The 139,319-nt window shown below is 49.0% G+C and overlaps 3 protein-coding genes and 1 long non-coding RNA gene across 9 annotated transcripts; 3 read left to right on the top strand and 1 right to left on the bottom strand.

Annotated features, from left to right (window-relative positions):
* The first annotated feature begins 19,984 nt into the window (after positions 1 to 19,984).
* On the top strand, positions 19,985 to 34,682 carry LOC125450630 (perforin-1-like). The gene is made up of 3 exons (XM_059643108.1): positions 19,985 to 20,159; positions 24,781 to 25,592; positions 33,272 to 34,682. The coding sequence occupies exons 2-3, from the start codon at positions 24,834 to 24,836 to the stop codon at positions 34,193 to 34,195; spliced, it is 1,683 nt and encodes a 560-aa protein (XP_059499091.1). The 5' UTR covers positions 19,985 to 20,159; positions 24,781 to 24,833; the 3' UTR covers positions 34,196 to 34,682.
* Positions 34,683 to 42,584: 7,902 nt separating this feature from the next.
* LOC125450140 (uncharacterized) lies at positions 42,585 to 97,364 on the bottom strand. 2 transcript variants are annotated; one of them, XR_009443491.1, is made up of 5 exons: positions 97,169 to 97,364; positions 94,971 to 95,134; positions 70,725 to 70,905; positions 68,457 to 68,616; positions 42,585 to 43,577 (listed from the first exon to the last, which is right to left on the bottom strand). It is a non-coding gene; the product is annotated as an uncharacterized LOC125450140 (long non-coding RNA). The 2 variants fall into 2 exon arrangements; XR_007247019.1 differs by lacking the exons at positions 42,585 to 43,577; positions 68,457 to 68,616; positions 70,725 to 70,905 and adding an exon at positions 88,685 to 88,882 and having other exon boundaries at positions 97,169 to 97,358.
* LOC132207474 (perforin-1-like) lies at positions 43,981 to 87,207 on the top strand. 3 transcript variants are annotated; one of them, XM_059643124.1, is made up of 2 exons: positions 43,981 to 44,172; positions 85,326 to 87,207. In XM_059643124.1, exons 1-2 carry the CDS (start codon positions 44,120 to 44,122, stop codon positions 87,064 to 87,066), a joined length of 1,794 nt encoding a protein of 597 aa, XP_059499107.1. In that variant the 5' UTR covers positions 43,981 to 44,119; the 3' UTR covers positions 87,067 to 87,207. The 3 variants fall into 3 exon arrangements, with proteins under 3 accessions (XP_059499107.1, XP_059499106.1, XP_059499108.1); XM_059643123.1 differs by having other exon boundaries at positions 43,981 to 44,261; XM_059643125.1 differs by lacking the exon at positions 43,981 to 44,172 and adding an exon at positions 63,702 to 63,755.
* Positions 97,011 to 125,370, top strand: LOC125450139 (perforin-1-like). 3 transcript variants are annotated; one of them, XM_048526128.2, is made up of 3 exons: positions 97,011 to 97,423; positions 99,602 to 100,096; positions 123,406 to 125,370. In XM_048526128.2, exon 3 carries the CDS (start codon positions 123,437 to 123,439, stop codon positions 125,144 to 125,146), a length of 1,710 nt encoding a protein of 569 aa, XP_048382085.1. In that variant the 5' UTR covers positions 97,011 to 97,423; positions 99,602 to 100,096; positions 123,406 to 123,436; the 3' UTR covers positions 125,147 to 125,370. The 3 variants fall into 3 exon arrangements, with proteins under 3 accessions (XP_048382085.1, XP_048382088.1, XP_059499113.1); XM_059643130.1 differs by lacking the exon at positions 97,011 to 97,423 and adding an exon at positions 113,039 to 113,099 and having other exon boundaries at positions 99,189 to 100,096; XM_048526131.2 differs by lacking the exon at positions 99,602 to 100,096.
* The last annotated feature ends 13,949 nt before the right edge of the window (positions 125,371 to 139,319 follow it).

Raw genomic sequence — 139,319 nt, 5'->3', positions numbered from 1 at the left:
GTGCCTGACAACATTCTGGCAATAGTACTGAAGACTTGTGCTCCAGAGCATTCCAGGCTCCCTAGCCAAACAGTTTGAGTACAGTTACAAACTGGCATCTCCCCAAGAATGTGGAAGATTGTATAGGTTAGTCCTGTACGTAAAAATGGGGAGAAATGCAACCAGGCCAAATACTGCCCCATCAGCCTACTCTTGATCATTGCTGAAGTGATGAAAGGTGTCTTCACCAGTGATATCAAGCAGCACCTGCTCAGTGATGCCCAGTTTGGGTTCTGCCAGGGCCAATCAGCTCCTGAACTCATTACAGCCTTCACTCAAATGTACAAAAGAGCTAATTTCAGAGGTGAGGTGAGAGTGACAGCCCTTGGTATCAAGGCTGCATTCGACTGAGTGTGGCATCAAGGAACCTGAGCAAAACTGGAATCAATGAATGTCAGAGGAAAACTCTTCAGTGGTTGGAGTCATACCTGACACATAGGCATATGGTCGTGGTTGTTGGAAGTCAATCATCTCAGCTCCGGGACATCTCTGCAGGTGTTTGCCAGGGTAGTGTCTTAGGCCCAACCATCTTCATCTACTTCATCAATGACCTTCCCACCATCATAAAGTCAGAAGTGGGGATGTTTGATAATTGCACAATGGCCAGCATATTCACAATTCCTTGGATACTGAATCAGGCCTCGTTCACATGCAGCAAGGTCTGGACAACATTTTAGCTTGGGATGACAAGTGGCAAATGACATTCGTGCCCACACAAATGCCAGGCTATGACTGTCACCAATAAGAGACAATCAAGCTATCGCCCCCTTGACATTCACTTATGTTACCATCACTGAATCCCCCACTATACAATATCCTGGGAGTTATGATTGACGAGAAACTCAACTGTTCTCGCCACATAAACATGAGCAGGTGATAGGCTAGGAATACTGTGGCGAATAACTCACCTCCTGACTCTTCAGAGCCTGTCCACCATCTGCATGGCACAAGTCAGGAGTGTTATAGAATACCCCGCATTTGCCTGGATGAGTGAAGCACCAAGATGACCAAACAAGCTTCACAGCGCCCAGAACAAAGCAGCCCACTTGGTAGGCACGAAACCCAAAACGATGCACTCCCTAGACCACCGACGCTCAGTCCCAGCAGTGTGCTACCATCCACAAGACGCGCTGCAGAAATGCACCAAAGTTCCTCAGACAGGACCTTCTAACCCCACGTACACTTCTATCTACAAGCTCAAGGGCAGTAGATCAGCAGATACACAGGAACTGCACCAACTGTAAGGTCCCTTCCAAGCTGCTCACCCTCTTGACCTGGAAATATATCCCCGTTCCTTCAATGCCGCTGGTAAAAATCCTGGAATTCCCTCCCTAACGGCACTGTGGGTCAACTCACAGCAGGTGAGTTCAAGAAGGCAGCGCACCCCAACCTTCTCAAGGGGCAACTAGGGACGGGCGAGAAATGCTGGGCCCAGCCAGTAACGGCCACGTCCCACAAATGGGTAGAAAAAAAATTTAGCACGGTCAGTCCCCCTAACCCCCACATCCCTGGACACTGCGGGACAATTCCCCATCGGCCAACCCCACCCTAACCCGCACATTCCTGGGCACTACGGGACAATTTCCCATCGGCCAATCCCACCCTAACCCGCACATCCCTGGGCACTATGGGACAATTTCCCATCGGCCAATCCCACCCTAACCCGCACATCCCTGGGCACTATGGGACAATTTCCCATCGGCCAATCCCACCCTAACCCGCACATCCCTGAGCACTACGGGACAATTTCCCATCGGCCAATCACCCCCTAACCCGTACATCCCTGGGCACTACGGGACAATTTCCCATCGGCCAATCCCACCCTAACCCCCATCGGCCAATCCCACCCTAACCCGCACATCCTTGGGCACTACGGGACAATTTCCCATCGGCCAATCCCACCCTAACCCCCATCGGCCAATCGCACCCTAACCCGCACATCCTTGGGCACTACGGGACAATTTCCCATCGGCCAATCCCACCCTAACCCCCATCGGCCAATCCCACCCTAACCCGCACATCCCTGGGCACTACGGGACAATTTCCCATCGGCCAATCCCACCCTAACACGCACATCCCTGGGCACTATGGGACAATTTCCCATCGGCCAATCCCACCCTAACCCGCACATCCCTGGGCACTACGGGACAATTTCCCATCGGCCAATCCCACCCTAACCCACACATCCCTGGGCACTACGGGACAATTTCCCATCGGCCAATCCCACCCTAACCCCCATCGGCCAATCCCACCCTAACCCGCACATCCCTGGGCACTACAGGACAATTTCCCATCGGCCAATCCCACCCTAACCCGCACATCCCTGGGCACTACAGGACAATTTCCCATCGGCCAATCCCACGCTAACCCGCACATCCCTGGGCACTACGGGACAATTTCCCATCGGCCAATCCCACCCTAACCGGCACATCCCTGGGCACTACCGGACAATTTCCCATCGGCCAATCCCACCCTAACCCACACATCCCTGGGCACTACGGGACAATTTCCCATCGGCCAATCCCACCCTAACCCCCATCGGCCAATCCCACCCTAACCCGCACATCCTTGGGCACTACGGGACAATTTCCCATTGGCCAATCCCACCCTAACCCACACATCCCTGGGCACTACGGGACAATTTCCCATCGGCCAATCCCACCCTAACCCCCATCGGCCAATCCCACCCTAACCTGCACACCCCTGGGCACTACAGGACAATTTCCCATCGGCCAATTCCACCCTAACCCGCACATCCCTGGGCACTACAGGACAATTTCCCATCGGCCAATCCCACGCTAACCCGCACATCCCTGGGCACTACGGGACAATTTCCCATCGGCCAATCCCACCCTAACCCGCACATCCCTGGGCACTACGGGACAATTTCCCATCGGCCAATCCCACCCTAACCCACACATCCCTGGGCACTACGGGACAGTTTCCCATCGGCCAATCCCACCCTAACCCCCATCGGCCAATCCAACCCTAACCCGCACATCCCTGGGCACTACGGGACAATTTCCCATCAGCCAATCCCACCCTAACCCGCACATCCCTGGGCACTACGGGACAATTTCCCATCGGCCAATCCCACCCTAACCCACACATCCCTGGGCACTACGGGACAATTTCCCATCGGCAATCCCACCCTAACCCCCATCGGCCAATCCCACCCTAACCCGCACATCCCTGGGCACTACGGGACAATTTCCCATCGGCCAATCCCACCCTAACCCCCATCGGCCAATCCCACCCTAACCCGCACATCCCTGGGCACTACGGGACAATTTCCCATCGGCCAATCCCACCCTAACCCGCACATCCCTGGGCACTACGGGACAATTTCCCATCAGCCAATCCCACCCTAACCCGCACATCCCTGGGCACTACGGGACAATTTCCCATCGGCCAATCCCACCCTAACCCACACATCCCTGGGCACTACGGGACAATTTCCCATCGGCAATCCCACCCTAACCCCCATCGGCCAATCCCACCCTAACCCGCACATCCCTGGGCACTACGGGACAATTTCCCATCGGCCAATCCCACCCTAACCCCCATCGGCCAATCCCACCCTAACCCGCACATCCCTGGGCACTACGGGACAATTTCCCATCGGCCAATCCCACCCTAACCCCCATCGGCCAATCCCACCCTAACCCGCACATCCCTGGGCACTATGGGACAAGCTAGCGTGGCCTATGCACCCAAACCAATACCGCTATGGCCCTATATCCTTGTGTCACTATACTCCTGTGCCTCATAACACTTTGCCCCAGGGGGCCTGTGCATTGGTATCTCTGTGCCCCCATATCACTGTGTCCTGATATCCTTGTGCCCCCATATCCCTGTGTCTCCATATTCCTGCGTCCCCATATCTCTATGCCCCCATATCCCTGTGTCCCCATACCATTGTGTTCCCATATCCCTGTGCCACTATATCCCTGTGTCCCTATAACCCGTGTCCCCATATCTCTGTGTCCTCATATCCCTGTCTCCCCATATCTCTGTGTCCTCATATCCTTGTGTCCCCACATTCCTGTGTCCCCATATCACTGTCTCGCAATATCTCTGTGTCCCCATATCCCGGTGTCCTTATATTGCTGTGTCCCTATAAGCCCATGTCCCCATATACCTGTATCCCCATATCTGTGTCCCCATATCTCTGTGTCCCAACATCTCTGTGTCCCCATATCTCTGAGTCCACATATCTCTGTGTCTCTATATCCCTGTGTCCCCATATCCCTGAGTCCGCCTATCTCTGTGTCTCTATATCCCTGTGTCCCCATATACCTGTGTCCCCACATTCCTGTGACCCATATCTCTGTGTCCCTATATCCCTGTGTCCAATTATCCCTGTGTCCCTATCTCCCAGTGTCCCCAAATCCCTGTGTCCCCATATCTCTATATCGCCATATCCCTGTGTCCCTATATCTCTGTGTCCCCATATCTCTGTGTCCCGATATCCCTGTGTCCCCATATCTCTGTGTCCCTAGATCCCTGTGTCCCTATATCTCAGTGTCCTCATATCTCTGTGTTACTGTATCCCTGTGTCCCCGTATACCTGTGTCCACATATCCACGCACCCCCATATCTTTGTGTCCCCATATCCCTGTGTCCCCACATCCCTGCATCCCCATACCATCATGTTCCCATATACCTGTGTCACTATATCCCGGTGTCCACATATCCCTGTGTGCCCATATCCCTGTGTCTCCATATCCCTGTGTGCCCATATCCCTGTGTCCCCATATCCCTGTGTCCGCATATCTCTGTGTCCCCATATCCCTGTGTCCCCATATCCCTGTGTCCTGATATCCCTGTGTCCCCATATATCTGTGTCCTGATATCCCTGTGTCCCCATATCTCTGTGTCCCCATATCCCTGTCTCCCCATATCCCTGTATCCCCATATCCCTGTGTCCCCATAATCTCTGTGTCCCTGTATCTGTGTGCTCACAAATGTCTGTGTCCCCACATCCCTCTGTCCCCATATCGCTGAGTCTTCATTTCCCTGTCTCCCCGTATCCCCGTCTCCCCACATCTCCATGTCCACATATCCCTGACTCATCATAACTCTGTGTCCCATATCTCAGTTTCCCTAGATCCCTGTGTCCCTATATCGCTGTGTCCCCTTATCCCTGTGTCCCTATAATCCCAGTGTCACCATATCCCTGTGTCCCCATATCTCTGTGTCCCCATATCTCTGTGTCCACATATCCCTGTGTCCCCATTTACCTGGGTCCCTATATCGCTGAGGCCCCATCTCTCTGTGTCCCCATATCCCTGTCTCCCCATATCTCTGTGTCCCCATATCCCCGTGTTCCCATATCTCTGTGTCCCCATATCCCTGTGTCCACATATCTCTGTGTCTTGAAATCCCTGTGTCCCCATATCTGTGTGTCCCCAAATGTCTGTGTCCCCGTATCCCTATATCCCCATATCGCTGAGGCCCCATCTCTCTGTGTCCACATATCCCTGTGCCCCATATCCCTGTCTCCCCATATCCCTCTATCCCCACATCTCCATGTCCACATATCCCAGTCTCATCATAACTCTGTGTCCCTAGATCCCTGTGTCCCTATATCATTGTGTCCCCATATCCCTGTCTCCCCATGTCCCTGTGTCCCCATATCTCTGTGTCCCCATATCTCTGTGTCCCTATGTCCCCAAAATGTCTGTGTTCCCATATCCGTATGTCCCCATATCTCTTGTCGCCATATCCCTGTTTCCACATATCTCTGTGTCTCTATATCCCTGTTTCACTTTATCACTGTGTCCCTATATCCCTGTGTCCCCATATCCCTGTCTCCCCATGTATCTGTGTCCCCATATCTCTGTGTCCCTATATCCCTGTGTCCCCATATCCCTGTCTCCCCATGTATCTGTGTCCCCATATCTCTGTGTCCCTATATCCCTGTGTCCCCATATCTCTGTGTCCCCATATCTCTGTGTCCCTATATCCCTGTGTCCACAAATGTCTGTGTCCCCATATCCCTCTGTCCCCATATCGCTGAGTCCCCATCAATCTGTGTCCCCATAACTGAGTCACCCCATAGCTCTGTGTCCCAATATCCCCATATCTCTGTGTCCCCATTTACATGTGTCCACATATCGCTGTGTCTCCATGTCCCTGTGTACCTATATCCCTGTGTCCCCATATCCGTCTCCCCATATCTCTGTGTTCCCATATCCCTGTGTCCCCATACCCCTGTGTCCCCACATCTCCATTTCCACATATCCCTGTCTCTTCATAACTCTGTGTCCCTATATCCCTGTGTCCACTTATCCCTGTGTCCCTATCTCCCAGTGTCCCCAAATCCCTGTGTCCCCACATCCCTGTGCCCCGATATCCCTGTGTCCCCTTATCCCTGTGTCCCCATATCTCTGTGTCCCCATATCCCTGTCTCCCCATATCCCTATATCTCTGTGTCCCCATATCTGTGTGTTCACAAATGTCTGTGTCCCCACTTCCCTGTCTCCCCATATCCCTGTCTCCCCACATCTCCATGTCTACATATCCCTGTCTCATTATAACTCTGTGTCCCATATCTCTGTTTACCTAGATCCATGTGTCCCCATATCGCTGTGTCCCCTTATCCCTGTGTCCCCTTATCCCTGTGTCCCTATATCCCAGTGTCCCCATATCTCTGTGTTCCCATATCCATCTCCCCATATCCCTGTGCCCCCATATCTCTGTGTCCCCATATCTCTGTGTCCACATATCTCTGGTTTCTGTGTCCCCATATCCCTGTCTCCCCATATCCCTGTCTCCCTATATCCCTGTGTCCCCATATCTCTGTGTCCCCATATGTGTGTGTTCACAAATGTCTGTGTCCCTATATCCCTATGTCCCCATATTGCTGAATCCGCATTTCTCTGTGTCCCCATAATTGACACCCCATAGCCATGTCTCCCCATATCCCCATGTCTCTGTGTCCCCATTTACATGTGTCCACCTATCGCGGTGTCTCTATGTCCCTGTGTCCCCATTTCGCTGTGGCCCCATATCTCTGTGTCTGTATATCCCTGTGTCCCTATATCCCTGTGGACCCATATCCCTGTGTCCCCATATCCGTCTCCCTATATCCCTGTGTCCCCATATCTCTGTGTCCCCATATCCCTGTGTCCCGATATCCCTGTGTCCCTTTATCCGTCTCCCCATATCTCTGTGTCCCCATATCTCTGTGTCCCCTTATCCCTGTGTCCCTATGTCCCTGTGTCCCCATCTGTCTGTGCCCCCATATCCCTGTATTCCCACATCTCCATTTGCACATATCCCCGTCTCTTCATATCTCTGTGTCCCTATATCCCTGTGTCCACTTATCCCTGTGTCCCTATCTCCCAGTGTCCCCAAATCCCTGTGTCCCCATATCCCTGTGTCCCCATATCTCTGTGTCCCGCTATCCCTGTGTCCCCATATCCTGTGTCCCTATATCCCTGTGTCCCCATCTACCTGCCACCCCATATCCCTGTGTCCCCACATCCCTGTGTCCCCATATCCCTGTGTCCCGATATCCCTGTGTCCCAGTATCCCTGTGTGCCCATATCCCTGTGTCCACATATCCCTGTGTCCCCATATCTTTGTGTCCCCATATCCCTGTGTCCCCACATCCCTGTGTCCCCATATCCCTGTGTCCCGATATCCCTGTGTCCCAGTATCCCTGTGTGCCCATATCCCTGTGTCCCCATATCTTTGTGTCCCCATATCCCTGTGTCCCCATATCCCTGTGTCACTATATCCCTGTGTCCCCATCTCCCTGTGTCCCTGTGACCCCATATCCCTGTGTCCCCATCTCCCTGCCACCCCATATCCCTGTGTCCCCACATCCTTGTGTCCCCATAGCATCGTGTTCCCATATACCTGTGTCACTATATCCCTGTGTCCACATATCCCTGTGTCCCCATATTCCTGTATCCCTGTGTCCCCATATCCCTGTGTCCCTATATCCCAGAGTCCCCAAATCTCTTTGTCCCCAAATATCTGTGTCCCCGTATCCCTAAGTCCCCATATCGCTGAGGCCCCATCTTTCTGAGGCCCTATCTTTCTGTGTCCCCATATCCCTGTGCCCTCATATCCCTGGCTCCCCATATCCCTGTATCCTCACATCTCCATGTCCACATAGCCCTGTCTCATCATAACTCTGTGTCCCTAGATCCCTGTGTCCCTATATCACTATGTCCCCATATTCCTGTGTCCCCATATACCTATGTCCCCACATCTCTGTGTTCCCATATCTCTGTGTCCCCATATCCCTATGTCACCATATCCCTGTGTCCCAAATGTCTGTGTTCCCATATCCCTATGGCCCCATATCTCTTGTTGCCATATCCCTGTTTCCACATATCTCTGTGTCTCTATATCACTGTGTCTCTATATCCCTGTGTCTCTATATCCCTGTTTCCCTATAACACTGTGTCCCTATATCCCTGTGTCCCCATATCCCTGTCTCCCCAATTATCTGTGTCCCCACATCTCTGTGTCCCTATATCCCTGTGTCCACAAATGTCTGTGTCCCCGTATCCCTCTGTCCCCAAATCGCTGAGTCCCCATCAGTCTGTGTCCCCATAACTGAGTCACCCCATAGCTCTGTGTCCCAATATCCCCATGTCTCTGTGTCCCCATTTACATGTGTCCACATATCGCTGTGTCCCTATATCCCTGTGTCCCCATATCCCTGTGTCCCCATACCCCTGTGTCCCCATATCTGTCTCCCCATATCTCTGTGTCCCCACATCTCCATTTGCACATATCCCTGTCTCTTCATAACTCTGTGTCCCATATCTGTGTGTCCCTATATCCCTGTGTCCACTTATCCCTGTGTCCCTATCTCCCAGTGTCCCCAAATCCCTGTGTCCCCATATCCCTGTGTCCCCATACCATCGTGTGCCCATATACCTGTGTCACTATATCCCTGAGACAAATATCCCTGTGTTCCCATATCCCAGTGTCCCCATATCCCTGTGTCCACATATCCCAGTGTCCCCATATCCCTGTGTCCACATATCTCTGTGTCCCCATATCCCTGTGTCCACATATCCCTGCGTTCTCATATCTCTGTGTCCCCATATCCCTGTGTTCCCATATCTCTGTGTCCCCATATCCCTGTGTTCCCATATCCCTGTGTCCCCTTATTCCTGTGTCCCCATCTCCCTGTGTCCCTATAACCCCGTGTCCCCATATCACTGTGTCCCCATATCTCCGTGTTCCCATATCTCCGTGTCTTGATATCCCTGTGTCCCCATATCCTTGTGTCCACATATCCCTGTGTCCCCATTTACCTGGGTCCCTATATCGCTGAGGCCCCATCTCTCTGTGTCCCCATATCGCTGATTCCCCATTTCCCTGTGTCCCCATATCCCTGTGTCCCCATATCCCTGTGTCCACATATCCCTGTGTTCCCATATCTCTGTGTCCCCATGTCCCTGTGTTCCCATATCTCTGTTTCTGTATATCCCTGTGTCCCCATACACCTGTGTCCGCATATCTCTGTCTTGGAATATCTCTTGTGTCCCCATATCCCTGTGTCCCTATATTGCCGTCTTCCTATAACCTGTGTCTGCATATCTCTGTGTCCCCGTAGCCCTGACTCCCCATATCCCTGTGTCCCCATATCCCTGTCTCCCCATGTATCTCTGTCCCCATATCCCTGTGTCCACATATCTCTGTGCCTCTATATCCCTGTGCCCCCATATCCCTGTCTCCCCATGTATCTGTGTCCCCATATCCCTGTCTCCCCATGTATCTGTGTCCCCATATCTCTCTGTATATCCCTGTGTCCCCATTTCCCTGTCTCCCTATGTATCTGTGTCCCCATATCTCTGTGTCCCCATATCCCTGTGTCCACATATCTCTCTGTCTGTATATCCCTGTGTCTCCAAATCCCTGTTTCCCCATATCCATCTCTCCATACCTCTGTGTCCCTATATAACTGTGTCCATGAATGTCTGTGTCCCCATATTCCTATGTCCCCATATCCCTGTGTCCCAAATGTCTGTGTTCCCATATCCCTATGGCCCCATATCTCTTGTTGCCATATCCCTGTTTCCACATATCTCTGTGTCTCTATATCACTGTGTCTCTATATCCCTGTGTCTCTATATCCCTGTTTCCCTATAACACTGTGTCCCTATATCCCTGTGTCCCCATATCCCTGTCTCCCCAATTATCTGTGTCCCCACATCTCTGTGTCCCTATATCCCTGTGTCCACAAATGTCTGTGTCCCCGTATCCCTCTGTCCCCAAATCGCTGAGTCCCCATCAGTCTGTGTCCCCATAACTGAGTCACCCCATAGCTCTGTGTCCCAATATCCCCATGTCTCTGTGTCCCCATTTACATGTGTCCACATATCGCTGTGTCTCTATGTCCCTGTGTCCCCATTTTGCTGTGGCGCCATATCCCTGTGTCCCTATATCCCTGTGTCCCCATATCCCTGTGTCCCCATACCCCTGTGTCCCCATATCTGTCTCCCCATATCTCTGTGTCCCCACATCTCCATTTGCACATATCCCTGTCTCTTCATAACTCTGTGTCCCATATCTGTGTGTCCCTATATCCCTGTGTCCACTTATCCCTGTGTCCCTATCTCCCAGTGTCCCCAAATCCCTGTGTCCCCATATCCCTGTGTCCCCATACCATCGTGTGCCCATATACCTGTGTCACTATATCCCTGAGACAAATATCCCTGTGTTCCCATATCCCAGTGTCCCCATATCCCTGTGTCCACATATCCCAGTGTCCCCATATCCCTGTGTCCACATATCTCTGTGTCCCCATATCCCTGTGTCCACATATCCCTGCGTTCTCATATCTCTGTGTCCCCATATCCCTGTGTTCCCATATCTCTGTGTCCCCATATCCCTGTGTTCCCATATCCCTGTGTCCCCTTATTCCTGTGTCCCCATCTCCCTGTGTCCCTATAACCCCGTGTCCCCATATCACTGTGTCCCCATATCTCCGTGTTCCCATATCTCCGTGTCTTGATATCCCTGTGTCCCCATATCCTTGTGTCCACATATCCCTGTGTCCCCATTTACCTGGGTCCCTATATCGCTGAGGCCCCATCTCTCTGTGTCCCCATATCGCTGATTCCCCATTTCCCTGTGTCCCCATATCCCTGTGTCCCCATATCCCTGTGTCCACATATCCCTGTGTTCCCATATCTCTGTGTCCCCATGTCCCTGTGTTCCCATATCTCTGTTTCTGTATATCCCTGTGTCCCCATACACCTGTGTCCGCATATCTCTGTCTTGGAATATCTCTTGTGTCCCCATATCCCTGTGTCCCTATATTGCCGTCTTCCTATAACCTGTGTCTGCATATCTCTGTGTCCCCGTAGCCCTGACTCCCCATATCCCTGTGTCCCCATATCCCTGTCTCCCCATGTATCTCTGTCCCCATATCCCTGTGTCCACATATCTCTGTGCCTCTATATCCCTGTGCCCCCATATCCCTGTCTCCCCATGTATCTGTGTCCCCATATCCCTGTCTCCCCATGTATCTGTGTCCCCATATCTCTCTGTATATCCCTGTGTCCCCATTTCCCTGTCTCCCTATGTATCTGTGTCCCCATATCTCTGTGTCCCCATATCCCTGTGTCCACATATCTCTCTGTCTGTATATCCCTGTGTCTCCAAATCCCTGTTTCCCCATATCCATCTCTCCATACCTCTGTGTCCCTATATAACTGTGTCCATGAATGTCTGTGTCCCCATATTCCTATGTCCCCATATCGCTGAGTCCCCATCTGTGCCCCCATATCCCTGTGTCCCCACATCTCCATTTCCACATATCCCTGTCTCTTCATAACTCTGTGTCCCATATCTCTGTGTCCCTATATCCCTGTGTCCCCATATCCCTGTGTCCACACATCTCCATTTCCACATATCCCTGTCTCTTCATAACTCTGTGTCCCATATCTCTGTGTCCCTATATCCCAGTGTCCCCATATCCCTGTGTCCACACATCTCCATTTCCACATATCCCTGTCTCTTCATAACTCTGTGTCCCATATCTCTGTGTCCCTATATCCCAGTGTCCCCATATCCCTGTGTCCCCACGTCTCCATTTCCACATATTCCTGTTTCTTCATAACTCTGTGTCCCATTTCTGTGTCCCTATATACCTGTATCCCTATATCCCTATGTCCATTTATCCCTGTGTCCCTATAACCCCGTGTCCCCATATCCCTGTGTCTCCATATCCATGTGTCTCCATATCCCTGTGTCCCCTTATCCCTGTGTCCCCATACGTCTGTGTCCCTATATCTCTGGGTCTCCATATCTCAGTGTTCCCATATCCCTGTGTCCCCATATCCCTGTGTCCCCATATCCTTGTCTCCCAATATTTCTGTGTCATCCTATCCCTGGGTCTCTGTATCCCTGTGTACCCATATCCCTGTCTCCCCATGTATCTGTGTCCCCATATCTCTGTGTCTTGAAATATCTGTGTCCCCATATTCCTGTGTCCTTATATCACTGAGGCCCATCTATCTGTGCCCTATATCCCTGTCTCCCCATATCCCTGTCTCCCCATATCACTGTCTCCCCATATCACTGAGTCCCCATCAATCGGTGTCCCCATATCTGTGTCACCCCATATCCCTGTGTCCCCATATCTCTGTGTCCCTGTCTCCCCATATCCCTGTGTCCCTGCGTCCCCATATCCCTGTGTCCCCATATCCCTGTGTCCCTGTCTCCCCATATCCCTGCGTCCCTATGTCCCCATATCCCTGCGCCCCTATATTGCTGAGCCCCCATCAATCTGTGTCCCCATATCCCTGTGTCCCCATATCCCTGTGTCCCTGTCTCCCCATATCCCTGCGTCCCTATGTCCCCATATCCCTGTGCCCCTATATTGCTGAGTCCCCATCAATCTGTGTCCCCATATCCCTGTGTCCCCATATCCCTGTCTCCCCATATCCATGTGTCCCCATGTATCCATGTCCACATATCCCTGTCTCCCCATGTATCTGTGTCCCCATATCTCTCTGTATATCCCTGTGTCCCCATTTCCCTGTCTCCCTATGTATCTGTGTCCCCATATCTCTGTGTCCCCATATCCCTGTGACCACATATCTCTCTGTCTGTATATCCCTGTGTCTCCAAATCCCTGTTTCCCCATATCCATCTCTCCATACCTCTGTGTCCCTATATCCCTGTGTCCCCATATCCCTGTCTCCCCATGTATCTGTGTCCCCATATCTCTGTGTCCCTATATCCCTGTGTCCCCATATCCCTGTCTCCCCATGTATCTGTGTCCCCATATCTCTGTGTCCCTATATCCCTGTGTCCCCATATCTCTGTGTCCCCATATCTCTGTGTCCCTATATCCCTGTGTCCACAAATGTCTGTGTCCCCATATCCCTCTGTCCCCATATCGCTGAGTCCCCATCAATCTGTGTCCCCATAACTGAGTCACCCCATAGCTCTGTGTCCCAATATCCCCATATCTCTGTGTCCCCATTTACATGTGTCCACATATCGCTGTGTCTCCATGTCCCTGTGTACCTATATCCCTGTGTCCCCATATCCGTCTCCCCATATCTCTGTGTTCCCATATCCCTGTGTCCCCATACCCCTGTGTCCCCACATCTCCATTTCCACATATCCCTGTCTCTTCATAACTCTGTGTCCCTATATCCCTGTGTCCACTTATCCCTGTGTCCCTATCTCCCAGTGTCCCCAAATCCCTGTGTCCCCACATCCCTGTGCCCCGATATCCCTGTGTCCCCTTATCCCTGTGTCCCCATATCTCTGTGTCCCCATATCCCTGTCTCCCCATATCCCTGTCTCCCCATATCCCTATATCTCTGTGTCCCCATATCTGTGTGTTCACAAATGTCTGTGTCCCCATTTCCCTGTCTCCCCATATCCCTGTCTCCCCATATCCCTGTCTCCCCACATCTCCATGTCTACATATCCCTGTCTCATTATAACTCTGTGTCCCATATCTCTGTTTACCTAGATCCATGTGTCCCCATATCGCTGTGTCCCCTTATCCCTGTGTCCCCTTATCCCTGTGTCCCTATATCCCAGTGTCCCCATATCTCTGTGTTCCCATATCCATCTCCCCATATCCCTGTGCCCCCATATCTCTGCGTCCCCATATCTCTGTGTCCACATATCCCTGGTTTCTGTGTCCCCATATCCCTGTCTCCCCATATCCCTGTCTCCCTATATCCCTGTGTCCCCATATCTCTGTGTCCCCATATGTGTGTGTTCACAAATGTCTGTGTCCCTATATCCCTATGTCCCTGTCTCCCCATATCCCTGTGCCCAGCCCTGCTTGTGTTTCCGTGTTTCTGTATTTATGCTCCAGTGTCGCTGTGACGGTTTAATCCCAAATTCCCATGCCTGTATCCCGATATGCCGACATGACAATGTTCCGTTATATTTGTGCCCAGATCCCCCAGGAACATTTACTTGTGTATTCCGAGACCTGGGCTCGATGATTCCCTGAGCCGTGAAGAGTCTTGTTCCCTGTAAATCCCAATATTATTACAGGATTCCCAGGTTTCTCTTCTGGCATTGTATGGGATTAAACTCCGCAATTCTCCTGTCATTGTCCATATAACCCCACAGAGGGAGCTTTCCCCTGTATCTAACCCCGTGCTGTCCCTGGGAGTGTTTGATGGGGGTGGTCAGCGCGGAGGGAGCTTTACCCTGTATCTAACCCTGTGCTGTCCCTGTCCCTGGGAGTGTTTGATGGGGGGGGAACAGTGTAGAGGGAGCTTTACCCTGTATCTAACCCCGTGCTGTCCCTGGGAGTGTTTGATGGGGGGTGGTCAGTGCAGAGGGAGCTTTACCCTGTATCTAACCCTGTGCTGTCCCTGGGAGTGTTTGATGGGGGGTGGTCAGTGTAGAGAGAGCTTTACCCTGTATCTAACCCCGTGCTGTCCCTGTCCCTGGGAGTGTTTGATGGGGGGGGAACAGTGTAGAGGGAGTTTTACCTTGTATCTAACCCCGTGCTGTCCCTGTCCCTGGGAGTGTTTGATGGGGGGGGGGAACAGTGTAGAGGGAGCTTTACCCTGTACCTAACCCCGTGCTGTCCCTGGGAGTGATTGATGGGGTGTGGTCAGTGCAGAGGGAGCTTTACCGTTTACCTAACCCCGTGCTGTCCCTGGGAGTGTTTGATGGGGGGTGGGTCAGTGTAGAGGGAGCTTTACCCTGTACCTAACCCCATGCTGTCCCTGGGAGTGTTTGATGGGGGGTGGTCAGTGCAGAGGGAGCTTTACCCTGTACCTAACCTCGTGCTGTCCCTGGGAGTGTTTGACGGGGGAGGGGTGGACAGTGAGTCACCGCGAACACAGGATGTGCAGGGCCTGGAGGCTGGTTCACGCGCCTCTCAGCTCTCCACATCCTGTTTATCTCCGCGGCTCCCACAGCGAGTTCAAACAGAACGAAGGACGTGCCCCCTGACCCTCGAACCCCCCCTCAGCCAGTCGCCCAGATCCCCTCCCCACCCCAACCCTAACCGGACGTTCCCTTTCCCCTGTGCTCTCCCCCCCTCAACCCGGTCCACCTCCCCCTCTCTCCCTATTTATTCCAGTTCCCTCCCCCCATCCCCCTCTCTGATGAAGGGCCTAGGCCCGAAACGTCAGCTTTTGTGCTCCTGAGATGCTGCTTGGCCTGCTGTGTTCATCCAGCCTCACACTTTGTTATCTCGGATTCTCCAGCATCTGCAGTTCCCATTATCTCTGATGAATTTCAATGCAGAGAAATGTAGGCGAGTGCATTTTGACAGAAGGAACGTATAGAGAGAATACAGGCTCAGTGGCACAACTTTGAGGGCAGTACAGAAGCACTGGGGGCTCAGGGTTCATGTGTGCGATTCTCTGAAAGTGCCCAAGGATGTTGAAACAGAGGTGAGAAGGTTTGTAGGATTGTTGGGTTTACAAACAGAGGCCCAGGGTACAAAAGCAAGCCAGGGACCTCTGCAAATCATTGGTCAGCCCACACGTAGAGCGTCATTTTCAGTTATAGAGTCGTAGTCAGAGAGACGTACAGTTCGGAAACAGACCCTTCAGCCCTTCCGGGGCATGCTGAACCAGTCCCCCACCCGCCAGCTCCCACCCATGTCTCTGCAAACCCATCCTGTCCATGTACTTATCCAAATTTCTTTCAAACTTTGTAACTGCCGGCATCCACCACTTCCTCTGGAAATTCATTCCACACACGGACCACCCTCTGTGTAAACAAATATTCCCTAGTGTCTTTATTAAATCTCTCTCCTCTCACCTTAGAAATAAGCCCCCTGGTCTTGAAATCCCCCTCCCTGGGAAAAAGACACCCACTATTCACCCTACCTATGCCCCTCAAGATCTTACAAACCTCAACAAAACCACCTTTCAACCCCCTACACCTCAGCGAACAAAGTCCCAGCCTTTCCAGTCCCTCAAACCTTCCATTCCCAGCAACATCCTGGTAAATCTTTTCTGAACCCACTCCAGCTCAATAACGTCCTTCCTGTAACAGGGCGGCCAGAGCTGGGCACAGCGCTCCAGAAGGGACCTCACAAGCTCAACATGACGTTCCCGACTCCAAGCTCTGAAGGCAAACATGCCAAACACCTTCTTAATCCCTCCCAGTGATACAAACTTCAAAGAATTATGTCCCTGAACCCCCTTAGGTCTGTCCGTTCCACAGCACTACCCAAAGCTCTGCTGTTAATTCCCTGGTTTCTCCCTACAACCTTTCTTAAACAAATGCACAAAATTAACCACCTCTGGTCATCAGGCACTTCACCCACAGTAATAGATGATGCAAATATCTCTGCAAGGAGTCTCATCATTTCCTCCCTTATTTCCCACAATGTCCTGGGATACATTAGATCGGGTCCGGGAGATTTACGCATCTTCATATTCTCTAAGACCTCCTGTTCCATGATGTGAACTGTGTTTAAAACATCAAAGTTAACCCGTCTGCATTCTCTAGACTCCATTTCTTTCCCCACAGTAAAAACTGACATGTAACATTAATTTAGGATCTCTCCCATCTCCTGTGGTTCGACACAAAGACGACTTCTTTGATTTTTAAAGGGCCCTACCCTCTCTCTTGCTCTAAATGCATTCGTGGAATCTCTTTGGATTATCCTTAACCTCGCCAAGGCTATGTGATAGTCCCTCTTTACCTTCCTGATTTCTCTCATCATAAATTCTGGGCATGGATTTAAGGAAGGATGTTAGACCCCTGGAGAAAGTGCAAGGGAGACATACGAGAATGATATGAGGGATTTTGGATCCAAGGTTAGGGAGACTGGGCTTTTTCAACTTGGAGCAGAGTGGATTAAGAGGTGACTTTGTTGAGGTGTTCAAAGTTATGAACAATTTTGACAGAATAAAGAAGGTCATGAGCTGATATGTCACTAACTGAGGGGTCACATTTTCAAGATAATCAGCAAGAGAGCCAGGAGTGAGATGAGGAGAAACTTCTTTGGTCAGAGAGAACTTTTGGGAGAGGGAACACAGTGCCTGGGAGAGTGCTGGAGATGGATTGCAGAGGAGGTTTCAAACGAGGGTGATGAATTGACATGGCCAGAGAGTGGGACTAGCTGGGTCGCTCTTTCAGGGGCCAGGAGAGACACGATGAGTCAAATGGCTTCCTGGAAAATTCTCTGATTCCTGCAAGCGAGGTGGTACTTTCAGGACACACTGAGGGAAGAGTAATCATAACATCATAAGGGGAAGGAAGAGGAGGAAATCAGAGTCGTTTATACATGGCCACCTTTGGAGAGAGTAATGTCCACATCCATTTCCAGAAATGCAGGGCCCCCTTGAATTACAAAGGTTGGGGGGGTGGGACAGAGAGAGAGAGATGAAGCAGAAATGTGGCTGATCCCAGACGGAATACACAACTGGGGAGTAAGACACTTGCTTGTCCTTTCTACTTCCTTGAGGGATATGGGCATCGATTGCCCATCCTGAGTTGTGCCCTCTTGAGAAATGGAGGTGAGCTGCCTTCCTGGACCGTTGCAGTGCACGAGCTACTCCCTAACAACGGGAGAGAATTCCAGGAGGAACGCCGAAGGCTCCACCTGGAATCAAAGAAGAAGCAGGAGAGCCGATGTGAAAAGAGGATGGCCGCGAACAGCAAGCTGGAATCCATCAGTCGCGTAAAGTGTTGGAGGGCAATTAAAAAGGGAGAGATGGAGCAGAGACGGTTTAGCATGAGAGAAACATGAGGTGCCCAGTTACTAGAAAGTTCCACAACTGCTAGGGTGGACAAGACTTGACAAGCTCCTAGGCGAGCTGTGGAGATATTATGCACACTTTCTGAGGCCCCCATGAGTCACTGGAGAGATCGCCAACAACCACAGGACACCATGCGGCGAGGCCTTTGCTCAGCGTGAGACAAAAAGAAACTATGAGGCAGTCAATTTAACCACAGAGTTTGGCAGGGAGAAGCCTCTGGAAACTATGGGTCACCAAAAGAAAAAGCTAATAATCTCCCGGGGGTATGTCAGTGAGAGCAGGGTCGTTCAGGGAAATGTTGCAGATACAGCAACCCTGGATTGGCAGAAGGTGCTCCAGAAAGTGCCAAATGATAGACTTGCGAGAAAAGCTTGAGGTCGTGGTACAGTCGGGTTAGGAAGAATGTGGACACAAAGCCAGCTGAAAGACAGGAAATTATGATCATTGATGGTTATTTATTGGGCTGGAATGACATTTGTAGTGATGTTCTGGGTGGTTTACATATAGAATGACACATATCACAGCAGTGAGGTACAGAGTGGAATCGAAACTGGGTGGTTCGGGGTGGTTTATATCTAAACTAACAGATACCCACAAGTGGGTTACAGAATGGAACCTGATCAAAGTGTTGGGGGCGGAAAATGTACAGAATAACAGATACCCTGCCCCCCCCGGGAGGGAGTTACAGACTTTAATCTGTTTGGGGGGGTGGGTTTATATACAGAATAACAGATACCCCCCGGGGAGGGAGTTACAGACTGGAATCTGATCGAGGGGGTTCGGGGGGGGTTTATATACAGAATAACAGATACCCCCCGGGGAGGGAGTTACAGACTGGAATCTGATCGAGGAGGTTCGGGGGGGGGTTTATATACAGAATAACAGATACCCCCCGGGGAGGGAGTTACAGACTGGAATCTGATCGAGGGGGTTCGGGGGGGGTTTATATACAGAATAACAGATACCCCCCCCCCGGGGAGGGAGTTACAGACTGGAATCTGATCGAGGGGGTTCGGGGGGGTTTATATACAGAATAACAGATACTCCCCGGGGAGGGAGTTACAGACTGGAATCTGATCGAGGGGGTTCGGGGGGGGTTTATATACAGAATAACAGATACCCCCCCCCCCGGGGAGGGAGTTACAGACTGGAATCTGATCGAGGGGGTTCGGGGGGGTTTATATACAGAATAACAGATACTCCCCGGGGAGGGAGTTACAGACTGGAATCTGATCGAGGGGGTTTATATACAGAATAACAGATACCCCCCGGGGAGGGAGTTACAGACTGGAATCTGATCGAGGGGGTTCGGGGGGGGTTTATATACAGAATAACAGATACCCCCCCGGGGAGGGAGTTACAGACTGGAATCTGATCGAGGCGCTCGGGGTTGGATGACAGCTGGGATGGCAGAGCGTGCAAAAATGACTGGAACGGAGTTGAGGGGCTTTGAAAAGGAAGGTGCGATGGCAAAAACCCATTGACATCCTTGCAGCGCAGACCCCGCGATGCACCAGCCCCTACCTACATGCAAATGTACACGGATGGAGACAAGCAGGAGCGACAGAGACACTCTCAATCGCAGTCACCTCTTTGATCCTCCCCACCCCCAGCAAACCCCATCAACCCCCTGAACCCAGCTCATTCAGGCACTGATAAAACCACAAGAGGCTGATAAATGGTCCCAGTGTGCCGGAAGTGACAAGAAGCTTTGTTGCCAGAGCCGGGGACTGAGGTGAGAACACACACTCGTTCAGACGCATACACTCTCTCTCTCTCTCGGCGAGAGGCGCTACATTATTAACTCGGGACTGCAGCAACCCCACCATCCTGCCCAACCTTTCAGCGGATTTCCCACATACGCCATTCGGCCCCGAAACCATACTAGGGCCGTTGATTCGGAGGGAGGGAGCTGAGGGAGAGGTGAGTGCAGATGGGCGACCAACGGTGCTCAGGGAGACAGGAAAGGTGGGTGCAGGGTATGTGGCCGGGTTTGGAGATGATGGGTCGGGTCGCAGTGCCCGCGAGGCTGGCCTGCTGGGGAAGGAGGTGCATTTGCGCAGCGGCCTCCGTACCTGACTCTCACACAACTGGCTGAGCCAGCGGATACAGAGATAAGGGCTCATGCAGGCAATGACAGATACTGGGGACGGAGTTACAGACTGGAATCTGATCAGGGGGGTTTATATACAGAATAACAGATACCCCACGGGGAGGGAGTTACAGGCAGGAATCTGATCGAGGGGGTTCGGCGGGGTTTATATACAGAATAACAGATACCCCCCCGGGGAGGGAGTTACAGACTGGAATCTGATCGAGGGGGTTCGGGGGGTTTATCTACAGAATAACAGATACCACCCCCCCCCAGGGAGGGAGTTACAGACTGGAATCTGATCGAGTGGGTTCGGAGTGAGTTTATGCACAGAATAACAGATACCCCCCCAGGGAGGGAGTTACAGACTGGAATCTGATTGGGGGGGGGTTTATATACAGAATAACAGATACCGCCCGGGGAGGGAGTTACAGACTGGAATCTGATCGAGGGGGTTCGGGGGGGTTTATATAAAGAATAACAGATACCCCCCGGGGAGGGAGTTACAGACTGGAATCTGTTCGAGGGGGTTCGTGGGGGGGTTTATATACAGAATAACAGATACCGCCCGGGGAGGGAGTTACAGACTGGAATCTGATCGAGGGGGTTCGGGGGGGGGTTTATATACAGAATAACAGATACCCCCCCGCGGAGTGAGTTACAGACTGGAATCTGTTCGAGGGGGTTCGGGGGGGTTTATATAAAGAATAACAGATACCCCCCGGGGAGGGAGTTACAGACTGGATTCTGATCGAGTGGGTTCGGGGGGGTTTATATACAGAATAACAGATACCCCCCCCCCCCCCCGTGGAGGGAGTTACAGACTGGAATCTGATTGAGGGGGTTCGGGGAGGTTTATATACAGAGTAACAGATACCCCCCCAGGGAGGGAGTTACAGACTGGAATCTTATCGGGGGGGGGAGGTTTATATAAAGAATAACAGATACCCCCCGGGGAGGGAGTTACAGACTGGATTCTGATCGAGTGGGTTCGGGGTGGGTTTATATACAGAATAACAGATACCCCCCCGGGGAGGGAGTTACAGACTGGAATCTGATCGAGGGGGTTCGGGGGTGTTTTTATACAGAATAACAGATACCCCCCCCCGGGGAGGGAGTTACAGACTGGAATCTGATCGAGGGGGTTCGGGGGGGGGTTTATATACAGAATAACAGATACCCCCCGGGGAGGGAGTTACAGACTGGAATCTGATCGAGGGCGTTCGGGGGGTGTTTATATACAGAATAACAGATACCCCCCCCGGGGAGGGAGTTACAGACTGGAATCTGATCGAGGGGGTTCGGCGGGGGTTTATATACAGAATAACAGATACTCCCCGGGGAGGGAGTTACAGACTGGAGTCTGATCGGGGGGGTTTATATACAGAATAACAGATACCCCCCGGGGAGGGAGTTACAGACTGGAATCTGATTGAGGGGGTTCGGGGGTGTTTTTATACAGAATAACAGATACCCCCCGGGGAGGGAGTTACAGGCTGGAATCTGATCAAGTGGGTTCGGGGTGGGTTCATATACAGAATAACAGATACCCCCCCGGGAGGGAGTTACAGACTGAAATCTGATCGAGGGGTTTCGGGGGGTGTTTATATACAGAATAACAGATACCCCCCCGGGAGGGAGTTACAGACTGGAATCTGATCGAGGGGGTTCGGGGGTGTTTTTATACAGAATAACAGATACCCCCCGGGGAGGGAGTTACAGGCAGGAATCTGATCGAGGGGGTTCGGCGGGGTTTATATACAGAATAACAGATACCCCACCCCCAGGGAGGGAGTTACAGACTGGAATCTGATCGAGGGGGTTTATATACAGAATAACTGATATCACCCCTCCGGGGAGGGAGTTACAGATTGACATGTAATCGAGGCGTTTCAGGGTGCATTCGTGGACAACCCAGATCACTGCTGACTCCCTTCCTGTTTCAGAAAGTTAAAGTCGGGTGGGAATTTGGGGTTTGCTGATGACTGACTTTGTGGCTGACACATAAGACTGGCCACACAGCTCGGAAGATGGTGTTCGTTTAGAGAAAGACAGAAACAGATTAGTCAGAGCAGCGACACAATCTTACCCCGATAAATGTGAGTTTGGAGGCAAGGAGCCAGATAAGGGAGAACTCTATCAGTGACGAGGCACTGGGAAGTTCAGAGGAACAGAGTGACCTTGGGGTGTGTGTGTGTGTGGGGATGGTTAATAGGAGTCAGGAAAGCAGACTGGAGATGAACAGTCTAACATTGAGAAGGTGACTTTCAGAGCTGGATGGGGCGTGGGTCAGGAAGCAGCAGAATGTACTGGGCGCAGTCCTGGTTCCCACACAATAGGGAAGGACGTGACTGCACAGGGGACAGGGTCCAGGCCAAATACCCCCCAGGATGTTACCCTGGGATAGGGGGAGCATATTGGGGACGGAGAGAGGCTGGAGAAGCACAGGATGGCTTCTTTGGAGCTGGGAAGGCTGAAAGGAAACAGGGATTAGGGGGTGGTGTGCCTGAGGAAGGGGTATGGAGAGGGAAGGAGCCATTCCCCACAGTCTGGAACAGGAGGGGCATCGTTTTAATGTAGAGGGCAGGAGGTTCAAGATAGCAATGTGTGGAGCTGGATGTACACTGCAGGCCAAGTAGCATCTTAGGAGCTCAAAAGCTGACGTTTTGGGCCGAGACCCTTCTTCAGAGAGGGGAGGTCGGAAGAGGGCTCTGGAATAAATAGGGAGAGAGGGGGAAGCGGACCGAAGGTGGATAGAAGAGAAGATAGGTGGAGAGGAGAGTATAGGTGGGGAGGTAGGGAGGGGATAGGTCAGTAAAGGGACGACGGACGGGTCAAGGAGGGGGAATGAGGTTTGTAGGTGGGAAATGGAGGTGTGGCTTGAGGTAAGAGGAGGGGATGGGTGAGAGAAAGAACAGGTTAGGGAGGGGGGGACAGGCTGGACTGGTTTTGGGATGCAGTGGGGGAAGGGGAGATTTTGAAGCTGGTGAAGTCCACATTGATACCATTGGGCTGCAGGGTTCCCAAGCGGAATATGAGTTGCTGTTCCTGCAACCTTCGGGTGTCATCACTGTGGCACTGCAGGAGGTTCAGAGGGGGTCTGGTACGTACTACCTGGAGGAGTGAGGGTAGGTGAGTGAGGGATAAGCTGCTCGGGACAGTCAGGGCCATGGGGACAGGGTGGGAAAGTGGGACGGCTCTCAGTGGGAGGGAGGGCCCTGACTGGATGGGCCGAAGAGGCTGTTGTGTATTCCACAATTCTGATTATATATATTTCAGCTGATCGGGAGGGAATGATGGATACGGTTTGGAGCTGTCTTTGCTTGCGGTTTCATTCCAGATCAAAGGATCGAGAGATGTTTATTATGTACTTAACCCTGGGGCCATTCCTGTCCCAAGAGAGTTTGATGGGGGAGGGGGAGACAGTCGAGAGAGAGCTTTACTCTGTACGTAACCCCATGCTGTATCTGTGGGTGTTTGATAGGGGGACAGTGTAGAGGGAGAGATCGTAGGAACTGCAGATGCTGGAGAATCTGAGAGAACAAAGTTAACTCTGAAAAAGGGTCCAGGCCTGAAACATCAGCTTTTCTGCTCCTCTGATGCTGCTTGGCCTGCTGTGTCCTTCCAGCTCGACACCTTGTTATCTCTGGTGTCGAGGAAGCCTTACTCTGTATCTAACCCTGTGCTGTTCCTGGGAATGTTTGATGGGGGGGGGGAAATGCAGAGGGAGGCATAAACTCTTCAAATCCTCCCTATCTCTGTCACCCCCTCCATCCATCTCCCTGTCTGTAACCCCCTCCCCATCTCTGTCACCCCCTCCATCCCTCTCCCTGTCTGTCACCCCCTCCATCCATCTCCCTGTCTGTCACCCCCTCCATCCCTCTCCCTGTCTGTCACCCCCTCCCCATCTCTGTCACCCTCTCCATCCCTCTCCCTGTCACCCCCTCCAGCCCCCTCCCTGTCACCCCCTCCCTATCCCTGTCAACCCCTCCATCCCCTACACCCCCTCCCTATCTCTGTCACCCCCTCTAGACCCTACACCCCCTCAACATCTCTGTCACCCCCTCCATCCCTCTCCCTGTCTGTCACCCCCTCCAGCCCCCATACCACCTCCTGTGTGTGTAATATGTTTGTCCTGACCCTCCCATTCTTATCCCTGTGGCCCACTCTGCCCCCTCCGCAGTGCTGTGCTCCTGTCTCCCTGCTGACCAGTGCGTGCAGCATGTTGCAGGTCTTAGTGATTGTCCCTCCTCTGTGCTGTCGTCTGGCGAAACCTGGCGTGAATTCGTGGCTCCTCGGAAAGTTTGACCCAGTCTGGAGAAGGGATGCATTATTTCTTCCTCCTCTGTACCACCCCACCCCCACCGTCCACCTCAGGCTGGGTTGACGTTCTGCGCTGGGCATCACCCTCCCTGTCTGCTCATGTCGCGCTGTCTCTCCTCTGCCCCTCAGGTCGGAGATCGCTGGCGGAGGAGGGGGCAGCATCGGGGAGCCCAGAGTGAACAATGAAGGGGCGCCCTTCCTTTGCCCCCACAATCATCCTCCTCCTCCTGTGCCCACCGGGGAGCCGAGCCAGCTGCTCCACAGGGACAGCGAACGAGTGCAAGAAAGCTCTGCTAGCTCCGGGCGCAGACCTGGCAGGGGAAGGGTACAACGTAGTCAAGCTGCACCGGACGGGGGCGTTCGCCGTGGATATGAGGACCTGGCGCCATCGGGACGGCACCTGCACCCTGTGCCGCAACTCGCAGATGGAGGGGGCCGTGCAGCGCTTGCCAAGGGCGGTGACGGACTGGCGCGTCAGGTCCGAGTGCCAGCGCCATCTCAGTACCAAGCTGTACGAGTCGGCAAGCGAGTTGGAGGACTCGGGGTCCTCACTGGTGGACAGTTCGTGGAGTGCGGGGCTGGAGATCAACGTGAACCCCGAGAACAGTGGCAAGCTGATGGTGCTGGGCACCAAGTCCAAGTTGGCCGAGTTTGCCCACAAACGGAGCTCCAGCGACCGGTACAGCTTCGCATCCCATACCTTCCAGTGCCAGCTGTACGAGTACCGCCTGGTGCACAGGCCTCGGCCCACGCCCCAGTTCATCCAGATGGCACGCCGCCTCCCCTGCAGGCTGGACTCCTCCACCCGCCTCTTCTACCAGCAGTTCCTGCACACCTTCGGTACCCACTACATCAGCGGGGTGAGGCTGGGGGGCCGCATCCGCGACGTCACCGCCCTCCAGACCTGCAAGGTGGCATCCGAGGGACAGACTGTCGAGGAGGTGAGTCGGCGAGGACAGGCCCACGCCCCCCCGCAAACTCCTCACTCTCATCCCCACACCCCGACACACTCCTCACCCTCATCCCCACAGCGCCCACCCACATCCCCACACACTCCTCACCCTCATCCCCACAGCGCCCACCCACATCCCCACACACTCCTCACCCTCATCCGCACGGCCCCCCAAACTCCTCACCCTCATCCCTAAACCCCCCCAAACTCCTCACCCGCATCCCCACGGCCCCCCAAACTCCTCACCCTCATCCCCTCAACGCCCACCCACATCCCCACACCCCGACACACTCCTCACCCTCATCCCCTCAACGCCCACCCACATCCCCACACCCCGACACACTCCTCACCCTCATCCCCACAGCGCCCACCCACATCCCCACACCCCGACACACTCCTCACCTTCATCCCTACGCCCCCCAAACTCCTCACCCTCATCCCCTCAACGCCCACCCACATCCCCACGGCCCCCCAAACACCTCACCCTCATCCCTACGCCCCCCAAACTCCTCACCTGCATCCCCACGGCCCCCCAAACTCCTCACCCTCATCCCCTCAACGCCCACCCACATCCCCACGCCCCCTCAACGCCCACCCACATCCCCACGCCCCCCCAAACTCCTCACCCTCATCCCCACAGCGCCCACCCACATCCCCACACCCCGACACACTCCTCACCCTCATCCAAACACCCCCCAAAATCCTCACCAACATCCCCACACGCCCCCAAGCTCCTCACCGTCATCCCCACAGTGCCCACCCACATCCCCACACCCCGACACACTCACCCCATACCCACTACACCTCCACCCATCCCCACACCCTTACACACCCATCCCCACCCACACACCCACTACACCTCCACCCATCCCCACACCCCTACACACCCATCCCCACACACATCCCCACACCGACTACACCTCCACCCATTCCCACAGCCCCACACACATCCCCACACCCTCACAGCCCCCACCCACATCCCCACACCCACTACACCTCCACCCATCCCCACACCACTACACACCCATCCCCACAGCCCCACACACATCCCCACACCCACTACACCTCCACCCATCCCCACACTCCTACACACCCATCCCCACAGACACAACACCTCCACCCATCCCCACACCACTACACACCCATCCCCACAGCCCCACACACTTCCCCACACCCTCACAGACCCCACCCACATCCCCACACCCACTACACCTCCACCCATCCCCACACCCCCCCCTACACACGCATCCCCACACACACTACACCTCCACCCATCCCCACACCCCTACACACCCATCCCCACACACACTACACCTCCACCCATCCCCTCACCCCTACGCACCCATCCCCACACCCCTACACACCCATCCCCACAACCCTACACACCCATCCCCACACACACTACACCTCCACGCATCCCCTCACCCCTACACACCCATCCCCACACCCCTACACACCCATTCCCACAACCCCACACACATCCCCACACCCTCACAGCCCCCACCCACATCCCCACACCCACTACACCTCCACCCATCCCCACTCTCCTACACACCCATCCCCACACCCCTACGCACCCATCCCCACACCCCTACGCACCCATCCCCACACCCCTACACACCCATCCCCACACCCCTATGCACCCATCCCCACACCCCTACACACCCATCCCCACACCCACTACACCTCCACCCATTCCCACAGCCCCACACACATCCCCACACCCTCACAGCCCCCACCCACATCCCCACACCCACTACACCTCCACCCATCCCCACACTCCTACACACCCATCCCCACACCCCTACGCACCCATCCCCACACCCCTACACACCCATCCCCACACCCCTACGCACCCATCCCCACACCCCTACTCACCCATCCCCACACCCCTACGCACCCATCCCCACACCCCTACACACCCATCCCCACACCCACTACACCTCCACCCATTCCCACAGCCCCACACACATCCCCACACCCTCACAGCCCCCACCCACATCCCCACACCCACTACACCTCCACCCATCCCCACACCCCTACACACCCATCCCCACACCCACTACACCTCCACCCATTCCCACACACATCCCCACACCCCGACATACACACCCTCACACCCACTACACCTCCACCCATTCCCACACCCACACACCCACTACACCTCCACCCATCTCCACACCCCTACGCACCCATCCCCACACCCACTACACCTCCACCCATCTCCACACCCCTACGCACCCATCCCCACACCACTACACACCCATCCCCACACCCCTACACACCCATCCCCACACCCACTACACCTCCACCCATTCCCACAGCCCCACACACATCCCCACACCCTCACAGCCCCCACCCACATCCCCACACCCACTACACCTCCACCCATTCCCACAGCCCCACACACATCCCCACACCCTCACAGCCCCCACCCACATCCCCACACCCACTACACCTCCACCCATCCCCACACCCTACACACCCATCCCCACACCCACTACACCTCCACCCATTCCCACACCCCCACACACCCATCCCCACACCCACTACACCTCCACACATCCCCACACCCCGACACACACACTACACCTCCACCCATTCCCACACCCACACACCCACTACAGCTCCACCCATCCCCACACCCCTACACACCCATCCCCACACACACTACACCTCCACCCATCCCCACACCCCTACACACCCATCCCCACACCCCTACACACCCATCCCCACACCCTCACAGCCCCCACCCACATCCCCACACCTACTACACCTCCACCCATCCCCACACCCCTACACACCCACCCCACACACACTACACCTCCACGCATCTCCACACCCCTACGCACCCATCCCCACACCACTACACACCCATCCCCACACCCCTACACACCCATCCCCACACCCACTACACCTCCACCCATTCCCACAGCCCCACACACATCCCCACACCCTCACAGCCCCCACCCACATCCCCACACCCTACACACCCATCCCCACACACACTACACCGCCACCCATTCCCACAGCCCCACACACATCCCCACACCCTCACAGCCCCCACACACATCCCGACACCCTACACACCCATCCCCACACCCACTACACCTCCACCCATCCCCACACCCCTACACACCCATCCCCACACCCACTACACCTCCACCCATTCCCACACCCCCACACACCCATCCCCACACCCACTACACCTCCACACATTCCCACACCCCCACACACCCATCCCCACACCCACTACACCTCCACCCATTCCCACACCCACACACCCACTACAACTCCACCCATCCCCACACCCCTACACACCCATCCCCAACCACACACTCATTACACCTCCACCCATCCCCACACCCCCATCCCCACACCACCGCCCAACCCCACCCACATCTCCACGCCCTGACACACTCAACCCCACACCCACTACACCTCCACCCATCCCCACACCTCTACACACCCATCCCCACACCCCGAAACTCTCACCCCACACCCACTACATCTCTATCCATTCCCACAGCCCCGCACACAACCCCACACCCCCCACCCACATCCCCATGCCCTGACACATTCAGCCCACACCCACTACACCTCCACCCATCCCCACACCCCCAACCCCACACACCCATTCCCACATCCCCACACTCCTACAGCCCCATCCCCACACACATCTCCCCACCTTGACACACTCACCCCACACCCACTACACCTCCGCCCATTCCCACATCCCCACACTCCCAACCCCACACCCACACACCATTCCCACATCCCCAACCCCTACACACCCATCCCCAAACCCCAACACACTCACCCCACATCCACTGCACCTCCACCCATTCCCACATCCCCACACCCCTACGCACCCAACCCCACACACCCACACACACATCCCGCCATACCTCCACAACCCTACCCCCTCCACATGTGCAACCCCACATTCCAATACCCCCACCCACATCCCCATACTCCACACCATATCTCCACACATCCCCAAACCCCATCCCCACAAACCCACAGCCCCACACACTCATCCCCCCACACACATCCCCACACCCCCCACAACACCCCGACACTCCCACACACCCAATAGCCCAACCCCACAACCCCACCCATCCCCACTAGCCTACACCCCCATCCCCACACACCCAACTCCACACACTCAAACCCACACCTACACCCCCATCCCCACACATCCCCATCCACGGATCCCCCATTCCCACACCCCCTTCTCCACATCCACACACCCCCATCCCCACACGCCCAACCCACATGTCCATCTCCACAAAACCACATGCCCACCTCCCCAACACCCACACGCCCCCATCCCCACAACCCCATCCACATACCCCCACACCACCATCCCCAAATCCTCATCACCACACCACCCCCATTACCGCAACCACACACCCCCACATCCCCATTCCGCCATGCCCACACCCCATCCCCTCACCTGCACACCGTCATCCCCTCACCCCCATATCACCATCCCCACACCCCCATCGCCTCACCCCCATATCCCCGAGCCCCCATTCCCGCCCCCCCATCCACTCACCCCCATATCCCCAAACGCCTGTTTCCCCACAGCCCACCCATATCCCGCTGCACAGTGTGAACTTGTGGAGAGGTTGCCTTGGGGCTTGGAGAGTGCCAGTGACTGAGAGAGATCAGACAGACTGCGGGTTACATTCCCCAGGCTGATGGCTGGCCAACGTGACTGAGACGTGTGAAACAATGACGGCCGGTGGGGAGGGACAGACCTTTCCCCTTCAATGGAGGGCTCGGTGACAGAGGTGGTGGTGGGGGGGGGGGGGGGGGGGGGGGCTAGAGATTGAAGGGAATGGGGCAGAAAGTTGAGATGGGTATGGGGGGGAGGGCTGGTGGGTATCAGGAACTCAATACCCACGATGGTGGCACTGGGAGAAGCCCTCATTTACATCTAAGAAATGTGTGGATGGGCACTTTTATGCCAAGGCAGACAGGGCCTACGGGTTGGGTTAGAATAGTAACGGGACTGTTTCTGACCAGCACAGGATGGTGGCACGGTGGCTCAGTGGTTAGCACTGCAGCTTCAGGGACCTGGGTTTGATTCCAGCCTCGGTTGACTGTCTGTGCAGAGTTTGCATGTTCTCCTCGTGTCTGCGTGGGTTTCTTCTGGGTGCTCCAGTTTCCTCCCACAATCCAAAGATGTGCAGGTTAGGTGGATTGGCCATGGTAAATTGCCTGTAGTGTTCAGGGGGTGTGGATTATAGGAGGATGTCTCTGGGTGGGATGCTTCAAGGGGCAGTGTAGACTTGTTGGGCGAAGGGCCTGTTTCCACACCGTAGGGAATCTAATCTAAAACACAGGATTGATGGGCCGAAGGGTATTTTTCTCCAACGCACCTCTCCATCCCCAAAAAACCTGCAGACCTGCTGTTATTTTTTCTTTAACCAGTTATCTCATCAAAATGTTCAGGGATCCCTTTTTAAAATGGACAGGGTTGGTGGGGGACAAATTGCCAGGGTGGGGGGGGAGAAAGAGAAGACTCCCTCTTTAAAAGGGGTCCCTGACGGAGACAGAGAGAAAAGGAGAAAGCGAGACGGAGAGAGAGAAAGAGTGAGTGTGGGAGACAGACACAGTGAGAAATAGAGATAGAGAAACAGACAGAGAGAAAGAGAGAGAGAGAATATGAGACAGATAGACTGAGTGTGACACACATAGACAGAGACAGAATGAGTGGGAGAAAGATGGAGATAGAGAGAGAGAGGCGAACCGACAGAGCGTAAGCGAATGAGTGAGTGTGAAAGACAGACTGAGTGTGAGAGAAGCATGGAGTGAGAGAGAGAGAGAGAGCGCAATTGGTGAGCATGAGTGAATGAGAGAGAAAGAGTGAGCGTGAAGGCAGGCAGACAAAATGAGAGAGAAAGACTGAATGTGAAAGAGAGAGAGCACGGTGTGGAGTTGGAGGAACACAGCAGGCCGGGCAGCACCAGAGAAGCAGGAAAGTTGTTTCGGTTTGGGACACACCTTCAGAAATAGGGAGGGCAAAGGGAGCTGGGAAATAAACAGAGAGGACAGTTGGGGCTGGGCAAGGTAGATGTAGGAGCAATACCTTATATTCCACCTTGGGAGCCTACAACCCAATGGTCTCAGTGTGGGCTTTACCAGTTTTAAAACCTCCGCACCCTGGGCCTTATCCCATGGCCAACGCGCTCTCTCATTCCTACTTGCTTGACCTGACACAACCAGTCCATCTTCTCTCCCACCTATCCGTCCCAGTCTTCCCACTGACTAATCCCCACCTGCATTCACCTATCACCGTTCCACCGAGCTTCCCCAGTCCCACCCGTCCTCCCTCTATTTATTTCCCACCTCCCTTTCCCCTCTCCATTTCTGAAGGAGGGTCTCGGCCCTAAATATCAGCTTTCCTGCTCCTGAGATGCTGCTGGGCCTGCTGTGTTCATCCAGCTTCACACTTTGTTATCTCAGATTCTCCAGCATCTGCAGTTCCTACTATCTCTGAGACAAAGAGAGTGAGTGTGAGAAAAAGACAGTCAGGGACAAAGAGTGAGTGTGGCAGAAAGAGTGTGAGAGAAAGATAGAAAGAGAGCGAGTGTGAGAGAAGGGCAGACAGAGGGTGAGAGAAAGCGTGAGCATGAGAGAAAGACAGAGAGAGGAATAGTGACTGTGAGACACAGACAGACAGATATAGAGTGGGTGTGAAAGACCCAGACAGACATAGAGAGTGAGTCTGATACAGAGAGGGAGAGACAGAGTGTGAAAGACGCAGAGAGATAAAGAGAGAGACTGAGTGCGAGAGATTTGGACGGAGAGATACAGAGAGTGAGTCTGAGACACAGAGAGGAAGAGAGGGAGAGACTGAGTGTGAGAGACGCAGAGAGATACAGAGTGAGTCTGAGACACAGAGAGAGAGAGAGAGAGACTGAGTGTGAGACACCCAGACAGAGAGATACAGAGAGTGAGTCTGATACAGAGAGGGAGAGACTGAGTGTGAGACACCCAGACAGAGAGATACAGAGAGTGAGTCTGATACAGAGAGGGAGAGACTGAGTGTGAGACACCCAGACAGAGAGATACAGAGAGTGAGTCTGATACAGAGAGGGAGAGACTGAGTGTGAGACACCCAGGCAGAGAGATACAGAGAGTGAGTCTGATACAGAGAGGGAGAGACTGAGTGTGAGACACTCAGACAGAGAGATACAGAGAGTGAGTCTGATACAGAGAGGGAGAGACTGAGTGTGAGAACCCAGACAGAGAGATACAGAGAGTGAGTCTGATACAGAGAGGGAGAGACTGAGTGTGAGAACCCAGACAGAGAGATACAGAGAGTGAGTCTGATACAGAGAGGGAGAGACTGAGTGTGAGACACCCAGACAGAGAGATACAGAGAGTGAGTCTGATACAGAGAGGGAGAGACTGAGTGTGAGACAACCAGGCAGAGAGATACAGAGAGTGAGTCTGATACAGAGAGGGAGAGACTGAGTGTGAGAACCCAGAGAGATACAGAGAGTGAGTCTGATAGAGCGAGGGAGAGACTGAGTGTGAGAACCCAGAGAGATACAGAGAGTGAGTCTGATAGAGCGAGGGAGAGACTGAGTGTGAGAACCCAGACAGAGAGATACAGACAGTGAAGGTGTTCTGGTGCGGTACTGCCTACAGGTCAAGGACTGCTTGGAAATCGAGGCTGAGGCACAGGTGGACTCCAAGGTGCAGATGAACGCCAAGTATAAGGCCTGCCAGGAGGCCCGTGCCAAGCTGGCAGGCCAGAAGAGCTTCAGCCAGGAGTACAGCGACCGACAGGTGGAGGTGACGGGCGGCACCATTGGGACTGGGACCACTGATCTGCTCTTCTCATCCGGGGAGACCTCAAACTTTGGGACCTGGCTCTCGGGCCTGGCCTCCACGCCGGGGGTGATCTACCACCGGCTGGAGCCACTGCACCTGCTCGTACCCGGCCCCAAGTCAAACCCCAGGAGGCACAACCTGAAGCGGGCCCTTGTGGCCTACATCATGGGCCACGCGGAGGGGGCCGCGGGCCGCAACTGCTCGGTGATGTGTCGCCGGGGCTCGACCCCCGACCCCCGGCAGCCGTGCGCCTGCCGTTGCCGTCAGACTCAGGAGGTGGACGGCCTGTGCTGCCCCCGGGGCAAAGGCTGGGGCCTACTGGAGGTGACAGTCAATCGGGGCCAGGATCTGTGGGGGGACTACGTGGGCGCCACCGACGCCTACGTGCGGGTCCGTTACCGCCGGACCACGGGGCCTGAGCTGGTGGCTACCACCTCAGTAGTGGTGAACAACAACAACCCTGTATGGAACGCGGTGCTACGCCTGGGGGAGGTCCAGCTTGGGCCTGAGGGGGAGGACGCGCTCACCGGCCTGACGGTGGAGTGCTGGGACCAGGACCACGGCTACGATGACGACCTGCTGGGCTCCTGCAAGGCCTCACCGCTGACCGCTGGCCGCAGGCCCCACGTCTGCTACTTCAGCTACGGCAGCCTCTCCTTCGAGGTCAGCCTGACCTGCGGGCCGCACCTGGGGGGGATCCGCTGTCGCCAGTACGTTGCTCAACCGCTCCCGGGGTAGAGGCGGCTAGCCCCAGCCCTTCCTTAACACATCCTCGCCCCCTCACACCGAGGGGGCTCGGCCTAGACCCTCCACAACACCCCCACCGAGGGGGCTAGGCCTAGACCCTCCTTAACATCCCCCACCGAGGGGGCTAGGCCTAGACCCTCCTTAACATCCCCCACCTGCACCGAGGGGGCTAGGCCTAGACCCTCCTTAACATCCCCCACCTGCACCGAGGGGGCTAGGCCTAGACCCTCCTTAACATCACCCCCCCGCACCGAGGGGGCTAGGCCTAGACCCTCCTTAACATCACCCCCCCGCACCGAGGGGGCTAGGCCTAGACCCTCCTTAACATCCCCCACCTGCACCGAGGGGGCTAGGCCCAGCCCCTCCTTAACATCCCCCCGCCCGCACCGAGGGGGCTAGGCCTAGACCCTCCTTAACATCACCCCCCCGCACCGAGGGGGCTAGGCCTAGACCCTCCACAACACCCCCACCTGCACCGAGGGGGCTAGGCCCAGCCCCTCCTTAACATCCCCCACCTGCACCGAGGGGGCTAGGCCTAGACCCTCCTTAACATCACCCCCCCGCACCGAGGGGGCTAGGCCTAGACCCTCCTTAACATCCCCCCGCCCGCACCGAGGGGGCTAGGCCCCTCTCCCTCCATAACACCCACCCCGAGGGGGCTAGGCCCAGTCCCTCCATAACTCCCCCCCAGAGGGGGCTAAGCCCAGCCCCTCCTTAACAGATCCCCGAGGGGGCTAAGCCCAGCCCCTCCTTAACAGATCCCCAAGGGGGCTAGGCCCAGCCCTCTATAAAACGCCCGAGGGGGCTAAGCCCAGCCCCTCCTTAACAGCCCCCCGGATCATGCTAGGCCCAGCCCCTCCTTAACACTCCCCCCCCCACCCCAAGCAGGCTAGGTCCAACCCTTCCTTAACACACCCCCGAGGGCGCTAGGCCCAGCCCTTACATACCAACCCGAGGGGTCAGAACCAGCCCATACATACCAGTCCTGGGGGCGGCGAGAGGGGTAAAAGGGGGTGGGAGTGATCCATGGGGGTGTGGGGGGAAGAGGGTGATACAGTGGAGGTGGGGGGAGCAGGGGTGACTGAGGGATGGTCGGGGAGATACCTTGACCTCCTCCCCACTCCCTCGTGGTACGACGGTGAGGGGTGGGGAGGGGTTAGGGGTGATGGCAGGTTGGGGTGGGAGTGTGATGGGGGATAAGGGATGATAAGGGTTAGGTGGGAGATAGGGGATGGGGGATTGTGGGAGGAGGGCTGAGGTAGTGCATAGGAGTGATGGGGATGGGGAGATAGGGGTGGAGGGGAGATAGGGAATGGGGTGATGGGGATATAGGGCATAGGGTGAATGGGGAGGAAAAAGGGAGATAGGGGATGGTGGTGACGAGGGACGAGATGGGAGATGGGGATGGGGTGATAAGGAGAGGATGGGGAGATGGGGGAATGAGGAGATTAGTGGGAGCTAGGGGATAATGGTGATGGGGAGGAGGAGGAGGAGATGCGGTAACGAGGAGATGGGTGGCAGATGGGGGATAGTGATTATGGGAGAGGATGGGGAGATGGGGGACCAAGGGGATGGGTGGGAGATAGGGGATAGTGGTGATGGGGAGGAGGGGGAGATGGGGGAGCAGGGAGATTGGGGGAGATAAGGGATAGTGGTGATGGGGAGGAGCATGAGATGGGGGAGCAGAGAGATGGGGGGAGATTGGGGATTGGGGTTATAGAGAGAGGAGGGTATGATAGGGGAGGGATGAGATGGGGGAGAAGGGGTCTATAGGGCATGGGGTGATAGGTGAGCAAGCAGGGTGATAGGAGACGGGGAGGGGAGGGGAGATAGGGGATGGGGTGATAGGGACAGGAGTAGTAGATGGGGGGAATAGGGGATGGGGGAAAGGGGGAGATGGAGGGGACATAAAGGATGGGGTGATCGAGGGAGAAAGGGGAGATGGGGGGATTGGGAAGGTGGGAGATGGGGAGGAGATAGGGCATGGGGTGATAGGGAGAGGAATGGGAGATGGCGGCGCAGGGAGATGAAGTGAGATAGGGGATAGGGTGATAGGGGAAGGAAGGGGTTATGGTGGAGGGAGGAAATGGGGAGGAGGGGTCGATAGGGCATAGAGTGATAAATGAGGATGTCATGGGGAGATGGGGGTGGGTGAAGATAGGGGAGAGGGGAAGATGGGGAGATAGGGGATGGAGTGTTTAGAGGTGGAGGGTGAGATGGGGGAGTGGGAAGAGGAGGGCAGATAGGGGAAATGGGATGACTCGGGGAGGAGGGGGAGGAAGGGTGATGGGGTTGAGGAGGGAATCTTTGAAACGGGTCCCAGATAGAGACAGAGAGAGAGAGAGAGAGAGAGAGAGATATCAAAGAGAGGTGGAGTGTGAGAGACAGAATAAACATTCGAGGGTGGAAAGAAAGTGGAAACATAAGAGGGCAAGTCTTTTCCCCCCCACATACTTCACCCCACTTTCCCTTACTCTCCATTTTCTTCCCTCTCCCCAGCCCCACTCCATCCACCCCACTCCCTCCACACCCCATCCTCTCTCTCTCTCTCCCTCTCTCGAAGATTTTCCTGACAGAGAGAGAGAGAGATGGAGTCAGTGAGATGGAATGAGAGGGAAGGGGGATGGAGGGAGAGAGAGAGAGTCCCTTCACTTTGAGTGTGGGTTAGTGAGCGAGGGTTTGTTTGCAGAGTTCCTGTGTGGGAGAGGAGGATGTTTGTTTGGCAGTCTGGGGATTGTAATGTACTCCATAAACATCACAGTGTATATCTATGTTCCACTATATAGATTCATATAGATAGAATGAATTCTATTGTGATAATTTCCGTCTGTGTTGAAATGACTGCACTGCTTCCAAAAGGCAAAATAAAATCGCTTTTTTTCATTCTCTTAGGCATCTGTTCAGCATAATTCCCTGCCTCAGAATCTGAGTGAATTTTTATCAGGTCTTGAAAACTGTACAGAGAGAGAGCGAGAGAGTCTGGGGGCTGGACAGAGCGAGATAGAGACAGAAGTAGATGGGGTAGGGGAGACAGAATGAGGGCAAAAGACAGAGGGTGGTGGAGGAGAAGACAGAGAATAAGAAAGAGGCAGTGGAAGAGAGAGAGAGAGAGAGAGAGAAAAGAAGAGATGTGGAACAAGAGAGTGAGAGGAAACAAGAGAGAGGGAGAGAAAGGGCAAGGGAAAAAAGGAGAGCCAAAACACAGGGAAAGTAGAGAAGGGTTGAGGAGTGGCAGATGGAGTATAATTTGGATAAGTGTGAGGTACTGCATTTTGTTAAAACTAACAAGGACAGGGCTTAGACAATTAAAGGTAGGGCCTTGGGTAGTGCTGTAGAACAGAGAGACCTAGGGGCTTCAGGGACATAAGTCTTTGAAGTTTATGCCACATATAGACAGGGGGGTTAAGAAGGTGTTTGACACACTTGCCTTCATCACTCAGAGCTTTGAGTACAGGAGCTGGGGATGTCCCGTAGAGGTTATACAGGACATTGGTGAGGCCTCTTCTGGAGCACTGTGTCCAGTTCTGGTTGCCCTGCTAGAGGAGGGATATAATTAAGCTGGAGAGGGTTCAGAAGATACTAATGGAAATGGAGGGTTTGAGGTATAAGGAGGGGCTGGATAGGCTGGGACTGGACCTTATAGATATTTATAAAATCATGAAGAGTATGGATAAGTGAATTGCAACTGACTTTTTTCTAAGGTAGGGGAGTTCCAAACTAGGTGTATTTTTAAGGTCAGAGGAGTTAATTTTAGAAAGGAAATGAGGGGCATTTTTTTTTGCTAACTGAGAGGGTGCTTCATGTATGGGAAGAACTTCCTGAGGAAGTGGTGGATGTGGGTACAGCTACAGCTTTTAAAAGGCATTTAGATAAGTACATGAATAGGAAGGGTGTGGGCCAGGAGCGGGCAGGAGGGACTGGTTTAGTTCAGAACTGTGTTCGCCATGGACTGGAAGGGCTGGAGGGTCTGTTTCCATGCTGTATGACCCTCTGATTCAAGATGGAGAGAATTTGGGGGGAGAGTTAGTGAGAGGAAAAGGAGGGAGAAGATACAGAAAGGGGAGTGAAAGTGGGAGAGAAGGAACGATAGAAAAAGAGGGGAAAGTGAGTGAGGGCAGAAAAGGGAGATGGGGAAAAGAGACAGTGAGCGAAAAATAGGGAAAGAGACGATGAAACCTTACTGAGGGCATGCGAGAGAGGGGGCAAATAAAAGAATGTGGAAAAGAGAAGAGGGGAAAGAGACATACAGCGGAAATTAGGGGAAGAAATTGAGGAGGTGATGAGAAGGAAATACAGAGTAACGGGGGGGGATACAATGGTGGGTGAGAACTTACTCAAAGAGTGAGACAGAATGACAGAGAAAGAGAAAATGCTTGAATGAGAGCAAGAAATTGAGTGAGAGAATGACTGAGAGAATGAATGAGAGAATGAGATTGGTTGAATGGGAGAATGGCTGAGTGAGAGAGAATGAATGTGAAAGAGAATGGGCATGACAGAGAGAGAGATTGAGAGAATAATGAATGATCAAGAGAGAATGATGGAGAGATAGAGAGTGAATGATTGAGGGACAGGCTGATTGAGAGAGAGAAAAGGATTAGAGTCATAGAGTCACACAACACAGAAACAGTCCCAAGTTTCCCAAAGTAAACTAGTCCCATTTGCCTGCGTTTGGCCCATTCCAATTCATATTCCTATCCAAATGGCTTTCAAATGTTGTAACTGGCAGATCGGTCCACACATGCATCACCCTCTGTGTGAAAAAGTTGCCCCTTGGGCCCTTTTCCCCTCAAACCTATGCCTCTCTAGTTTTGGAGTCCCCTACCCTGGGGAAAACACCATGCCTGTTCACCCTATCCATTCCCCTCATGATGTTATAGAACTCTACCATGTCACCTCTCAACTTCCTACTCTCCAGTGAAAAAAGGTCCCAGCCTATCCTACAACTCAAACCCTCTAGTCCTGGCAAATCTGTTCTGAGCCCTCTCCAATTTAATAATATCCTTCTGAAATGATGCTGTGGGTGCCGAGCACTCTATGAGAAAATTGGGGATTTTTAAAAAAGGTTGGAACAAGAGAAGCAGCCTGGGTGGGGTCACACTTGCACAGAATCAGAATGTTCAGCCAGAGTCCCAGGTTCGATTCCGGCCATGGTGCAGATACCCGCGTAGAATGTGCATGTTCTCCTTGTGCCTGCATGCACTTGCTCCAGTTTCCTCCCGCAGTCCAAAGATGTGCAGGTTATGGTGGATAGGCTGTGCTAAATTGCCCTGCAGTGCCCAGGGATATGCGGGTTATGGTGGATAGGCTGTGCTATTCCATTGAAGCTGCTGGGGTCGTGACAAAAGCTGCCACATCTTTCTTTGCTACAGCTAAAAACTGGAACTCTCTCTCACTCGCAGAATTGTCCTTTGATGTTCTTTCCTCCTAGATTGGAGAACTGCAACTAAGCCAATCTGTTTTGCAGAATTTGCCTTTTTGCTGTTACAGTATTGGAACGATTATTGAGGAACAGTTACTCTATTTATTATCCGATAAGTTTTCCAGTAGAGTTGTTATTCTAATTTCTTCTTCCTTTTGCTGTATTTTAACTAACATGGGCGAATAAAGTGTGTTTTGGTTTAAACCCAGTAGTTTTACCAATCCAATTGCACCTGGAATGCAACTCATTACGTTCACCTTTAAATTAAAAAAAGTTATTGTCTAGACTACCTCTTGAATATTTTGAGGGTGGTTGGTCTGGTCTATAGCCCTATCCTATAACAGGGTGACCAGATGCGCACACAATATTCCAGAAAAGGCCTCATTGATGTCCCAACTCCTATGCTTAAAGGTCAGAGCAATGAAGGAAAGCGTGCCAAATGCCTTCTTAACTAGCCTGTCTATATACGACAAAACTTTCAAAGAATTCTGCACCTGAGCCCCTTGGTCTTGCTGCTCTGTGACACTACCCAGGACCCTACTAATAACGTTATAAATTCTCTCCTGGTTTGTTTTACCAAAATGTGACACTTCACATTTATACCAGATTCAACTCCATCAGCCATTCCTCAGCCCATTCACCCAATTTGATTCCTTGTCGTTGCCTGCGCCTGAGTACAGGCAGATCATACTGTACAAAGATCTCGAGGATGATCGATCAGAGCAAGGCATACATAATTACGGCTGCGGAGAAGGCCAACAATGAGCAAGACCAACATTTGATTTGAAATTTGAGAGGTCCATTCAGAAATCTAGGAACAGCGGGAAGGAGAACTGTTCTTGGATTTGTTGGTGCATGTGTTTAAACTTTTGTATGTTTTCAGCATGTTGGCTCAGTGGTTAGCACAGCTGCCTTCCAGCGCCAGGGTCCCAGGTTCGATTCCGGCCATGGTGCAGATACCCGTGTAGAATGTGCATGTTCTCCCTGTGCCTGAATGCACTTGCTCCAGTTTCCTCCCGCAGTCCAAAGATGTGCAGGTTAGGGTGGATAGGCTGTGCTAAATTGCCCTGCAGTGCCCAGGGATATGCGGGTTATGGTGGATAGGCTGTGCTAAATTGCCCTGCAGTGCCCAGGGATATGCGGGTTATGGTGGATTGGCCGTGCTAAATTGCCCTGCAGTGCCCAGGGATGTGCAGGTTAGGGTGGATAGGCCGTGCTAAATTGCTCTGCAGTGCACAGGGATGTGCGGGTTAGGGTGGATTGGCCATGCTAAATTGCCCTGCAGTGCCCAGGGATATGCGGGTTATGGTGGATAGGCTGTGCTAAATTGCCCTGCAGTGCCCAGGGATATGCGGGTTATGGTGGATAGGCTGTGCTAAATTGCCCTGCAGTGCCCAGGGATGTGCGGGTTATGGTGGATAGGCTGTGCTAAATTGCCCTGCAGTGCCCAGGGATATGCGGGTTATGGTGGATAGGCTGTGCTAAATTGCTCTGCAGTGCACAGGGATGTGTGGGTTAGGGTGGATTGGCCAATGGGAAAATGCCCTGCAGTGCCCAGAGATGTACAGGTTAGGGTGGATTGGCCATGGGAAATGCAGAGTTATGGGGGTAGAGTTAGATGGTGGTTCTGGGTAGGATACCCTTAAGAGGGTCAGTGTGTACCCAATGGGCCGAATGGCCTAGTTCCACACTGTATGGATTCTATGATTCTGCCTGGTGGATGAGATCAGATGCGGTCTTTGCTGACGTTGGGTGCCTTTCCTGCAGCAGTGAGAAGTGTAGATGGAGTCGATGGATGGAATGGTGACAGTCTGGGCTGTGTGCACAACTGTCTGTGGTTTCTTACAGCCCTGGGCAGAGCCGTACCACACTGTGATGCATCCAGACAGAATGCTTTCTGTAGTGCACCTGTAAAAGTCAGTGAGCCTCCTTACAGGCATGCTGAACTTGCTTAGCATCCCAAGGAAGAAGGGGCATTTCCATGCCTTCTTACCCCTCATGTCAATGCGGATGGTCCAGGACAGATTTCTGGTGGTCGTCACCCCTAGGGACTTGGCTCTCTCCATCTTGGTTCCGTCGATATAGACAGGTGCGCTCCTCTCCTCGTTTCCTGAAATTGACAATCAGTTCTTTCGCTTTTGCTGAAATTGAGGGAGAGAAATTTATCTTTGCACCATGATGTCAAGCAATGTGCCTCTTCCTGTATTCTGTCTCATCTCAATCCCCTTTGTCGTCTCAGATAACCTTCTTCACTGTCCACTCCATCACCAGTTTAGGTGTCATCTGCAAACTTACAAACCATTCCTCCAAAATTCTCATCCCATTCGCTTATATAATTGACAAACAAGAGTGGACCCAAAACTGATACCTGTGGAACACTGCTGATGTTCTTACAGATTCCTCACGTCAAATAAAGAGTGACTCAGCCATGAGGTACCAGCCTCTGTGCAGTTATTTCAAACGCAAGTTGAGGGAAACTTGCAGTTATCCAAAACAGTTGCAACATAACTCATGCCGAGATCTGTTCACCAGCTAACTCTGGGCTGAGAGCGTGAGAATGAATGAGAGAGAGAAGGATAGTGAGACAAGTGATTGAGACAAAGAGAATGATCGAGCGAGACAGGGCAAGAGAGAGAGAGACAGAATGATTGAGAGACAGAGATGAATTGAAGGAGAGGCAGAAAATGATTGAGAGAGAGAATGATTGAGGAAGAGACAGGGAATGATTGAGAGAGAGAGAGAATGATTGTAATAGAGCCTGAGAATGATTATGAGACAGAGCGAGAATAGTTAAGAGATAAACATGAGACAATTCAAAGAGAGAAAGATAACGACTCAGAAAGAGAGGCAATGAATGAATGATTTATTTATTGCCACATATATCTTAAGGATACTGTGAAAAGTGTTTTATTGCCACAATCTGCACTATTTTCAGAAATTACTTAAATAGAATTCCACTTATGTTCAAATTGGGGTCTTAAGCACAGGCTCAGAGCTTCTGCAATTTGGTCCAGTCCTCCAGGAATCCCTCTCACGGAATAGTGGTGACAACGCTGATGCCCCAAGACAGCCTGGCTCTGCTGTCACCGCTGACACAGTCAAGAGACAAGGCTCTGGACCTACTGTTGCCTGGAGACCCCCATTCAGGCACCGCCATTGTCAAGAGCCTAGGATCTAGGCCTACAGCTACCAGGAGTCCCCTCTCCACCACGAGTCCAGGCTCCGGGCCTACAGCTACCAAGAGTCCCCTCTCCACCATGAGTCCAGGCTCCAGGCCTACAGCTGCCAGGAGTCCCCTCTCCACGAGTCCAGGCTCTGGGCCTACAGCTACCAGGAGTCCCCTCTCCACCACGAGTCCAGGCTCCAGCTGCCAGGAGTCCGCTCTCCACCACGAGTCCAGGCTCCGGGCCTACAGCTGCCAAGAGTTCCCTCTCCACCACGAGTCCAGGCTCCAGCTGCCAGGAGTCCCCTCTCCACCACGAGTTCAGGCTCCGGGCCTACAGCTGCCAGGAGTCCCCTCTCCACCACGAGTCCAGGCTCCGGGCCTACAGCTGCCAGGAGTCCCCTCTCCACCACGAGTCCAGGCTCCGGGCCTACAGCTGCCAGGAGTCCCCTCTCCACCACGTGTCTAGGCTCTAGGCCTACAGCTACCGAGAGTCCCCTTTCCACCACAAGTCCAGGCTCTAGGCCCTCTCCAAGACACAATGACGGATAGACAGAGAGAGAGGGTAGAGTTGCGTCCCGGGAAGAAGACAGGGTTCCTATGTGAGTGTAGGATGTGGCGGAGGAAGGGTACTTTTGGCTGTGCCCAAGCAAAGGTGGGGTGGGACCAAGGAGGTAGTCTTTGGGATGGGGTGTGTCATCCTGGCTCTGTGGCAACTACCCCCGACACGGCCCATGGTCAAGGCTGTAACTGTAGGTCACCCCGCTATATTAGAGGTGACACAGCTAGCTCTGTGTGTGTGAGAGAGAGAGACAGAGTTAGTATGAGTGTTTGTGTGCGGGTATGTATGTTGAAAGAATCTCTCTCTGTCCCTGCCAGGAACTCCTTTTAAAGGGAAAATCACACTCTCTCTCTCTAGGTGGGTTGGTTGCTGTCCAGACTTTGAGAAGGAATGAATTGAGAATTGGTGCCTTATCACAGCCAGCCACTTAAAACCAGGTCAGGCAGTGCTGTGTGAGCTGGTGGAATAACGAACATGTAAAGCTTTTGCTTCCTGTGTGACCTCCCCCTTGTGACAGCAGACTCTGAATGAGCTGTAAGTGACTGTCCCCTGCTGTTTAATCTCCCTGCATCCATCAGTCACCCAGTGTGGAGCTGTCAGACAGCTTCCCCACCTTCCCCCGACAGAGGGAAACCTTGACAGAGCCTTTTAAGGTCGGGGGTTGGGGGTCAGGCTACACAATCCCAACGGACCCGAACCGCTTCCTGTTTACTCACACTCTCCAAATGCCCTTAGGTATGGAATTCCAGGATTTCGACGTCGTGACAATGAATGAACTGCGATAGATTTCTGAGTCGGGATGGAGAGGGGCTTAATGCCCTTAGGTATGGAATTCCAGGATTTCGACGTCGTGACAATGAATGAACTGCGATAGACTTCTGAGTCGGGGTGGAGAGGGGCTTAATGCCCTTAGGTATGGAATTCCAGGATTTCGACGTCGTGACAATGAATGAACTGCGATAGATTTCTGAGTCGGGGTGGAGAGGGGCTTGGAAGGAATCTTGGAGGGGGTGGTGTTCCTATATGTCTGCTGCCCCTTGTCCTTCGAGATGTAAATGGCCGTGGGTTTGGAAGGTGCTGCCTGAGGATCTTTGGTGAATTTCTGCAGTGCATCTCGTGGATAGTACACACTGTTGCTAATGATTGTTGGGGGTGGACGGAGTGGATGTGGTGCCAATCCACTGGGGACTGCTTTGTCCCTGGATGGTGTCAAGCTTCTCAAGTGTTGTCAGAGCTAACCCTGTCCAGGGCAACTGGGGATTATCCCATCAAACCTTCCTTGTCGATGGTGGGACAGGCTTTTGGTGGAGGGAGAAGGGGACAGTCAGGAGGGAAGTGACTTACTGAAGGATTCCCAGCCTCTGACCTGCTCTTTTAGCCACAGGATTGATATAGAATGGGTCCAGTTCAGTTTCTGGTCAACCATAACCCTCAGGATGTAGGTAGTGGGGAGCTTCAGTGACGGTAACGCCATTGAATGTCAAGGGAATGTTTCGCAGATTGTCTCTTACTGGAGATGGTCCATTTATGTGGTATGAATGTTGCTTGGTCCTTTTCAGCCCCAGCCTGGACGTTGCCCCAATCCCAGCCCCTTTGGACCTGGAACACTGTCTTATGTGGCGCATGGATTCAAATCACACGAGGATGAACTGTGAGGATGATGCAGAGATGCCTCAGTATGATTTGGACAAGTTGAGGGAGTAGGTAAATGCATGGCACATGGAGTGTAATGTGTGTAAACATGAGGTTATCCACGGTTAGAGCAAAAAACAGGAAGGCTAATTAGTATCTGAATGGTGATTAAATCGGGAAAGGGGGAGGTAGACCAAGACCTGGGTGCCCCTTGTACATCAATCACTGAAAATCATCATTGCAGGTAGAGAAGGCCAATGATACATTGAGTTTGAGTACAGGAGCAGGGATATCTTGCTGTGATTGTACCGGGTCAGACCACCTCTGGAGTACGGTGTACACAGTTTGATCTCCTGATCTGAGAAAGGTTGTCCTGGTTACAGAGGGAGTGCGAGGAAGATTGACCAGACTGATTGCTGGGATGGCAGGACTGACGTATGGACAGAGTCCGGATCAGTTCGGACTGTACTCAGTGGAATTGAGAAGAATAAGGGGGTGGATCCTATAGAAACTTATCAAATTCCAACAAGACAATCCAGGATAAACACAGTAAGGATGTTCATAATGAATAGGGAGCCAACAAGCAAGGGGATGTCATAGGCTAAGGATACAGGGTAGGACTAAGATGTGGAAAAATGTTTTCACCCTGAGAGTGGAGAGCCTGTAGGAATTCTCTGGCACAAAAAGCAGGCTGGGGCCAAACCAAACTCCACCGTTCCCTTTTAAAGCACGTGTTCTGGGGTGACAGTGGAGCCCACAGCAATGGGCTCGTGTCTGAATTCAGCCCCATCCCAACCTGCTCACCCCCAGCTCCCCCAACCGAGATGGCCCGAGCAACACTCCTCGTCTGTGGCTCATTAACATGTTGTGAGAAGAAAGCAAATGATACTTGGATGTTTTGAAGGGTCCGTTTCTGTAGCTTTGCGGTGGGTTTGAGGATTAATAACCACTCCTGACTGTAGGGACAGACTCTTGCGGAGGAGTTGATGGAGGGGTACGGGTGAGTTTATACAGGGAGGAGGAGGATGTTGGAGGAGGGAGAGGGGCATGTTGTTGGACGGAGGGGTGTGTTGGGAAGGGACAGAAGAATGTTAGTGGAGGGGGGGATGGTAGTGGAGGTAGAGAGATGATTTTGGTGGAGGGTAGAGGAATGTTGGAGGGAGATCTTGGTTGAGGGATGGGGTGCTGGTGGACGGAGGGGGTAGTTGGTGGATGGAGGACGTTGGTAGAAGGGCAATATTGGTGGAGGGACAGGGAGATTTGCTGGAGGGAGAGAAGGTTGTTGGTGGATGGAGAAGGGGGATTTTGGTTTAGGGAGAGGGGGAGTTGCTGGAGGGAGAGGGCGGATGTTGGTGCAGGGACAGGAAGGATTTTTGTGGAAGGAGGGGTGATGTGGTTAGAGGGAAATGGGGGCGCTTGGTAAATGGAGGACATTGGTAGAAGGAGGATGTTGGTGGAGGGGGAGAGGGAGTTCATGGAGGGACATCTTGGTTGAGGGAGAGGGGCAGTGCTGGTGAAGGGATAATGGGATGCTGGTCGACAGAAAGCGGAGTTGGTGCAGTGAGAGGAGGGAGTTGGTGGAAGGAGGGGGAGGGGAAGGATGGTGGGGAGTGAGTTGGTGAAAAGAAGAGGGGACAGTTGGGGGAGGTTGAAGGTGCAGTTGGTGTAGATGGAGGGTGTCGATGGAAATAGAGGGGGAAGTTGGTTGAGGGAGGGTGTTGATTGAGGGTTTCTATAAACTCCATCCCTCCCCATGCCTGCTACTTACAGGGATGGCACCAAGCTCCCAGCCATAACTGCACAAGTGCAGGTCCCAGAGGCAGAATGGGAAATGTAGTTCGAATAGAGTAAGCTGGACGAAGCTAACAGATCAGGCACCTTGCGTGCAGAGAAAAAAACATGAAAGAGTCTGGTCTGTCTCCCGTTCATGACAGACTGGGGCTGGAAAAAGACAGTTTTTAGTTGGTCGACATGAGGGTGTACGAGCAAGGGCAGCAGATGGTGAGGGTGCCCAGAGCCAAAGGCAGAGGTTGCTAACGGTGGAGAAGGAGCGATTAAGGCATCAGATGTGTGTTAATGAAGGTGTGCAAGGGAGAAAAAAAGGCAAAGTCAATAATACAAGGCCGTGTGGGAAAATGGAAAAAATGCTGAAGAACACAAACCAGGGCAAGACTTATGCAGCTTATGGTCAGGCCCTAGGGAGAGATTGTGAACAAAGAGACCTTGTGGGTGCAAGTACACAGTTCCTTCATGCTTGCCTTTACTGGTTTTAACATTGAGTATCGGAGATGGGGTGGTCATGTTACAGACATATTGGTGAGGCCACTTTTGGAATACTGCATTCAATTCTGGTCTCCCTGCTGTAGGAAGGATGTTGCGAAACTTGAAAGGGCTCAGAAAAGATTGGCAAGCATGTTAGAAGGTTTGAACTGCAGGGTCAGGCTGATCAGGCTGGGGACTATTTTCCCTGGAACGTCAGAGGCTGAGGAGGTGACCATAGAGATTTATAAAATCAAGAAGGGTGTGGACAAGGGGAATAGGCAAGGTCCTTTCCCTGGGGTGGGCCGAATTGAAAACAAGAGAGGCATAGGTTTAAAGTGAGAGGGGAAAAGTTGGAAAGGAACCTGAGGAGAACCTTTTCATGCAGGGGGCGGTGCGTGAATGGAATGAGTTGTCAGAGGACGTGGTGGAGGGTGGCACAATTACAGCATTTAAAAGGCAACTGGATGGGGACATGAATAGGAAGGGTTGAGAGGGACATGGGCCAAATGCTGGTAGATGGTTCGAGATCAGATTGGGACGTCCAGTGGTGTGGACGGGTTTGACTGAAGACCTGTTTCTGTGCTGTACCATCTCGAAGATTGTATAAACATAATTGGCCATAAACTGAGAACCACAGGTTGAGAGTTTCAAAAGGAGATTAACACATTGGCTCAATGGGCAGAGAGGAGGCAAATGCAGTTCAAGGGAGAAGTGGTATCCTTTGACAAAAACAGAGAATTGTGCAGAGACAGTATGAAGTGCAGGGTGAAGCCCTGAATGGTGCTCTGGAGCAGAGATATCTGGGAAGGTTTGGGCTGGGGGTGAAGGTGGTATATGCTTACTCATGATTAATGGCAACAGGACACGATGAGAGAGCTCCCAATCAAGCAGATTCTCTTGTTGGTTTTGGTGTTAGCGCGATAAGAACCAAGGAGGTGATGCTGGACTTGAATGAGACATTTAGCTGACGTATTGTTAAAAGTTGTGGGTGCCACATTTAACGGAAACATGTGAATACATCGGAGTGAGAGACTGCAGAGAGATTTAGAAGAATGATCACAGGAATGAGAAACTTCAGTGACAAAGTAGTGGGGACTGCTCTCCCTGGAGAGAAGGAGGCTGAGAGAGAAATCTGATGGAGTTTTTCAAAACCATGGAACAAGGCTGGACAGAATAGGGAGGGGTAGTGAAAGAAATGGGCTGAATGGCCTTCAGTAATTGTGAAATTCTGCATGTATCTTTTTAGTTTATGGGAAGGGTTGTGTCATGCTACCGACAGTCCATTATCGCCGATTTATCACTTTACAGAATATGGACCTTCAGAGTGCATCATCTCTGGTACGGTATACCTGCAGAGTTCAAATATGTCAGATTTACACCACCAATGGCAAACCACCCAATGCCCCCTACAACCTGAGTATCTTCAGTGTTCCCATTTAAGGATGTTCACCAACAAACACTTTAAGCAGAAGGTTTGACCATTGCACGGCCGGAAGATCCAAAGGAAACTGAAGGAAGAGGTTCACGAAGGTTTGGGAACAAATATTAGAATTCGAAATGGAACACAGAGACTCCTGAAGAGGTATACAAGGCCCTTGCTGGAGGTATCAAGGGCTCACAGTGTGTGGAATCATAATTTGGCTCTTGCATTGGCTTCTGTAGTTGAACAGAGAGAGGTCACTCACACAGTCTCAGTGAGCAGGATGTAAGGATTGTTGGGCAAGAGATGGGTGCTGGTGGAAAGATGGGGAGAAAATTCTCCAAGTACAGCTGGGATCGGATTCCAGGCCAGGAGAGCATCAAGGGGCTGAATGGCCTCCAACTGCCCCTGTTTCTACATGTCTTTCCCTTCAACAGCATCTTCACCCCCTCACGATCTCTGTCACCTCCTCCAGCCCCTACACAACCTCCCTATCTCTGTCACCTCCTCCAGCCCCTACATCCCTCCCTATCTCTGTCACCTCCTTCAGCCCCTACATCCCTCCCTATCTCTGTCATCTCCCCTAAACCCATATACCCGGTCCCTATGTCTATCAGCTTCTCCAACCCCGACACCCCATTCCCATCTCTGTAACACCCTCCAGCCCTAACACACGCCCCCTATCTCTGTCATCTCCACCAGCCCCTACATGCCCTCCCTATCTCTCTCACCTCCACCAGCCCCTACACACCCTCCCTATGTCTGTAGACCTCATCCTGCCTTGACGCCCCTTCCCTATCTCTGTAACCTCCTCCAATCCATCCACTCCCTCTCTATCTCTGTAATTCCCTCCAGCCCCCACAACTCTTCTCTATCTCTGTAATTCCCTCCAGCCCCCATACTTTCTCCATATCTCTGTCACCTCCTCAAGCCCCTATATTCCTCTCTATCGCTGTAACCTCAGAGGGAATGATGCAGAAAGGAGGTGAGGGGATGAATACTTTTGCTATGACTGAGACAGCATCTGAAACAGGAACAAGCTAGTGGCCGCTCTTGACTGAGGGTGAGACTGAGAGAGAGAGATGAGATCTTGCAGCTGAAAATCACACATCTATTTCTGATTTTTGAGATGTTAGTTTCTCAGACAGCAGCAATTCAAGATTTAATTGGACACAGGGAGGAGGGGGAGAGCATTTTGAGAAAGAGACTGGTCCAAAAAACAGTGAATTTTCCTCTTCTCGGCCTTGTCTTACCTGAGCTGGGGGAGAATGGAAGCTACAGGCCATGAGGCCTGATATGTTGACAGTGGGGCCCAGGTCAACGCAGAAGGACAGGAACTGGACGGGAACTGGGAATAGGCCACTGAGCCTTCTCTGCCATTCAATGTGGTCATGGCTGGTCCCACCATCTCTTGTTCCCACTTCCACTCATAACCCTTGATGCTTGATAGCTTGAACAACTTATCGATTGATCTCTGACTGGAATATTCTCAGGTTGCCCACCCTCTGAAGAAATGTCTCCTCATCGCAGTCCTATCTCATTTCCGAAGACTATGTCCACCCCCTAGATCGAGACTCGACCCAAAACAAGGGAAACATTCTCCCTGCATCTAAGCTGTCCAGCCCTGTTAGAATCTTGCACATCTCAATCAGATCCTCCCTCTCTTCGATCTGAACTCCCGTGAATACAGGCCCAGGAGAACCAACCTCTCCTCATGGGACCAGCCTACCATTCCTGTAATCAGCCTTGTGAACTTTCACTGCGCTCCCTCTGTGGCAAGAATATCCCTTCTCAAGGGGAGGGTGATCAAAACTGCACACAATACTCCAGGAGTGATGTCACCAAGTCCCTGTATACCTGCAGGAAGAGATCCCTGCTTCTGAACTCCAGTCCTGTTGCAGTGATGAACTGGGAGATGCGAGTCAGTGTACTGATATCTCGCTGTGAGAGAGCGAGGGATCAGTCAGACACAGGTCAGCGTACAGATATCTCCCTCCGGGAGAGAGATGGGACTGAGAGACACCAGTCAGTGCATAGGTATCTCCCTGACAGAGAGAGATGGGACTGAGAGACACCAGTCAGTGTACAGATACTTCCCACAGAATGTGAGATAGACAGAAAAAGGACGCAGAGACACCTGTCAGTGAACAGATATAACCATGAGAGAGGGGGTGCTGAGAGACAATTGTAAGTATCCAGACATTTTATTGATTGAGGGACAGGGTACCGAGAGACAACAGCTACGAAATACATTCCCTGAGAGATGGAGAGGGTATCAAAGAGGCACCAGTCAGTGTACAGTTATCTCCCTAACAGAGACAGACAGAGAGAGAGTGATAGCAGTCAGGGTGTTGCTATCTCCCTGACAGAGAGGGGGTACTGAGAGACACCATTCAGTGTACAGATATCTCCCTGAGAGAGAGAGAGAGAGAGGGGACTGAGAGACACCAGTCAGTGCACAGATGTCTCCCTGAGAGGGAGGGGACTGAGAGACACCAGTTGGTGTACAGATATTTTATCAAGAGAGGGAGAAGCTACTTAGAGACACAAGAGTACACATAATCTCGAGTGATGGAGAGGGGAACAGAGAGATACCAGTCAGTGTACAGATATATCCCTGAGATAGAGAGAGAGACTGAGAGACACAAGTCAGCCCAATATCTCCCTGTGAGACACAGTGGGGACTGGGAGACAACAGTCAGGGTAGAGATTCTTCCCTGAGAGAGACAGCAAAAGGACTGAGACACACCCATACACATACAGATCTTAACCTGAGACAGAGAAAGGGGAGTGAGATCCAACAGTTAGAAGACAGATATTTCCCTGAGAGACGGAGTGGGGAACAGAGAGACAGCAGTCAGTGTACAGTTATCTCCCTGAGAGAGAGAGGGAGAAAGAGGGAGAGAGAGAGGAGGCTGCGAGACACAAGTCATTGTACAGATATCTCCCTGAAAGAAATAAATAGGATTGTCTTAGACCAGTTAGTGCACAGATGTCTCCCTGAGAGACAGTGAGGGGACTGAGAGATAAGTGTCAGTGGACAGATATCTCCATGACAGCGTGACAGGGGAGTGAAAGGCACCAGGAGCATGGATATCTCCCTGAGAGAGATGGACATGATTGAGAGGCACCTGTCAATTTACAGATATCTCCAAGAGACAGAGTGCGCTGAGAGACTCCAATCAGTGTGCTGCCATGTCCCTGTGTGTGTGACAGAGACAGACAGAGAGGACTGAGAGACACCAGTCACCAGCCAGTGATGAGGTATCACCCTGAGAGAGATGGGACTAAATTACTTCAGTCAGCAGAGAGACATCTCACTTAGAGAGAGCGAGGGGACTGAGAGTCACCATTCAGTGCATAGTTATCTCCCTGAGAGGGAGAGGCAATTGACTTACACGACTTCCTGAGATAGAGGCGATTGACAGAAACCAGTCAGTATACAGCTATCTCCCAGAGACTGCGAGCGAGGGGTGAAGAGACACCAGACAGCTGATGGTAACTCCCTGAGAGGGCTAGTGGAGAGAGAGAAACCAGTCAGTGTCCAGACACCTCTCTGAGAGAGAGAGAGGGGGGAACTGAGACACCAGTCAGTGTACAGATATCTCCCTGAGAGTGAGAGGGGATACTGAAAGACACCAGCCAATGTACAGATATCTCCCTGAGAGACACCAGTCTCTCCAGTATGGTGAACAAGAGATGCCAGTCAGCGCAAAGATACTTCTCTGACAGGGAGAGAGAGGACTGAGCGACACCTGTACGTGTACCTGAGATAGAGAGGGGGGAATGAAATACAACAATTCGGAGAAAGATATTTCCCTGAGAGAAGGAGAGGAGAATACAGAGACACCAGTCAGTGTACAGATATCTCCCTGACAGAAATAAATGGGATTTACTCAGACCAGTCAGTGTACAGATATCTTCCTGAGAGACATTGAGGCGCCTGAGAGACGCTAGTCAGTGGACAGATATCTCCATGAGAGAGACAGAGAGAGGGGAGACTGAGAGACACCAGTCAGTGTACAGATATCTCCCTGAGAGAGAGAGGAGGGAGCTGAGAGTCACCAGTCAGTGTACAGATATCTCCCTGACAGAGAGACAGGGGGACTGAGAGACACACCAGTCAATGTGCAGACATCACCATGAGATGGACAGAGAGAGAAGGAAGCACAAATCGTGTAAAGATAACTTTGTGAGAGATAGGGAACTTCAGCAAACACGTCAGTGTGAAGTAGATATTGATGGCTTGTGAGGTGTTGTAATCTTTTTGTGGTTGGTCATTTTGGACAGATAGACATTTCCATGACAAAGAGGGAGTTTAGTCAGAGACACAAGTCAGTGCACAGACATCTTCCCCAGTGAGAGAGAGAGAGAGAGAGAGAGAGAGAGAGAGAGAGAGAGAGGGAGAGAGAGAGAGAGAGAGAGAAACACCTGTCAGTGTACAGATAGTTTCCTGAGAGAGAGAGACGCACATAAAGTACCCAGTCAGTGAGAGATACGGGCGAATGAGAGACACTAGTTAGTACACAGAACTCTCCCTCAGAAGGAGAGAGAGAGGAGTCAGAAACACCAGTCAGTGTGCAGATACAGAGAGAGAGAGAGAGAGATGAGAATGGAGAGACAGAGAGAGAGGACTCTGAGAGACACCAGTCAATGTAACGAAAGTGCCCCGTGAGTGATACAGGTGAATGAGAGGCACCAGTTAGCACACAAACCGCCCGAGAGAGAGAGACAGAGAAAGGCATCAGAAGCACCAGTCAGTGTAGAGGAAGCTTCCTGAGAGAAAGAGACAGAGTGAGGCGTCAGAAACACCAGTCAGTATACAGACAGCTTTCTGAGAGAGAGATAGAGAGGAGTCTGAGAGATACCAGACAGTGTACAGGTAAGTCCCTGAGAGACAGGGGCTGAGAGACACCAGTCAGTGTACAGATATCTCCCTAAGATAGTGAGCAAGAGGACTGAGAGACACCATTCAGTGCACATATATCTCTCTGAGAGAGAGAGGGGACTGAGAGACACCAGTCAGTGTGCAGACATTCCCTGAGAGAGAGAGGGGGGACTGAGAGACACCAGTCAGTGTACAGATATCTCCCTGAGAGAGAGAGAGGGGACTGAGAGACACCAGTCAGTGTACAGACATTCCCTGAGAGAGAGAGAGAGAGAGAGAGAGAGAGAGAGGGGACTGAGAGACACCAGTCAGTACACATATGTCTTGCTGAGAGGGAAAAAGACGGGGTGAACCAGAAACACCAGTCAACGCAGAGATAATTCCCTGAGAGGGAGGGATTGGACAGAAAGATACCTGTCAGTGTACAGATATCTCCTTGGGAGAGAGAGTTGCCTGACAGGCACGAGTCAATGCCCAGATGACTCTCTGAAAGAGAAGGACAGACAGACAGAAAGAGACATAGAGAGGGGAAGGGAGGGAGAGAGAGAGAGGAGGCTGGGAGACACCAGTCAGTGCATAGAAAGTACCCAGTTAGTGAGAGATATGGGCGCATGGGAGACACAAGTTAGTACACAGAACTGTCCCTCAGAAGGAGATAGAGAGAGGAGTCAGAAAGACCAGTCAGTGTTCGGGCCTAGACCCTTCATCAGAGAGGGGGTTGGGGAGAGGGTTCAGGAATAAATAGGGAGAGAGGGGGAGGTGGACTGAAGATGGAGAGAAAAGAAGATAGGTGGAGAGAGTATAGGTGGGGAGGTAGGGAGGGAATAGGTCAGTCCAGGGAAGACGGGCAGGTCAAGGAGACGGGATGAAGTTAGTGGTAGGAAATGGAGGTGCGAGGAAGGGATAGGTGAGAGGAAGAACAGGTTAGGGAGGGGGGGACAGGCTGGGCTGGCTTTGGGATGCAGTGGGGGAGGGGATGAGCTGGGCTGGTTTTGGGATGCAGTGGGGGAAGGGGAGATCTTGAAGCTGGTGAAGTCCACATTGATACCATTGGGCTGCAGGGTTCCGAAGCGGAATATGAGTTGCTGTTCCTGCAACCTTCGGGTGGCATCACTGTGGCAGTGCAGGAGGCCCATGATGGAGATGTCGTCTGAGGAATAGGAGGGGGAGTTAAAATGGTTCACGACTGGAAGGTGCAGTTGTTTATTGCAAACCGAGCGGAGGTGTTCTGCAAAGCGGTCCCCAAGCCTCCGCTTGGTTTCCCCAATGTAGATGAAGCCACACCGGGTGCAGTGGATACAGTATACCACAATGGCAGATGTGCAGGTGAACATCTGCTTAAAATGCAAAGTCATCTTGGGGCCTGGGATAGGGGTGAGGGAGGAGGTGTGGGGACAAGTGTAGCACTTCCTGCGGTTGCAGGGGAAGGTGCCAGGTGTGGTGGTCATCCTGACCCTCAACAACTTCTCTTTCGATTTCTCCCACTTCCTACAGACAAAAAGGGTGGCCAAGGGTGCCCGCATGGGCCCCAGCTATGCCTGCCTCTTTGTAGCTCACGTGGAGCAGTCCCTCTTCCGTACCTACACAGGCCCCAAACCCCACCTCTTCCTCTGTTACATTGATGACTGAATCGGTGCCGCCTCTTGCTCCCCAGAGGAGCTCGAACAGTTCATCCACTTCACCAACACCTTCCACCCCAACCTCAAGTTCACCTGGGCCATCTCCAGCACATCCCTCACTTTCCTGGACCTCTCAGTCTCCATCTCAGGTAGCCAGCTAGAAACTGATGTCCACTTCAAGCCCACCGACTCCCACCCACCCTCCTGCAAAAATTCCATCCCGTATTCCCAATTCCTCCGCCTCCGCCACATCTGCTCCCAGGATGAGGCATTCCACCCGCGCATATCCCAGATGTCCACGTTCTTCAAGGACCGCAACTTTCCCCCCACAGTGATCGAGAACGCCCTTGACCGCGTCTCCCGTATTTCCCGCAACACATCCCTCACACCCCGCCCCCGCCACAACCGCCCCAAGAGGATCCCCCTCGTTCTTACACACCACTCCACCAACCTCCGGATACAACGCATCATCCTCCGACACTTCCACGATCTATAATCTGACCCCACCACCCAAGACATTTTTCCATCCCCACCCCTGTCTGCCTTCCGGAGAGACAACTCTCTCCGTGACTCCCTTTCCCGTTCCACACTCCCCTCCAACCCCACCAACACCTGGCACCTTCCCCTGCAACAGCAGGAAGTGCTACACTTGCCCCCACACCTCCTCTCTCACCCCTGTCCCAGGCCCCAAGATGACATTCCACATTAAGCAGAGGTTCACCTGCACATCTGCCAATGTGGTATACTGTATCCATTGTACCCGGTGCGGCTTCCTCTACATTGGGGAAACCAAGCGGAGGCTTGGGGACCGCTTTGCAGAACGCCTCCGCTCGGTTTGCAATAAACAACTGCACCTCCCAGTCGCGAACCATTTTAACTCCCCCTCCCATTCCTCAGACGACATGTCCCTCATGGGCCTCCTGCACTGCCACAATGATGCCACTCGAAGGTTGCAGGAACAGCAACTCATATTCTGCTTGGGAACACTGCAGCCCAATGGTATCAATGTGAACTTCACAAGCTTCAAAATCTCCCCTTCCCCCCACTGCATCCCAAAACCAGCCCAGCTTGTCCTCGCCTCCCTAACCTGTTCTTCCACTTACCTATCCCTTCCTCCCACCTCAAGCCGCACCTCCATTTCCTACCTACTAACCTCATCCCACTTCCTTGACCTGCCCGTCTTCCCTGGACTGACCTATCCCCTCCCCACCTATACTCTCCTCTCCACCTATCTTCTTTTCTCGCCATCTTCAGTCCGCCTCACTCTCTCTCCCTATTTATTCCAGAACCCTCTCCCCATCCCCCTCTCTGAAGGTTCTAGGCCTGAAACATCAGCTTTTGTGCTCCGGAGATGCTGCTTGGCCCACAGTGTACAGATGCCTTCCTGAGAGAGAGAGAGATAGAGCAGAGTCTGAGAAATACCAGACAGCGTACTGATAATTCCCTGTGAGAGAGGAGATGACACAACCCAGTTGTTGTACAGCTATCTCCCTGAGAGAGAGAGGGGGGGACTGAGAGACACCAGTCAGTGTACAGATATCTCCCTGAGAGAGAGAGGGGACTGAGAGACACCAGTCAGTGTACAGATATCTCCCTGAGAGAGAGAGGGGACTGAGAGACACCAGTCAGTGTACAGATATCTCCCTGAGAGAGAGAGAGAGGGGGGGGGGGGACTGAGAGACACCAGTCAGGGTACAGATATCTCCCTGAGAGAGAGAGAGGGGGGAGACTGAGAGACACCAGTCAGGGTACAGATATCTCCCTGAGAGAGAGAGAGGGGGGGGACTGAGAGACACCAGTCAGTGTACAGATATCTCCCTGAGAGAGAGAGTTGGGGGACTGAGAGACACCAGTCAGTGTACAGATATCTCCCTGAGAGAGAGAGTTGGGGGACTGAGAGACACCAGTCAGTGTACAGATATCTCCCTGAGAGAGAGAGGGGACTGAGAGACACCAGTCAGTGTACAGATATCTCCCTGAGAGAGAGAGGGGACTGAGAGACACCAGTCAGTGTACAGATATCTCCCTGAGAGAGAGAGAGAGGGGGGGGGGGGGACTGAGAGACACCAGTCAGGGTACAGATATCTCCCTGAGAGAGAGAGAGGGGGGAGACTGAGAGACACCAGTCAGGGTACAGATATCTCCCTGAGAGAGAGAGAGGGGGGGGACTGAGAGACACCAGTCAGTGTACAGATATCTCCCTGAGAGAGAGAGTTGGGGGACTGAGAGACACCAGTCAGTGTACAGATATCTCCCTGAGAGAGAGAGGGGGGACTGAGAGACACCAGTCAGTGTACAGATATCTCCCTGAGAGAGAGAGAGAGAGAGAGGGGGACTGAGAGACACCAGTCAGTGTACAGATATCTCCCTGAGAGAGAGAGAGAGGGGGGACTGAGAGACACCAGTCAGTGTACAGATATCTCCCTGAGGGAGAGAGGGGGGGGGGGGGGGACTGAGAGACACCAGTCAGTGTACAGATATCTCCCTGAGAGAGAGAGAGAGAGGGGGACTGAGAGACACCAGTCAGTGTACAGATATCTCCCTGAGAGAGAGAGAGAGAGGGGGACTGAGAGACACCAGTCAGTGTACAGATATCTCCCTGAGAGAGAGAGAGACGGGGGACTGAGAGACACCAGTCAGTGTACAGATATCTCCCTGAGGGAGAGGGGGGGGGGGACTGAGAGACACCAGTCAGTGTACAGATATCTCCCTGAGAGAGAGACAGAGGGGGGACTGAGAGACACCAGTCAGGGTACAGATATCTCCCTGAGAGAGAGAGAGAGAGAGGGGGGGACTGAGAGACACCAGTCAGGGTACAGATATCTCCCTGAGAGAGAGAGAGAGAGAGGGGGACTGAGAGACACCAGTCAGTGTACAGATATCTCCCTGAGAGAGAGAGAGAGAGGGGGACTGAGAGACACCAGTCAGTGTACAGATATCTCCCTGAGAGAGAGAGAGAGAGGGGGACTGAGAGACACCAGTCAGGGTACAGATATCTCCCTGAGAGAGAGAGAGAGAGGGGGACTGAGAGACACCAGTCAGTGTACAGATATCTCCCTGAGAGAGAGAGAGAGAGGGGGACTGAGAGACACCAGTCAGTGTACAGATATCTCCCTGAGAGAGAGAGGGGGACTGAGAGACACCAGTCAGTGTACAGATATCTCCCTGAGAGAGAGAGAGGGGGACTGAGAGACACCAGTCAGTGTACAGATATCTCCCTGAGAGAGAGAGAGAGAGGGGGACTGAGAGACACCAGTCAGTGTACAGATATCTCCCTGAGAGAGAGAGAGAGAGGGGGACTGAGAGACACCAGTCAGTGTACAGATATCTCCCTGAGAGAGAGAGAGAGGGGGGACTGAGAGACACCAGTCAGTGTACAGATATCTCCCTGAGAGAGAGAGAGGGGGGACTGAGAGACACCAGTCAGTGTACAGATATCTCCCTGAGAGAGAGAGAGGGGGTGAACCAGACACACCTGTCAACACACAGATAAATCCCTGAGAGGGACAGAGTGGACTGAGGGATATCTGTCAGTCTGCAGTTATCTCCCTGGTAAAGAGTGTGGCCTGAATGACACGATCAATGTCCAGATATCTCTCTGACAGAGAGAGGGAGGGAGGGAGAGACAGAAAGAGAAAATGGGCTGGAAGACAGCAGTCAGGGCAAAGAAAGTACACAGTCAGTGAAAGATATGGGCGAACGGGAGGCATCAGTCAGTACACAGAACTCTCCCTCAGAAGGAGGCAGAGAGATAGGTCAGAAACACTAGTCATGTACAGATATACTTCTGAGAGAGAGAGAGAGAGAGAGAGAGAGAGAGAGAGAGAGAGAGAGAGAGAGAGAGAGGAGTCTGACAGACACCAGTCAAGTGTGCAGAAAGTACCCAGCCAGTGAGACATAGGGGAAAGTGAGAGACACCAGTTAGTTCCTAGAACTCTCCCTGAGAGAGAGAGATAGAGATAGAGGGGAGGCTGGGAGACACCAGTCAGTGCATAGAAAGTACACAATTAGTGAGAGAATTGGGCAAATGGGAGACACAAGTTAGTACACAGAACTGTCCCTCAGAAGGAGATAGACAGAGGAGTCAGGAAGACCAGTCAGTGTGCGGATAAGTTCCTGAGAAAGAGAGAGAGAGAGAGAGAGAGAGAGTAGTCTGAGAGACACCAGTCAGTGTGCAGAAAGTACCCGGTCAGTGAGAGATACGTCAAATGAGAAACACCAGTTTGTTCACAGAATGCTCCCTCAGAGAGAGAGACAGAGAGAGGAGTCAGAAACTCCAGTTAGTGTATAGACACCTTCATGAGACAGAGAGAGATAGAGAGGAGTCTGAGAGACACCAGTCAGGGTGCAGAAAGACCCGGTCAGAAGAGATACGGGCGAATGAGAGACACCAGTTATTTCAAAGAACTCTCCTTCAGAAGGAGATAGCGAGATGAGTCAGAAACACCAGTCAGTGTAGAGATATCTCCCTGAGAGAGAGAGGGGGGGGACTGAGAGACACCAGTCAGTGTCCAGATATCTCCCTGAGAGAGAGAGAGAGGGCGGACTGAGAGACACCAGTCAGTGTACAGATATCTCCCTGAGAGAGAGGGAGGGGACTGAGAGACACCAGTCAGTGTACAGATATCTCCCTGAGAGAGAGTGGGGACTGAGAGACACCAGTCAGTGTACAGATATCTCCCTGAGAGAGAGAGGGGACTGAGAGACACCAGTCAGTGTACAGATATCTCCCTGAGAGAGAGACAGAGGGGTGACTGAAAGACACCTGTCAGTGTATAGATATCTCCCTGAGAGAGAGAGAGAGAGAGAGACAGGACTGAGAGACACCAGTCAGTGTACAGATATCTCCCTGAGAGAGAGAGGGGGGACTGAGAGACACCGGTCAGTGTACAGATATCTCCCTGAGAGAGAGACGGGGGCGGGCACTGAGAGACACCAGTCAGTGTACAGATATCTCCCTGAGAGAGAGAGAGGGGGGGGACTGAGAGACACCAGTCAGTGTACAGATATCTCCCTGAGAGAGAGAGATTAAGGAGGCTGAGAGACGCCAGTCAGTGTACAGATATCTCCCTGAGAGAGAGGGAGGAGACTGAGTGATACGTGTCAGTGTACAGATATTTCCATGACAGCATTGACAGGGGAGTGAAAGACTCCAGTTAGTGCATGGATATCTCCCTGAGAGGGATGGAGATGATTGAGAGGCACCTGTCAATTTACAGTTATCTCCAAGAGACAGAGTGCACTGAGAGACTCCAATCAGTGTGCTGCCATGTCCCTGTGTGTGTGACAGAGAGAGACAGTGACAGACAGAGAGGACTGAGAGACACCAGTCGCCAGCCAGTGATGAGGTAACACCCTGAGAGAGATGGGACTGAATTACTTCAGTCAGCGTAGAGACATCTCCCTTAGAGGGAGAGCGGGGACTGAGAGTTACCATTCAGTGCATAGCTATCACCCTGAGAGGGAGAGAGAGGCGAATGACTTACATGAATCAGTGTACAGATATCTCCCTGGGAGAGAGGGGATGACAGGCACCAGTCAATGTTCAGATGTCTCTCTGAGAGAGAAAGACAGAGAGAGAGAGAGAGAGAGAGAGAGAGAGAGAGAGAGAGAGAGAGACAGAGAGAGAGAGAGAGAGAGAGGGACAGAGAGAGGGAGAGGGAGAGAGACAGACTGACACAGACAGGGGGAGGGAGGGAGGGACAGAAAGAGAGAGGAGTCTAGGAGACACCAATCAGTGCATAGAAAATACCCAGTCAGTGACAGATATGGGAGAATGGGAGACACCAGTTAGTACACAGAACTCTCCCTCCAGTCAGTGTGTACATATGTCCGTGAGAGAGAGGAGAGTTTCAGCAACCACTTCAGTGTTCAGTGTGTGTTGGTGGTTTGTGAGGTGTTGCAATTTACTTGTGACTGTTCATTTTGCTCGGACATATCACCACATGTTACATTTATTTGTTCTTTTCCCTGACACTTCTTCACATGAAAACTGTATCTATCTCTCACGTTTACCGCAGCTTTCTGAACATAATTTGCTACAGTTACACACAGAATCTGCCTGAGTATTCTTTCCCACTATGTGCAGCAAATGGCAATTTTGAACTTGATTGGCACAACATCCATAAGCATCCACTCCCTCTACCACTGATGCTCAGTCGTAGCAGTGTGCGCAATCTACAGGATACACTGTAAAAATTAACCAAAACGCCTCAGGCAGCACCTTCTATATGGGGCGGCATGGTGGCTCAGTGATTAGCACTGTAGCGTCCCAGCGCCAAGGACGTAGGTTCGATTCCAGCCTTGGGTAACTGTGTGTGTGGTTTGCACATTCTCCCTGAGTCTGCATGGGTTTCCTCTGGATGCTCCGGTTTCCTCCCGCAGTCCAAAGATGTGCAGGCTAGGTGGATTAGCCATGCTAAATTGCCTGTAGTGTTCAGGGGTGTGTGTGAGTTTTAGGGGAATGGGTCTGGGTGGGATGTTCCAAGAGGCGGTGTGGACTTGTTGGGCTGAAGGGCCTGTTTCCACACTGTAAAAATTAACCAAGTTTCTTTAGGCAGCACCTTTTAAACTCCTGACCACGAACACCTAGAAGGACATCACAGATCGGATTGCAGACTTGGCCAACCAGCAAGGGATGCTGGGTACATTGGCCAAGCAAGTCTCTGAAATCACAAAATCTACGCACCAGACCCAGGGCATAAAGAGCAGCCAGGCACTAATGACATTAGTATCATGTAGAAGGTCAGCAGTTATCCTGGAAAGACATATCCCTGACAACTTGTCCACTGAACAAGCTACACAAAGAAAGTGACAGGAGCAAGGCATCCAAATGATTGGCTCATGGTTCAAAATATTAAATGTTTCTCCTTGATTGGCCAGATGTACAGAAAGAAGCCGAGTACCTGCCAGAAAGTTCTAGAAAGGGCTCACTTGCAGACCATTGTCTCAAATCTTCTGCAGTCCTTCAGAGGAGACCAACATGGTAAGAGGCAGAGACCAGCTGACCACCCAGAGAGGGAAGGGGGAGGAAAGAAAGCAGCTTTGCAGAACCAGAGAGACAGAGTCACTGCATAAATTTACGAGAGATTTAGGAAATAATGAATGCTTAAGGGGCCAAATATGATTAGAGAGAGTATGTTTCGTATAGAGGCTATTGCAATTTGTTCCCTAATAAAGTTGGGACTGCTTTGCATTGATACCAACTTTTGTTCGCAGTGAATTCACCACCTCAGTATCTTGGGACACTTGGGAAAATTCATTGATAAGGTTCTGGTCAGAGTCTAACTTGTTCTTAGGAGAAACAGGACAACCTGTCCATTAGGATTGTGCAGGATGGGAGTGAAGGGCAAGGGGTTTGCATCCATTGGAAATGCGTACAGTGGGAATGAATGTGAAAGGGTTTGGGATTCATTGGGATTTTGTAAGTGGGAGTGAACAGGAAGTGGGTTGTGTCAATTGGAATTGTATAGAGTCAGTGTGACAGGTAAGGGTTTTCGGTCCATTGGAATTGTGTCGGGTGGCAGTGAATGGGAAGTCGGTCGGGTCAATTGGGACTATTCAGAGTGATCATGAATGGCAAGGGATTGGCATTCATTGAGATTGTGTCGAGTAAGAGTGAACAGCAAGGGATTTCAGTCCATTGGGATTGTGTAGAATGACAGTGAGAAGGAATTTCGGTCCAGTGGGATTGTGTAAAATGGAAAGGCTTCGGGACCATTGGGACTGTGTACAGTGGAAGTGAACAGGAAGAGGATTGTGTCAACTGGGATTGTAAAGTGTTAAAGTATGTGGGAAGGGTTTTTGGTCCATTGGCATGTCAGGTGAGAGTGCATGGAAAGGGGTTTGGGTCCATTTGGATTGTGCAGTGTGGTTGTAAATGGAACGGGTTTTTTGTCCATTGGGATTGTGGAGAGTGGTAGTGAATGGGAAGGAGTTGGATCTATTGGGATGGTGTAGAATAGAAGTAAATAGAAAGGGGTTTGGGTCCTATGGGATGTACAGTGTGGGAGTGAATTGGAAGGGAATAGGTTCCACCGAGATTATGTACATTTGGACTGAATGGGGAGGATTTTGGTTCTGTTGGAATTGCACAGAACATAAGTGAACAGTAAGGGATTTGTGTCCTTTAGAATTGTCTGGACTGGGTGTGAACAGGAATGGGTTTAAGTCCACTGGGGTTGTGTACAGTGCAAGTAAGTGGGAAGAAATTTGAGAATATTGGGATTGTTTCAAATGGAAGTGAATGGTAATGTGTTTGGATCCGAGGGAAGAGGTTTGGGTGCATTGGGATTGGCTGCAGTGGGTATGAATGGGAAGGGGTTGGGGTCCATTGGGACTATCTCCAGTGGGTATGAATGGGAAGGGGTTTGGGGTCACTGACACTTTGCAGTGTGAGAGATATTACTGTTTGGAAATATGGCATTCATTTTCACACTACCACGAGGTGATGACCTCTCCCATTATGGGGGATGGACCACTGCTCTATGCGAGATAATTTCAGATACAGGCTTCCCTGTCCTCAGCACTCTCTTAGACTCGGCTGATGTGAGGTCAGATAGGAGCAGCAGCAAATACTGCACTGAGGTATGTGTGAAAGGACCACTGCACTGAACTGGGTCAATGTAGGGGAACAACACCGAGGGCAAAGTTATCAGCAGGTAAAGACATGTTAGAAATTACGCAAAGAACAGAGGGTTCGGGCTTGCGCTATAAAGGAAGATAGATATCTGGGCATGAATTACAGACTAGAAAAATATCAAAAATTATAGGCACCCAGGAGTGAGTTACAGACTGGAAGCTGATCAAAGGGTTTATGCTGGTTTATATATAGAATAATAGGTATTGGGAGTGAGTTACAAACTGAAATTTAATTAAGGGGTTTGATGTGGTTTATATACAAAATAACTGATACCGAAGAGTGAGTTACAGACTGGAAACTAATCAAGGGGTGTGCTGTGGCTTATAGACAGAATAACAGATACCTGGGAGTGATGTACTGACTAGAATCAAATCAATGGGTTCGGAGTGGTTTATGTACAAAATAACGGAGACCAGGGACTGAGCTGAAGTTACAGGCTGGAACCTAATCGAGGGGTTCAGGGTGGTTTTTCACAGAATAATAGATACCTGGGAGTGAATGACAGTCTGGAATATAATTGAGAGGTTTGGGGTGATTTATACATAGATCAACAGATTCTTGTGAGCAAGTCACAGACTGGAATCTGATTTAGGGGTTTGGCGTGGTTTAAGTATAAAATATTTGATACTCAGAAGTGAGCTACAGGCTGGAATCCATTCAGGGGGCTCAGGGTGACTTGTATATAGATTCCAGAGTGAGTAACAAATTGGAATCTAACCAGGGTTTTCAGATCAGTCAATATATCGAATAATAGATAGTTGGGAGTAAGTTACAAGCTCGAATCTAATCAAAGGGTTCTTAGATCTTGAGATACCTGGGAGTCAGCTACGGACTGGAATCTGATCAAGGGGTTCGGGGTGATTTACATATAGAATAATGAATAGCCAGGAATGAGCTCCAAACTGGAATCTGATCAAGAGGTTTGTTGTGGTTTATGTATAGAATAATAAATAACCAGGAGTGAGTTTCAGAGTAGAATTGAATTGAGGTGTTTGGCATGGTTTACAGACAGAAATAACAGATACCTGGGAGTGAATTCCAGACTGGAATCTAATCGAAGGGTTTGGGGTGATTTATATACAGAATAAAAGATAGCTGCCAGCAAGTTGGAGACTGGAATCTAGTTGAGGTGTTCGGAGTGTTATATACATAGATCAACAGATACCTAGGAGTCAGGTACACACAGGAATCTGATCAAAAGGGATTCACGGTGGTTTGTATATAGAATAACAGATACCCAGGAGTGAGTTACAAACTGGAATCTAATTGAAGGGTTTGGTACGGTCTATATACAGAACAACAGATACCCGGGAGTGAGTTATAAACTAGAATCTAATTAAGGGGTTTGTGGTGGTTTATATACAAGTTAACAGATACGCGGAGTGAGTAACAGGCTGGAATCTAATCAAGGGGATCAGATGGTGTCTGTAGGAAATAAAAAATACCTGAAAATAAATTACAGTCCGGAATGTGATCAAGGGGTTTGGGAGGTTAATATAGGTAGAACAGCAGATGTCCAGGAGCGTGGTACAGATTTCTATAAAGATTAGTAGATGCCTGGCAGTCAGTTAATACATTGGAATCCAATCAAGGGGTTCAGGTTGTTAGTACAGATATACAAGGGTGGCATGGTGGCTCAGTGTTTAGCAATGCTGCCTCATGGTGCCAGGGGCATTGGTTCAATTCCAACCTCAGGCAACAATCTGTGTGGAGTTTGCATACTCTCCCCATGTCCAAGGGGCTTTCCTCCAGGTTCTCTGCTTTCCCCTCCACAGTCCAAAGGTGTGTAGATTAGGGTGATTTGGCCATGCTAAATTGTCCTGTAGTGTCCACAGATGTGCAGACTGGTCATTCTAACATGTCCAGGGGTGTGCAGGTTAGGGTGGATCAACTATGCTAAGTTGCCCCATAGTGTCCTGGGATGTGCCAGCAAGGTGGGTTAGCCGTGAGAAATGCAGGAATATTGGGACCGAGTTGGTGGGATGGATCTAGGCAGTATGTTCTTCAGAGGGGATGTGTGGACTTGATGCTGAATGGCATGTTTCCACACTGTAGGGATTCTATGATTAACAATTAACTGTTTTGCAGCCTGCAATCTAACCAAGGTGCTCAGGGTGGTTTATATGCAGAATAGCATATACCATGGAGAGGGTTACAGACTGGAATCTAATCAAGGCAATTGGGGTGGTTTATATATAAAATATCAGACACCGGGAGTCTCTTCCAGACTGGAATTTAACTGAGGGGTATGTGTGCTTTCTACAGAAAATAACAGATGCCCAGGGATGAATTACTGAATGTAATCAGACCAAAGGGATCAGATGGTTAATGTAGACAAAATAACAGACAGCGAGATGTGTAGTACAGATTGAAGTCAAATCAACAAGTCTGTATAACGGTTAGAAGATAATCAGGAGTGACTTACACATTGGAATCTAATCAAGTCATTCAGATGGTTTATATACAGAAGAACAGATACCCTGGGGATCAAGATGTTTGGGTAGTTTCTCTGGATATAATAATTAATATTTCACAATATGGTAGAGATGACAACCTAATTGAGTGGTTTCTGTGTACAGTGACAGGTGGCCATGAGTGAGTTACACAGCGCAATATAATCAAGGGATGTGGGTTGGTTTACGTGCGGAATAACATATTGCCACGAGTGTGGTATGGACTGCAATATAATTGAGGGGTTCAGGATGGTTTAGATATATAATAGCAAATACCCACAAGAGTGCAACAGAATGAAATCTAATAGACCCGTGTGGGGAGGTTTTACATAATCAATAAAGATATCTGGGAGTGGTTACAGGGTTGAATCTAATCAAAGAGATCAGGGGTTTATAACATATACCAGGAATATGGTACTGTTTGGAATCTAATTGAGGAGTTCCGGCGTTGAATCCCTGGGACTGAGTTAATGTTTGGAGTTTTATCAAGGAGTACAGGTAATTTTTACACAGGATAGCAGAAGCCTGTGAGAGAGTTACAGACTGGAAATGAACTAAGGTGTTTGAAGGATTTAGGTAAAGAACAACAAAAGCAAGGGTCTGGGTTGCCAACTGAAAATTAATGGTGGTGTTCGGGGAATTTCACACAAATATGATCAAATTCTGCACGTAGCGTTTGAACTGGAATCAAATAGAGAGTTTCAGGAAGCTTTACACAATAAGAAAAAACATATCCTTACAACGAGTAATAGACTGCGAACTAATCAGGGGGTTTGGGGTGGTTTCAGTATAGAATAACAGATACCAAGGAGTGAGTTACAGACTGGAATCTAATCCAAGGTTTGGGGTGTTTCACATACAGAATTACAGATGGCCAGTCGAAACTTACCGATGGAATTTAATTGAGGAATTTTTTACGCCATTCATTTGTGGGATGTGGGTGTCACTGGCTGGCCAGAATTTCTTGCTTATCCCTAGTTGTCCTTGAGAAGATGGTGGTAAGCTGCCTTCTCGAATTGCTACAGTCCACCTACGGTGGGTTGACCCATGATGCCATGAGGGAGGGAATTCCAGGATACTGACCCAGCAAGTGAAGGGGAGTGGATGAAGTTGTTGGCTTGCTTGCCGAGCGGGCTGATTATTGTATAGACATTTTGTCACCATGCTAGGTAACATCATTTCTGCGGCTTCATCAGAGGCTGCCCTGATGACGTTCCCTAATACAGTCCTTTATTTCTTTTACGGGATGAGGGCATCACTAGTGAGGTAGCATTTATTGCCCTTCCCTAATTTGCCAGAGGCAGTGAAGAGTCAACCACATTGCTGTGTGTCTGGAGTCACATGTGAGCCAGATCAGGTAAGCATGGCGTTCCTGCTCTAAGGGACATTAGTGAACCAGATAGGTTTGTCCTGACAATCAACAATGGATTCACAGTCATCATTAGATTCTTAATTCCAGATTTTTATTGAAATAAAATCCCACATCTGCCATGGTGGGATTCAAACCTAGGCCCCCAAAATGTTATCTAGGTCTCTGAACTACCAGTCCAGCGATAATACCACTATGCCATTGCCTCCCCTACAGTGATGAAACATCTGTATGATAACCAGGCAGCTTGGTGAGCAAGCCAACAAACATTATTCCCATATGTCTGTTGCCCTTATCCTTCCACATGGAAGTGGTCATGGTTTCAGAAAGTGCTGTCTGAAGATCTTTGGTGAATTTGTGCACTGCATCTTCTAGATAGAAAAGAAACTGCTGCTACTAAGCGTCGGTGGTGGAGAGACTGGATGCTTGTGGATGTAGTGCCAAACAAGTGGGCTGCTTTGTTCTGGATGCTGTGAAGTTTGTTGGGCTGTCAGGTTTGTTTTCGGAGACCCTCACGGATTTTTTTCCCCATTTACCTGACCGCGCACCGGGGGGGGGGACTCTAACCTCCCGGAGATTTCCCCCCCATTTACCTGACTGGTCACTGGGGGACTCTAACCTCCTGGATTTCTTTACCCAGTTCCACCAGGGGACTCCAACCTCCCAGATTTCTTTACTAACCTGGGGGCTGGAACCTCCAAGCATTAGGATTTAGCAGTGTTCAAGACCGTGAACTGTCTCACAGTTCCGTCAGTACAGAGTCACTCAGGGATGAGGGGTCGCACAGGTGGCAGGTTAATGAGAGAGACCAAGGTGAATCATACCTTGCGGGCCCGTCCGTCTCACTCCTCCGACACTTGAACGATCACTTATTCAGCCCTCCACGTGAGACTGCTGTACATGTTGGAACCCTGCTCGTTGCGCCAAATGTCAGGTTCATTTTCGGAGACCCTCACGGACTTGATGCAATAACAAGACACTGACCTGATTAGAAAAGCACAAATCCTTTTATTACCAAGCAAGTACAAGCTGTGGAGAATCACTGTAATTAACCCAGCACGTCTCGTAAGTAATTCTCCCCGAGCAGCGGGCAGTCCCTGCTTTTTATACTTTTAAGTACATGATACATAAAACAATTTCACATTTCACAATGACATAAAACAATTATTACAACAGACAAAGGCAGGATACCAAACAATTATTATATCAAGAACATAAAAGACCAGGATATAATATCGATTGCTAGTGAAGTGGCTGCTAATGGCAGGAGAGATTTCAAGTTGTTATCAGGACAGATTGTGATTTCAAGTTGCCTGTGTGTTTGGCTGGAACAAAGTCAGTGCCCTGGCCCCTTTGTCAGCGACAGAAGTTACATACTTCAGAAGTCTCACACCTTTACAAATGTTCCTCACTTAACCTTATTTAAGACAGTTTAATTCTAATTCTATTCAGTCAGGAAGCTTAAGACAGTGTCTGCATACCGATGTGTAGGAAGATAAAGTTACAAAAGTTTTACACTGAATTCCTAGCTGGGAAGGAAGCTTCAGGGCAATGCCTGCATACCTATGTGTAGGCAGATAAAAGACTTTAATTTATAGAAGTATAGAAATCAATGGGATGCTATCCCAATAACATCTCATTCCATCATTTTATCATTTCATGATAACCTATATCGGAGCTGAGAAGGGAGCTGCCAGTCTGTCAAACACAAGTCTGCAGCAAGGGTTCAGGCATGCCATAAATGTACAGCAGACCGCTATGATAACTGCTAAAACGACTAGCCCATGTAGCAGGTATGAGCCCCAAGAACTGCCCATACGCCATCCTAACATGCCCTCCCCAGTTCAGGGTCCCTCTCTGTACTGCTCCAACTGCCCCTGTAAGGCTTGAACAGCCTGGGAAATGTTATAGGACTCGTTGGTTACATGGGTAATGCACTTGTCCCCTATAATAGTGCATACTCCTCCTTGCTGAGCCAGTTGATAGTCCACTGCATACCGGGTTTGCTGAGCATAGATCCGAAGTTCGTCTAATTCTTGGTTGACTGCCTCCAGTGCCGTCATCGTGCTGTTTCCCAGGGCAGTGAGCCCACATACAAGGTAAGTTTGATTTTGTTTTGTGGCCACCACCCCTGGGGAGCCTCCCAAGCTGACAGTTCCCAGGAAGCCGTATCCTCAAGGAAAAGTCCAAGGCCATGGTTCTGCCATGCAGAGTAAAACTCCCAGCTCAAGAAGCATGTGACAATTCGCTGTTGAGTTCGTGCTTGTTGGGGACAAGGGACCATGAGCGGCCCAATGGTCCCAACAGCAAACAGCACCGGCAGAGTTGGAGTGGCACTTGTGAAGGTCCCGCTAAGGAGGAAAACTAATCCCTTTTTAGCCCGGTAGCAGGTAACAGACTCACGTATTTCTTGATAGCTGTGCCAGGAGCACTGACCCTTATGTGGATGGAAATTTGCGGAGTTAAATGGAAATGACCCACAGTCCGTTTCTACAGGGGTGCCATTTCAATCCCCACAAGTCCACTGTATGCCCGGGGTCACAGTTATTAGATTCTAAGCAGGGGCAGGTTAACAGTCCTCCTCTAGTGGTGCAATTTCTCTTTGCGCACCGATGGGGCCAGGAAACATTATGGGGGTGATTAGTGACTAGAGCATGCACACAACAAGTACCAGTTCCATTAAAGCAAAACGGATAGCTGTTGGGATTTGTACAGTTAGCCCCTTCCTTCCCATGCCTAGGTCTCGTGTCCACACAACCAGAGGGCCATTAACTACCAATTCCACACACTTACCCTGCACACCTCTCGTCCAAGTTCCCCTCTCCCCTCGGCAAGGCTTACCGGAATACTCTATTTCATAAAGCTGACTCAGGTTCCAGGCTGGCGTTGTCACAAATAACGCTTCTGCAGACCGTGCTAGTGCGTGACATGCTGCCTGATTCCCGTGCAGCTGGATGTGTGTTCCATAAAACAGATTGTCCATCTGGCCATGCATGGGCAGAATAACACTCAGTCCAATGGCTACTTGCACGCTGATGAGGAAATCCATCATTTACAGTCACTTAGGTGGATCCAGCAATTCTGTTCCTTACCTTTAAGGGCTGTTGGAGTCTGAAGAAGCACTTGGTATGGTCCTTTCCACTTTGGTCCAAACCTGGGGCGATCCCAGTCCCGGACAAGTCCAAAATCTCCAATTTGTGGCCAAGAAGATCGATCCTGAATCTCAAGGTCTTGGTCCGGTGTCTGCGGAGGTGGTCCGAAGGCGCACTTCACCTACGAATGGAGAAACTTTAAAGATGATGTTAGTTGACGGAAGTACCTTTGCATTTCTTCTCCCATCACACTTAGGTCAGTTTTGGTGTGTGGGCTGGTATTGGCATCCCATGGTGTTCTGCTGGGTCGGCCATAGACTATTTCCGCTGCTGAGAGCCCAGTAGTAGTGTGGGGTGTTATTCACATGTGATACAAGGCTAGTGGCAAAACCTTTAACCAATTAAGACCGATGTCAACTTGGTTAATTTAGTTTTAAATGTTCCATTAGCTCTTTCCACTATCCCTGCCTCCTGGGGTGGTAGGCACAGTGGATGTTGGATGTGTAATGTATCATACAGTTCCTTATTAATTTTCCCTACAAAGTGAGGGCCGTTGTCTGAACTAATTTGTCACGGTACTCCAAACCTTGGTATTATTTCAGTTAATAATAGTTTTACTACTGTTAAGGCTTTGTTGTTTGTCATTGGGAAAGCCTCTATCTACCTACTGAATACATCTACAATGACAAGACAATATTTATAGCTGTTTATGTGTGGTAATTCAATAAAATCTAGCTGAATGCATTCAAACGGTCCACCTGGCAAGGGTGTTTTTCCTGGTGAGTACCTCACCCCCTGACCCACATTGTTTAGCTGGCATGTGAGACAAGATGCTCTATGAGACTGGGCTGCCTCAGCCAGTCTGGGGTGCCACCAGGTATGGAGCATAATAACACCCATTCGCTCCTTGCCAAGGTGGGTGTCAGAATGCAGACAGTCAACAAGCATAGGTAACAAAGTATCAGGTACACACACTTGGCCGACTGGGGTAACCCAAAGGCCTGAGGACACAGAATGCAAACATCCATGCACCTTCTGAATATTCTTTTCAGAAGCAGGGGTGTCCCTTTGTAAGTGCCGAACAGTGACTATATCTGGCATGCCCGTCTTGTCTGAAGGCGTGTGATTTACCGCCTGCTTGTTCGTAGAGGGTATAATAAAAATTTGGTCTGCAGCAGCCTGTTTAGCAGCCAGATCAGCCTGAGTGTTGCCCTGAGTAACTATAGAATCTACAGAGGCATGGGCAGCGCATTTAATAATAGCCAATTGTTTAGGAAGGAGGATTGCCTGGAGAAGGTTTTTAACAGACAGGTAACACTGGATGGGTGTATCTGAGGATGTTAAAAATCCACACTGGGTCCAGAGAAGAGAGTGGGGCATCAGTAAGGTTTGGGCGGGGAGAGGTTAGAAATTGGTTCCCTAGCAGGCAGTCATGACGGGGTTCACTCAGAACTGTGGCTGAGTTAATAGTGGAGCAGGAAGAGATAAGAAACAAATCGCAGGGAGAATCTAGGAAAACAAGGAGGGTAATCCCTGAGCTATGGTGTCCAGGCAAGTGGAGTAGTAGGCAATTGGTCATTATAATTCAAGTTTAAAGGGCCTACTGTAAACCTGTCAGTTTCAGTACGACATATGTGTGTGTGTGTAAGTGATGTAGTGCCACACGGGGTAGGACAGCTTCAATACCTACTCCCCATGATGATTGCTATCAGTTAGGAGGAAGGGCAACAGGAGGAATCTCTGCTCTGTGTCATGTCTCAGTTGCACAGTGTCATCGTACCCCATTTGCCAAACTGAACCAGGGAGGCAGTATGGGCACTAACATTGCAATGGTGTCCTGAACTTAGAGAGACAGTGGCAGGAGGGGGAGGAAAATTCCAGCTCGTTTAAAAAAAATTATCAAGCAAGAGTTGGATGTTTTAGAGATGTGTGTGTACATCACCATCAGTCAGCAACTAGTCAAGAATTATAGTGTAAATTGACCAAATTATTCATGCTAAAAAAAATTAACCAAATTTACCATTCACAAAAATCAGAAATTCTTGGGAAAAAAAAATTAATGTTGCAGGTCTAGCGACCATTCCTCAAAACGGGAATGAATGTATGGATGATGGCCCTAGGACCCAGTGGAGCCACAGCTGTGGGAGAAACTGCAAGTTTCAAGAGGTATCAATTACCTGGAGAAGTCGTTGTGAATTCCAAAACAATGGCGTGTGCCATTGATGGAAAGGCGCTCTCCTGCCTTAAAGCCGGGTGGGGGTGGGTGGAATTTCACGGTGCTGCATATCTCAAATGGTTTCCTGTCTATCCGGGTCTGGCAGGACCAGTACAAATTCGCATTTACTTTTAAAGGACAGCAGTACACGTGGAGTTGTCTGCCACAGGATTTCCATTATAGCCCCAGCGTTTTCCACCAGTGTATGGCAGACTGTTTAAAAGATTTCAGTGAGCTACACAGGCTTGTACAGTACGTGGACAACATCCTGTTGTTCACAGACAATAGTGAGGAACATGGCCCTCTCCTTAGTGAGTTGTTCTAACTCCAGTGCAAGAGCGGGTTGAAGGTAAACCCTAAGAAGGCACAGATAGGGTTGAGGGAGGTCAAGTTCCTGGGACTGACCCTGAGCATAGATGCAGCACAGGCTGAAGAGTGCTTGGGGATGGCTTGGTACATTTGAATAGTGCCCAGGATGTAATCTATAAAATCTTCTGGGTTAGTTTTTCAATCAGGGGCCCTTGACATAATTGAACACATCTCTTGTGGCTTCTAAGGGGTGTAAACCTGCACTGTATTTTGACCCCCTCATGTTGCGTTTGGGTGAGGGACCGTGCGATTAGGAAATTGTCAGTGATTTTTGTTACAGGGGTTGTTCTTTGGGAGACGGTTACCCGGGGGTCTCTCCCAAGCCCGCTCCTCAAATTTACTATCCCCTGCCTGTGAGTCGGGATTATCATATTCTTTGCTACTTGTGGAGCTGCTAGGAAACATTAAACAGGTGCTATAGGGTTGAGTAAACTGCACCCAGGACTTATGTTTCCCGTGGCTTCTCTTACCGGTTTTAAAATAATCCTGTCGTCCCTCCTTTTGTTCACTAACGGTCTGGTCTGTGTTCTGTTTCCTGTTTGTCTGTTTAGTTCTAGATCTGGTATGACAGGAGATAGGGTCTGTACAAGCCACGCGTTTGTCAGGGGATTCATGTGGGCTGATTACTGAAGGGCTTGGAGATTCTATAGCAGGAGGTTTAATTTGGTCAGAGTGCGGTGACAGTGATAGGGCTACGGGCGGTTGCTGGGACTGATGGCAGTGTTGGGATGCCTGCAGATGTAGATTGGCCAAGGATGGGTAGGGTTGTGGAGGGGGCAGTGGTCCCGATGGGGCAGAGATACCTTCCCCAGTCCTCCTCATCTTGTTCATCTGTATCAGTAATTTGGAACAACATCGGCATGCCAGATATGTCAGGAGGTACCTCCAATTTTTTTTTGTTTTCTGTCAACGCAGCCTACCGCTCTAGTCCCCGTTCTTTGTCTCGTTGTTCTCCTTCCTGCCTTTCTTGTTTAACTCTTTCCCTTTCATTCATCTCATGATTTTAAAACTTCCCATGTTTTAGTTTTCCCCTCATTATCACAGGCACTGATCCCTTTCCTGCGTGCATTATCCACCCAACTGGGCAGTTTTGATTTTTCAGTCAGCTCCTCAGCTCTCTTTCTCCAGAATGACATTAACCCTTTCCAGTGCCTCTTCTACTTTAGAACATAGATCTATATCCCACGTTCCCCCCATTAGCAAATTCTCATTTCCCAATTTTTTTGCTTAAGCATGCCGGGAGATGTCTGTATTGTACTTTATTTTCGGGGTCATCCCGGCATAACCGATGTAAACGAATGCTGAAACCCGACTTATCCAGTGTTTGTCCCAATTTTTTTCTTTTACCTTTTTTTTAGCACTTTCACTTTTTACTTATCTCTATATACTACAGCAGTGTCCTTAGTCTCAACACCCACTTCACGGTCCTGACCTTCACGTGGGGGATTTCCCCTCTTAACAACCGGTCTCAGGCAGGGTGGTTGAAACAGACAGACACTGTAAGTAATCCATACCTATGTCTTGTACTAACCCCCCTCCCTTTTCCCGATTGTCCGACACAGGGTTTCACCCCCGGTCACCGGGGGAAATGTATCCTCCTGGATTTTAAAAATTATTTACAAGTCCCAGGGACTTTAGCCCTGACCACCGAGGGACTCTAACTTCCCGGATAATTTTCCCCATTTACATGACCGGCAACTGGGGGTGACTCTAACCTCCCGGGGTTTTTCGCCCTATTTACCTGACTGGTCACTGGGGGACTCTAACCTCCTGGATTTCTTTACCCAGTTCCACCAGGGACTCCAACCTCCCGGGTTTCTTTACTAACCTGGGGCTGGAACCTCCAAGCGTTAGGATTTAGCAGTGTTCAAGACCGTGAACTGTCTCACAGTTCCGTCAGTACAGAGTCACTCAGGGATGAGGGGTCGCACAGGTGGCAGGTTAGTGAGAGAGACCAAGGTGAATCATACCTTGCGGGCCCGTCCGTCTCACTCCTCCGACACTTGAACGATCACTTATTCAGCCCTCCACGTGAGACTGCTGTACATGTTGGAACCCTGCTCGTTGCGCCAAATGTCAGGTTCATTTTCAGAGACCCTCACGGACATGGTGCAATAACAAGACACTGACCTGCTTAGAAAAGTACAAATTCTTTTATTAGCAAGCAAGTACAAGCTGTGGAGAATCACTGTACTTAACCCGGCACAGAGTGCAGAGTCTTGCAAGTAATTCTCCCCGAACAGCGGGCAGTCCCTGCTTTTTATACTTTTAAGTACATGATACATAAAACAATTTCACATTTCACAATGACATGAAACAGTTAGTACAACAGACAAAGGCAGGATACCAAACAATTATTACATCAAGAACATAAAAGACCAAGATATAGTATCGATTGCTAGTGAAGTGGCTGCTAATGGCAGGAGAGATTTCAAATTGTTATCGGGACAGATTGTGATTTCAAGTTGCCTGTGTGTTTGGCTGAAACAAAGTCAGTGCCTTGGCCCCTTTGTCAGCGACAGAAGTTACATGCTTCAGAAGTCTCACATCTTTACAAATGTTCCTCACTTAACCTTATTTGAGACAGTTAAATTCTAATTTTATTCAGTTAGGAAGCTTAAGACAGTGTCTGCATACTGATGTGTGGGAAGATAAGGAGTTACAAAAATTTTACACTGAATTCCTAGCTGGGCAGCAAGCTTCAGGGCAATGCCTGCATACCTATGCGTCGGCAGATAAAGGACATTAAGGAAGTATAGAAATCAATGGGATGTTATCCCAATAACATCTCAGGATCTTCTTGGTCACTCATCCAGGCAAATGCGGGGTATTCTATAACACTCCTGACTTGTGCCATGCAGATGGTGGACAGGCTCTGAAGAGTCAGGAGGTGAGTTATTCGCCACAGTATTCCTAGCCTATCACCTGCTCATGTTTATGTGGCGAGAACAGTTGAGTTTCTCGTCAATCATAACTCCCAGGATATTGTATAGTGGGGGATTCAGTGATGGTAACATAAGTGAATGTCAAGGGGGCGATAGCTTGATTGTCTCTTATTGGTGACAGTCATAGCCTGGCATTTGTGTGGGCACGAATGTCATTTGCCACTTGTCATCCCAAGCTAAAATGTTGTCCAGACCTTGCTGCATGTGAACGAGGCCTGATTCAGTATCCAAGGAATTGTGAATATGCTGGCCATTGTGCAATTATCAAACATCCCCACTTCTGACTTTATGATGGTGGGAAGGTCATTGATGAAGTAGATGAAGATGGTTGGGCCTAAGACACTACCCTGGCAAACACCTGCAGAGATGTCCCGGAGCTGAGATGATTGACTTCCAACAACCACGACCATATGCCTATGTGTCAGGTATGACTCCAACCACTGAAGAGTTTTCCTCTGACATTCATTGATTCCAGTTTTGCTCAGGTTCCTTGATGCCACACTCAGTCGAATGCAGCCTTGATACCAAGGGCTGTCACTCTCACCTCACCTCTGAAATTAGCTCTTTTGTACATTTGAGTGAAGGCTGTAATGAGTTCAGGAGCTGATTGGCCCTGGCAGAACCCAAACTGGGCATCACTGAGCAGGTGCTGCTTGATATCACTGGTGAAGACACCTTTCATCACTTCAGCAATGATCAAGAGTAGGCTGATGGGGCAGTATTTGGCCTGGTTGCATTTCTCCCCATTTTTACGTACAGGACTAACCTATACAATCTTCCACATTCTTGGGGAGATGCCAGTTTGTAACTGTACTCAAACTGTTTGGCTAGGGAGCCTGGAATGCTCTGGAGCACAAGTCTTCAGTACTATTGCCAGAATGTTGTCAGGCACCATAGAGAGCATCTCCAATCCTTGATAGCATATTAAGTGTGAGGTGATTCATTTTGCAAGGACATACTTGAAAGCAGAATACAGGGTTAATGGAAAGATTCTTGGCAGTGTGGAGGAGCAGTGGGATCTTGGGGTTCATGTCCACAGTTCCCTGAAAGCTGCCACCTAGCTGGATAGAGTTGTTAAGAAGGTGTATGGCATGTTAGCTTTTATTATTAGAGAGATTGAGTCCAAGAGCTGTAAAGTTATGCTCCAGCTATACAAAACCTTGGTTTGACCATGTCTGAAGTGCTGTGTCCAATTCTGGTCGCTTCATTACAGGAAAGATGTGGAAGCTTTGGAAAAGGTGCAGAGGAGATTTATCAGAATGTTGCCTAGAATGGAGGGAAGGCCTTATGAGGAAAGGTTGAAAGATCTAGGGCTTTTCTCTTTAGATCAATGAAGGATGAGAGGTGACTTGATAGAGGGGTACAAAATGATCAGAGGTATAGACAGGGTGCACAGCCAGAGACTTTTTCCTGGGGTGGAGGTAGCTATTACGAGGGGGCTTAGTTTTAAAGTGAGTGGATGTAGATATAGGGGAGACATCAGAGGTAAGTTCTTTGAGGGTTGTGGCATGTATTGCAAGACAGGGTAGTGGAGTTGGCCTCACTAGGGGCATTTAAGCAGCTATTAGGTAGGCATATGGACGATAGTATAAGGTAGGGGTGGAGGTTAGATAGACCTTAGGTTTAGGGTAAAAGTTCAGCACAACTTCGTGGGCTGAAGGGCCTGCACTGCGCTGTGCTGTTCTATGTAACCAAATCGGCTGAATACTGGTGCCTGTAGTTCTGGGAACCACTGGAGGAGGCTGAGATGGATCATCCTACGGGACTTCTGGCTGAAGATTGCTGCAAAAGCTTCAGCCTTATCTTTTGCAAGTATGTGCTGGGCTCTTCCACCATTGAGGATGAGGATATTTATGGAGCCTCCTCCTCCACTGAGTTGTTTAATTGTCCACCACCATTCACAACTGGTTGTGGCAGGACTGCAGAGCTTAGATCTGATCTATTGGTTTTGGGATCGCTTAGCTCTGTCTGTCACTTGCTGTTTATGTCGTTTTGCATTCAAGTAGTCCTGTTCAGTGGCTTCATGGGGTTGACACCTCATCTTCAGGTATGCCTGGTGTTGCTCCTGGTATGTCCTCCTGCATGCTCCATGATACCTGGGTTGATCCCCTGGCTTGATGGTATTGGTTGAGTGGAGGATACGCCAGGCCATGAGGTTACAGATTGTGCTGGAGTACAATTCTGCAGCTGTGGATGGCCCACAGCACCTCATGGATGCCCAGTCTCGAATTACCAGATCTATTTGAAGCCTGTCCCACTTAGCACGGTGATAGTGCAACACAACATCAAAGACATTTCTGAAATGACTGCCAGACTACTCGGACCTCTTGGCATCAGGGTAGCCCACAAACCCACCAACACACTAAAACAGCAGCTAATGAACTTAAAAGACCCTATACAGACGACAAATAAAACGAACGTCATCTACAAAATACCTTGCAAGAACTGTGACAAACACTACATTGGACAAACTGGCAGAAGGCTAGCCACCAGGATACATGAACATCAACTAGCCACAAAACAACATGACCCACTATCACTCGTATCCTTACATACAGGTAAGTAAGGACACCACTTTGATTGGGACAACACATCCATCCTAGGACAAGCCAAACAGAGACATGCACGAGAATTCCTAGAAGCATGGCATTCCAACTGGAACTCCTCCAACAAACACATCGATTTGGAGTCAATCTACCATCCCCTGAGAAAAAGAACAGGAAATGACATCACCAACCCAAGGAAACCTAACCAGATAAATAGAAAGCGGGACATAACACCAGCGCTTTGTCGGAGGCTCACTGATGACGTTACCTAGAATGGTGACGAAATGTCTGAAAACGAACCTTCCAGCTCAGCCAGCTAACTCACATCCATGGATGGAAGTTGCTCTCAATGTGAAGGCTGGACTTCATTTCCACAAGAATTGTGCAATGGTCGCACTCACCAATCCTGTTTGGGACAGATACAACAGCAGCTGGCACATTGGGAAGTCTGAACTCAAGGTATATTTTTCCCTCTTGTTGGCTCCCTCACCACCTACCGCCGACCCAATCTAGCAGCTATGTCCTTTCGGAGCCGACCAGCTTGATCAGTAGTACTGCTGCTAAGCCACTCTAGTTAGTGGATGTTGAAATCCCCCACCCAGAGCAAATTTGTGCCCTTACCACCAACGCTTCTGTGGAGGAGTACTGATGCATTGCCTGAGGGAGGACAGTATGTGGTCATCAGCAGATTTCCTTGCCCACGTTTAACCTGAAGCCATGAGACTTCATAGGATCCGGAGAAAATGTTGAGATCTTTCTGAGTAACTCCCTCTCGACTATATTCCACTGTGCCGCCCCCTCTGCCAGTGGGATAGCTCACATCCAGGGATGGTGATGGTGGTGTCTGGGACATTGTCTGTAAGGTATGACTATGACTATGGCAGGCTGTTGCTTGACGAGTCTGTGAGACAGTTCTCCCAATTTTGGCACCAGCCCCCATATGTTAGTGAGGAGGACTTATTAGGATTAACAGGGATGTTACTGTTATTGTCTATTCCAGTGCCTAGGTTGATGCCAGGAGATCTGTCTAGATTTACTTCTTTTGAGACTTTGCAGTGATTGGGATAACTAAGTGGCTTGTTAGGCCATTTCAGAGTGCAATTAAGAGTCAACCACTTTGCTGTGGGTCTGGAGTCACATGTAGGCCAGACCAGGTGATGGTGACAGATTTTCCTTCCCCTGAAGGCCATTAGTGAAATAGATGGGTTTTTCCGACAATAAACAATGATTTCATGGTGTTCAGTCGAGTCTTAATTCCAGACTTTTGTTTCTGTTACTGACTTCAAATTCCACCACCTGCTGCGGTGGGATTCAAACCCCGGTCCCCAGTGCATTAGCTGGGTTTCTGGATTAATAGTCTGGTGATATTACCACCAAGCCATTGCCTAACCTTGGGGTGGTTGAAATATAGAATCAGATAGCCGGGAGTGAGTAACAGATTTGAATGTTATTGAGGGGTTTGGGTGGTTTTTATGTAGAATAAACAGACTGGAATCTAATTAGGTGGGGTGGAGGGGGGGGGGGGGGGGGGGGGTCAGAATGGTTCATATGTATAACAGACATCTAGGAGTGAGTTACAGACTGGAATCTGATCGCAGGATTTAGGATGGTTTATACAACTATGGCTATATCCGTTTCAAACAGTTATGCCATCTTGGATAATGTAGGAGGGAATGGCCTCTCAGGGGAGTGTAAGACTGCCACGTTTCTGGTACTGTGACTGGCTCTACTGTAATGACGGGTCTATCGGGATCCAAGCGATCAATGGTAAAAGGGGACTTTCAAGTCTGGATCTACACTTCTGCGGCTTGCAGCGAGACAACAGGATGGTGTGTTGCCTCCTTGGTGCCAGGGTCAAGGAAGTAATAGAGAGGGTGCAGAATATTTTGAAGAGTGGGAGTGACCAGCAGCTGGTTGTTTTGCACACTGGTACCAGGAACATAGCAAAGGAAAAGGATGAGGTTCTGTTGGGAGAATATAGGAAATTAGGCAGCAGGTTAACATGTAAATCCTCGGGGGTTGTAATATCTAGATTATTACCGGTGCCACATCCTATTGACAGTTGGAATAGTAGGATGGAGCACATGAATGCATGTTAGCCATAGAAACTGATGCAGAAGCCAAGGATACATATACTTGGATTATTGGGATCACCTAAGGAGTAGAAATGACCTGTATAATAGGGATGGGTTGCAACTGAATTGGAACAGGGCCAATATCATTGTGGAGAGATTTTCTAGGGCTACTCAGGCGGCTTTAAACTAGCAAGGTGTGTGTGTGTGTGTGTGTGCGCGAGCTTTGGTGGGGTGTTATAGGAATCAAAGTGATTATTAGGGAAGAGAAAAGGAGGTGCAGTATATAAGGGGAGAGAGTGAAAAAGTGAAAGCAGACGAGAGCTTGGCAGAGAATGAGAAAGGACCAATAAATTAAACTTCAATGCAAGAAGCCTGACAGGTAAGGCAGATGAACTCAGGGCATGGTTGGAAACATAGGACTGGGATATTATAGCAGTTACAGAAATGTGGATCAGGGATGGACAGGACTGGTAGCTTAATGTTCCAGGGTATAGATTTTAAAGGAAGGATGGAAAGAGGGGCAAGAGAGGAGGGGGAGAGAAGTTTCTGGTTAGTGATAACATTATGGCTGTTTTAGGGACGGCATTCCTGGGAGATCATCCAGTGAGGTTTATGGGTGGAACTGTGGAGTGGAAAAGAATGATCACCTTGTTGGGATTGTATTATAAGCTCCCCAGTGGTCAGCAGAAAATTCAGAAGCAAATGTGTAAGGCAATATCAGCTATCTGTAAGAATAGCATTGCAACAGGAGATTTTTGCTTTACAGACACGGACTGGGACTGTCATAGTTTTAAGGGAGGAGGAATTTTTAAGTGTATACAAGAAAGCTTTCTTGTTTGACATTTGGATGTACCTACTAGAGATGGAGCAATACTTGACGTTCTATAAGGTGACAACTTATAAACTGTTCTCAGTACTCGTCAGTGCATGTAACAATGGAGCTAATTAAATGTAAATGAATTCAAATAATGCAGAGCACGCTGGGCAGCACTTCTGGGTATGTGATTATAACCCTATTACTTTTAAAATAGGTACAGAAAAGGACAGAACTGATCAAAAAGTTCACATTCTAGACTAGACTGGAAAAGGTGAATTTTAATGGTTATCAGACAGAAACTTTCAAAGTTGACTGAGGCAGGCTATTTGCTTGTAAAGTGATGGTTGATAAGCAGGAGGCCTTTAAAAAATGAAATAATGATACTCTGGAAACAACATGTTCCTGTGACTATGAAGGGTAAGGCTGGTAGGTGCAGGGAATGCTGGATGACAAGAGAAATTGAGGTTTTGGTCAAGAGAAAGGTGGCAGCATAGGTCAGATTTAGACAGCTGAGATCAAGCGAATCTCTCAAGTATAAGGGCAGTGGGAATATAGTTAAGAGGGAAATCAGGAGGGCAAAAGGGGGACCGGAGATAGTTTTGGAAAACAGGGTTAAGCAGAATCCAAAGAGATTTTCTAAATACATTAACGACAGAAGAATAACTAGGGACAGAATGGGGCCCTTTAAGGATCAACATAGTTGTCTGTGTGTGAAACACAAGAGATGGGTGAGATGCTAAACGAGTATTTGGAACTGGTATGTACTATGGAGAAGAACACAGAAGCCAGAGAATTTAAGGAAATACATAGTTATGGCCTGAAAAGAGTTCATATTACAGAAGAGGAACTGCGGGAGGCCTTACAATGCAGAAAGGTAGATAAATCCCTGGGACTTGATCAAGTGTACCTCACAACACCACGAGAAGCCAAGGAAGAGATTGCTGGGCCCCTTGCGGAAATACATGTATCATCAACAGCCATGGATGTGGTGCTAGCAGACTGGGAGTTGGTTGGGTCTCACTAACTTGATGGAGTTTTTTTGAAGAGATGACAAAGAATATTGATGAAGGCAGAGCAGCAGACATTGTCTATACCGACTTCAGTAAAGCATTCAAGAAAGTTCCGTACGGTATGTTGGTTAGCAAGGCTAGATCACATGGGATCCAGAAGGTGGCCAACTGGATACAAAATTGGGTTGAAGGTAGGAGACATCGTATGGTGGCAGAAGGTTGTTTTCCCTGCGGAGGGTAGTCTGTCAGGTGTCTGCACTCTACTCCTACTGTCATGGGATCTTGGAGGCTGAAGTGGTAACACCCATTGCAACTGAAAGCAGTTGGAGCTGGTCGTGGCCTAAAGGCACTTGCAACTGGGATTGGCTGGTGCTTCCTACAAAAAATCTGATGGCCTATATGTCAACGCAGCCAGTGCCTTGGAGCATTGGTTCCTGACGTCTGGTCTTTTCTATTCCATTTGCAACCAGAGAAGCTTGTTACTTGAGTCTGGGCTTCTTCTTCAGTTGGGGGGTGGAGGATTCAGGCCCAGACACAGAACTGCTTGAGGCGGGAACATTTATTTGCGACTGGCTGTATTTTGAAGCCTGGGATCTGAAACTGTAAGGAGCTTGGGTCCTCTCCCCATTACTACTTCCAGTCTGTGGCCTACATGATTTGCCAGTAACTTGCATCTGGGCTTTTGGTAAAGTGATGTTCAGGACATGGCAATCTAAGATACAGGGCTGGCTGGCAAGGCTGAGTAAGACATGTACCAGTTCTTTCTCTGTGATTTGAGAGATGGTAGAGGGTAGTGAAACTGGTTTTGGGGTGGAGGTGGGGGAAACGTGAAGGTGATTGCAAAGTTACAGAGTGCTCTAAAAGAACATCCAGGGTGGGATCCAGTCGTTCCTACGTAGGGGTGCGTGGTTACATCCTCTGCATTCAGCCCCCACTACAGCCCTACTCCGGGGTGGTTGCGTCACCCTTATCTCACAGAACAGCTCAGGCTGAAATGTTACATTCACCCCAACATGACCATTGAGGCAAGTGTAGCACCCACTGCACCATGGTGGCTGCACCAAACATATACAGTTGGCGGTGATCTTCCTGAAGACCTTGCCCTGGAGAATGGCCTTCCTTTCAGTGAGACGTTGAAGGCCTGTTGGCCCTCCAGATGTAATTTCTCCGAGGGACATTTCATTGATTGTCCTGCCCTTTGTTCCACCTGAGCTCCTTCACCCCCACCAGCTCAGGGAAGGGAGTTCCAGCATGGTGCTGTAGTGTTTGGTCTTCCCTTATGACCACCAACCCACCCACACTCAGCCTCCACAGGAGGGAGTTACCTCAGTTACAGACGCCAGCTGGGTGGGTGGAAAGCATCCACGGGGAGGAAAGGACATACGAAAACTGAATATTCAGAGGTGGCCTCCCAGGAGAATACCCCAGGTGACTGTGAGACCGCCCGCCTCCAGACTGGGGAGGAATTACTTGCAAATGATGGCAGTCTGAGGCCTGTTGTAAAAATACAGGATTTACAGCTTGGCCTGGGATCTGTTGATGTTTGGCGCAAGTGAACAGATCATGCCCCCAGTTTCCCCTGGCCCCTTGTGTATCCCACAACCTGCGAGGGATTGTTTTGGTCATGCCTTTAATCTAAAAGAGTAGAATGTTGTTGCTTAGCCGGGTGTCCTGAGCCCAGCGGCATGCCACAAGGATCGAGGTTGGATCCACAGCTTTTCATCATTTATAGAAATGATTTGGATGTGAATATAGGAGGTGTGGTATGTAAGTTCACAGATGGCACCAAGATTGGTGGTGCAGTGGGCAGCCAAGAAGGTCACCTCAGAGTGGGCTGAGGAGTGGCAGATAGAGTTTAATTTAGATAAGTGGGAAGCATTGCAATTTGGTAAGGCAAACCAGGCACGACTTATACAATGTACATTCGAATTCCCAATGGTAGATAATGGAATTTGAATTCAGTAAAGAATCTAGAATTAGGAATATAATGATGACCATGACACTACTGTCGATCTGACACATTAAGAAAATTAACCTTGGCTGTTTCATGGAAGACAATACACTAGCCTCAATAGCATTGAAATCTTGCACGTTAAGGAACCTCCAGCACCAACTTAAAATAGTATACTACTCTCAACAGCTTATAATTCTGTTAAATGAAGCAGGCAACCATTCAAAACCTAGTTAAGATCACATGTTGCTCTTAAAGCTTATAAATCTGCCAAATTAAGCAAACAGGGGTTCAATGCTCTGTTAAAACATCATGATGCTCTTAAAAGCTGATAAATCGGTCAAATTCGGCAAATGAAATAGTGAAGCTCACTTCAGATTGCATACTGCTTTCATCAGGGTTCAAACGTTTTGAATTAGGCAAACGGACATCCAACACCCACTTCAGATGCCATAATGATTTTAAGAGCTCATTGACTTGTCAAATTCAGCAAATCTTCAACATAAGAGTTAATCTGTCTAAATCTGTCACATCGTGCTTGCAGCTGTGCCAATAACTCCTGCCGAGCAGAAAACTCTAGCGGCACTTCAAGTTCAGCTGAGAATTGGTACTTTGATGGAGATCCTTGGCAGTGACAGCCTGTCAGTGTAACTTCTACTTTTTCCTCTTGCAGATCGGCTGTTGGAGGCACAACCGGTGACAAGATGACAGCTGTGCATTTGAAGCCAAGCTGTTTCCTCTTTCTCTGTCTCTTCTTCCAGGGTGCCCTGAGTGCCTGTACAACCGGGCTTGCCAGTGAGTGCCGCAATGCCAACTTTGTGCCAGGGGCCCAGTTGGCGGGTTTGGGCTACGACGTGGTGACCCTTGAGCCCAAGGGCGCCTTTGTGATTGACATGAACACCTGGCAATTCGCCAATGGGAGCTGCATCCTCTGCCACAATGAGCATCTTGGTAATGTGCGCCAGCGGTTGCCTATCTCACTGGTGGACTGGCGCACCCTGAGCTCCTGCCGGCGCTCAATCTCCAGCCAACTCTACCGCTCGGCTGATAAGCTGGCACAGTCAGCCACCTCTGACATCACCAATGACTGGCAGGTGGGCCTGCATCTCAAAGGAGCCAAACTGGTGCTGGCCGGTTCCAAGTCCAAGCTGGTGAGTTTTGGCACCTCCCGCTCCAAAAACGACCGCTACAGTTTCACCAATCACCAGTTCCAGTGCCGCTACTATCAGTATCGGGTGAAGGACAAGCCCCTCCTGGCACCTGAGTTTGCCCGCTCCCTCTCCAGCCTCCCTCCCAATGGCAAGAAGGACCAGTACAGGAAGCTGGTGGCCACCTACGGCACTCATTACCTCATGTCAGTGGAGCTTGGTGGGCACTTTAAGGATGTAACGGCTATTCGGACATGTGAGGTGGCATCCAAGGGCTACACCATTGAGGAGGTGAAAGACTGCCTGTCAATGGAGGCCAGTTTCACTGCGCAGCTGAGGGCAGGTGTCTCAGTGAGAAAGAAGAAATGCAAGAAAATGGCACGTGCTATACAGCACAGTGACACGGTCTACCAGGCCTTCAATGATCGGGAAACGGAGGTGACGGGGGGCAAGGTTGAGCAGGGGGCTGACCTTTTCTTCTCCGGGGACAGTTCAGCCTTCTCCCACTGGATGAACAGTCTGACCTCTAACCCCGGCACAGTTCGCTATGACCTGGTGCCTCTTCACCACCTGTTTTCCATGAGTGACCCCAAGCAAAAGACCCTGCAGCGCTACATCAGCGACTACATCATGCTCAATGCCCTCTCCAAGCAATGCAAGGTGCGTGCTCCATGCCCCCATGGATCCTACCGCAACCCCCACCAACGCTGTAACTGCGCGTGCCGTGAGAATAATCATGTGGACCGGAATTGTTGCCCCAAGGAGAAGGGGCTGGGCCATCTGGTGGTGACTGTCAAGGAGGGCCGTGACCTCTGGGGCGACGTTTTCACGGCCACTGATGGCTACGTGGTGGTCAGATATGGCCGACAGGAGGCCAGGACCAATGTGATCTCGAACAACAACAATCCCTCGTGGAATACCAAGTTGGACCTGGGTGAGGTCAAGGCCAGTAGTGGGCACATGCTGACCATCAAGGTTTGGGACCAGGATACCATCAAAAGCGACGATCTCCTGGGGAAATGTGAGGTCAGTCTGACCTCCGGCACCCACAGGAAGGTCTGCTACCTCCAGTATGGCAAGGTGACCTATGATTACACCTTCACCTGTGGCCCCCACCTGGGTGGTGCCACCTGCCAGGCCTATGTGGCCCTCCCTGGCAGCATGGCCTTCACCTCTTATGTGGGCACCACCAACCACACCCTCCACCTCAACACAGTCATGCTCAATCGCTCTGAACCAATATTCCCAGTGGTCTACTTCCCCTAATCCTTGCTCAGATACTGTCATGGCAATATCATAGCGGCATCATTTAGTATGGGAGGGCTTTGTGCCATCAAAATGAAATGCCTTGAAGCTTTGTCCAAGCACGCAAGCAGTGCTATGATGTGAAGTGACAACTATAAAGACCATGCTCGTTTCTGTATGCATTTTTATAATTTTACATTTTTTCAATAAATTCAACTCTTTGGCATTTAGCCTGTTTCACATGTCAGTCTTTCTGGGTGCACTTGGTCAGTGAGTTTGTTGCATGGTGTGAGGTTGTACGTTGGAACTGTGAAGACTGAGTGAATGGGAAGAGTCTCAGGTCTATTGGGATTGTGTTTAATGAAAGACAATGGGAAGCGATTCGGGTCCATTGGGATTGTGTAGCCTGATCGCTAATCGCCACCCCCGACCTTGAAAGACTGTGTCAAGGTTTCCCTCTGTCGGGGGAAGGTGGAGAAGCTGCCTGACAGCTCCACACTGGGTGACTGATGGACGCAGGGAGACTGAACAGCAGGGGGCAGTCATTGACAGCTCATTCAGAGCCTACTGTCACAAGGGGAAGGTCACACATGAAGCAAAAGCTTTACATGTTCCTTATTCCACCAGCTCACACAGCACTGCCTGACCTGGTTTTAACTGGCTGACTATGATAAGGCACCAATTCTCAACTCATTCCTTCTCAAAGAGAATTGCTCTTTCAAAGACATCCCTGACAGGGGCAGAGAGAAAATCTTTCATTCACACCCACACATAGAAAGGTCTGCCACCTCTAATATGGCGGAGTGACCTACAACAACGTTCTTGATTGTCACCTGGGGGTTTTGCCTTACAGCCCGGAGTACACACTCAGACCAATGACCCCCCACCGCTGCTTTGCTTGGTCACGGGCAACTGCACCGTCCCTTCTTGTGTCATCTCTTCTATGCCCTGCAATCCTATGGGAACTGTATCTCTGTTATCTTCCCAGGAGTCAACTTCACCCTCTCTGTGTCACAATCATTGCCGGGGGGGGGGGGGGGGGGGGGGGGAAGAGAGATAGAGCGAGAGAGAGAACGAGACAATTATTGTCTCACTCATTCTCACTGTCCCTCATGCATAAATACAAACGTCTTATGGTCAATCATTGTCTTGCTCACTCTCCTTCTGTCTCTCTCACACAATCAAAGTCTATCTCACTTCTCTCTGTCATTTTCTCACTTATACTCCGTGTGTCTGTCTCTCTCTCACACTCACACACAACCATTGTCTCATTCACTCTCCCTCTTTCTCTCTCTCACAATCATTATTTCGCTCACACTAAGACACACACATGATCATTGTCTCGCTTGCTCACTCCGAGACACATGCGCACACATACACAATCATTGGGAGAGTGAGGGAGACAGTCTGTTTCTCTCTCATACACACAGGCACAATCATTGTTTTGCTCTCTCAGACACACACACATTGTTTTTCTGACTCTCTCTGAAGGCTCACCTAGAAACACACAATCACTTTCACGCTTGCTCTCTCAGACACGGATCCGTGTTTAATCCACAATCGGGGACATGTACACACTGACAGAATACCACCCCACGTCCCTGTTTAATCCACACCGGAGGGGTTGTGTACGGTCTGACAGAATACCGCCCTGTATCCTTGTTTAATCCATACGGGTGGATGTAAAAACTGCCTTATTGAGGGGTAATAAATGCTGGCAGCATGATGCAGCCAATGTCCCATAATGAAGATAAATTGGAGTCTGTGTACTCACCAAAGCATCGTGAACAACCGCTTAGTTCAGGGACAGGAACAGCTCCTCAATAAAGATGAACGCCTGAGGGAAAGATAGGGAGGGGACAGAGAGAGAGAGATGGGGAGGTCTGTGAAAATACAGAGTATACGAGAAGGGGACTGAAGTAGGGGATGGGCAAGGTGGACAGGGAGGAGTGGAGATAAGGGGGTAAAGCAGGTAAAGGTGGTGAGAGAAAGGGGGAGAAGAGTGACAGGTGAAGCCAAGTTGTCAGGATAGGGAGGGCAAGGGTCCGGAAGAGGGAGTGGGAAAGAGAAGAATTTGACAAGATGGAGGGTGAAGAGGGTTGGGTGAAAGAATGATGGGGAAGAGGAAGGAGTGACAGCTGAAGGGGGGTGGTGAAGGAGTGAGAGTGGGTTAGGCAGAAATTGGCAATGGATGGGCAGGTCAAGGGACAGAGAAGAGGGGGACATGGTAGGGGGGAAAGGGCCGAGAAGGTGGAGGGGGTGGAAGAGTGACCGCAAGCAGGTCACACCATTTCATAAGAAGAGACTGAACATTTCGAACATTTTCTCCCATTCGAGTCAGATCGGCATCCAAGACACTGGAGAATGCAATCCCAGCCATCCCCACGAATCTCTCCACCTGGGATAGTTTTGCTGCCCCAAGTTCAGCCTGATCAATCTCCCTCAGTAGGAGGGCCGTACTTCCTCAGGAACGGAGGCCAAATCCATGCACAGCACTCCAGTATGGTCTCACCAAGGCTGTAGACCATCAGAACGAGATATCCCTGCTCTTTATTGACACCAACGCACCAATGGTCATCTTAATGAGTTGCTGTACTTGCACATCAGCTTTCAGTGACTCATTAACTAGAACACCCAGCTCCCCTTTCAATGTTGCCATACTTCAATATTGAAGAAAAACACTGTATTTTTCACCTCTTTGGTCTGATGAAATCTGACAGTGTCATACTTATCCATTTTATATTCTAACCATTTGCTCACTCACTCCCAAAGCACCCCCCAGCACTCGCAATCCCCATTCCCACCCGATTCTGGGATGTCTGTGAACCTGGAATTATCACCAGGACACTTCCCAAATCTCTGTCCATGTCACGGATTGTGAGCAGCTGGGGTCTGAACACTCATCCAGTCACATGGCTGGATAAGGCTGAGATTGGCCCGTATATTGCCCACATTCTGTCCCCTGTTGGGAACAATACTATGGCTTGAAGAGATGTGTTTTGTCCTTTCCTTATGAAGAATGGTTAAGGGAGTGGCGACGAACAGTCTCCTCAGAGCCAAGAAGGTTAACAGAGAGGTCTTGGGATTATTTTTGAAAGGTTTAAACAACAGAAGCTGTCTGAATTGGTCGGGTCAAGCTTTTACACAAACAGGATTTTTAGGCTTGGTTTTTCAGTACCAATTGCTGCCAACAGCTTGAAGCTGGATGTGGAATCTATTTCTCCTCTCTCTGTTATAGCTTAAAGCTGGTGGTTCCCTTCCTGCTAGTAGAATTGCATGCGAAACAATCTATTTTACTGAATTTGCCCACGACAAGGGTGTGTTTATGGGATGTTACGATATTGGTGCAGCTCCTACTTAGAAGTTAAAAAATGTACCATCCTATCAACTTTGCCAACAGTGAAGTCATTCCAGTTCTTTCTTTTGTTGTATTTTAACTATAGCGCATGATTAATGTGCGTTTTGCTTTAGGACTAATAGTCAGACCATTCAAATTGCACGCAAAGACTGGCACTTGCCTTTACCATAAGAAAAAGATTGGGTCCAGGCTGCATTCTTCATACAGATGAAGGGTTGGTTGGTCTGGCCCATAACAAATGTGGGTTCTTGTCTGGGTCAAAATCTCTAATTCCAGGTTGGGTTCAGGATCGTTAGACTCAAAAGGCAGGGACTGGTTAGTGATGGCGTTCTCTTGTCAGGTGATGAATTTGGTTGGTTTAAATAGGATGTGTGCCTTATGTAATAAGGGCTCTTACAGTCACTGAACGTTTCCGGGGGCGGGGGTGGGTGGAAGAGGTCATGTCAGGAGTGATACAGACAGCAAGGCAAAATCTTTGGAATTAGCCAACAAGCTTGTGCTTGTGAGGGAAGGGAAGATAATTGTGGCAATCACACAGCATTCACAATAGCCAGGAATGCCATCAGAATCTTTGGCAATGGCTAAACTTTCAATTGTAAATCAAACAAAGTAATGTGGGCAGGTGGACAAGGGCACAGAAAATAGATCAAACATACGACATTCTGACACAGATCATTTTTGTCAAGTTCAAAAATTGACTTTCTGAAGTCAAGTAGTGAGAACTCACGTAGAAGAGCAGAGGGTTAAAACTGCAAGATTAGCAGCTGACATGGCCGGTTTTAATGGGTTGGTTCATAAATCAAAGTCTGGCTTTCCACATCAATTTTATTGTGTGAAGAATAGAAATTGTGGAAAAGAAAAATCCTCAGGTGGTAAGGGAAAAATGAGATCAGATTAAAAATAGTAAAGATAAGTTATCACAGAGTATAAAGGAAAATCATCTGGGTGGGAGGGAACAGATGTGTAAAAAGCTCATGTGTTTTCTCTGTAATAAAGTAGGCCACATGAAGTCCCACTGTTGGTGGTTGAAAAGAAACACTAGGAAGGCGTATGTGAGAAAACAGGTAAATCAAGTGTGTTTTATCAAAATGGTAAGGCAAAGTGCAGTGGAGTCTCAAAAACTGTAAAAGAATATACAGCCTGGTCAAAGGTTAGTGCAGAACAAAGTGCCAGATCTCTTTAAGGAAATTACCTCCGTGGGTAAGGTTTATTCATGTAAGCCATGAGGGGGCAGGTAAAGAAATTGAAATTTTAACAGATATGGGAGCAAGTTAATCTTTGACAGTGAGAGATGTAGAGATTTATAATTCAGGAAGGAGTACTGCCAGTAAGGATGGTACTATGTGGAATTCATGGTGAGAACAGCAGCATTCCATTGTATGAAGTGAGGTTGGAGAGTTCGGTGAAAAGCGGCAAAGTGAAGAAAGGAGCAATAGAGAAATTCTTGGCTCTGGAAATAGTTTATCTTCGGTAATGAGATAGCTGGATCACAGGTGGCAGTGATGCCTAATGTGGTTGAAAAGCCATTGGAAAATCAGGCACCTGAGGAGTATATCCTTAGATTTTTCCTGACCGTGTGGTAACAAGGTCACAAAACCACAGGCAGAAACAGAGGAGGAAGTAAACACTAAAGATAACGGAAGTTGAAGCTGAATTATCAGAGACCATGTTTGATCCACGGGAAGTGACAACCTTGTGGTATTATTGCTCGACTATTAATCCAGAGACCTAGATAGTATTCCGGGAACTTGGGTTTGAATCATGCTATGGCAAATGGTGGAACTTGTATTTAATAAATATTTAAGAACCTAATGATGACTGTGAATCAATTGTCAGAAAAACCCATCTGGCTCATTCGTGTCCTTTCGGGAAGGAAACTGCCATCCTTAGCTGGTCTGGCCCACATGTGACTCCAAACTCTCAGCAATGTAGCTGACTCAACTGGGCTCTGAGTAATTAAGGATGGGCAATAAGTGCTGCCTGGCCAGCGTTGCGCTCATCCCATGAATGAATAAAGAATCCAGTGCTTGAAAAGAAACAAGAACAAGTGGAAAACAAACTGGATATTTTTAATAATGAAAGCAGGTGTTTCTAAAAACATACACAGAACAGCAATCTGAACTTTCCCAAAATGTTACTGTCCTAAAAAAGATGCCTTGATGAGGAAAGGGAGACCATCACATATTCAGGCTGATGAGAAATAGGCAGAAATTAATCAAATTATTTCACCAGTGAGTTTAGAAAGGTGGTGTTGCAGATAGCAGATAAATTACCAGTTGGAGGTCACTTGGGAGTAAAGAAACCTCAAGCCAAAATACAAAAAACATTTTTGTTGGTCGAGGTTGATTTTTAGCAGACATGTCATATGTGTCAGGTAAGTGGAAAACCTCAGGCAGTGACAAAACCAAAACTTTCAATAACCATTCCCACATTTGAGAAACCTTTTACAAGAGTCTTCATTGATTGTGCAAGACCTATACCTAGAACAAAATTGGGAATCAGTATCTGTTAACCATAAGACATAGGAGTGGAAATAAGGCCATTCGGCCCATCGAGTCCACTCTGCCATTTAATCATAGCTGATGGGCATTTCAACTCCACTTACCCGCACTCTCCCCATAACCCTTAATTCCTTTCGAGATCAAGAATTTGACCGTAACAGATGCGTCTACTAGATTTCCAGAGGTCATTCCATTATGTAGGCTTGAAGAAGAATTACTCAGATGTTTCACTAGATACAGATTACCCACAAAATACAATCAGATAACGCATCAAATTTCACATCAGAACCGTTCAAAGAAATTAAGGATAGCTCAATCCACTGCATACCATCCTGTATCACAGTGAGCATTGGAATGGTGGCATCAAACTTTAAAGATGTTGAGAGCTGTAATCAAGGCTATCCAGAGGACTGGGATAAAGGAATCCCATTGTACTTTTTGCAATACAGGGTGTACCTCAGGAATCAACAAAATTCAGTCCATTTGAACTAGCTTTTGGGAATAAAGTGAGACAACCACTGAAATTGATTCAGGAGAACTTGGTGAGTCAGAGCTCACAGGCCACATATTTGGACTGTGTGTCAAACATTAGGGGCAGGTGAGTTAACTAGACTGCTTTTAAAAGTAGCATAGCATGTGATGAAGCAGGAAGCAGACAAGAATTTGTCATTTTGATAGTAGAGGTGCAATGTTAGTGCTGCTCTCAGCGGAAGGTGAACATTCGAAGAGCAAGTTTTAGTGGGTCTTATCAAATCAAAAGGAAATCTACTGAGGTGAATTATTTAATAAGAAACTCAGATACGGAGAAATCTCACTGAGAATGTCATGAGAACACACTCAAAGGTATTTTGATAGGGAAGGAAAGCAAAATGAGAATGTGTTACTTGTTACAACACAGCGTGAAGGGACAAGTTCACATGATTCTGAATGGGACATTCCTCAAATTAAATTGGATATTGAGAAAATTCTTAAAAATTCAGGTAAATTGAGTTACCTTCAGAGGAAAAGCAAAATGACCTGAAAGCATTATTACTTACACATGGAGACACATGTGGGAATAAGCTGGGAAGTACTAATCTAATTTGCAGGATGTAGATACAGGAAATGCTGTTCGACTTAAGCAACATCCTTACAGATGTGACTCTCTAATACTGGCACAGGTTCAAAAAGAAACTGAATCGAAGAGAGCTGCAGCAACTGAAGCTCACCCACAGTAATGGTGCCGAAACCAGACGGCATTCAGCAATTATTTATGGTCTATCGCAAAATCAAAAGATTTACAAAATCCGATTCCATGTTTTGAAGACCACTGAAAAGGTGGACAAGCAACTTTTATTTAAAGGTTGGACTTACTCAGAGGATACTAGCAGGCACCTGTATCCAAAACAGTGAAGGAAATTTCAGCTTTTGTGATGGTGAATGGACTGTACCAATTTAAACTCATACCATTCAGCATGAAAAGTACATCAGCCACATTTCAAAGACTAACCAATGAAGTCATTTCAGGATTACACGATTGAGTGGCGTACACTGATAACCTGGAGATTTTTAGGTCACACATGAAAGGAACATTTGCAGCATTTTTTTGGAATTGTTCAATCGCCCTCAGGAGGCAGACTTGTTGATAAAGCTGGCTAAGAGCGAGTTTGACAAAGCAGAAATCATGTTCCTGGGCCATATCACTGGACATGGATACTTGGCCGCATGGGATGCGAAAACGACAGGTACTGGGAAGTTTCTCATACCATCAACAATGACGGAAGTGCTATAATCCCTGGGACTGAGTGGTTTTTCTTGAAGTCTGTATCAAATTTAGCAGTGATTGCCATACTGTCTGACTTCTTGAAGAAGTGCAGAAAGTATCAGCATAGATCGACTAGTAGATGCATTTGACAGCCTGAAAGCTAGAATAACCGCTATCATAGTGTTAGTCGCTCCTAATTACACAAAGCCATTCAAGATGGCGATCGATTTGAGTGATATGGGTGTCAATACTATACTCTTGCAAGACGACAACGAGGAGAGAAAGGCCTATTGGGTATTTTTCTAGGAAACTGAATACTCACCAATAGAAATATTCCACGATAGTAAGCTTTAAGAGGTATATTCTGTCCTCTTCTTTGTATGAAGGTTGAGAAAGCGGTGTCCAGCAAGCTATTCAGATCCAAGAAAGTAAACAGTCTGAGACACCTTGGGTTTTTTGTTGAAAAGTTGGAACAATAGATGTAGCCTGAATGGTGTGGGGGGGGGGGGGAAGGGGGGGGGGAAGAGAGAGAGAGAGAGAGAGAGAGAGAGAGAGAGAGATAGAATCAAACGCCTGCACAACCAGGACTTTGAGGTTTGGTTTTTCAGTACCAGTTGCCAATGGGGCCTTCAAGCTGGATGCGGAAGCTGTTTTTCCTCTCTCTGTTACAGCTAAAAGTTGGGGATTCGCTTCCTCCTGGTAGAATTACATGCAAGGCAATGTATTTTACTGAATTTTCCACCAGCAAGGGTGTGTTTATGGGATATTACTATACTGGAGCACAAACCTACAAGTTAAAAAATGTGCAATTCTGTTAACTTTTCCAATGAAGTTAAGACATTCCAGTCCTGGTTCTTTGTTGTATTTCAAATACACTGTGAATGAAATGTGTTTTACCTTCAAGACAAGTAGTTTCACCAATCAAATTGCATGCTGAACGTAATGCCTGCCACTTGCCTTTAACATAAGGAACAGTTTGGGTCTGGGTTGGATACTTCATGTATTTTAAGGGGTTTAGTCTGGTCTGTAACAGCCAATCCTCCTCACAAGGGCGGACGAACACCCACATCCCCCCCAACCTTCTGACCCTCATTTTGTTTCTGAACCACTTCCTTCACTGAAAGCTGTCTGAAAATCCAAATGCACCTTATCTAAGGACACCCATTATCGAAGCAGCAATCGACGTGATCCTGTCATGACAAGTAAATGCTCCTGAAGATAAAGTGGAAAAGCCAGGAGCAAGTGAGGATGCTTAATCGACGCAAAGAGGATCAGAAAGAGTATCTGGATCTAAATGATGAGGCAGGCTGTCCCCAGAACCAGAAACCAGCAGGGGGAGAGGGACTGAGGGCGAGGGGCGAGGCCCCCAGGTGGGGGAGACACGGACTGAGGCCAAGGCCCCCAGGTGAGGTGGGGGTGACACGGACTGAGGGCGAGACACCCAGGTTGGGGGGGGAGGTGACACGGACTGAGGGCGAGACCCCCAGGTTGAAGGGGGGAGGTGACACGGACATGGCAAGGACCCCAGGTCAGGGTGACACGGACTGAGGGCAAGGGGGTGAGACCCCCAGGTTGGGGGGGGTGACACGGACTGAGGGCGGGGCCCCCGGCTGGGGTGGGCGGGGTGACACCGACTGAGGGCGGGGCCCCCGGCTGGGGTGACACGGTCTGAGGGCGGGGCCCCCCGGCTGGGGTGGGCGGGGTGACACGGTCTGAGGGCGGGGCCCCCGGCTGGGGTGGGCGGGGTGACACGGCTGGGGTGGGCGGGGTGACACGGTCTGAGGGCGGGGCCCCCCAGCTGGGGTGGGCGGGGTGACACTGTCTGAGGGCGGAGGCCCCGGCTGGGGTTGGCGGGGTGACACGGGTGAGGGCGGGGCGCCCCGGCTGGGGTGGGCGGGGTGACACGGTCTGAGGGCGGGGCCCCCGGGTGGGGTGGGCGGGGTGACACGGTCTGAGGGCGGGGCCCCCGGGTGGGGTGGGCGGGGTGACACGGTCTGAGGGCGGGGCGCCCCGGCTGGGGTGGGCGGGGTGACACGGTCTGAGGGCGGGGTGACACCGTCTGAGGGCGGGGCCCCCGGCTGGGGTGGGCGGGGTGACACGGTCTGAGGGCGGGGCCCCCGGCTGGGGTGGGCGGGGTGACACGGGTGAGGGCGGGGCCCCCGGCCGGGGTGACACGGACTGTGTGTGTGTGTCGGAGTGGGTGGGGGGGATGGAAGACACGGTTAAACAGTGATCCGTGAGAAACCCGTGGTTTGGGGGGGGGGCAAGCAAGATGGAGAGCGATCAGTTACCCACCTGCGTGTGATGGGAAATGAGGAACTGGTGGGTGATGATGGGGGGGGGGGGATCGTGCTGCCTGATAGGGGGCAGTTAGCCCTGGAATGGAGAAGAGCGGCCAACGTTGAAGAAGGAAACGTCTCGCCTGGACCGCGGGCAGCGGCCGGGATCGGACAGACTGGACTCACGGTGTTTTTTTTGGGGGGGGGAATTCATTTAAAAACAGAATAATAGGGACCTTACCTCCTCCGGTGGGGGGGGGATAAAAAAGATTTACTCGCCCCCTCGGTGACCGGCGGCAGCCGCCTCTCACGAAGCTCTGACGGCGCGGACGCGGCGGTTAACCACCTCGACACCTGATTGGCCAAGACCCGCCCCGGGGAAACTTCCAGAAGCTCGGCCGAGAACGCGAGCCCTGGCAGGGCTGCCTGGGAAACCCCGCGCTCTCGAACCGACGTCGCAACGATAGAGCCGGAGTTCGGCGCGTCAAACCGGAGGGTGGGTTGATATATTTTATTTTATCTACCGGGGAGGCACAGAGTGGTGGGGTGTGTGTGGTGGTTGTTGTTGTTTTGGATGTAGAATCAGGGATGGCAGCGGGCCGTTCGAGGCGAAGAGTTCTGGAAAGTTCGACGCCGCTCGGAACTTCGTGTTGGCCTCGTGCGGCGCGCAAAGGGGCCTGGGTACATTCATAGCCCCGCCCATTGGACCCCGGCGAGCTGGGCTGCGTGGTCCCAGAGGCAGGCGGATCACTGACTGGGGCCCGGGGTCCCAGAGGCAGGCGGATCGCTGACTGGGGCCCGGGGTCCCAGAGGCAGGCGGATCGCTGACTGGGGCCCGGGGTCCCAGAGGCAGGCGGATCGCTGACTGGGGCCCGGGGTCCCAGAGGCAGGCGGATCGCTGACTGGGGCCCGGGGTCCCAGAGGCAGGCGGATCGCTGACTGGGGCCCGGGGTCCCAGAGGCAGGCGGATCGCTGACTGGGGCCCGGGGTCCCAGAGGCAGGCGGATCGCTGACTGGGGCCCGGGGTCCCAGAGGCAGGCGGATCGCTGACTGGGGCCCGGGGTCCCAGAGGCAGGCGGATCGCTGACTGGGGCCCGGGGTCCCAGAGGCAGGCGGATCGCTGACTGGGGCCCGGGGTCCCAGAGGCAGGCGGATCGCTGACTGGGGCCCGGGGTCCCAGAGGCAGGCGGATCGCTGACTGGGGCCCGGGGTCCCAGAGGCAGGCGGATCGCTGACTGGGGCCCGGGGTCCCAGAGGCAGGCGGATCGCTGACTGGGGCCCGGGGTCCCAGAGGCAGGCGGATCGCTGACTGGGGCCCGGGGTCCCAGAGGCAGGCGGATCGCTGACTGGGGCCCGGGGTCCCAGAGGCAGGCGGATCGCTGACTGGGGCCCGGGGTCCCAGAGGCAGGCGGATCGCTGACTGGGGCCCGGGGTCCCAGAGGCAGGCGCTTACTGTTGGTCCAGGGAGCAGGGTCCTAGAGGCAGGCGGCTTATTGATTGGGGGTCAGGGTCCTAGAGGCAGGCGGATCACTGACTGGGGGTGGGGTCCTCGAGGCAGGCAGATCACTCTTGGTTCAGCGGCTGGGTCTTAGAGGCCGATTGTTACCTGATTGGGGGGGGGGGGCACAGCTGAGGGTTGGTGTCTTGCAGGGATTGGGGACAGGGTAAACAGGTTATTGGGGTTGAGGAGTAGGAGAAAGGAGAACGGGGTCAGGTGAATGGTGGCATGGGGGCCGAGTATAACCAGGGTGACGGGGGAGGAAAGTGAGTGGGGGGGGGTGGGAATGGGTGAGAGGATGGGATGAAAGATTATGGGGAAAAAGATGCAGGTGAGGCGATAGAATAGTGGGTGATGTAGGGAGTGAGAGGGGAGAAAAAGGGTAAAGTGGGGATGCAAATGTCACAAACAATGCAGTCGGACAGAACGGGTGAGAGAGAATGAGTGGACAAGGCAGGCAAGGAGTGAGAGATAAGGGTGAGGGTGGTAGTAAAGGTGGTGACAGGTAGGGGATGACAGTTGCTGGGGGCGTTGTGGGATGACTTGGCCCGGTGACGGTTGACTGAGTCAGGCAGTGTAGCAAGTTGCAGGGGATGAGGGAGCAATGTGACAGGTTTGAGGTGGAGATTAGAAATATAGAAACAGAAGTTTATACTCTCATAGATAACAAAATGTGAGGCTGGATGAACACAGCAGGCCAAGCAGCATCTCAGGAGCACAAAAGCTGACGTTTCGGGCCTAGACCCTCTCTGATGAAGGGTCTAGGCCCGAAACGTCAGCTTTTGTGCTCCTGAGATGCTGCTTGGCCTGCTGTGTTCATCCAGCCTCACATTTTGTTATCTTGGAATCTCCAGCATCTGCAGTTCCCATTATCTCTTTTATACTCTCATGTTCTTTTTTGTGATGCAATTTTTCGCATTTATTAAACTCCATCTGCCACTTCAGCCACTTGACCCAATCGATGGAAATCACTTAATAATCTTAGATTACCTTCTTCAGAAACACTTGCACTCATCTTTAGTGATGTGATCCATGCCTTGAGGGATCTGTCAGCTCTGTTTATCGGATTCAGACCATATAAGTAATATCTTGTGTGCTGTATTTACAAGTGCCTGCTGTATAAGGTGTTGGCAAGATATCTCTCATGAGCCATTGTATACCATCTGGTCCTCACAGGGAATATGGATATGGAGGCAGAATCTTTAACAAGAATTCCCAAACGGCCAGGGGATGTTTCAGAAAATAGAACAGAAATTTATCCTGTCGTGCAATTATACATGAAAAGTAATGGAAACCTTTTTTCAGTCACCCTACCACGGCACCATCGTTGATGATAGAAGTCATACGTAATAATGAAGAAAAGTTAAAGTTAAGACAAAGTTCATCACCATTCAGTTAACAGTTCCTGTGCTTAGGAAGAGCTGACTTATGGAACGATGGGATACCTGGAAGGTGAAGATTGCCTGCTGGGCAATGAGAAGAAGCTAAGAGGTGGCCGCACCAGGGGGAGACTGCCTTACCAGGACAATGCCATGTTGGGATGTGACTACTTTGCCAAGAGACTACCTCTGTGCAATGAGACCACCACCCTGGGAGATGGCGTTGTGAGCTGTTGGAAGCCATCTTGTCACTGGGCCAGGAGAAGCCTTCCAATGAAGCCTCGAAAACAAGGTAGGATGAATCTTGATAATAAGTGGAATAATTGGAAGCTGAAAAGAAGCAGTGTAAAAAAACAAAAGTAAAAGCAGTTGGAGTAGACTGGCTACGGGCTCCTGGGCTGTGTTGCACCTCCACTGCCGCCTTGAAAGGGTTACCAGGAAGTGGGGTGGGAGAAACAGGTCATGGGGTTGAAGAAAGAGATTACAGCGGTGAGACAGGGGGTGATGGGGTGGGAGAAATGCGTGTGAGTGAGAGGAGTGAGATTAAGAGGTGATAGGGTGGGGGGGAAGGATGATGACAACAAACCTCTGATAGACCAACATCCTCCTGCCCTACGTTGCTACCTTTGGCATTGTCCCCCTCATTGCGTCACCCCAACCTTCTTTCTCTCTCTGTCTCTCTCCCCCTCTCCAACTCATTCATGTCTCTCATTCCATCCTGAATTGGTCTCCCACCCTCATCCCTCCCTCTCTTTGTCTCTGTCAGTGTTTATCTCTCCCACTCTCCCTTTCCCTCTTTTGGTCTCTATCCATCTATTGGTATCTCGCTCCTTTACTCTATTCCCCCTCCCTCCTTCTCTCCTACTTCTCACTGCATCTCTACATCTTTGTCCTCCCACTCTATCTGCCCTCCCTCTCTCTCCATCCTCCTCTCCGCCTCATTCTTCCTGACTGCAAGGTATTCCTGACAGAACGAGCGACAGCATGGATGAGTGGGAATGGGAAACAGAGGCAAAGAGTACGGGGGAATAAGAGAGAGCCTCATCACTTTAAGTTGGGGTTAGTGATCGAGGGCTTGTTTAAGGAGTTCCTTGTGGGAGAGGAGGATGTTTGTTTGTGACCTGAGATTGTAATGTACTTAGCAGATATTGCTGTGTGACTGTATATCTCCCCTGTGTAGATTTTTAAAGATATAAGGCATCCCAGTGTTGCAATCTCCGTCTGTGCAGAAGACAAAACCTTTTTCCATTGCACCATCCTCTGTGGTGTCGTTGATGCAGAATCGAAGAATGAATTTTGATCAGTTATTGTGAAACTATACAGTGCAACCTTTTGAAAGAGAGAGTTGGGGTGAGGGTGTGTATGAGGATAGAGACAGAGAGAAACAGAGAGACTGAGGCGAGAGAGAGAGAGAGAGGAAATGGGAGTTGATAGAGAGAGACCGAGAGAGATTGTCAACTAGAGAGAAAAACATTGCAAAGAGAATAGGAGATACTTTGGGTAAGAGTAAGAGACTGCGGTCAGAGAGAGAGAGAGATACGGGGCTGGAGAGAGAGTGAGAGGAAAGGTGCGAATGAGAGAGAGGGGGAGAGAGGGAAGCGCAAGGAAGGGTAGAGAGAGACTGTGTTTGTGTGTGGGTACGTGTGAAAAAATGATCCTCTCTCTTTCACCCTATCAGGGACCCCTTTTAAAGAGAAAGTGTCTCTGTGCCTTTCAGTGGCCTGGTTGCTGTCCAGACTTTGAGAAGGACTCAGTTGAGAATTGGAGACTTGTCACAGCCAGACAGTTAAAACCAGGTCAGGCAGTGCTGTGTGAGCTGGTGGAATAAGGAACATGTAAAGTTTTGCCGTCCTGTGTGACCTCCCCTTTGTGACAGCAGGCTCTGAATGAGCTGTCAATGACTGCCTCAGAGATAGTAGGAACTGCAGATGCTGAAGAATCTGAGATAACAAGGTGTAGAGCTGTAGAAAATGAAGAAGGCTCCAGGCCCGAAATATCAGCCTTCCTGCACCTCTGATGCTGCTTGGCCGACTGTGTTCGTCCAGCTCTATACCTTGTTATCTCTGTCAATGACTGTCCCCTGCTGTTGAATCTCCCTCTGTCCATCGGTCACCCAGTGTGTCGCTGTCAGAGAACATCCCCACATTCCCTCGACAGATCCTTTCAAGACCAGAGAGGTCAGGCTACACAAATAGATTCAAAACCACTTCCCCTTCACACCCACTCAGTCTCCTCCTGATGGGATAGTCTTGCCATCTTTGACCTCAGTCTGTTCAAATTGTGATGCATGGATAGTGGATGATTGGACAATGTTGGTTGCTAATGACCCTTTACGTTAATTTTTATAAATTCTTTTGTGGGATTTGGGCTTCACTAGTTGGCCAGCATTTATTGTCTGTTCCTAGTCATCCTTGAAAAGATGGTGGTAAGCTGCCTTGCTGAGCCACTGCAGCCTGCATACTGCAGGTTATCCTACGATGCCATTAGTGAGGGAATTCCAGGCCTTTGACACAGGATAGCGAAGTATTGGTGATATATTTCCAAGTCAGCAAGGTGAGCAGTTTGGAGGGGAACTTGCTGGGGTGTGTGTTCTCATGTATCTGCGACCCTTGTCCTCTTAGATGGAAGTGATCATGGGTTTGAAAGGAGCTGTTGAAAGATTTTATAATTTCTGCAGTGTATCGTGCAGATGGCACATGCTACTCAGCGTCGCTGATGGACAGAGTAGATGTTTGTGGATGTGGTACCAAAGAAATGAGCTGCTTTTTCCGAGATAGTGTTGAGCTACTCTTATGTTGTTGGAGCTACATCCATCCAGGAGATTGGGGAGTATTCCATCACATCACTGACTTATGCCTTACTGGTGATGCGCAGGCTTGGAGAGTCAGGAGGTGAGTTTCTTGCTGCAGGGTTTCTCATCTCTGACCCGGTGTTGTAGCCATGTATTGATAGGCTGTTCCAGTTCGGTTTCCGGTCAGTTGTACCTTCCAGGATGTCAGTAGTTGCATATTTACTGATGGTGATGCATTGACTGTCAAGGGGGTGATGGGTGAATTCTCTGAGAATGAAAGACCCCCATGATGTTGATATAGGGCTGAATTCAGTGATGGAACACCAGTAAATTTCAGTGGCGCGAAAGTGAATGTACTGTGGTCAGCCAGGGGGAACCTCTCAGAATATGTGTTTCCGGATTGGGACTGTTAATCTGGTCCAATCAGAGACCCCAGGCTGACTGATAAGAACAGGAGTGTCAATCATCCAGTTCAGTTGGAGAACTGGATCTGAGGGAGGTAGATTCTTGTCAGGCACTCTCCACTGTTAAATAAAAGGTGACTTGGTGATGGGATACAGGCCTCTGTGGAGCTATTTCAGTGGCGACGATGATGAGATTGATGGAACCATGCAAAAGTGCATTCTGGCTGAAGCTGAACTGGACTTCAGCCGGGCACGTGAGCTGGCTTTATCATCAGAAATGTGGCTTGTGGAATGCATTCAATTGCAGGGTTTTCCACTGAATGCTGTAATCTCTTCTCTACTCCCTTCATCCCTTTAGCCTCTCAATGCCCTGTCACCCTTACTGGGTCTCCCTGCCTTCCCTCTGCTGTGTCTCTCCCCCCTTACCCCTACTGTGTCTCTCCCTTCACCGAACGTTTGCAATGTCTTTCCCACACCCTTCGCCCTGCTCTGTCTCTCCCAACTTACTGCTGCTGTGTCTCCCCCACTTCGCCCCTTCCCCTTGATCTGTCTTTGTCATCCCACACCCCATTGTGCGCCTTGCGGGCCAGTGGCGTTGTGGCACAAGGCCACAGCTGCCTGTCACTAATAAGTGCATTTGCTTGTAATTGTGCATTGTTCTTGCCCCTGAGAATCTTTTCCAATACGTTCTCTACCACTGATGTGAGGTTCACAGGGCTGTAATTTCCTGGATTGTCCCTTTTTAACCTTTTTAAACAATAGGACTACATTAGCCTATTCTCTAGTCCTCTGGGACCTCACCTGGGACCAAAGAAGATAGAAAGGTATCTGTTAATGGCCCAGCAGGTTGTTCTCTGCCTCCTGGAATATTCTGCGGTAGATGCCATCAGGACCCAGGGTCTTATCTACCTTTACACTTCTCAAAATGCACAACACTATGAACCTCTTCCTTTTCAATGTCAACTTGTCTTTGAAATTCAACACACCCTTCCCTGAGATCGTCCTTTATTAATCCTTTTTCTTTGGTAAATACTGTCACAAAGTATTTGTTTTGGAACTCACCTTCCTCAATATTTCGGCTCTTCACATAGATTCCCCCATTTGTCCTTGAGTGGGCAAACCCTGTCCTTGGCTACCCTCTTGCTTTTTCTATATACATAAAAAGTTTTTTGGTTCAGTTTTGCCAGGACCGGATTCTTCTATGTCCAAAGGGTCCAAAGAAATCATCAACTGTGACTGAAGTTCTGGGCAGCACTGCCTTGTCCAATTTAAAAAGACCTAGCATAAAATGGGATTCTCCTTTATCCTGTTTGCTAATGACTTGTCATGACATCTTTTAGCCCCTCAAAATCCTTGTTAAAGTTCTTTCCAACTTTTCTTATTTACTTCAATGGCTTTGTAACTTCCCGTTCTCCCTCACCTTACATGTGTTTCCTTTGGTTTTTTTGGCAAAGGCCATAACATCCCTGGTAATCCAGGATTCATGTAACTTGCCATACTTTTGCTTCATTCTCACAGGAATGTGTGCTGCTTCTTAACTCTTATCAACTGCTATTTGAAAAACTCCCAAATGTCTGATGTGGATTTACACTGAAACAGCAGCCTGCAATCAACATTCTCCAGTTCCTGCTGAACATTGTTATAGTTAGCCTTTCCCCAATTTAACACCTTTATCCAAGGACTGCTGTTATCACTATCCACAAGTCTATTAGAAATCAATGGTATTATGGTCACTACACCTGAAATGCTTCCCGACTGAAACTTCACTCAACTGGCCAGGCTCATTTCCTAAAACTATAACTTGTCTCCTGGTTGGACCATTTACGTAGTGTGTTAAGAAACCCTCCTGAACGGTCATTACAAATTCTACCCCATCCAAGGTAGAACTTGCACACAGTCCTGAGATGTTTCTCCCAGATGAGTGTATGCCTTAGAAGTGAAAAATGCATACACCAGACACCCTGAGTTGACGAGATTGGCTTACACCTCATACCAAGGTAAAGTGAGGGAGATCAAAGGTGTCCTGGATCCCACATCAGTACCTGTCTTTCCTTGGGCTCATGAATTATTACAGAAACTTCATAGATAACCTGTCCTCCATCCTGGCATCTTTGCATGAACGCTTCACTTAAATGGGTCAGCCTTGGAAATGGTCGCCATAGCTTTCAGGAAAGTGAACAAACAGCTGTCATTCTCTAAGATGTTGGCACTCTATGATCCAAAGCAATGTCTGATAGCAACACGTGATGCCTGCCTGTACGGCATAGTGGTTGTATCAGTTCATAGGTGGTCCAATGGAGAGGAGCGCCCACTATTGTGTGCAACCAGGACTTTGGCTAATGCAGCGCGTCAGTACACCCATTTAGAGATAGATTGTTTGGTGGCTGTATTTGAAGTCGGGAAGTTCCACCAATACTTTTATGGACATAGATTTGTACTAGAAATGGACCACAAACCCCTGCTAGGTCTTCTTAATTGGACAAGGCAATGCTGCCCAGAGCTTCAGTCACAGTTGATGATATCTTTGGACCCTTTGGACATAGAAGAATCCGGTCCTGGCAAAACTGAACCAGCTGGTGGCGATGGGGGAAACCTAAGGGTATTACAACCACAACTGAAACCTTTTTGGACCCCGACCACAGTAGAGGATGGCATATTATTATGGGGGACTACAGTGATTGTCCTGAGCACAGGTGGGTACCAGATATGGGAAACCTCCACTCGGCTCATCCAGCGGTTTCCAAAATGAAGTTATGTCTGGTGGCGGGGATTGAATGTGGACATAGCTGTGTTGGTGGGGCAGTGCCCAAAAGGCCATGAAGGTCAAACATTTCTGCCATTGGCTCCCCCGGATTTGTGGGAATGTATGGGTGAAGGCTGGACATCGACCATGCAGCTCCTTTCACAGGCTCAATGTTTGAAGTCATTGTGGCCGCCCATTCAAAGTGTGTGGACAAGCACCGAGTTAATTTGTCAAAGATCAAAAAACCGCAGGCAATACATGGATGCCTGGAAATGTTGGTCAGGTAAGGGGTTATGTTTTAACAACATGAAATTTGCATCTTTCTTAAGTCAAATGGTATTCAACATATAAAGCCAGGTTGAATACCTTCCATCATCCGATGGTGTGGCAGAAGGAGCAGCCCAGACTTTGAAGACAGCTTAAAGAAACAGCATACAGCTTCATCAGACACCAAGCTGTCCTGGTTCCGATTGACTTAAAGGTCTACTGCTCGTGGTATTGCAGGTATAGCTCCAGCAGAGTTGCTGATAGGGAGAAGACTCTGCACCAGTTGATCTGATCTTCACGGAGCTGGGGACCAAGGGTGAAATAGCATCAGGAGCGCCAGTGTCAGACACAAGACTGAAAGTGAGATACTTTATTTCAGAGGACCATGTTCGGTGGAGGAACCAGGGGAATGGCTCAGCATGGGTAAGAGGCATGATCGACGTGGGGTCGGGTCCAGTGACACCTGAAGCTTGGGTAGGTGCGATATCATGAACAAGCACGTAGACAGTATGAATGCTGGAAACTCAAATGGCGTGGGAACAAAACGTGCTTGGCTCCTCGATTGCCTTTCCGACTGGCCCAGAACGTGTGGGCTCTCCATCCCGGTCAAGTGATGAAGATACCTCAGAATCTGAGGTGGACGCTGTGGGTGTCACTGCTTTGATGCCTTTGCCGCCTGAAGAAGGGAGTGAATTTCTTCCAAGATGTTCCGGGCACGAGGGGCGAGTTATTGCAAATTCCACATTGCCTGTATCAGAGACAGAGTTGGACAAACCTGACTCAGTGCTTAAAAAGCCCTTGGAGGAGCTACAGCGAAAAGAACTGGCCTACGTGTTTGGACTCCCTGGAATTGGGATGTCATGATTGTAACAGCATCAGCCAGGTGGACCTCAGAGAATATGAGTTCCCTGACTGAGGCTGTTAATCAGGGTGCCTTGGCTGGCAGATAAGAACAGGAGTGTTGGATATCCAGTTTACTCAGTGACCTAGCTTTGAGGGGGGAGGATCAATGTCAGGTACTCACTAAGTGTAAATAAAGGGTGAGTTGGTCATGGGATACATTCCCCTGTGGAGAAATTTTAGAGGCTACGAGTAAACTACCTCTTATTGGAGATGGCCATTGCTGGCGTGAATGTTACTTGGCACTTGTCAGCCCCAGCCTGGATGTTGACCCCATCCTGTCCCCTTTGGATGTGGACCACTGTCTTATGTGGCACATGGGTTCAAATCACAGGATGGCTTGAGAGGAGGATGAGCCTTGAGGAGGATGCAGAGATTTGGACAAGTTGAGGGAGTAGGTAAATGCATGGCACATGGAGTGTAATGTGCATAAACATGATAATAATATGACATTAATATCTGTTTGGTGATTTAAATCGGGAAAGGGGGAGATAGACCAAGACCTGGGTGCCCCTTGTACACCAATCACTGAAAATCATCATTGCAGTTGGAGAGGGCAAATGGTACATTGGCCTTCATAGTGAGAGAGTTTGAGTACAGGAGCAGGGATATCTTGCTGTGATTGTACAGGGTCAGATCACCTCTGGAGTATGGTGTACACAGTTTGGTCTCCTGATCTGAGAAAGGTTGTCCTGGTTACAGAGGGAGTGTGAGGAAGATTGACCAGACTGATTGCTGGGATGGCAGCACTGATATATCCGGACTCTCTCCATAAGTTAGGACTGTACTCATGGGAATTGAGAAGAATAAGGGGATGGATCCGATAGAAACTTATCAAATTCCAACAGGACAATCCATGATAAACACAGTAAGGATGTTCATAATGAATAGGGAGCCAACAAGCAAGGGGATGTCATAGGCTAAGGGTACAGAGTAGGACTGAGATGTAGAGAAATGTCTTCATCCTGAGAGTGGGGACATAGTGGGACCACAGAAAGTGTTCGTGACCTAGCCATTGAATGTTTTTAGGACGGAGTTGGATATGGTTTTTGGGGCAAAAAGGATCAAAGGGAATTCGAAAAACGAGGAGAACAGGGAACTGATATGGGACAATCGGCCATGTTTGTATTGAATTGGGGTTGCTGTCTGTAAGGGCTGAATGGCCTACTCCTGCTCCTATTTTCTGTGGTTCTGCATCGTCTCAGTGACCATGAAACTGTTGTTGATTGTTGTAAAAATCTGCCTCACCAAATCAAACCCACAGTTTGGTTTTAGGAAAGAAAATCAAACACAGCCTGGGTGACTGCGGACCCCATATCCATGGGCATGTGCCCAAATTGAGCCCCAGTGCACACCCCGAGATAGGCCGAGCAAACTGTTTTGCCTGTGGTGCTTTAGCCTGCTGCAAGAAAGAAGAGAAATGTGGTTGGCTATAAACTGAGAGCCACAGGGTGAGAGTTTCAAAAGGAGATTGACACATTGGCTCAATGGGCAGAGAGGAGGCAAGTGCAATTCAAGGGAGAAGTGGTATCCTTTGACAAAAACAGAGAATTGTGCAGAGACAGTATGGTGAATGGTGCTCTGGAGCAGAGAGATCTGGGAAGGTTTGGGCTGGGGGTGAAGGTGGTGTATGCTTACTCATGATTAAAGGCAGCAGGGCATGATGAGTGAGCTCCCAGTCAAGCAGATTCTCTTGTTGGTTTTGGTGTTAGAGTGATAACAACCAAGGAGGTGATGCTGGACTTGAACAAGACATTTAGCTGGTGTATTGTTAAAAGTTGTGGGTGCTACGTTTAACAGAAACATGTGAATACATTGGAGTGAGAGCATGCAGAGAGATTTAGAAGAATGATCACAGGAATGAGAAACTTCAGTGGCAAAGTAGTGGGGACTGCTCTCCCCAGAGAGAAGGAGGCTGAGAGAGAAATCTGATAGAGTTTTTCAAAACCATGGAACGAGGCTGGACAGAATAGGGAGGGGAAGTGAAAGAAATGGGCTGAATGGCCTTCAGTAATTGTGAAATTCTGCATGTATCTTTTTAGTTTATGGGAAGGGTTGTGTCATGCTACCGACAATCCATTATTGCCGATTTATCACTTTACAGAATATGGACCTTCAGAGTGCATCATCTCTGGTACGGTATACCTGCAGAGTTCCATATGTCAGATTTACACCACCAATGGCAAACCACCCAATGCTCCCTACAACCTGAGTATCTTCAGTGTTCCCATTTAAGGATGTTCACCAACAAACACTTTAAGCAGAAGGTTTGACCATTGCACAGCCGGAAGATCCAGGGGAAACTGAAGGAAGAGGTTCACGAAGGTTTGGGAACAAATATTAGAATTCGAAATGGAACACAGAGACTCCCGATGAGGAAAACAAGGCCCTTGCTGGAGGTATCAAGGGCTGACAGTGTGGAATCATAATTTGGCTCTTGCAATGGCTTCTGTAGTTGAACAGATAGAGGCTACTCACACAGTCTCAGGGAAGAGAGACACCAGTTAGTGAGAGAGTGGAGGCTGCCATACTGCAGCCACTGCATAGATATCTCCCTGACAGGGTGAGAGATGACCCAGAGACACCAGTCAGTGTTCAGATGTTCAGAAATAGCAAGAACTGCAGATGCTGGAGTCAGAGACGACATTGTGCAGCGGCAGAGGTGCAGGATGGTTGTTTCGGGTCAGGACCCATCTTCAAAAATGGCAGGGGAAAGGGAGGTGGGAAATAAATAGAGGGAGGACGGGTGGGACTGGGGAAGGTGGGTGGAACGGTGATAGGTGAATGCAGGTGGGGATTAGTCAGTGGGATAAATCGGATGGTTAAGTGAGAGGGAAGGTGGACTGTTTGCCTCAGGTCAAGCTGTTATTTCCCAGAGAGAGAGAGAGAGAGAGAGAGAGGGGATTTGGTCCAGAGAGTCACCTGTCTTTTTACAGGTGTCCCCCAGAGAGGGGATGGAGTGACACCAGTCGGTGTACACGTATCTCGCACTGAGAGACACCAGTAAGTCAACACATACTTACCTGAGAGAGACAGAGGGGACTGAGAGTGTAGTGGAGAAACTACCAGGAGACGCGGAGAAGTCTTCAGGAAGTTAAACTTTTATTTGCATACAAAAGCTGTGACAATCAGAAAATGGTTTCCCGATTGCCCCCAAATCCCGGGGTCGTTATTCTTTATACTTTTTAGTTATCATACTTTCTTCAAAGATTATCAGCGTAACCAGTTGTTATCTCTCCAAAGCTATGCAGCAGACCAATTTTTGTTAGCTCGTGTTATCTCTCTAAAGCTATTCGTCTTCTGAATCACTTTCTGCTACAGCAGTTCTCTACTTTCTGCCACATGGTTTTCTACTTTTTAGACATAACCTATTCCATCCTGATCATCTTCTGCCACAATGGTCTTTTATTTTAAACTCAACCTCTTACATTATGGTTATTTTCTGCCACAATGGTCTTCCACTTTGTACCTAATCTATAAGACAGTTGCGAAGTCCAATGATATTAATTGGTAAACAACTTATGTCACCACACTTAGATCACTTTTTTATCTTACGACAGACAGCCACTGCACCTGCACTTGAAGGTCAGTTAGAGTGGTTAGTACTGCTCTATCTTATCAAGTTACTGCTGTATTCTGAAAGGTGCATTGTCTACTGTCTTCCTTTGCAGCAGTCTGAGGGTTAGTGATTTATGTAGCTCTAGCAGAATTAATAAAGTTCGCAGCCAAGAAGCCATTTTGTTGCTAATTTGCATCGAGAAGCCATCTTGTGCCTGTATCCAAGTTTCTTATTTATTACTACATCTGCCACAATGGTCCTTTGCCTTGGGTTGACCCCATTACGTCATGCTAGTCCTTAGTTCTATGTTACATGCTTTAATTAACCTAATTAAGCTGCCATTAATAGCTAACCTGGGTGTCCTACCTTTGTTTTACATTCCCTTGAACTATGCTGAAGCACTTCATTCTGTTAAGGTACAGCATTCTATTGATTATTGTAACACTCCATAGATCAGTACATCATCCCGCCGATCACTGTAAGATTTAACCCTTTGTCTGCCCCTATAATTTTAATTTGCATCAAGAGACACCAGCAAGTGCAGTTATCTCCCTCTGAGAGAGAGATAGAGAGAGAGAGAAAGGACTTAGAAACAGAAGTCAGTGTACAGATATCTGCCTGATAGAGAGGGGACTTGCAGCAACCACTTCAGTGTTGAGTGTGTGTTGGTGGTTTGTGAGGTGCTGCAAATTTTGTTCTGATTGTTCATTTTGCTCAGGCAGTTTGTCACATCTTGACTTCATCTGTTTTTGTTCCTGACACTTCTTCACAAGAAAATAATATCGATCTCTCAAATTTACCGCAGCTTTCTAAACATAACTTGCCACAGTTACACACAGAATCTGCCTGAGTATTCTTTCCCACTATGTGCAGCAAATGGCAATTTTGAACTTGATTGGCACAACATCCATAAGCATCCACTCCCTCTACCACTGATGCACAGTCGTAGCGGTGTGCACAATCTACAAGATACACTGTAAAAATTAGCCAAGACTCCTTAGGCAGCACCTTTTAAACTCCTGACCACGAACACGTAGAAGGACAACACAGATCGGATTGCAGACTTGGCCAACCAGCAAGGGATGCTGGGTATATTGGCCAAGCAAGTCTCTGAAATCACAAAATCTACGCACCAGACCCAGGGCATAAAGAGCAGCCAGGCACTAATGTCATTAGTATCATGTAGGAGGTCAGCAGTTATCCTGGAAAGACATATCCCTGACAACTTGTCCACTGAACAAGCTACATAAAGAAAGTGACAGGAGCAAGCCATCCAAATGATTGGCTCATGGTTCAAAATATTATATGTTTCTCCTTGATTGGCCAGAACTGCAGAAAGAAGCAGAGTACCAGCCAGAAAGTTCTAGAAAGGGCTCACTTGCAGACCATTGTCTCAAATTTTCTGGAGTCCTTCAGAGGAGACCAACATGGTAAGAGGCAGAGACCAGCTGACCACCCAGAGAGGGAAGGGGGAGGAAAGAAAGCAGCTTTGCAGCCCCAGAGACAGAACCAGAGAGAGAGCCACAGCATAAATATACAAGAGACTCTGGAAGGATTGTATGCTTAAGGGGCCAAATAAGAGTATGAGAGAATATATTTAATATAGAGGCTATTGCAACTTGTTCCCTAATAAAATTGGGACTGTTTTACATCGGTACCGACTTGTGTTTGCAGTGAATTGACCACCTCAGTATAGTGGGAACCTAGGCAAATTCATTGATAAGGTTCTGGTTGGAAATGTCTAACTTGTTTTAAGGAGGAGAAGGACAACCTGCCCATTAGGATTGTGCAGAGTGGGAGTGACCAGGAAGGTGTTTGGGTCCACAGGGGTTGTGTACAGTGGGAATGAACGGGAAGGGGTTTGGATCCATTGGGCTTGTACGCAGTGGGAATGAATGTGAAGGGGATTGGGATTTATTGGGATTGTGTAGAGTGGGGGGCGAACAAGAAGGAGGTTTTCCCAATTGGGATTGTCTCGAGTCAGTATGCCTGGGAAGGGTTTTCGGACCGTTGGGCTTGTGTAGAATTGAAGTGAATGGGAAGAGGTTTGAGTCCTATGTGATTGCACAGTGTGGGAATGAATAGGAAGGGATTAGGTTTGACTGAGATTGCGTACGTTTGGACTGAACGGGGACGGTTTTGTTTCTGTTGGGATTGCGCAGAATACAAATGAATAGGAAGGGTTTGTGTCCATTGGAATTGTCTGGAGTCGGTGTGAACAGGAATGGGATTGGGTCCATTGGGATTGTGTACAGTGTGAGTGACTGGGAAGAAATTGGAGAACATTAGGATTGTGACAAATGGGAATGAATGGTAATGTGTTTTGATCCTTTGGGATTGTACGATGTGGGAGCGAACATAAAGAGGTTTGGGTGCATTGGGATTGTCTGCAGTGGGTATGAATGGGAAGGGGTTTGGGGTCACTGACACTTTGCAGTGTGAGAGATATCACATTTTGGAAATGTGACATTCATTTTCACACCACCGCGAGGTGATGACCTCTCCCATTATTGGGGATGGACGACTGCCCAGTGCGAGATAATTTAAGACACAGTCTTCCCTGCCCTTAGCACTGTCTCGGAGTCGACTGCTGTGAGGCCAGAAAGGAGCAGCAGGAAACACTGCACTGAGGTACGTGTGAAAGGAGCATTGCACTGAACTGGGACAATGTTGTGGATTATATGCTGAATAACAGATACTCGAGCGTGAGCTATAGACTGGAATGTATTTGAGGGGCTCAGGGTGGTTTATGTATTGCATAACAGATACCTGCGAGTGACTTACAGACTGCAATCTAAGCAGGGAATTTGGTGTGGATTATACATAGAATAATAGACACCCAGGAGTGAGTTATAGCCTGTAATGTAATTTAGGGTTTCAGGCTGGTTTATATGTAGAATAACAGATACCCGGGAGTGAGTTATAGACTAGAATCTAATTGAGGGGTTCGGGGTGGCTTATATCCAGAAGAACACATCCCAGGGAGCGACTTACAGACTGGAATCTAATTGAGCGGTTTCAGGTAGGTTATGTACTGAATTAACAGATACCTGGTAGTTTATATATATAGAATAACCATTATCTGGGCTTGCATCGCGGACTGGAATGTATGTGGTTCATTTGTGTACACAATAACAGATATCTGGGAGTTAGTTACTGACTTCATCAAGGGATTCGGATTGTTACTCTAGATAGAACAATAGGTACCTGTAGCACAGATAACTGTCTAATAAAGGTTTTTGAGTAAATTCTGTGTGGAATAACAGATAGCCGTGAATGAGTTAGACAGTGCAATATAATCAGTATTTACGATAATAAAGAGCTGGCAATGTGGAAAATAAACAGAATCCCTGCAGTGTGAAATGGTGAAAACAGGCCCCTTGGCTCAACAAGTCCACACTGAACCTCACAGCATCCCACCCAGAGCCAGCCCCATCCCCTTAATCTATGCATCCCTGAACACTATGGGTAACTTAACATGGCCAATCCATCAAACCAGCACATCTTTGGAGTGTGGGACAAAACCAGACCACCTCGGGGAAATGCACACAGACACAGGCAGTATGTGCAAACTCCACACAGGCAATCCACAATGGGTGGAGTCCCTGGTGCTGTAAGCAGCTGTGCTAACCACTGAGCTACTGTGCCGTCCAGGCTGTCTGTGGGGTAGACTGCACTCTGATCAACATGTTCAGGACAGTTTAGATATAAAATTGAATATACCCAGGAAAGTGCAGCAGACTGAAATCTAATGGAGGGGCGTGAGGAGGTTTTAAATGAATAATAAAGGTATTTGGGTGTGGTTACAGAGTGAAATCTAATCAAGGAGTTCGGAGGTTTATAACATATATCTGGAGTGTGGTACGGTTTGGAATCTAATTGAGGCGTTTAAGGTTTGGTTTTATGTGGAATACCAGGTCCCTGGGACTGAGTTAATGGTTGGGAGTTTAATCAAGGGGTACGCATCATTTTTGCAAAATATAGTGGATGCCTGTGAGAGAAGTACAGATTGGAAATGAATTGAGGTGTTTGAAGGGGGTAATGGGAACTGCAGATGCTGGAGAATCCAAGTTAACAAAGTGTGGAGCTGGATGAACACAGCAGGCCAAGCAATATCTTAGGAGCACAAAAACTGACTTTTTGGGCCGAAGGGTCAAGGGATATAGCTGGCTTATGCATAGATCAGCAGATACCAAGGAGTGAGTTACAGACAGGATTTGACCAAGGGACTCGGAGAAGTTTATATAAAGATCAGCAGATGCCCGAGACTGAGTATCAGACTGGAATCTGATTGAGGGGTTTGTGCTGGTTAAATCTTGAATAACAGATACCCAAGCGTGAGTAACAGACTGGAACCTAATCGGGGTAGTGCTGTTTTATATATAGAATAACAGACATCTGGGAATGAGTGACAAACTGTAATCTAATTGAGAGGTTTGGCTTGGTTTATATACAGAATAACAGATACCTGGGAGGGTTTTACAGACTGGATTCTAATTGAGGCATTCAGTATGATTTATGTCGATAGAATAACAGAAACCCAGGTGTGAGTAAGAGACTGGAATTTAATCAGCAGTTCAGAAAGGTTTCCACATGGAATAACAGACACCTGGGACAGAGTTACAGAGTGGAATCTAATCGCGGGGTTTGGTGTGAGTGATATGTAGAATAACAGACACCCGGGAGTGAGTTACAGGCTGGAATATAATCGAAGGTTTCGGGGTGGTTTATGTACAGAATTACAGATTACTGAGAGTGAATTACAGACTAAAATCTAATCGAGGGGTTTGGCGAGGGGTTATATACAGTGGAACTGATACCCGGGAATGATGTACAAATTGGAATCTGATCAAGGATTTGGGTTGGTTTATGCATGGATGAACAGCCACCTGGAAGTGAGTTTCAGGCTGGAATCAAATCAAGGTGTCATCGGAGTTTTATACAATGATCAACAGATGCCTGGTAGTAAGTGACAGACTGGAATCGAATCGAGGGATTCGGGATGGCTTATATATAGAATAACAAATACTGTAGAGTGAGTAACAGTCTGGAACCTAATCAGGGGCCGCGCTGGTTTACATACAGAGTAACAGCGACACGTGGGTGTGAGTTGCAGATTGGAATTGAATTGCAGAATTTGGGTTCGTTCATATGCTGAATAACACAGACACGGGGGCTTGAGTTACAGACTGGAAGTTTATTGGCATAATAACACAAAGCCCGAAGTGATGTAAAAATTGGAATCTGATCAGAGGAATTGGGGATGGTTTATGTGTAGATCGACAGATATCTGGGAGTGAATTACAGGCTGGAATCTGATCAAGGGGTTTGGGGAGGTTTATGCATAGATCGGCAGATACACAGGAGTGAGTTACAAACTGGAATCTGACTGATGGTTTTGGGGTGGCCTATATATAAATATAGATTAGCAGATTCCAGGAAGTGGGCAACAGACCAGAATCTAATCGGGGCTCGGGTCAGTACAGAATAACAGATATCTGGGAGTGAGTTACTGACTGGAAATATTGAGGTCCTCAGGGAGGTTTATAATCAGAATAGCAGCAAACAGGGAAGTTAAAGACAGGAATCATATTGAAGATTTGGGGTGGTTTATATATAGAATAACAGATTTCCTGGCGTGAGTCACAGATTGGAATCTAATCGGGTGGTTCCGGATTGTTTATATACAGAATAACTGAAACCCAGGAGTGGTGCACAAATTGGAATCTGATCAAGGGATTTGGGATGGTTTATATATAGATGAGCAGACACCTGAGACTGAGGAACAGACTGGAACCTGATTGAGGGGTTCAGGGTGGTTTGCATACAGAACACCAGATTCCCAGAAGTGAGCTACAGACAGGAACTTAGTTGAGGTTTATATACATAATTACAGATACCCAGCAGTGATGTACAAATTGGAAGCTGATCAGGTGTTTGGCCTGATTTGTACGTAGATCCGCAGATTCCTGGGAATTAATTACTGACTGGAATGTGATCAAGGGGTTTGGGTTGATTTATACATTGATCAACAGACACATGGGAGAGAGTAACAGACCAGAAACTAATCGGGGACTTGGGTCTATTAACATATTGAATACAAATACCTGGGAGCGAGTTATAGACTGGAATTAAATCGAGGGGTTCAGGGTGGTTTATAAACAAATAACAGATATACGGGTATGAGTTAGAGACTGCTATCTAATTGAGGAGAATCAGGTGATTTATATAGAGAATCAAGATACCCAGGAGCAAGTTATAACCTGGAATCAAATTGAGGGGTTCACTGTGGTTCATGTACAGAATAACAGATACCCGGAAGCGAGTTACAGACTGGAATCTCATCAAGGCGCTAAGGGTGGCATTCATTTATACTATCGTGTACCTGGGTAAAAAAACTTAAAGAAATGTGGATGCTGTAAATCATGAACAAGTAACAGAAGTTTCTGGAAGCTCAGCAGGTTTGGCAACATCTGTGGTAAAAAAAAAATCAGAATTAGCGTTTTGGGTTTAGATCTGAGGCTTTGTTACCGGATCCGAAAGGCTAACTCTGAACTTTTTCTTCGCCTGCTGAGCTTCCAGTAACATCTTTTTTATCCCAGGTACCTCAGATTGAGTTAATGATTTGAGTTGGTCAAGGTGTATGGATCATTTTTAGCGGATAGCAAATGCCCAGGAGTGAGTGGCAGACTGGAATCTAATCGAAGGGTTTGGAGTGGTTTACAGATGGAATAACAGATATGTGGGAGTGAATTACTAACTGGAATCTAATGGGATGGTTCAAGATGGTTGATATACACAATAACTTACCTGGCAGTGAGTTACAGAGTGGAATCCACCCAAGGTGTTCAGAGTGATTTATACGTTGATCAACAGATACCTGGGAGTGAGTTATACACTGGAATCTAATCGAGGGGTTCAGGGTGATTTATATACAGAATAAAAGAAACCGGGGATTTATGGAGAGAATCACAGATACGCCGAAATGAGTAACAAACTGGAATCTAATCTAGGAGTTTAGGGTGGTTTATGTACAGAATAACAGATACCCAGGAGTGAGTTACAGATTGAAATCTAATCGAGGGGATTGAGGTGGTTTAGATACAGAATAACAGATACCTGGCAGTGTGTTACAGACTGGAATGCAATCAAGGGGTTTGGGGTGGTTTTTATACAGAATAATAGATGTTAGAGACTGCTATCTTTTTGAGGAATTTCAGGTGGTTTAATATAGAGAATCAAGATACCAAGGACTGAGTTACAAACTGGAATCAATTTGAGAGTTTCAGAATAACAGATGCCCAGAAGTGCATTACAGACTGGAATCCAATCAAGACGCTGTGGGTGGGTTTTATACATAAAATCATGTACCTGGGTAAAAACCAAACAAGCTGCTGTAAATCAGGAACAAATAACAGAAGTGGCTGGAAGTTCAGCAGATCTGGCAACATTTGTGAAAAAATATCAGAATTAACGTTTTGGGTCCAGTTCTAAAGTAGGGTCACCAGATCTGAAAGGCTAACTGTGATTTTTTTTCATGGTTGGTGCCAGGCCTGCTGAGCTTCCAGTAACTTAAGTGTTTTTATACCAGGTACCTGCAATTGAGTCAATGATTGGAGTGCGTCGCAGACCGGAATCTAATTGACGGGTTGGGAGTGGTGTGCCTATTGAATACCAGATACCTGGGAGTGAGTGACACACTGGAATCTGATCGAAGGGTTCGGGATGGTTTAAATATACAGAATAACAGAAACCCCAGAGTGAATAACAGAGCAGAATTTAATCAGTGGATTCAGAATGGTTTCCATGTAGAATAACAGACACCTGGGACAGAGTGACAGACTGGAATCTAATTGTGGTGTTTCATATATTGAATACCAGAGACTAGGAGTCAGTTATAGTTTGGTATCTGATCAAGGGGTTTGGGGTGGTGTATATATAAAATAGCAGACACCTGGGAATGAGTGACAGACTGAAATCTGCTCTGGGGTTTTGGGATTGTCTATATATAGAATAACATACACCCGGCACTGAGTTACAACTGAAATCTAATCGAGCGAGCTGGGGTCGTTTATGCACAGAACAACACATGCCGGGATTGAGTTACAGACAGGAATCTAATCAAGGGGTTCAGGGTGGAAATACACGGAATAACATTGGAAGTGAGTTACCCACTGCTAATTAATGAGTTGGTTGGTTTGAGGGACAGACAAGAATCTAATTGAGCGTTTCAGGGTGGTTTACGGACAGAATAACAGACAACGGGAGTGAGTTACAGACTGAAATGTAATCAAGAGTTTGGGGTGGTTTATATGTGCAATACCAAACACCCAGAATGAGTTACAGACTGGAATCTAATCAAGGTGCTCGGGGTGGAAATATACAGAATAACAGTGGAAGTGAGTTACAGGCTATGAACTTAATGAGGGGTTTGAGTTGGTTTATGTATAGAATAATAGATAGTGAGTTACAAATTGGAATTTGATCAAGGGGTTTGGTGTGGTTGATCTGTGGAGTCACAGTTACCCGGAAGTGAGTATCTATGATACCCGGTACAGACTGGCACCTAATCAAGGGGCTCAGGTTGGATAAATATATAGAAGATCAGACACCCAGGAATGAGTTACAGACTGGAATCTAATCGAGGGGCTCAGATGGTGTCTAAAGGGAATACAGTTACCCAGAAGTGACTTACAGACTGGAATCTAATTGTAGAGTTCAGGGTAATTTAAATATTAAATTCTAGATTGGAATCTAATTGAGAGGTTTGAGCACTTTCTACAGAGAATAACAGATGTCCAGGGATGAATTACTGACTGGAATCAAACCAAAGGGATCAGATGGTTAATGTAGATAGAATAACAGATAGCCGACGTTTGTTACAGATTGAAGTCAAATCCACTGTTTGTATAAAGATTAGCGCATAATCAAGCGTGAGTTGCATATTGGAATTTAATCGTCATTTCAGGTGGTTTATATACAGAAAAGCAGACACCTGATGGTGAGTTACAGACTGGATCAAGATGTTCATGTTATTTCTCTGGACATAAAAACAGAGACCTGGCAGTGTGGTAGACATGACTGTCAGGGTTTGGGTGGTTTATAGAGAGAATACCAAATACTTGGGAGTGAGTTAGAGCCTCAAATCTAATCAAGGTGTTGGCGCTGGTGTATGCGTAAATCAGCAGTCAACCAGTAGTGAGTTACAGACTGCAATCTAATCAATGGGTTTGGGGTTGTTTATATACAGAATAACAGATTCCCGAGAGTGAGTTACAGACTGGATTCTAGTCGAGGCATTCAGTGTAGTTTACATCTATAGAATAACAGGAACTGCAGAGTGAATAACAGAACGGAATGTATTCAATGGATTCAGGATTGTTTACATATAGAATAACAGACACCTGGGACAGAGCCACAGACTGGAATCTAATCGAGGGGTTGGGGGTGGATTACACGTGGACTAACAGACATCAGGGAGTGAGTTGCAAGTTGGAATCTGATCGAGGGGCTAAGGGTGGTTTATATATGTAATACCAGGTACCGGGGGTTGAGTTCATAATTAGAGTTTAATCAAGGGTATGAGTGACAGGCTGGATCCTAATTGAGGGGTTCAGGTGGTTTATTATAAAGATTAACAGATACTGGGTAATGAATTACAGATTCAAATCCAATTGAGGGGTTTGGGGTGGTTTATGTGCAGAATAACAGATACCCGGGAGCGAGTTCCAGACTGGACTGGATGGTGTCTATAGTGAATAACAGGTACCTGGGATTAATTACATTCTGGAATTTGATCAAGGGGTTTGGGTGGTTTATATAGACAGAACCACACATGTTCAGGAGTGTGATACAGATTAGCGTCCAATTGACACAGTTGTGGAATCCCATAAAGATTAACAGATGCCTGGCAGTGAGTTACACATTGGAATCCAGTCAAAGGGTTGCCGTCGTTAGTACAGAAATATGAGAGTGGCTCAGTGTTTAGCACTGCTGCCTCATAGCTCCAGGGACCTTGGTTTGATTCCAACCTCAGGCAACTGTCTGTGTAGGTTTCCTCCAGGTGCTCTGGTTTCCCCCCACAGTCTAAAGATGTGCGGGTGAGGGTGGATTAGCCATGCTAAATTGTCCCGTCGTGCCCAGGGATGTGCAGGTGAGGGTGGATTAGCCATGCTAAATTGTGCTGTCGTGCCCAGGGATGTGCAGGTTAGGGTGGATTAGCCATGCTAAATTGTCCTGTCGTGCCCACAGACAAGCAGGTTAGGGTGGATTGGCCATGGGATATTGTCCAGTTGAGTCCAGGGATATGCAGGCAAGGTGGGTTTGCCATGGGAAATGCAGAGATATAGGGACAGGGTAGGTGAGATGGATAGTGGTGATGCGTGGACTTGATGGGGCGAATGACATGCACCCACATTGTCGAGATTCAAATGATTAACAGTTACCCGGGTTTGTGTGTAGTCTTGAATCTAATCGAGGGGCTCAGGGTGGTTTATGTACAGAACAACAGATATCAGGGAGTGAGTTACAGACTGGAATCTAATCGAGGCAGTCCATATGGTTTATATACAGAAAGACAAATACCTGAGTGAGAGTTACAGACTGCATCTAATCAAGGATTGAGGGGTGTTTTACGTATAGAATACCAGATATCCAGAAGTCCGTTACACACTGGAATACCATCAAAGGATTTGGGTGCTTTCTACAGACAATAACAGATGAATTACTGATAAGAATCAGATCAAAAGGATCGGATGGTTAATGTAGACAGAATAACAGATAGACTGAGGTGTGGTACAGATTGAGCCAAATCAATGAGTTTGTATAACAATTAACAGACAACCAGGAGTGAGTTACACATTGCAATCTAATCAAGTCATTCACATGGTTTATGTACAGAATAACAGATACCTAGGGGGTGAGTTACGGACCAGGCCAAGATGTTCAGGTAGTTTCTCAGTATACAACAGCAGATACCTGGCAGCGTGGCCGATATGACAACCTAACTGAGTGGTTTCTGTGTAGAATGACGGGTAGCTGGGAGTGAGTTAGACTCTGCAATGTAATCAAGGGGTGTGGCTTGGTTTGCATGCAGAATAACATATAATTGTGAGTGTGGTATAGACTGCAATCTAATTGAGGGAATTGGGCAGGTTTATGTATTAAATAATAGATACCAGGGAATGGGTTACAGACTGGAATCTAATTGAGGGGTGTGGGATGGGTTACGTACAGAATATCAGATACTCGGGAGTGAGTTACAGACTGAAATCTAATTGAGACATTCCAGGTTGGTTTATATATTTGAAAAGTAGATACTTGGGAGTGAGCTCCAGACTGGAATCTCATTGAGGGTTTTGGAGTGGTGGGGATTGTCTTGTCGCCCTTATCTAACAAGACAGCTCAGGCTGAAATGTTACATTCGCCCCAACATGACAATTGAGAGAAGCGTAGCTGGCCTTGGTGGGCTTAGTCTGCACCCCCCAACCATGGTAGCTGGACTGAACATATACGGGAGGGCAGTGGTCTTCCTGAAGACCTTGCCCTGGTGAAGGACCTTCCATTCAGTGAGACGTTGAAGGCCTTTCGGCCCTGTGGGCAAAGTTTCCCCGAGGGACATTTCATTGATCGTCCCACCTTTTGTTCCACCTGAGCTCCTTCAGCCCCGCCTCCGCCAGCTTGGCGAGGGGAGTTCCAGCATGGTGTTGGTAGTGCTTGGTCTCCCCTCATGACCATCAACCCACCCACACTCGGACCCTGCAGGAGGGAATTACCTCAGTTACAGACGCCAGCTGGGTGGGTGGAAAGCATCCACAGGGGAGGAAAGGGCAGAGGAAAACTCCTTGCAAACGATAGCAGTCCGAGGCCTGTTGCAAAACAGCAGCATTTGGAGCTCGGCCCGGGGCCTATAAATGATAGGTGCGAGTGAACAGATAGTGCCCCCAGTTTCCCCTGGCCCCTTGTGTACCCCACAACCTGCGAGGGATTGTTTTGGTCATGCCTTTAATCTAAAAGAGTAGAATATTGCTTATAGAAATGATTTGGATGTGAATATAGGAGGTATGGTTTGTAAGTTCACAGATGGCACCAAGATTGGTGGTGCAGTGGACAGCCAGGAAGGTCATCTCAGAGTGGGCTAAGGAGGGGCAAATAGGGTTTAATTTAGAGAAGTGGGAAGCATTGCAATTTGGTAAGGCAAACCAGGCACGACTTATACAATGTACATTCGAATTCCCAATGGCAAATAATGGAATTTGAATTCAGTAAAGAATCTAGAATTAAGAATATAATAATGAACATGAAACTATTGTCGATCTGACAAATTAAGAAGATGAAACTTCATTGTTCACTGAAGAGAATAGAACAGCTTTAACAGCACTGAAATCTTGCACATTAAGAAAATGAACCTCCAGCACCAACTTAAAATAGTATACCACTCTCAACAGCTTATAAATCCGTTAAATGACGCAGACAAACATTCAAAACCTGGTTAAGATCACATGCTCTTAAAAGCTGATAAATTTGCCAAATTAAGCAAACAGGCATTCAATGCTCAGTTAAAACAGCATACTGTTCTTAAAATCTGTCAAATTAGGCAAATGAAATGTTGAAGCTCACTTCAGATTGCATACTCATTTAAAAGGGTTCAAATGTCTTGAATATGGCAAACAGACGCCTAACACGCACTTCAGATGCCATAATGATTTTAACCGCTCATTGACCTGTCAAATTCAGCAAATCTTCAACATCGAGTTAAATCACCATTCTGCTTTTACCAGCTCATAAATCTGTCACATTGTGCATGCAGCTGTGCCAATAACTCCTGCTGAGCAGAAAAGTCTGTTGGCACTTGGATCTCAGCTGAGGATTGGTATTTTGATGGAGATCCTTGGCAGTGACAGCCTTTCAGTGTAACTTCCACGTTTTCCTCTTGCAGATTGGCTGTTCGAGGCACAACCGGTGACAAGATGACAGCTGTGCATTTGAAGCCAAGCTGTTTCCTCTTTCTGTGCCTCTTCTTCCAGGGTGCCCTGAGTGCCTGTACAACCGGGCGTGCCTGTGACTGCCGCGATGCCAGGTTGGTGCCAGGGGCCCAGTTGGCGGGTTTGGGCTACGACGTGGTGACCCTTGAGCCCAGGGGCGCCTTTGTGATTGACATGAACACCTGGAAATTCGCCAATGGGAGCTGCATCCTCTGCCACAATGGGCATCTCGGTAATGTGCGCCAGCGGTTGCCTATTTCACTGGTGGACTGGCGCACCCTGAGCTCCTGCCGGCGCTCAATCTCCAGCCAACTCTACCGCTCGGTTGATAAGCTGGCACAGTCAGCCACCTCTGCCATCACCAATGACTGGCAGGTGGACCTCCATCTCAATGGAGCCAAATCGGTGCTGGCCGGTTCCAAGTCCAAGCTGGTGAGTTTTGATAGCTCCCACTCCAAGAACGACCGCTACAGTTTCACCAGTCACCAGTTCCAGTGCCGCTACTACCAATATCGGGTGAAGGACAAGCCCCTCCTGGCACCTGAATTTGCCCGCTCCCTCTCCAGCCTCCCTCCCAATGGCAAGAAGGACCAGTACAGGAAGCTGGTGGCCACCTACGGCACCCACTACCTCACGTCTGTGGCGCTGGGTGGACACTTTAAGGATGTGACGGCTATTCGGACATGTGAGGCGGCATTCAAGGGCTACACCATTGAGGAGGTGAAGGACTGCCTGTCGAAAGAGGCCAGTTCAATGACACAGCTGAGGGCAAGAGCCTTAGTGAATTCCCAGAAATGCCGGAAAATGGCGCGCGCTATGAAGAACAGTGACAAGGTCTACCAGGCCTTCAATGACCGGGTAACAGAGTTGACGGGGGGTAAGGTCCAGCAGGGGGCTGACCTTTTCTTCTCCGGGGACAGTTCAGCCTTCTCCCGCTGGATGAACAGTCTGACCTCTAACCCCGGCACGGTTCGCTATGACCTGGAGCCTCTTCACCACCTGCTTCCCAAGAGTGACCCCAGGCGAAAGAACCTGCAGCGCTACATCAGCGACTACATCATGCTCAATGCCCTCTCCAAGCAATGCAAGGTGGGTGCCTCATGCCCCCGTGGTTCCTACCGCAACCCCCACCAACGCTGTAACTGCGCGTGCCGTGAGAATAATCATGTGGACCGGAATTGTTGCCCCAAGGAGAAGGGGCTGGGCCATCTGGTGGTGACTGTCAAGAAGGGCCGCGACCTCTGGGGGGATGTTTTCACGGCCACTGATGGCTATGTGGTGGTCAGATATGGCCGACAGGAGGCCAGGACCAATGTGATCTCGAACAACAACAATCCCTCGTGGAACACCAAGTTGGACCTGGGTGAGGTCAATGCCAAAAGTGGGCACATGCTGACCATCAAGGTTTGGGACCAGGATACCGTGAAAAGCGACGATCTCCTGGGGAAATGTGAGGTCAGTGTGACCTCCGGCACCCTTAGGAAGGTCTGCTACCTCCGGTATGGCAAGGTGACCTACGATTATACCTTCACCTGTGGCCCCCACCTGGGCGGTGCCACCTGCCAGGCCTATGTGGCCCTCCCTGGCAGCATGGCGTTCACCTCTTACGTGGGCACCACCAACCACACCCTCCACCTCAACACAGTCATGCTCAATCGCTCTGAACTACCATTCCCAATGGTCTACTTCCCCTAACCCTTGCTCAGATACTGTCATGGCAATATCATAGCAGTATAATGGCCCTCATTTAATATGGGAGGCTTAGTACCATTAAAATGCAACGCTTTGAAGCTTTTTCCAAACATGGAAGCAGTGTAGCGCACCGCGATGTGAAAGGACAACGATAAAGTCCATGCTTGTTGCTGTATGCATTTTTATAATTTTACATTTTTTCAATAAATTCAACTCTTTGGCATTTAGCCTGTTTCACATGATCGTCTTTCTGGGTGCACTTGGTCAGTGAGTTTGTTGCATGGTGTGAGGTTGTATGTTGGAACCGTGCAGAATGGGAGTGGACGGGAAGAGTTTTGGGGCCATTGGAATTCTGTAGCCTGACCCCCCTGACCTTGAAAGGCTCTGTCAAGGTATCCCTCTGTTATTGGGCGGTGGCTACAAGAGCAGGTCAGAGGCTGGCAATCCTTCAGTAAGTCACTTCCCTCCTGACTATCCCCTCCTCCCCCCACCAAAACCCTATCCCACCATTGACAAGGAAGGTGTGATGGGATAATCCCCACTTGCCCTGGACAGGGCAGCTGTGACAACACTTAAGCTTGACACCATCCAGGGACAAAGCAGTCCCCAGTGGATTGGCACCACATCCACTCCATCCACCCCCAACAATCATTCGCACCAGTGTGTACTATCCACGAGATGCACTGCAGAAATTCACCAAAGATCCTCAGGCAGCACCTTCCAAACCTTCGGCCATTTGCATCTCGAAGGACAAGGGGCAGCAGACATATAGGAACACCACCCCCTACAAGATCCCCTCCAAGCCCCTCTCCATCCCGACTCAGAAATCTATCGCAGTTCATTCATTGTCATGAGGTCGAAATCCTGGAATTCCATACTTAAGGGCATTTGGAGAGTGTGAGTAAACAGGAAGCGGTTCGGGTCCGTTGGGATTGTGTAGCCTGACCCCCAACCCCCGACCTTAAAAGGCTCTGTCAAGGTTTCCCTCTGTCGGGGGAAGGTGGGGAAGCTGTCTGACAGCTCCACACTGGGTGACTGATGGATGCAGGGAGATTAAACAGCAGGGGACAGTCACTTACAGCTCATCCAGAGTCTGCTGTCACAAGGGGGAGGTCACACAGGAAGCAAAAGCTTTACATGTTCCTTATTCCACCAGCTCACACAGCACTGCCTGACCTGGTTTTAACTGGCTGGCTATGTCCGGACAGCAGTCAACCCACCTAAAGATAGAGATAGAGAGGGTGATTTGCCCTTTAAAAGGAGTTCCTGGCAGGGACAGAGAGAGATTCTTTCTTTCACACCCACATATAGCCAGGTCTGCCACCTGTATTATGTTGGGTGACCTACAACAACAGACTTGCCTGTGACTTGGCTGTTTGTGCCTCACAGCCCGAAGTACACACTCTGGACCAATGACCCCACCCCTGCTTTTCTTGGACACACACACACACACACACAATCAGTCTCAGTTGCTCTGTCTAAGAAACACACACATCCACCATCATTGTCTTGCTCACCCTCTTTCAGACATCTACACACAATAAATGTCTCGTTCATTCCATGAGACATGCATTCTCACTCACATAAACACAAAATTGTCTTGCTGTCTGAAATGCGCGTGCACACACACACTCACACATACACACACGCGCGCCCACTCACACATCCACCCACACACACAGACATGATGCAGAGGTCGACTCTGCTCTGATAACTAAAACTGAAACCCAGAGAAGCTCCCCTACCTCATCTATTAAAGGAAGTGTGAAAAGTGGTAGTTACTTGAGTAACTCAGGGACAGGGGTGGTGTTAGAAGGTCCAGCGTTTAAATGCTTTAAAAGAAATAGGGAAGGTGGTAAAAGAGACGTGGAGTGGCATTGCTCGTCACGGCTAGTATAGCAGCTACTGAAAGGCAGTTCAAGAATGATATGTCTAAAGAGTCAGTCGGGGTTGAGGTCAGGAACAAAAAAGGAGCGGTCACTTTGTTGGGAGTTTTTTATAGACCCCCGAATAGTTGCGGAGGAGCGGATTGGGAGGCAGATTCTGGAGAAGTGCAGAAGTCACAGGGTTGTAGTCATGGGCGACTTCAACTTTCCTAATATTGGAAACTTTTTAGTTGTAATAGTTTAGATGGAGCAGATTTTTTGCATTGTGTTCAGGAAGGATTCCTGACGGTATGTAGATAGACCAACACAAGGAGAGGCCACTTTGGATTTGGTGCTTGGCAATGAGCCAGGCCAAGAGTTAGACCTGTTGGCAGGAGAGCATTTTGGCATTAGTGATCATATCTCTGTTTCTTTCATGGTAGTCATGGAAAAGGATAGGCACATACAGCAGGGTAAAGTTTAGAATTGGGGGAAGGGAAATTCCAATTCAGTTAGGCAAGAACTGGGTATTACAAAATGGGAACAGATGCTGTCAGGGAAGAGTTGAAATGTGGAGGTTGTTTAAGGAACGCATACTGCGTGTGCTCGACATGTTTGTCCCTGTCAGGCAGGGAAGATGTGGTTGAGTGAGGGAGACTTGGTTCTCGAGAGGTCGAACAACTGGTTAAGAGGAAGAGGATGCTCATACAAGGTTTAGGAAACAAGGAACACAAAAGACTCTAGAGGGATACAAGTTGTCCATGAAGGAGCTGAAGTAAGAGCTTAGGAGAGCTATAAGTGGGCATGAGAAAACCATGGCTGATAGGATCAAGGAAAACTCCAAGGCTTTTTACACGTACGTGAGAAATTAGAGAGTGACCCAAGAAAGGGTAGGGTCGATCAAGGATTGTAAAGGGAATTTGTGCACGGAGCCTAAAGACATAGGAGATGTCCTTCATGAATACTTTTCTTTGGTATTCCCAACTGAGAGGGACCTAGTTGTCGAGGAGGACAGTGTGAAGCAGGCTGGTAGGCTAAAGGAGGTCAATGCTAAGTAAGGAAGATGTACTAGAAATTTTGAGGAACTTGAAGATAGATAAGTCCCCCGGGCCTGATGGGATTTATCCAAGGATCCTGTGGGAAGCGAGGGATGAGATCGCAGTGCCTTTGACCACGATCCTTCCCTTATTCAAAAAAGGGAATGGGGATTACCCTGGAAATTACAGGCCAATTAGTCTGATGTCAGTGGTGGGCAAATTATTGGAAAGGGCTCTGAGAGATAGGATTTATGATGACTTGGAAAGGCACAGTTTGATTCTTGATAGTCAGCATGGGTTTGTGAGGGGTAGATCATGCTTCACAAGCATTATTGAATTCTTTGAAGAGGTGACCAAACACGTGGATGAAGGTAGAGCAGTGGATGTGGTGTACATGGATTTAAGGAAGGCATTTGAGAAGTTTCTCCATGGTACGCTCATGCAGACAGTGAGGAGCCATGTGTTAGGACAAAATGTGGCAGATTGGATTCAGAATTGGCTGACCTTCCAAAGACAAAGGTTCTAGTAGACAGAAAATGTTCAACATGGTGCTCAGTTACAAGTGGTGTACCACAAGGTTTTGTTCTGGGTCCTCTTCTGTTTGTGATTTTTGTAAGTGATTTGCATGAAGGAGTGGAAGGGTGGATTAGTAAGTTCACGGATGATACGAAGGTGGGTTCAGTTGTGGATAGTGCGGAGGGCTGTTCTAGGTTATAAAGGGACATTGATAGCATGCAGAGCTGGGCCAAGAAGTGGCAGATGGAGTTTGACCCTGCAAAGTGTGAGGTACTCATTTTGGAAGGACAAACTTGAAAGCAGAATACAGGGTTGACGGAAAGATTCTTGGCAAGTGGAGGAGCAGAGGAACCTTGGGGTTCATGTCCACAGTTCCCTGAAAGCTGCCACCCAGTTAGACTTGTTAAGAAGGCGTATAATGTGTTAGCTTTCATTGTTAGAGGGATTAAGTTCAACAGCCATGAAGTTATGCTCCAGCAAAACAAAAGCCTAGTTTAGCCTCATCTGGAGTATTGTGTCCAGTTCTGGATGCCTCATTACAAGAAAGATGTGGAAGCGTTGGAAAGGGTGAACATAGAACATAGAAAATAGAACAGTACAGCACAGAACAGGTCCTTCAGCCCACAATGTTGTGCCGACCATTGATCCTCATGTATGCACCCTCAAATTTCTGTGACCATATGCATGTCCAGCAGTCTCTTAAATGACCCCAATGACTTTGCTTCCACAACTGCTGCTGGCAACACATTCCATGCTCTCACAACTCTCTGTGTAAAGAACCCGCCTCTGACATCCCCTCTATACTTTCCTCCAACCAGCTTAAAACTATGACCCCTCGTGCTAGCCATTTCTGCCCTGGGAAATAGTCTCTGGCTATCAACTCTATCTATGCCTCTCATTATCTTGTATACCTCAATTAGGTCCCCTGTCCTCCTCCTTTTCTCCAATGAAAAGAGACCGAGCTCAGTCAACCTCTCTTCATAAGATAAGCCCTCCAGTCCAGGCAGCATCCTGGTAAACCTCCTCTGAACCCTCTCCAAAGCATCCACATCTTTCCTATAATGGGGCGACCAGAACTGGACGCAGTATTCCAAGTGCGGTCTAACCAAAGTTTTATAGAGCTGCAACAAGATCTCACGACTCTTAAACTCAATCCCCCTGTTAATGAAAGCCAAAACACCATATGCTTTCTTAACAACCTGTCCACTTGGGTGGCCATTTTAAGGGATCTATGTATCTGCACACCAAGATCCCTCTGTTCCTCCACACTGCCAAGAATCCTATCCTTAATCCTGTACTCAGCTTTCAAATTCGACCTTCCAAAATGCATCACCTCGCATTTATCCAGGTTGAACTCCATCTGCCACCTCTCAGCCCATCTCTGCATCCTGTCAATGTCCCGCTGCAGCCTACAACAGCCCTCTATACTGCCGACACCTCCGACCTTTGTGTCGTCTGCAAACTTGCTGACCCATCCTTCAATCCCCTCATCCAAGTCATTAATAAAAATTACAAACAGTAGAGGCCCAAGGACAGAGCCCTGTGGAACCCCACTCACCACTGACTTGCAGGCAGAATATTTTCCTTCTACTACCACTCACTGTCTTCTGTTGGCCAGCCAATTCTGTATCCAAGCAGCTAAGTTCCCCTGTATCCCATTCCTCCTGACCTTCTGAATGAGCCTACCATGGGGAACCTTATCAAATGCCTTACTGAAGTCCATATACACCACATCCACAGCTCGACCCTCGTCAACTTTTCTAGTCACATCCTCAAAGAACTCGATAGGGTTTGTGAGGCATGACCTACCCCTCACAAAGCCGTGTTGACTGCATTTGATCAAGCCATGCTCTTCCAGATGGTCATAAATCCTATCCCTCAGAATCCTTTCTAACACCTTGCAGACGACAGACGTGAGACTTACTGGTCTGTAATTGCCGGGGATTTCCCTATTTCCTTTCTTGAAGAGAGGAGTTACATTTGCCTCTCTCCAGTCCTCAGGTATGACTCCAGTGTAGAGCGAGGATGCAAAGATCTTCGCAAGTGGCGAAGCAATTGCATTTCTTGTTTCCCAAAGCAGCCGAGGACAAATCTGGTCCGGGCCTGGCGACTTGTCAATCTTAATGTTTGACAAAATTTTCAGCACGTCAGCTTCCTCTATCTCTATCCATTCCAGCATGCACACCTGCTCTTCAAAGGTTTCATTCACTACAAAGTTTGTTTCTTTCGTAAAGACAGAAGCAAAAAACTCATTTAGGGCTTCCCCTACCTCCTCAGACTCCACACACAAGTTCCCTATGCTATCCCTGATCGGCCCTACTCTTTCTTTGACCATTCTCTTATTCCTCACATAAGTGTAAAATGCCTTTGTGTTTTCCCTAATTCGTTCTGCCAAGCCTTTCTCGTGCCCCCTCCTGGCTCTCCTCAGACCATTTTTGAGCTCCTTCCTTGCCTGCGTGTAATCCTCTCTAGCTGAACTTGACCCTAGCTTCCTCCACCTTATGTAAGCTACCTTCTTCTTTTTCACAAGAAGCTCCACCGCTCTCGTCACCCAAGGTTCCTTCATCTTACCCCTTCTTGCCTGTCTCAGAGGGACATATTTACTCATCACTCGCAACAACTGTTCCTTAAACAGTCTCCACATGTCTATAGTTCCCTTACCATGGAACAATTGCTCCCAGTCCATGCTTCCTAACTCATGTCTAATCGCGTCATAGTTTCCTCTTCCCCAATTAAATATCCTCCCATTTTGCCTAATCCTCTCCTTCTCCATAGCTATGTAGAATGTGAGGCAGCTATGGTCACTATCACCAAAATGCTCTCCACCACAAGATCTGATACCTGCCCCGGCTCGTTTCCGAGCACCAAGTCTAGAATGGCCTCTCCCCTCGTCGGCCTGTCAACGTACTGCGTTAGGAAACCCTCCTGAACACACCTTACAAAAACAGCTCCGTTCAAATCTTCTGCTCAAAGGAGGTTCCAATCAATATTAGGAAAGGTTAAGTCACCCATTACAACAACCCTACTGCGTGCACACTTTTCCAAAATCTGTCGACCTATGCTTTCTTCAATCTCCCTGCTGCTAATGGGGGGCCTGTAGTAAACCCCTAACGAGGTGACTGCTCCCTTGCTGTTCCTGATTTCCACCCATACTGACTCAGTAGGCAGATCTTCCTCGACCATGGAAGCTTCTGTAGCTATGATACCCTCTCTGATTAGTAGTGCTACACCCCCTCCTCTTTTTCCCCCCTCCCTATTCTTTTTAAATGTTCTAAACCCTGGAACATCCAGCAACCATTCCTGCCCATGAGAAACCCATGTCTCTGTAATGGCCACAACATCATAGCACCAGGTACTGATCCATGCTCTAAGTTCATCACTTTTATTCCTGATACTCCTTGCATTAAAGCAAACACACTTTAACCGATCCCTTGGTTCCTTCCCAGGAAAATCCTTCCCACTAGCTGGTCTACCTCTTGCTACTGCCTCACCTGCATCAACTCTCACCTCCGGTATACAGCTCAGGTTCCTACCCCCTGCCATACTAGTTTAAACCCTCTCGAACTACTTGAGCAAACCTTCCACCCAGGACATTGGTTCCCTTCCAGTTCAGATGCAACCCGTCCTTCTTGTACAGGTCCCACCTTCCCCAGAAGGCATCCCAATTATCTACATATCTGAAGCCCTCCCTCCTACACCAGCTGCGTAGCCACGTGTTAAGCTGCGCCCGCTCCCTGTTCCTCGCCTCGCTATCTCGTGGCACCGGTCGTAAACCAGAGAACACTACTCTGTTCGTCCTGCTCTGCAGCTTCCATCCTAACTCCCTGAAATCACTTTTTATATCCTCAATCCTATTTCTGGCTATATCATTAGTGCCAATATGTAACACGATTTCTGGCTGTTCGCCCTCCCCTTTTAGAACCTTATACACCCGATCGGAGACGTCCCGGACCCTGGCACCAGGGAGGCAACATACCTTCCGGGAATCCCGATCCTGACCACAAAATCTCCTGTCAATTCCCCTAACTATCGAGTCCCCTACCACGAGTACTTTTCTATTCTGCCCCCTTCCCCTCTGTGCCACAGTGTCAGGCTCAGTTGGGAGACGTGGCACACATCTCCGCTGGCTACGTCTGCGGGAAGTGCACCCAACTACAGCTCCTTGAAGACCGTGTTAGAGAAATGGAGCTGGAGCTGGATGAACTATGGATCATTCAGGAGGCGTTGGCGTCGAAGGGTGCAGAAGAGATTTACCAGGATGTTGCTTGGAATGGAGGGAAGGTCTTACCAGGAAAGGTTGAGAGAGCTCGGGCTTTTCTCTGTAGAACGATGAAGGATGAGAGGTGGCTTGATAGAGATGTACAAAATGATCAAGATAGAGCGGACAGCCAGGATCTTTTTCCTCAGGTGGAGGTAGCTATTACGAGGGGTCATAGTTTTAAAGTGAGTGGAGGTAAATATAGTGGAGACACCAGAGATAGTTTCTTTACTCATTGAGTGGTCAGGGTGTGGAATGCATTGCCGGAGAGAATAGTGAAATCGGCCTCATTCGGGGCATTTAAGCGGCTATTAGACAGGCATGTGGATGATAGTTTAAAGTAGGGGTGGAGGTCAGGTAGACCTTAGGTTTAGGGTAAATGTGGCACAATATCGTGGGCCAAAGGGCCTGTACTGTGCTGTACGGTTCTATATTCTATAACCTGTCTGTCATACCCCTACTCTGCTCTAAAGGCAAGGTTAAATGAAATGAATGCCTGACAGTCACTCTATAATCAGCAATTAGTAATTTATTTATCTAACTCTAATAACGAACAAATTAACAGAGCTACTAATAAACCGAACAATTCCCGCTTAACAGTTCCTAAATTAAACAAAATATCATTGTATGCTGTTTTGATAAATACAAGCCAACTTGTACAAATCAAACTGAAAAAAAATTAAAGCTTAGTCTCTTGAAATTACAGCCAGAATATGTCTTCCAGGATGTTTGGTGCCTTCTCTGCTGTTTTTCAGTCATGAGCACCTTTGTCAAATTTTTGTGTCAGGCTAAGAGTGCTGCTGTACCTTTAGTTCGGTGATGGTTAATCCGAGAGTTGTGAGAATTCAGTGAGAGTCAGTGATTTTCTCTTTAGAACTGATGGGTTGTTAACTCTATTAGAAGGCAGTGACTCTCCCGTCAATTTTCAAATGCTCAGTTCTTGTATACCCCTTCTTATAATAGGATTAATCGTAGGTTGTCAAAGCCTCCAGATTTAAATTTAATTGGATTGAGTCTCTATGCGCCTGGTTTAAATTAATCGGCTGATATTCATACTGGTTGCCTAAACAAACTAATGCTTGAGTTGCTAACCACACAGCCTCTGATATAAATATTGCGATTTCAGGAACTCTCTGCGCAGGTGCTGCTTTTTCCAGACATTTTTATCCCAAGCTTAGAAAAACGCATTATCTTTTAAAGGGACCATGCACTCTTCCACCACCCCACCCCCGCTGACCACATCAATTTACAGGCATGACACTTTAACGTCCTGTTTTCCAATCCACAAATACTCGACCCAACTTCACAACAACTCACCACTTTGAAAAAAAGGGTAAAAAAACGCTTCTTTTTTCCCTAAGTTTTTATGCCATTATTGTTTGATCCCTAGGTCATTTATCTAGAATTACACATTTCATACGAATTCTAATTACACATATATAACATTGAATACTACTGTCAAGTTCGTTTTCGCCGACCCTCACAGACTTGCTGCAATAACAAGACTCTGACCTGTTTAGAAAAACACAAATCCTTTTAGCAAGTACAAGCTGTGGAGAATCACTGTACTTATCCAGGCACAGAGTTCAGTGTCTCGCAAGTAATTCTCCCCGAGCAGCGGACAGTTCCCGCTTTTTATACTTTACAAAAGACATGATACATAAAACGATTTCACAATTTACAAAGGCATGATACATAAAACAATTACTACAACAGACAAAAACAGAACACCAAGCAATTATTACATCAACAACATAAAAGACCAGGATATTGTATCGATTGCTGGTGAAGTAGCTGCTAATGGCAGGAGGCGATTTCGAGTTGTTGTCCAGGACAGATTCTGATTTCAAGTTGCCAGTTTGTCTGGCTAGAACAAAGTCAGTGCCCTGGCCCCTTTGCCAGTGACAGAAGTTACACGCTTTAGAGGTTTCACACCTTTGCAAATTTTCCCCACCTAACCCTATTTGAAACAGTTTGATTCTAACTTTAATTCAGTCAGGAAGCTTAAGACAGTGTCTGCGTACCGATATGTGAGAAGAAACGGAGTTACAAAAGCTTTACTCTGAATCCCTAGCTTGTCAGGAAGCTTCAGGGCAGTGCCTGCATACCTATGTGTAGGTAGATAAGAGTTTACTTCTATAAATTAAAGTCTCTGTATAGGAGCTAGTGAGTTTTGAGAAGATTTTTTTTAGTGCGAGCAGCAGCGGAGGTAAGACGGACCCGGAAGACTGCAGCTCAGGTAAAGCAGTTTATTTTTAAAATTACTTACCGGTAGCGGGCAGCGGTGTTTTTCCTCTTTCAGAGAAGGAGCGGGAGCAGCAGAGGAAGTGACGAGGACCAGAGCGGCAGCCGGGAAGGAAAGCAGTTACCATATATATCAGCAAGGATGTCATTTCCTGCATCATCACCAACGCAAGGAAACCTAACCAGATAAATAGAAAGCGGGACATAACACCAGCGCTTCGTCAGAGGCTCACTGATGATGTTACCTAGAATGGTGACGAAACGTCTGAAAACGAACCTTCCAGCTCAGCCAGCTAACTCACATCTCTGTATAGGAATCAAATGCAGATAAAAGACTTCAATTTATAGAAGTATATAAATCAATGGGATGTTATCACATTAACATCTCACTACCATTCTATCTTATATACACATTTTTCTTTTAAACCTGCAAAAACGTATCTGCAAAAACCATTTAATGGCCCACAACATGTAAAATCTGAAAACTGTATGTTTATAACATAAGACTCCAACGAAATAATCTGATATTCTCGTCAATATATCTTTCCAAAGATATCAAACATTTGTGATCAATGTACACAACAGTCTACAAGATATTGTTTGTAATATAAACATTAAAATGTTGTAAGGCCAGTCTCAAACTCAATAATCTCTTTAAAATGGTTGAATATTTTCTCAGGTGGATATTGAGTTTCTGTAAAAAATAACTGATTGGCCCCAACCTTGTCTGCCTTCCAGAGAGATCACTCTCTCCGGAACTCCCTTGTCCGCTCCACACTCCCCTCCAACCCCATCACACCCGGCACCTTTCCTTGCAACTGTAGGAAGTGCTACACTTGCCCCCATACTTCCTCCCTCAGCCCCATCCCGGGCCCCAAGATGACTTTCCATATCAAGCAGATGTTCACCTGCACATCTGCCAATGTGGTATACTGCATCCGCTGTAACCGTTGTGGCTACCTCTACATTGGGGAAACCAAGCAGGGGCTTGGCGACCGCTTTGCAGAACACCTTCACTTGGTTCACAATAAACAACTGCACCTCCCAGTCGCGAACCATTTTAACTCCCCCTCCCATTCCTTAGACGACATGTCCATCCTGGGCCTCCTGCAGTGCCATAATGATGCCACTCGAAGGTTGCAGGAACAGCAACTTATATTCCGCTTGGGAACCCTGAACCCCAATGGTATCGATGTGGACTTCACAAGCTTCAAAATTTCCCCTCCCCACACTGCATCCCAAAACCAGCCCAGCTTGTCCTCGCCTCCCTAACCTGTTCTTTCTCTCACCTATCCCCTCCTCCTACCTCAAGCCACACCTCCATTTCCCACCTACTAACCTCATCCCACCTCCTTGACCTGCCCGTCCCTTTACTGACCTATCCCCTCCCTACCTCCCCACCTATACTCTCCTCTCCACCTATCTTCTCTTCTATCCATCTTCGGTCCGCTTCCCCCTCTCTCCCTATTTATTCCAGAACCCTCACCCCATCCCCCTCTCTGATGAAAGGTCTAGGTTTATCCTTTACCATTTCATTCAACTGGGTTTCAGCTAACTGGACCTCAACTGCTTCATCTCTCTCTTTTCTTTCCCCTTTTATATTGAACTAATGATTGTTGGATGTTGTCTCCCCACAGTCCAGTAACCTTACAGGGTATTTTTCTTTTCACTCCCCATTTTCCCTGGATTTCCATCGGCTTCTCCCCGACGATAGACGTCACTCCCACCTTTAATCCTGCTGGGTCGTTTCCAAGAGCAAACTGTATTCCTGGGATAGACTCTTTCAATCACTCCCACTGTCACTTCCCCAATCTTGATTGGAGTTTTCAGCTATATCTTACACACAGCACGCTAAATCTCTCTTCATTTACTCCACAGGTTGTCATTCTCTCGGGTAACATGTCAGAAGGAGTGCAAATATTTTCATCTCTTAGAGACTGACCTGACCCCGTATCTCAATATTGTAACTTCTTTACCTTCTCCCCCTGTTCTACCTGAGTAAACCTTACCCACAGATTGAAGTCCTCGAAGAGATTGGGCACTATCTTCCTTTCCAGCCCGTGACTGGGCAGTGCACTCTCCTGCAGCTCATTGACTTCTGTTGGGATTTCCTTCACTGCCTCAGCTAATTGGTCTGGTTTAACCTCTTTTACCATATCCTTTTCCCCAGTGCCTCTCTTAAACCAGCGCACTGTGACTTTGTGTCCGCTCCATTACAATGAAAACACCTGAGGTTTCTCCCCTCTTTTTCACCCTCTTGGGTTTCGTTTTTCACATGTGGTAAACTGTCCCCAGTGTGATATTCTTTTTGATTTTCATTGAAGGATCTCCCTTTTTCCCCAATTTCTATCCCTCACAGAGTGAAATTGCTGTCAGAAGCTAGATTTCAATTTGTGCTCTAATGAGTATTCATGCACCATCTCTTCAGCTCTTCTCGCTGTTTTAAATTTCTGTTCCTCAACATGAGACCTTATCATTTCTGCAACTGAGTTGTTGAACTCTTTCACCAGAACAATCTCTTTAAACAGCTCACGTCATGTCGACCTTCAATGCTTCCACCCATCTATTGAAGTTGCTACATTCAATTCTTTCAAATTTGACAAAGTCTGATCTGGTTGCCTCCTTATATTTCCGAACCATTATCTATATGCTTGTGGTGCCAATTCACAGGCACTCACAATATCCTGTTTCACTCCCTCATAGACTCCTGACAATACCCTTGACAATACTGCAATTGTATTGCAGTAGCCCTACCTACCAACTTGGTCTGAATTAACATTACCCACACATCCTCCAGCCAGTTCATCAGTTTAGCCAATTTTTCAAAGGAAATGAAAAAGGCTTCTACATCTTTTTCACCAAATTTTGGTAATATCTCAACAGATTTGTATATATCAGAGATAATGGGAACTGCATATGCTGGAGAATCCAAGATAACAAAGTGTGGAGCTGGATGAACACAGCAGGCCAAGCAGCATCTCAGAAGCAGAAAGGCTGATGTTTCGGGCCTAGACCCTTCATCAGAGAGGGGGATGGGGAGTGGGTTCTGAAATAAATAGGGAGAGAGGCACGGCGGACCGATGATAGATAGAGGAGAAGATAGGTGGAGAGGAGAGTATAGGTGGGGAAGTAGGGAGGGGATAGGTCAGTCCGGGGATAGATCAGTCCGGGGACTTGTATATATCCCTATCAGGCTTTTGGCTCCAATGAGCTTGCTGACCCTGACTTCTATTTTGCACTTTTCCTCCTGCCATTTGAAGTCTTTTTGCTTCCTGTTCCAACTTCATCTTTTCCAACTTAAACATTCCTTCTTCTCTCTGTTTTTCCCTTTCTGACTTCAGTTCTCTTATTTGCAATTTAGTTTTTTTTCTAACTCGACTGCATTTGCTTATTTGTCTGGTATACCTAAATGCTTGACTAACTCCTTTACAATATCAGCTTTCCAATTGTCTCTAGTTGAACCCAATCCTAGCCTGTTTGGTCATTGTAAAAGTACATCCTTTTTCTGTCTTTCTAAAGTTTCTTGGCAAATTTGGGAAACATCTTCAAACCCCAGAACATCTTGAGCAATGCTAAGAGCCACTTCCCCCACTAATAATTTCACCAACTATGTAACTGAAATTAAACAGATTTTCCACTTCTCACCCACATTTTGTTTAAAGATCTAGGGCACTAATCCCCAAGTCTATTTAAATGTGTCCAAACCTGTTCAGATCCTGTATATGAACTAGCCAGATTCCAGACTTGAGCCCCCAATCTGTTACCAAAGGGAGGTTAAATGAAATGAACTCATGATAGCCACTTTATGATCAACAAGTAACAATTTATTTATCTAACAGTTAACTAAATAACAGAATGACTACCAAACCGAGCAATGCCCCCTTAACTACTAATTCTTCCTGAAGGGAACAAAATTCTGATGTTGTTGTTGTTCCAAAATTCCAATAATGTTCCAATAAATACAACTCCCACTTATATGAGCTGAATTAATAACAATAAAATTTAAAAATTAATCTCTTGAAATTACAGTTGGGATAAGACTTCCAGAATGTTTTTTGCCTTCTCCACTGTCTGCCCGTCAGGAACGCCTTCCTCTGTCGAATTCTTGTGTCGGGAATATTAGTTTAGAGTGCCGTCGTACCTTTATTTAGATGGTGCTTACTTTGAGAGCTTTGAGATTTCTGTGAGAGCCAGTGAGTTTCTCTTTCTTTAGAGCTGACGGCTGTTGAGTGTTGTTCTCTGAACAGATAGCAGTT

Source organism: Stegostoma tigrinum, chromosome 48 (assembly GCF_030684315.1).
Source record: "Stegostoma tigrinum isolate sSteTig4 chromosome 48, sSteTig4.hap1, whole genome shotgun sequence".
NCBI classification, from domain to species: Eukaryota; Metazoa; Chordata; class Chondrichthyes; order Orectolobiformes; family Stegostomatidae; genus Stegostoma; species Stegostoma tigrinum.
This window is presented reverse-complemented; position numbering and strand designations above follow the sequence as displayed.

Excerpts from the sequence above, each read along its gene's own strand:
- LOC125450630 (XM_059643108.1), top strand. The coding sequence starts at position 24,834 with ATGAAGGGGCGCCCTTCCTTTGCCCCCACAATCATCCTCCTCCTCCTG. Across the intron at positions 25,593-33,271 it reads AGGGACAGACTGTCGAGGAG|GTCAAGGACTGCTTGGAAAT; the intron begins GTGAGTCGGCGA and ends TACTGCCTACAG.
- LOC132207474 (XM_059643124.1), top strand. The coding sequence starts at position 44,120 with ATGAACTGCGATAGATTTCTGAGTCGGGATGGAGAGGGGCTTAATGCC. Across the intron at positions 44,173-85,325 it reads GAGGGGCTTAATGCCCTTAG|ATCGGCTGTTGGAGGCACAA; the intron begins GTATGGAATTCC and ends TTCCTCTTGCAG.
- LOC125450139 (XM_048526131.2), top strand. The coding sequence starts at position 123,437 with ATGACAGCTGTGCATTTGAAGCCAAGCTGTTTCCTCTTTCTGTGCCTC.